At 53.3% G+C, this 141,315-nt stretch overlaps 1 protein-coding gene across 2 annotated transcripts; it reads left to right on the top strand.

Annotated features, from left to right (window-relative positions):
- The first annotated feature begins 55,758 nt into the window (after window positions 1–55,758).
- On the top strand, window positions 55,759–107,722 carry EPHB3 (EPH receptor B3). Of its 2 annotated transcripts, none has more exons than XM_030575747.1 (16): window positions 55,759–55,790; window positions 79,742–79,806; window positions 80,293–80,965; window positions 95,537–95,692; window positions 96,002–96,337; window positions 97,090–97,214; window positions 97,358–97,526; window positions 97,616–97,721; window positions 98,549–98,601; window positions 98,843–98,965; window positions 99,052–99,299; window positions 99,789–100,004; window positions 100,113–100,262; window positions 100,371–100,564; window positions 100,854–101,009; window positions 101,529–107,722. In XM_030575747.1, the coding sequence occupies exons 2-16, from the start codon at window positions 79,750–79,752 to the stop codon at window positions 101,635–101,637; spliced, it is 2,871 nt and encodes a 956-aa protein (XP_030431607.1). In that variant the 5' UTR covers window positions 55,759–55,790; window positions 79,742–79,749; the 3' UTR covers window positions 101,638–107,722. The 2 variants fall into 2 exon arrangements, with proteins under 2 accessions (XP_030431607.1, XP_030431606.1); XM_030575746.1 differs by having other exon boundaries at window positions 100,098–100,262.
- Window positions 107,723–141,315: the final 33,593 nt, after the last annotated feature.

Genomic DNA, 141,315 nt, shown 5'->3' with positions numbered 1-141,315 from the left:
TTTGGTCAGTTTGGGACTGCGATGAGGTAATGCTCACCTGACCAAATCTGACTTGCTATGCTTTGATTTATAATCACTTAAAATCTATCTTTATAGTTAATAAACCTGTTTGTTTATTCTACCAGAAGCAGTGCCTTTGGTTTGAAGCATGTCGAAGGCTCCCCTTGGGATAACAAGCCTGGTACATAGTAATTTCTTTGTTAAATTGACAAACTCATATAAGCTTGCAGCATCCAGCGGGCATAACTGGACACTGCAAGACGGAGGTTCCTAAGGTTGTGGCTGGGACCGGAGATATTGGCTAACGTCATTCGCTTGCTGCAGAGCAGGGTAAGGCTGGCTGGCTCCCAGAGTCAAGGATTGGAGTAATCTAGATGATCACTGGTCCGGATAACACCAGAGGGGAACATCCCAGTGATAGATCACTTGATGATTACACTGGTCTACAATTTTTGAGAAGTCGTCTGCTTCAGAGATAAAATGTGATATTTATTATGTATTTTGATGTGCTGAATTCAAATATGACAATTAAAATAACTCATTGGCTACTGTTTCTAAGATATTTAAGCTTTTACATTTTATGTCTATGTATATTGTGTAGATAGTAGAGTTTTAATCATAAATTGTAAACCTAGGTCTTTTCATGTGTTTATGGTTGCTTTACATGATAATATTTCACCTGTCCTGTTTATGTAACACTTTAAAAATCAGCAAAAGGGTTATATAAATAAAATTTATTATGAAATAAAAGGCAAAAAACTATCATGTACATAGTTTAGTCCTATTGAGTGTCTACTTGGCGCTTCTTGGCTTGTCTCTTGTATTCATTAAATGGAGCATCTCTTGTCACTGTCCAGCAATAGTCTGCAAGCATCGATGGGCTCCATTTGCCCTGATAGCCTGCCAGGAGATTCCACTGCTGTAGTCTGGAGCCCAACAGCTCTGCCTTACTCTTGGGGAGTTCCAAATCCCTGACAAGTTCAGTTCATCTTGTGTTATGAGGTATGGTTCAGAGGAGGAGGATGGGAGAAAATGTGGGTCCTGTGACATTAATGGTTCAGGACCAGAAGTTTCATCCTCTTCCTCTTCCTCGTCTGACTCAAGTGAGAATGATTCTGGTGCATCAGGAACCGGCAGTCCTTCTCCGTGGGGTACTGGGCTTATAGCTGATGGAATGTTTGGATAATGCACAGTCCACTTTTTCTTCTTTGACACACCTTTCCCAACTGGAGGCACCATGCAGAAGTAACAATTGCTGGTATGATCTGTTGGCTCTCTCCAAATCATTGGCACTGCAAAAGGCATAGATTTCCTTTTCCTGTTCAACCACTGGCCAAGATTTGTTGCACAAGTGTTGCAGCATATGTGTGGGGCCCACCTCTTGTCCTGATCTCCAATTTTGCAGCCAAAATAAAGGTGATAGGCTTTCTTAACCATAGTGGTTATACTGCGCTTTTGTGATGTAAAAGTCACTTCACCACAAACATAGCAGAAGTTATCTGCACTGTTCACACAAGTACGAGGCATCTCTTCTCACTTTGGCTAAACAAAAATGTGTCCCTTTGCAAAATCAAACACTGACAAATAAGAGAGCACGACACTGTATGATTTCTAGAACTGATATAGGGCAATGTGTTCAGCAGAGTGATGTAAGCTTCGTTATGATTGCATCATCCATGACTTCTAGGAATAACATGATGCAATTCATATCATGTATGATGCAATACCAGCTTCAGATTGCATCATTCATTGTTTTGCCTAAAAAGCAAGTACTGTCCAAACCCAGTCATAGATTTATTCATAGATCCAGTCAAAGATGTATTTTAGTCATTTCTGGTTTAAATTGAGATCCCTTCCCTTTATAACTCACTTATCCTCTGCCATTCCCAAGTCAAGGGTCATATATACTGACCCAATAGCATATCTTGAAAACTAGAGCCAATCAACAATTTTAAGCATCATTTTCGTTCTCAGTGACCCAGAATTAGTAAAGTTGGACTATATTTATTTCAGAAGCATTTTGGCTGTAGAGCAGTGTTACCTGTTCTGTTCATTCCCTCTGGGGCACCTGGCATTGGCCATTCTTGGAAGATAGAATACTGGGCTAGATGGACCATTTGTCTGACCCATTATGACCATTCTTATGTTCTCAAAGGAAACTGCACAACGCTTTCAAAAGACAAACCTGGGAGCTTAAATTCATTATTCTGCTACACACTAAAAATCATGAACTGAACAGAAGACATGGGATTTATTTGTGGCTTATTACAACGATCTGTAATCTACTAACCCCCTCTTTTTGTCCTCTGACTGCAGAGGTGTTAATGGGCCACTCTGTCTTGAATGGTCCCTTACAATATGTGCTAACTACTTATGCTAAACAATCTGTAGCACCATGGGCCAGGGGTACTTTTCCCAGACCCGAATAAGAGCTCTGTGTAGCTGGAAAGCTTGTCTCTTTCACCAACAGCTGTTGTTCCAGTAAAAGATATTACCTCACCCACCTTGTCTCTCAAACCTGTTAGCGTATGAACACCACCCCTTGACCTCCACAGGGGCTATACCCAATACACACGCCTGTGGCTCGCATTTCCTGCGGCATTCTCTAATCTGCACCAGGTCAGTCTTAGGGTGACCAGATGTCCCTATTTTATAGGGACAGTCCCAATTTTGGGGTCTTTTTCTTATATAGGGTTCTCTTACCCTCCACCCTCATCCCGATTTTTCACACTTGCTGTCTAGTCATCCTAGTCAGCCTCCACACGGCGCTCCAGTCCACAGAGAACTGGAGTCATGACACTTCCTGATGGGCAGGACAGGAGCTTCCTCCAGGGGGTTCACATGCTGAATGCCCATCAGTAGGATGGACCCAGCAGTGGCAGGAGAGGGTGAGGAAACCTGCTGTATCCTCCTTCACCACTAAATGGAGCCGCAGGTTCAGCTTCCCCCTCCGGTTCTCTTCCTTGGCCTGTATCAGCCAGACCATGAGCAGAGCCATTGGCCTTGGCCTTGTGGGGATTGATTCCAAGTAGGATCTTGAGGGGCTCTGAAGGCAGGAAAGGTCAGGACAGCTGCAGCATTGTCCATGGGCAGCACACCTGAGGCAGCACAGCCCCTGTGGAACGTGGGAGCTGCTGAGTGAGGGAGAGAAAAGGTTAAAATGGCTGCCTGCGGAAACGAGCCAGGCTATCTACGAGGGCGTCAGAAGAGGGCTCTGCTCACACAGCAAAGGAACAAGATCATTGTCTGGAAGAGGGGCAGCTGGGAGAGGGTTGGGCCTGGGCGAGCTACAGCCAGTGAGGTGGTTCCACTTCCCGGTGCTCCAGCATGGCAGTAGGGGGCACGCCACGGCCGAACGGCCCATCCCCGTGGCGTATGAGGATTCTGTGCTGTGTGAGGGGTGCTGCCGCTCACCTGAGGGTTAGGTGATGCTATGTCGCTGGAGGTGCTGTCATTTATATCCTGGCTACACCCCAGCCCCCTGCCCCCAATATTCTAACCTCCTGTTCGCTGGCGCCTCTGATGGCAAAGCACCCCTGAATGCCAGGGGAGGGGAGCCCCTCAGCAGCACAGTGCCGGCTGTTGCCAGCAAAGCATTGAGTGCTGTACTGTCGAAGATGCAGTGTGTCTGCAGTCTGCCATCCTAGATCCAGAGAATCCCGAGAGTTAGATGGGGAAAAGGCCAGCTAGCTCATCTGGCCAGAGCTGGATTTCTCCATTCAAGTCTGTTGTTCAATGTTTTGTCGAATGCCACGTTTTTCAGGCGCTGGAGCTCCTGCCCTTCCCTTCTCTTCCGCCCCACAACCCTCCAGGAGATGATTCCACACACCTCATGGCCAGCCAGGCTTACGTGGTGTTTACTGCACACTTGGCTTTCCTCCTTTGCACCCCATTGCTCCTTCTACTGGCTCCATCGCCTGGTACCAGTATCCCCAACCTTTAATGGATACGATGCACAGTAGGCCCAAGAACACTACAGAATAAAAGCCCTTCATGAACAGCACAGAAGCTGCTGCAATATCAGATGTTTTAGCTAAAACACTCCGTCTTCCAAAAATGGGGTTGTTCTGAGCGTGAGATGGGGCTGCACAGCCAGGGAAGGTGGGATGGGTCCGAGCCTGGCTCCTTCTCCACACAGACACAGCCCTTCCACTCCTCCTGCCTCAGTGTCTCTGCAGGCCTCTCTTCACCCTTTGGGTATGTGGCCAGGCCTCGTGGACTAAAACTAGGGTGACCAGATGTCCTGATTTTATAGGGACCGTCCTGATTTTTGGGTCTTTTTCATATGTAGGCTACTATTACCCCCCACCCCCTGTCCTGATTTTTCCCATTTGCTGTCTGGTCACTCTAGCTAAAACCTTTCACTGTTAGCCATCCTCCTGAGGATGATGCTCCTCCTCATCCTCTCCGCCAGCAGCAGCAAAACCCATCGCCGCAGCTGAATCAAGGATGCGGAGCGATCCTGGGCCTCTCCACTGTGAAGTCTGCAGCAGACCCTCTGTTCGCCCTGGAGCATATCACCTGCAACAGGGGCTTCGTGGGCCAATGGACCTGGTGGGCTCAAGTAGCTCCCGCCCCACAGTGCCCCCTGCATGGCAGCTTCTGCTGCTGTATTGCTAACAACGTGGAGAGGGGTTGGGGATGCTCACAGCTAGGGTGCATGATGGTCACAGCTGAAACAAGCCACCCTCCTTCCCCGCCTGTGCTGTCAGGACTGACTCTCAGGGAGGCACAGTGTCAGCGTATGAAGTTACTGTTGCTCCACAAGGTCCTGGAAACTGCTGCTGTTCTGACCAGGCTCTACTTATTCTTACTCCATGTGGCCTGGATTCAGGAACTTACGTTCTCGACATACACGTTTAACTTTAAACCTGCGCTTAAGTGCTTTCCTGCCTCAGGCCCAGGTAAGGAAGCATAGCTCAGCATGGCCAAGACCAAATCCTGCTGAGGGTTTGTTCCCCAGCCCTGCCTCTCCGGGCCTCCCGCAGCTTGATTTACCCTGGGGGGCCCATAGCAAGTGCCTAGCGCAACCAGGAAGCAGAAAAGGCAGGATGTGTGGACAGAGCAGTCCTCCCACTCCTCAGGACTCGGGGCTCAGATGCTGCCAGAAGGAGGCCAGATGGGTCCCTAGACAGACAGTGGGGCTGTCCCTAGGCATGTGTGCAGCTGCTTGCTCCCACCTGGTGCTTTACGGATACATCCTGGAGCACATGGCTAGAACCAGCACTGTGCCAAGTGCCTCCACTACAAGGCAACTTTGTGCCGGAGAAATCTTCAAGCTGGAGTGGGAGGAGGGAAGTGCCGCAGGCCCCTGCCACACCTTGCAGTGTCTCATTCTGTTTGTGTGTTCAGCAGGGGCCAGTAGCCTGGGGGGTAGGATATAAATTAAACACAATCTCTGCTCTAGAGCCAGTCCCAATGAATTTGATGAAGGGAAGAGGGGAGTGTGCCAGGAACAACAAAGGCAAGCAGCATCTCAGGTCCAGCCTGCCGTGTTTTGGGCCGAGGCCCCTCCTGCTTTCCCTCCCGCTCCCTGGCAGGCAGCTCCACCAGCCACACTCATTAAACAAACAGAGGAGATGATAATAAACAAATCTGTGAGCACAGGGAAACGCAGCCCCAGCCGCCGTCAAGCTGGGCAAGGCGTGATGGGCCGAGGAACCCTGAACTCCATCACCTCCCTGGCCCAACAAGCCCACACTCGGCCCTCAGAGCCACACACCCACAGCCCAAGAACCCCACACTCAGCCCTCACAGCCCCACCCAAACATAGCTTGAGAACCCCACGCCCATCTCTCAGGGCTCCCCCCCCAGCCCAGTCACCCCAAACTCACACTTCGAGGGGCGCTGCCTGAACTCAGGGATCTTCATGGATGCCCCAAACTCAGAGCACCTGCACCACCCCCAACCCATGCCAAATCATGCTCAGGTGGGATCAGAAATTAACTAGAGATGGAGGAGGCTTCCCAGGAGCTCGTGCCATCCGCATGTGATGAGACGTTATCAGTAGGGCTAAGCATCACGGGCAGGTGTGTACCCCAGCCTCTTTGTGCCTCTGAAGGCTTCAGCCAGGGCCAGGGGGGCTGGGCTGCGGCTGAGCACTGGGTCAATGAGCCAGGACTCTCCAGCCCAGTGCGGGAGCTCCACATGTTGTGTGGTGGGCCAGGGCCAGCCTCAGGGCTTTGCATTAACATAAGTTGCTTTTGCATCTCTTCCATTTTTTTTTTTAATGTTCCAGATGTTTGTGACCTCGAGTCACAGTTTCCTGGTTTCACAGACCCCACTCTCAGCAGATTAGAAGAAAGGGAGTTAACATAAAGCAGAGCTGTGCTCACCAGCTCTTTTCATTCCTGCTGCTTCCCCCATGGGAGAGGAGCAGCAAATCCATGGGCCGCCAATGCCATGCAGCTATCAAGTTCACGTGGCCAGCCCAGGTACAGCTCAGGCTCTCCCCCTGACCTGTCTTATGGTTTAGGGCCCCAGCTCGCAAAGGCTGAGCCCCCTTCCAGCTGTGATTTCACAATGGCTGCTGCACCTTTGACCACCAAGAGCAGGTGTGAAGGGCAGAGCCTGGCACAAGAGAGTCGAGCTCAGCGTGGCTGAGTTAAGGGTGCCATGCTGGTCCAAGGCGCTGCACTGGTCTGGGCACAGCCCCCAGCCTTGTCGGGGCTCCAGGGATGCTCAGAGAACTACCCTAGCTTCCTTGGTCCTCACCAAGCAAATGGGAAAGGCTGGAGCCGTGTTTCCTGTGAACCCGTGGGGGCCCGAACCTGCTCAGCCCCCTCCCTAGCGCAAGGAGGAGGGTCGGCGGGCGGGCAGCTCCCTGCCGGGAGAGTTCCCCTGGCGCTTGGAGCACAGAGGGTGGCTGCTGAGGCTGTGGGTGCTAGCGATGCTTGCATAGGCATGGAGTGAAGAAGAGCCGTCCTTTAGTGAGACAGTAAAGCAAGGCCCAGCCAACCCGCTTCCCCACTGGCTGCGACCATGCTGAAAGTGGGCCATCATGGCACCCAGGACCACTCTTCACAGGTCCTAACCCCTAGGCAGCTGTGCCAGTCTATCCTCCTGGTACAGCTGCCCCACTCTGACATGCCCAGATATCTGCCCAGCCACACATCCGCCCTGGGATTAAACTCCCAGATCCCGGCAAAGCAGCTCTCGCCTGCCTGGCGAGGCTTTGGCTATGAGTCTGGTTTGCTCTTCACGTGGCTTGAGCCCAGCGCAGCAGCCGCTCCCCAAGAAGGACCCTTCCAGTGGCTGCCCTGGCTGGGGTGCCAGGCCTGTCTGACGGAGCCATTTGTGCCGTGCTGTATGAACCACTCGGCGCTTAGTTAGTATATGAAGTGATTCAACCTCCAAATACTTTTTGGAATCATGTTCCCAGTGAGCGTTTAATGGGGATTGTCATGCCAAACCCCTGAGCTATGCCTCACTTTCATCCCCCTAATGCAAGCCATCTATCAAGAGACACTAACAGAGCAGGGAGGGATTCTGACAGGGAGATCCTGGGAGCAATCAGCCAATACTCCCCCTCCCGCCCCCAATTTTTGACATTCCTTGTAATGTAAATAGAAAGGAGAGTATTTGCAGCCCTCCAGCCTATTCTACACAGTTGGGAAGGAGCCCTCTCCACAGACAGAGCCAGGCGTCTTCTCTGCAGTCTATTCTCCAGGGCTTTGGCCTGTCCAGTTTAAATATCTTAAGCGACGGGGCTTCCGGCCCCTCCCTGGGAGTCAATTCTCCATCTGGATCCATTGTGCTGTCAGGGAATTTTTCCTGAGATTCAGCCTCAATTTTCGCATTCTCCAGTCCACCCCTTTTCTCCATAGTTACCCCTCTTGTTCCACCCTAGACATCCCTCTTTCCATTCCTCCTAGGGGGCAAGCAAGGGGCCCCCTAGCCACGCGCTACGTCTTCAGTCGGTCCCTCTGGCCACTTTTCTTGTGCTTCCCTGAACCTCGCCTGCTTTGTTAATATCTGGCAATGAGGATGCACCATTCCAGGTGGTGTTGCCCCACAGCGGTAGGGGAGGGGCCTGTCCCCTCCCTGCTCTGTGAGGTGAAGCCCAAACCTGTAGAGGCCATTTTCCACTTCTCTTTCACATTGCAAGCCCCTCTCGCTGTACCTGTGCAGGCCCCTCCTAGCTAGGCAGCACGTATACACAGGGCATCGTATGGAAACAAAACAGGGGAAGGTGACTGCTCTCACCTGTCTAGGGCCTGGCTTCTTGTATTTCTATAGCTAACCAAAGCATCATGTGTCATTCCCCTGCTTTCCCACCCCCAGCTCCATGGGCTCTAGGCACAGCCCTCCCTGGCGCTCTTTCAGCATTGCTGCCCTGATTATTGTGCTCACTCTTAAAGCCTCCCTCTTATTAAACTGGGAGATTCTTTTGGACTCACCAGCTCATTGAAAATGGAAGAGACACGCCATGCAGCTGCCCTCTTGTTCCTCGGGCCCCACTGCAACGCATCTCGTTTGGACTTGGCGGAGGATTTCCTTAACGTGCTGTTCAAGCCCCAGTTCTCAGTCACCCGTGACAATGCTCCCTGAGATCAGGCCAGACGTAACGGCTGGGCTGATGTGGCCTGCCATAGCAGAGAGAGCGAGCGCTTGGCTTCTTGCATTGCCCTTGGCTGTGAGGGGGGCAGGGAGCCCAGCTCTCATTTGGTCACCTCCCAAATCCTGGCAGAGAGATGACAACCCAGCCCTGCTCCAGCTTCCCTCACAGGCACCGTCATGCCCCCTTCCTCACTTCCACCACCCCGTCGTACTGGTCAGTACCTTCCCACCCCAACTAGTCCCTCTCCTGTGGGAGTCAAGCAGGCCCGACCTCACTCTGTGGGGCACCAGGCAGTCCCACTGCAATGGCCCCACTCCGGGGTGCTGGGTGGGCCCCCTGCCCCCTGTCTGGGATTCTGGGTGGTCCCTGTGGATGGGGTCAACTGGAGGATTATTGACTGCGTATTTGGTTCAGGCCCAGGGGGAGCTTCCCAGACCCGATGCTAGGATGAAAATCCACGGTGAACACTCTGCTAAGTGGCTCTGAGGCATCATCTCTCTCAAGGGCCCTGGCCTGCACTGGGGTCCACCCTCTCCCTCAACAGACTTGTGTCCCTCCAGCCTGTGTTGTGCTGCAGCACGGCCCAGGAACAGGCCACTGGGCAGAGGTAGCAGGTGTCCTGAGAGCCTGGCCTGTTTTCATTGTGTGCTAGGTTGAGGGAGGGACCGAGTGCAGGAATCAGCAGTAAAACAGCCTGGTGGCCCTCGCCCTTGGCCAGCAATGTCTGTCTTTGCCGGGGCTCGACGCCATCCATCCCACGGAGGCTGTAAACACACAATTAGTTCCTGGTGGACTTGCACCTTTCCAAACACAGCTGGCTGGCCCCTGAGCAGGGACTGCCCCATCTTCAGAGGTCTGGATCCAGGTGTCCTCCCTGTGCCCCCCATGGCTGGCTGGGGGCCCTCCCTCTGCCCCCCTTTTTGGCAGAGGTTCCCAAATTCAGCAGCAATTGAGCTCAAGGCCCCATAGGTAAGTACAAGCCTGGCCAACACAGATGCATTATAGGAAACATCACTTTTATGTCACTGCCCATCTGTTAAGACATGACAGTATCTAGCCCCAGCCTGCCGGCTTCCCATGGCAGGTCCCCGGGAAGAGAGAGAGAGAGAGACACGCTTTCCTGGATGTCCCAAGCCCAGGCCTGTTAAAGCTGCTCTCCCCAGAGAGACCCAGCCCCAGCTGGGGTGGTTGGAATGCTCGCTGGCCCTCTGCCCAGTTGTAATGATGGGTTTACGTGCCAGTGGATTGGTGGTAACTTACCCTTTATGACGTCAGGCATTTACAGGACAGCTCTAATTGCACTTACAGGAGTGTTGCTGAAGGACCACTTGATGTCAGACCTTTTGTTTTCACTGGTTGTTCTTGTGTTTTATTTGAGTAGACGGCAGGGGGGCCTGTCCCAAGTCAGGTAGTTATGGCCACGCCCGCTTCCCCTGTTGCTCACTGCTCTCCTCGTTCCAGGGGCACAAGTGTGTAGGGAAAAAAATCACAGTGCGAGTGGGCAGACGCGGGCACTTGAGGAATGGGTCGGGGCCAGGGATCCTTTCCAGCAATCCGTTATCGGGCTCAGCTGGGGGCACTGGCGGCAGGAAGCCTGGATTCTCACCTTCCAAAGTGGCAGGTGACCAGCCTCTCCCTGTCGCAGACAGCTCCGGTTCTCACCAGCGCTTGGGCCGCTTTGGGGGTTGAGTGCCAAGCCAGTTAGGTGTGTGCCTGAGGCTGAAGGTGAGACGTGTTTTGTAACAACACGCAGTGATGGCCAGGGCCTACCCCTGCCACATGGCCAAGAGCTGAGCTAGACCTGCTTGGTTCTCTTATTCTGCTTTCCTCTGTGGACCTCATCTGTGTTCTGAGTCCAGGTGGTGTGAACTAGTGAATTGCAGACTGGACTGGCACTCAGGAGATCTGATTCTATTCCTGGCTCTGCCCTGGCCTGCTGGGTGACTTTCGGCAAGTCGCTTCCCCTCTGTTAAAACAGAGATAGTGATTCTGGCCTTCTTTGTCCAATTTATGCCCTTCTGTGCTTCTGTATGGGGAATGGAGAGACCTGGGAGAGTTATACTTTATATTTAAAATAAAGAGTTGTTTTTGCTTGCTTTGTACATTGTACATTCAGGTGTCCTCTCCCCAGGGACAAACTGGCCACCCTCCTGGAGGACTCTACAGTGACTGCAGAACAAGCTGGCTTATGACACCAGACGAATCATGCAAGTTGCATGTGGTTTGTTTTTCTACTTAACTCAAAGCCTTGCAAGAAAAACCAAAGATTCAGCACCCACCCCTTCATCTCCGAGAGATCTCTTAGTGCACAGCTCTGAGTCATCCAAGAAGATAGCCAGCAAGCCCAGGGAAGGCCAGACTTGGCATCCTGCTATTTCTAAGAGAAAAAAGAAGCAGGAAAACATATTTGTTTTAAAGAATGCTCTTCTAGGCTTCCACATGTCACAAAGAAACAAAAAAGAAAAGGTGGAAGGCCCAACTCTTTGTCGTTTGCAGTTCATCTTTAAGAAAATCTCAGCTCGACCTCTGCAAGTTGGCCATCTATGAGGGACCTGGGATGCACACCCGAGTCACAGGAACTAACACCTCTTCTTCATAAAGCGTCAAAGGCTCCCCAAGACTGGGATCCTGACCCACTGCATCTGGCAGGAGGGGAACGCACAGCTGGAAACGTCTGAGCGAGGAAGGGGAAGCTGCAGGGAGAGATGGACGCCGGGAATGCCTGGCTTGTGTTTTGTGATCTGAAAGAAGGAGGCTCTGAATCTGGACTCGCCTCCATAGGAAGTCTTGGAGAACAGGGAGAATTCTTGTGCCTGTTCCAGACCCTCCGCCTTTCTTGTGGCTCCACGCAAGCAGCCGGGGCTCCATGAGTCACTGCTCAGTCCTTTTGTACGCTCCCCTCGAGGGGCTTCCAAACAACTCCCCAGCCAACAAAACCGGGAGAGAAAACCCAAGTGAAATTGTCTCCATCTGAAAGGCCCAGATGGGGGAGAGGAGCCAGAGTGCGTGGGGGGAGACACAGAATGAGAAAGAGACCACAGTGACTGGCATCTCTGGCAAGATAGAGCAGGCGTGGTACTGCAAACAGCATGAGAGGAGAGAGAGGAATTGAAAGGCCAGGGATGGGGCGGCAGGAATCCCCCCTCCCACACAGCATACAGCATGACTTTCCCTACCGTACCTTCAGTGTAACCCCCCACCCAATGCCTTCCACCTTCTGAGCATGGGGACGGAACGCAGGTACCATGTGTGGAGAACCAATGCCTTTTTATCGCAAGAGCCTGCTGGTTGCAGTTTAGCCCTGGGTATGTTTGGAGCAGCTTCCACTCCCCGGAGCCAGTGTCTGGTTCCTGTGCCCACACATCCCTGTAAGGAGCTGAGTGGAGCTGGGATTGCAGCGGGGAGGCCTGGTTTGTTCCGGATTAGCTTCTCTTCTGATTTCTACTAGGTGTCAGTAATTTAATCAAATCTTGCGGAAAAAAGAATGCAGCATCTTTCATGAGGAAATCCCTCTCAGGCTGCCAGCAGCTCCCCCTGGGCCCCACTTGGAGTCTGTCAAGAGCAAATGCTCTGGTGGTGCACCTGTCAAAAACATCACAGTAGCAGCAGCAGCCGCCGTCACTGAGGGCTTCTCCTGTCAGGGCTGCCAGACATCCCACACCAAAGCCGAGGAGAAAGGAGTCTGTCTCTCTCTCGAGCATGATCTCTTCCTGACACTTTCCTTTTTCTTGGCGTATACACAACATTTAACACAAGAAAGATTTCTTGTGGCTGTAATTAAAGTGATTCCAGAATGGGAAACTGCATTATAATTTATAATGCCTTTAAGGCATGCTGTATGGACTGAGTTGCCTGCTTGGGAAGCAGCACCCTGTGTGTCACACAGTTTTGCCCACGCTCTTTAATTTCGCACAGATCTGAACCCAGGTCTCCAGAGTTGAAGGCTGCTGTATTAACCCACTTTTACATCCATCCCCTTGAAGCTTTTGCACCCTGGAATGATTTGTTTGCCTGGGTGGATGTAACTTGTGGAGCAGCTGTACCTACAAAAGAAATTCTTTGGCAGAGGGAGACTTTAGGCAGAGAGAACAGTCTTCAGAGATACGCTCAGAATGTCAAAAGAACTGCACCACAGCTAACACATAAACATTTCTCCAAGTCCTGACTGCTAGACTGTCGCCTAAACAAAACTAAGCCCATCTCTAACAGAGCCATCTGCTGACAGCTAATAATATTACACTCCCTCCTTATGCATGCCAAAGGGCTAGGTGTGATGTAAGAACCAGCACAGAGGAGAAAGGTTTTAAAAAAATGGAAATTTGTCGGGTTTACTATTGACATAGATTTGAAATTTGCTGAAACCAAATATTTCAGAACATTGCTATTTAACTTCCAACCGCATTATTCAAATATTAACTGGATAACAAATATTTATAGATTCAGTCTCTCAGGTGGTTTTACAACGCAGCCAGTACGGGATACATAATAATTGTCTGTGCTTCTTGAATAGTCAGTGGATTATGGCAATGAAACTTTCAGTGTGGTCAGAGGTGATATAAAATCCCCTTAGTGAGTTAAACTGTGAACTGGTCTGGAACTGTACTTCAAACTTTGAGCAGGGGTTGGACTAGATGACCTATTGAGGTCTCTTCCAACCCTAATCTTCTATAATTCTATGATACATAGAACCAGTCAGGTTAATTTGCCTGTGATTGGAGCAGACTTCTGTGACTGAGTATAAACAGCCCTCCATTGTCTATTTGTCCCCAGCAGGTTGTCATGGCATGTAGGTTGGTGTGGACAATGCCAGGCTGCCACTGCCTCTCCGGAGTTTGCATTCGCCCTCTGTCTGGAGGAGACAGAGGGTTCGATGTCTCTGTTGTAACACTGGAACTGGTGAATCCTTTTCTTTAATTTCTGTGTGTATACCTGGCCAAAACATGAGGACCAGAGTCTCATTTACACTAACATGCTTCCTTTACACCACTCAGGCAGTGTGAAGGAGCCTGAAAGTGGCTTTCAGGAAAAGTAATTTACTCCCATGTTCAGGCCCCTTTACATTGGCCAAGAGATGTAAAGAAGCCTGACTCTGAAAATGAAAATCTAGTCCTAGATCTTTGGCCTTGTTATTGCACTTTTATACTCCAATGTGACCTAACGTGTTGGGTTTTTTAAACTAAAAACATCAGAACAGGCTTCGCTGGTGATGTGCACAGATTCTAAAAAGAACGGCACCACAGCCAACAGTAAGCATTACTCCCAGATCTAACTCCTGTACATTCCGATGACTATAACTTGCCGCTCTGTCTAGATTAGCGCCATTGGTGACTTCCAGCATTCTTACAACATGCCACGGGATGCTAAGAGAAGACATACCCTTCAGCCACTTCTCTCAAGAATGTACAGCAACCTCTCCTGTGTTAGAGACACATCAGCCTGCCACCACTAAGCATATTCAGAAGGGAAGACCGGGAAAGCTTTGAAGCAAGGAACGTGAAGGAAGACGCTACAAGTAGACCCACAGAACAAAGTGGTCAACCCTGTGAGTGCTAAGCATGAAAACAGAAAGGAAGCAGAGTGAGTGAGTTGGTGGCATCAAGGATGTTTTAGAATCCTTTGAGCCTGTTAACAAACTAGCAGCTAAAGAAGAACCAGTTGCCATAATTTACCTGGATTTTTACAAAGCCTTTAACAAAGTCCCCGTCAAGAGGCTGTTAAGGAAACAAATAGTCATGGCGTGTTGTGGAGCAGAAACTGATGAGGAGACCAGGAACATGGAGTCAATTTTCATCATGGCGAAGGTTAAGAGTGGGATGGCCTACGGTTAGGATCGGTGGCATTTAATATATTCATTAATGACCTGGAAAACGGGGTGAAGAGTGAGGGGGCAAAATGTGACCCAATTATTTAGATTAGTCCAGACAAGAGAAGACTGAGAGGACCTTCAGAGGCACCTAGCAAAGCTGGGTGCATGATCCGCACCATAGCAGACAAAAGTCACTGTTGTCAAGTACAAGGTGAGGCACCTTGGGGTGAATAATCGGAATGAGACATCTGCATTACTGGGTTCTACATTAACTGTAACCACTCAAGAAAACAGACCTAGGTGACACTGTGGGCTGCTCGATGACCATGTTAATCAATGATACAAACTTGCCTGGAACACACCCCGCTTTGGTAAGGTGATCACGTCAGCAGAAGGAGTTCAGAGATGGGTGATAAGAATGCCTGGAGAGAAATCTGTATGCTGAGAGACTGAAGAAGCTGGGTCTGTTTAGTTTAGGGAGGAGGGGGTGTGATAGAGGGTTATAAAATAATGAATGAGCTATAGAAGGCAAATTAAATACTCCCAGTTACCATCTCGCACAGCACAAGAACAAAGGAACATTCAATTAATTTAAAAAGCAAAACATTAACCTTGATAAAATATGTTTTTACACAGCGCATCATTAACCCATGGAACTCCCTCCCACTGGAGGACTAAAGCTTAGTAAGATTCAGAAATGAAACAGGTATTTTCTGTGGAAGCCCCCCACTAAGGGGCTTCTGGCACCTTTCTTTAAGACATCTGGAACTGGCCATTGTCAGAATTAGGGTACTGATCTGGACTGAGCACTGGCCCTGTCTGGCAGTTCCTGTTCCCAGTATTGCAGTGGTCAGGGCGTGTCTGGCAAATGATTGATGAGTGAGTGTGAAGCAGAGTATAGGGATGACAGCCATGCTGGAGAGGGATGGTTGAAAGCAGATTGCAGAAGAGAGGCACAGTGAAAAGCCTGGAATGCAAGACCTACCCAGCTTTAGGCCCGGAAATCAGCTGAACAAGGACCATCACTCAGCCACACAATGGTCTTCTCTGCGGGAATATTGAGGATTATCTACAGGCGGCCTTACAGAGGGGGGTTTCCAAAGGTGGCTTCCTCTGCTTCAGGACCTGTGCACTGCACATGCACTAAGGTGCCAGACACGGAGGGGCCTATTTACACAGCCAGGGGTGGGATTTACACACACCACATAGGTGGCCATATCTGCAATGGCACAGAAACTGGTGGAGTGGTAAATAACGAAGGGGCCAGTCAGTTGTATAGGCTGATCTGGATCGTTTCCTAAGGTGGGCTCCATTGAACAACATGCTGTCATGGAGTGACTGTCCTCTTTAAGAGAGAACAGTGTCCTGTGCACCTGAGACTGGTCAGCAGCCTCCTAGTTGGGCTTAAGAGAAGGCACCTGAGCTGAATGAAGAGGGAGATCCAGAGAGAGTGGTGGAGGGCCAGGCAAGACCTGCCTGAGAACAGAGGAGAGACAGAAGGAATGGCAGAGAGTTGCTAGAAGGCAAATTTCTGCAAGAGCCCTGAAGGGAGTAGTAACTGTGAACGGCGGGTGCTGGGTTCTGGAGCTGCTGGGAGAACTGGCTAGCGTTGGAGAAATCTGCCGAGCTGCAGGAAGGCGTGAGCAGAGGAAGAAGGGGGTCAGTGCATGCCTGGCCCAGAAGCACAGGATTGGCTTTGAAGGGAGGTTCCCAGGAGCAGGGGTAAGTCTCACACACAGTAATGCCTGGGGACTATCGCACTGCAGGGAGCCCTCTAAGAGAAGGTCCGAGGGGAGGGCTGTAGGAGGAGCTTGGGAACAAGGGGCTGGTCCTGGAGGGAGCATCCCCTGGGCAGGACCAGGATTCACAGGTGAGGAGGTCTATGGAGAGAAATACTGCAGGGAGCCCTCTTGCAGGCTGCCTGATGTAGGGCTACAGAAGAAGACTTATGGGAGAGAAGCAGTTCTTGGGATCCTCAGGAAGGAGGCCTGGAGAGTGGGTCCTTGGAACAGGGGCTAAAGGAACTGGAGCAGAATGGTTAATGATGCTCGGGTGGGTGACCTGGGGCAGAGACCTGTGCACGGGCTTGCAGAGCTGCTGTGTTGTATCCTTGTTTTCCTTTGGGGCTGGGGGAGGAACTGGGCACTGGCACTTCATATGCAAAGAGTTTGGATTCGCTGCTGCACGACAGCGTTTCTTAGCATGGGTGGAGACACTGAGGCAGCTCAGGAGGGTATCTGTTTTGGGGGGTTCCCTATAACCCATGTGCTGTAACATCCAAATCTAGGGTTGTGCACCTAGGAATAAAGAATGTAGGTCATGCTTACGGGATGGAGGATGTCTCCAGGACAGCAGTGGCTTTGAAAAGAACTTGGGGGGACATGAGCTCCCAATGAATTGCTGTAGCTAAGAAGAAGGTGATGGCTACCTTCAATGTAGAACCTGGGGAATATCAAGCAGGAGGCGGGTGGGGGTGTTAACTCTGTATCTGACATTGGTGAGACTGTTACTGGGGACTGTGGCCAGTTCTGGTATCAACACTTTAAAGAGGATGTTGGAAAAACTGGAGAAGGGTCAGAAAACTGCGGCAAGAGAGATCTGAGTAATGGAAAACATACCTTAGAGTGAGAGGCTTGAGAAGCTGCATTTATTTAGTTTATCACAGAGAAGGTTAAGACATGATTTGATTACGGTTGACCAGCACCTACATGGGGAAAAGATTTCTTTAAACTATCAAAGGCATAACACAATCCAGAGGCTGGAAGCTGCAGCTAGATAAATTCAGCCTAGAAATAAGGTGCACACGGGAGGGTAATTAACATTGGAACAACTTATCTAAGGCTGTGGTGGATTCTCTGTCTCTTGCAGCATTTAAGTCAAGACTGGATGATCTTCCTAAAACTTATTCTCTGGCTCAGACAGGTGGGCTTGAGGCAGAAATCACTGGGTGAGGTTCTGGGGCCGGTTCTATGCAGGAGGTCAGACTAGATGATCCCTTCTGGCCTTATTTAATCTATTAAATGTGGACCCAGAATCTCCCTGTGTAACTGAAGTGTCTAAGGTCCCTGTGACCTCAGCACTTATCTCAGTGTGCCAGAGAAATCCAGTCCTGACTCCAAACTTCTCTCCCCATCCCTGAATCAATGTTTCGCTCCAGCTGTAGGCAGTTGACATCGGTGCAGGAAATCGTGGGGCTGATTTCACTTCTGCGGGACTCTGGCCAACATCATTTAATCTGTTTTCATTCCTATTTCATGAGATGTGAATAATTAATGAGAAACAGAGTGAGAGGAAGATTGGGGCTGGGGGTGGGGCGAGTGTTAAAAAGAATCCAGGAGAAGGGGAAGAAAGTTTCCTCAGCCGAAGGGGCGGTGAGACTCGGAAATGAGAGGAGCTTCACCAGAGCTGTGAAATCACAAGGAAGGGAGCGGGATGATAGGGGGGAATCTGATACTGAATTAGCAAAGCAGCATCTTCCCCATTACCCTCTTGGGGCAGCGGGATGGAGATCAAGGAAGGTGGAAAGACTCCGCTGGCTTTATAAAGAAGCTTTTTATCCTGAGCGTAGAGGGACATTTTCAACTCCCTCTTATAATGAATCTTTCTGCGCCCAACACTGAGAGTGCCAGTGGGGGTGAGGGGCGCTCCGCAAAGAGGGCTTCCGTGCTCTTGGATGGTTGTTAGGGTCGGTACTTTGGGCTGTGAGATTCGAGGTTCCGGGGGGGGTTCCTTTTGGCGGGCTTGGGAGTGGTATTAATGGGTTGCCCTTTGCAGCCTGCTCTGGAGGTCCTTACCTGGATCTTTCAATGGGTAGCCAAGAGCTGAACAATGCTGCTGTTAGGATTGGCCTATATAGGCGATAGCTATGTTCCCGCTCATCTGCAGCCAGCCAACGGAGGGTGCATGCTCACACGCCCACAGGGGGACGGAGATTTGCAGGCTTAGCACCTGGCATTGAGGCTGGATTTAAAAAAAAAATCAAAAAAAATCTGGCCCTGATCATGGTCGCTGAGCTGACTTGAGAACCAGTGTCACAGCGTCTGACCCTGCACCCATGGAGTCAGTGGCAGAAAATAGTGAACACGCCCTGTGCACCTTTGATCACATTCTGCCTCCGAACACAGCATGGACAGCTCCCCCTGCAGGAGGTGGAGAGACTTGTCCCTGAGAACACTGGCATCGTCCCTTTTCGGGTACCTAGCTCCCTACCTGAAGAGATCACTGGTCCCGTTTTCAAGCCATGTGCTAATTCAGCTTCCTGCTTCAGAGCAGCAGCGGACCTCTGCAGGCATCTTCTCCCCGGCCAGGTGCATTATGGGGTATTTGACACATTTGATGCTGAGCCTGATGAGTAAACATGCGGGATATAAATTCCCATGTTTTCCCTTGTTCCTACGCACCTTGGACTGAGGCCATCCCATTAAGGCTCACTCATGGGGCAGCTTCTGCTGTAACCACAGTTGCCAGCCCTATGTGACACCCCCTGCCCCAAGCCCAGCTAAAGGCTGAGCTACCCCGGCCCAACGGGATCCAGCCAGCTGTATCTGGTAACAGGAGGGCCCTCATCTCCATTGTATCAGGAGGTGGTGTCCCTCTGGTTCTTCTCCTGCACAGGGAGATTTAAGGGGGTCCTTTGAGTAGCCCAGAGCCGCCTCTCTCAGGAATGTGGAGAAGAGGTGGAAGGGCAGGGGAGAGGCTAAGCTTCCTGCATAGGACCAGTCGCCCCCTCCTGCATCCTCGCCCACCTCCCTGGGAATCTCAGACCCTCGCTGGCATCCGAGCACATGGGGCCTGCTGCTGGGATGCTTTCTCCCCTCCAGCCAGCTCGTGTTTTGGGAGGAGGGGGTGCGGATTCTGAATTTCCTTTGGCTGCGCAGAACCAAGGAAAGGGCCATCACTGAGAGAGACAGAAAAGGCCTCCTATGTGGTCTATAGACTCAGATGCCAAGGCCAGAAGGGGTCTCTGTGATCATCTCGTCTAGCCGGCTGCGTGACACAGGCCGTCAAACTGCCCCAGAATGGTCCCTAGAGCGGATCTGTTTTAAATCAGGATTGGATGTGTTTCTAAATGGCCAGCGATGGAGAACCCACCACAACTCCAGTCCGTTGCTCCAGTGGCCATTTACCTTCACCGTTAAAAACTTACCCCTTATTTCCAGTCTGAACTTGTCTAGCTTCAACTTCCAGCCACAGACACCAGTTATCTTGTCCGGTCCGTCCCTCGGGGGGGGAGGCAGGGCAGGAGGGCAGCCCTCATTCAGCACCCCCATCGTTTTTGACTCTCTGAGAACGAAGTGCCCAGTCTTGCAGACCCTGAACTCCCTGGTTTTACTGGGGCTTGCAACTTGCTGAGGGTGTTGTAAATGAAACGGGCTCTGCCCAGACAGCGACTCTTCCATCCCTGTTCCGGGCAGCGCTTTTGAATGTCTGGCCCTACATTAGGACAAGATGCAACAGGTGGGGGAAGGAGGACAAAGGAATCAGTGAAGGAGACTCGTAGCAACGTAATATCAAGGTTTTGATGGTGGGTGGGTTGGTGGGGAATGGGCTAAGTTAGAAATAAACAAGAGAAATGAATGTCAATGAGCCCTGCTGGCCACCTGCCTTGCTATATGCCCCATTATTTTACTAGCAGTGTAGGAGGGAACAGGAGCTTCCCGGGTCACTCTACTGTCCTGGTATCCAGGGGCGGATCTATGTATTTTGCCACCCCAACCACAGCAGTCAGGCAGCTTTCGGCAGCGCGCCTGTGGGAGATCCATTGGTAACGCGGATTTGGCTGCGCGCCTGCGGTAGGTCCGCTGGTCCTGAACCTTCAGCGTACCCGTCACTGAATTATCACCGAAACCATGGGATGGCGGACCTCCCACAGGCAAGCTGCCGAAGGCAGCCTGACTGCCGCCCTCATGGCGACCGGTGGGCCGCTCCCTGTGGCTTGCTGCCCCAGGCACGTGCTTGGTGTGCTGGTGCCTGGAGCCGCCCCTGCTGGTATCTCCTCCATGCTCCGGGAGTGTTGCAAGGATAATTGTCTGTGGATCAGTAAGGCTCCTAAGGGTCTTTCTTTGGATGCCTCCAAGCTGCTTCCCGAGGGCTGTGACACTCTGCGGCCTCCTCACCAGAGGCTGTGCACCCTCCTCCTTTGGCTGTCTCGGGTTACCTTCTGTGCACCATGCCTTGACTTCGCACCTTCCCTGTCTCCACATTCACCCACCTCTCCTCTCTCTCCCTTTTCCTTTGGGATTTTCCTCTTTGTTTTTAATAAAAAACACACCCCTTGCTGTCTCTGGCCATAAGGAAGCTGGGAGGAAGGTGGTGGGGAGGGAGGATATTGGAGCGGGGAGGGAAATCTTTTTTTTCCCTATTTCTTGCCAGAAGGAAAGGCTGGAAAAATAAAAGGGGTGAAGGTAACGTAGCTGTTTCAAGTGTTTTTAAATGCACACCACAGTGCCTGGTGTCAGTGGCTAGGGGGAGCTGTTTGTTTTGTTAGTGGGCGAGCTCTTCGGCCGGGCCGTACACCCTCCCAGCTTTCCACCTGCATCCTAGCAGCCGGAAGGAGGTGACTTCCCCCCAGAGGACTGGAGGCTGTCTAATCGCTCTTGGAGTGTGTTTCCAGCAACCGCCCTTCCAAGGAGACCTCACTTTCTCAGAAGCGCGGGAGAATCAGAGGCTAGATCCTTCTCCCTCCAGTTCCTCACCTCTATTTTTGCAGCGTCTTGAAAGATTCCATTCTACATTCTGTTCTATATCGGTTCTTACACCACACTCCTCTCCGGGGCGTCCGAGCACCTTCCAGGAGTGCCAGAAGCCACGTGACGAACAGCTGAGATGTTAATAAGCTGTTCTATGAGATTGGGGGGCCATTTGAGGTGAGCCCAGGAGCATGCATGTGCACTGCAGATGCAGCTTTCTACATCAGCGCAACACCCACAGATTAGGGCCCTTTGTTCTCCCACAAGTGAGAGAGCATTTTGGAAGGTGCTTTAGCTGTGAGAACCCCGGCATGTTCATTTCTGTCTGCTACCTACTGTACTGAGAGAGAGATGCACGGAGGGATTTTATTGCAAACTGGAATTAATAATAGTAATTAGTCATATTTCTTCACACCTCTGTAGCATTTTATGTGGCAGCCACAATCAATCTTGTTAAGTAATGAATTCTGTTTGAAGGGTCAGGTTAGTCTCACACACCCTCCAGCCCTTGTTGTTCATTCCAGCCCAGTGGTCGCTGCGTGTGGATCTGCAAAATCAAGAGCTTCTCTCATCAGAGGTGCAGAGAAACACAGGCTCCCATTCCAGCTCCAAGACAGGTCCATCCGGTTTTCATTGGCTCTCATTAGCACTCCCACGAGCTGTAGAAATCTCTACCTGCAGCGGAGCGATATTCACAAGGTGCCTGCCTTTGAAATCGTCAAAGAAACGGAGCTCGAGCCTTTCCAGCAGGTTCCTTAGAGCCAGGTGCACGGAGCGGTGCCAGAGAAAGGCTTGCATGCCAGCATGTGCGGGAGCTGGCTCTTGGGCGAGGATGATTTCATCCGTGATCATTACCTGGGGTGTGATCAGAGAGACTCAGCTCCACCAAATTTCTCATTCCCTTTGAACAGACTTTCCGCCAGCTCCAGCTAGACTGACTGTTCTTCTCTGAAAATTCACAGCAACCCTCTGACCTGCAGGTCTGGAGACATGAACCTGCTCCCACGATCTCTGCGCTCCTGCTTAATAAACTCAGGGAAGCCGGCTCCCGTCCTCTGAGCTTGAGCTCCCACGCTAGCCAGGGGAAGCTCCACGACATCTGCACTTGGCCTGGGGTGTTTTACAGGCGAAGGCAATCGGCGCTGCTCTCAGATCCTACTGCTAACACCACGTGTTGCACCTCCCCCCTCTCAGCGTGGCCTCCACAGAATGCATGAAGGAATGTGAACTGGCTAAGCGTGCAGGATGAGAGACAGGTTCTTGCAATTCTCAGGACACAGGAAGCATGAGGGCTGGGCCGCGGACAGGATTGCTCACCCAGAGCCCGCTGTCTTGCCAACCCAGATATCTGCTGCTCCTCAACCTCCACGAAGGTCCCATTGGAGGAAAGCTGGTGCTGAATTTTATGGTTAGGCCCCATTTTAATCCTCAGGGTCCAGGGAGAACAGTTTGATGACTAAGTGCCCTACTGACATGAAGAAAAGTCCTGATGTGCAAGAAATAGTGGCCTCCTTGCCACTGATGCAAAGATAAGAATCCCTGCTCTCTGACCCGGTTTGCCAGACATTGCACTGGCTCCATCGATCATACAGTCCTGATCTTCACAGCTTTCAATGCACAGCACCCAGGCTGTCTCACTGAATGCCTCTCCCTCTGCAGCTGTGACCAGCTGTGACAGATGTGCTCCCAGGAAACATGGAGCTAGGAGGAGTGGAGGCTAGCAGGAGATAGAGCTTCCTGGGCAGCTGTCAGCTCTGGAGCTCGCTGCCACGGGAGCTACGGACAGGCACAGACCTTACAGCCTTCCCATAACCCATTGCTCAGCGATCTGCCATTTGGCCCTGTGTGTTTGCGAGGGACTGATCTGGCTGTTGGGGGCCGGGTCTCCGCTGCAGGGCCTGGTGGGTGAATGTTACTCCAATGAGCCAAACACGCTGTCACCTGGAGGCCAGGCTGCTGGGCCCGGTAGGCTGCAAAGAGTCTGGCCACAGGCTGGGGCCCTGGTGGCACTTTATGAGTGCTAACTCGCCGGTGCTCTCGCCGGCTGCTTGGGTCCTGGGGAAAGGGTTTGCATTGTCTGAATGTGACATTTAGAAAAGAGCTGGCGTCACCTGAGCCTCTCTCTGCGGCCAGGAGCTGGAGCCTGGGCAGAGACAGGATCCCACCTCCAGCCCACAGTTCACATCTGGTCCTGAAACCCAATCTGCCATAGGAAACACAGCAGCTTCACACTCAGCTCTGAGGAGCCATTAACCCCTTCCTGCCAGCTCAGCCTTCCTCACTGCGGGGAGATGTCCAGCAGCTCCTTCCTCCTCTGTCCTCAGTGCGGAAAGCCCCTTCCCTACTGCCTCCTTCCGCCCCACTGCAAATTCCTCTCCTCCCCTCCAACCCCACCTTCCCTCGCCCACCCAGGCTGGCTCCAGAACCACCCACTCCAGCTTCCCCTTCACCTGACTGCTCCAGGTGCCCGCTCCCTCCTTCCCTTGTCATGTCCTGGCAACAACTGCACCCTGGCGGGAGGCTACAGTGGAACCATCCAACTGCAAATAGCCTGCCCTCCGCCTCCACTCCCGTTGCCATGAGTAGGGTGACCAGATCTCTCGATTTTATAGGGACAGGCCCAGCATTTGGGGCTTTGTCTTATATGAGTGCCTATTACCCCCACCACTCCTGTCCCGATTTTTCACACTTGCTGTCTGATGACCCTGGCCAGGAGCAGTCTGGCCTCTCTCCCTTGCCTTGTGGCATCTTCTCACTGCCAGAAGCTCGGCCTAACCCTGCCCCTCAAGCCTGAGGGACCCCATCGCTCTGCGTGGCCTGCAAGTCTCCCTAATGGGAAGGATGAAGGAGCCCTGCGAGCTTGCGAGGGTTACAGATAAGTGGGTGTCAGATTGTTCCCAGGCCTGAGCCAAGGTCCAGGTGCATCTTCTCTCAGCGGCAGACCTCTCCCAATTCCGTCCCGGTCACTGTGCCAGCTCCCCCAGGGGCACTTTGCATTGGAAATCTCCCCACATGCAGCCCAGCTCTGCAGCTCCCCCTGCACCGACCGGGAAGAAAGCATTTCCAAGTCAAAACTCTGCGCTGCACTCACCCGAGGCTCTCCTTTGACTTGCAAATCCCTAGCAGCTGGGCCTGTATTTCCTCTCACAAATGCCCAGAGAGCTGCCAGGGGGCTGAACAGAGCCCTGAGCCCCTTTTCAGCCTGCCCAGTTCATCACGGGCCCCAGCCTCCTGCGGTCATTAACACTGAAAGATGGCTAAGCTGGTTGCATTTCACAGCCACTTCCCACCAGCATCAATGGTTACATATGATGGCTGCATAAAGACTGTTCCCTGTAGCAGATTATCCACGGCCTTTCAGCTCACAGTTTCACAGAGAGGTGCAGCCTAGAGATTTCCATTCAGCATATTAGGCTGATGTTGATTTTCCTCACAATCCTGCCTCTGCCTGCCTCAGTTTCTCCATCTTTAAAGTGGGGATAATCCTGTTTCATTAGGGATGCCAAGAGGGTGGATTAGGGTTTGCACAGCACTCTAGAGAGAGGCCATGCATTATAATTATTCCTCTTCACACAAGTTTCATTGAAGCCTTCAAGCCTGAACTTCGCCTGTCCTGCATTCTGGTCTCTTTGTTCTCAGCTTGTGCCAGCAGGAAGATCTCTGATGTGAAGGATTTCTGTGCTGTTCTGGGGTGAGGGCGTGAGGTGGGGGGGTCTCTTTCTGATCACAGTGTGTCAGTTGCTGCTGCTGTTTGCATGACCTGCTCTCAAAGTGCTTTAACATCTGTATGACATTTCCCCATCACACTAAATCCTCAGCCGATAGCTACCCCTGTAACTTGAAGGGATCTAGTTACCCAGTACTGTGTAGTGAAATATATCACCATCCTTGTTGTGGTGCGGCGCGGCGTGTTGCGTTTTGTGGTGCACAAGAGGATTAGAGAAGGTGCTTCGCCGACTGCCCAAGCTTGAAATCTGTTACATTCAGGAATTATGAGCAGTAGTTTTATCACCATAGCAGGTTCCTAGCTACTCCTGACAACATGAGAGCAAGGCTTTTCCTTCACATGCCTCATTTTCCGTCTTCTGACATTCCGCCGGCTCTGGTTTGCCAGGAAATACCTTCCTAGCAATATCCCCTCTCAAGCCTTTCAGTGCAAGGTTCCTTCGATGCACAAACTATCTGCTGCTCTAACCGCCAGCATCAAGGGATGAGAATTGCAGGATTTTGAGCTAGCCTCTGCATGCCGGCCTGTCCAGACACTGCTCTAGTGCTCCACTCCAGAAAAGCCCATAAGTACCTGCTTAACTTTAAGCACATGAAAGGTTTCATTGAAGTCAATGGCACAATTCACATCCTGGATGTGAAGAACGTGCTTAAGTGCCGTGCTGGATCAGGGCTTAATGGAATTAATATTCTCAGCGTTTCCTCAGTCAGCCTGGCCTTCAGATTTCACAACTGATGAAAGCCGCTCAGCTAATTTGGCATCCACCCATCCTCGGTAACTCTTCTAATACAGGGCACATCAAGGGTACTAGGGTCCTGTGTTATTTCAGCTTCAAACTCCATCTATCCTCCACTCTCGTTTATTTAATCTCCAGCCATCTTTAGGGCACTGTCTCTGAGAGCCAGCCTGATCTCATTCACAGTTGTGTCCTGCTGATAACCCCCTCTCCCTGAAGTAGGTTTGGTTTTTTTTATTGGCTGAGGCTGCAGTCTTCAGCTTGCAGATGTAGAGTCTGTGATGTGATCGCAGAGGGCTAGACTTTGGAATCTTCCTTGAAACCAGCTTCTTTCAGAGTATATTCCTGGGTCAGCCTGCCCCCATCCTCCGCCCAGTGAACCGTTACCCTGTGGTGGGTTGGCTCTGATACAGGGTCATGACCGTATCTGCCCCTGTGAAGCGCCAGCTACAATCCATTTCAATTTGATGGGGCTTTATTGGCATGAAAAGCTAGACAAGTAAGGAAAAAGACAGGCCCTTCCGCTGTGACCCAGTATCATTTCCTGGTAATAGCAGCGCTGAAATTGCCAAGCAACGCTATCCTACCTTTCTGCATTCTCAGATATCTGCTCCCCAGGTTTAATGTGCTGCCGTGTTCAGTTTATAATAGTTGCTCCCAAATTCCGCTCATCCCACCGCGTCTTTTCCAAAGCTCTCACTCCCGCCTGCTGTCTGCATTCACTGCTGCTGTAACCCAGTGATGTTTAGTGTAGGGTTGTCATTAGAAGGGGTAACAGCACTAGGACTTCCCCTGAAGCCTTTAACATATACACACACCCATCCCTGCTCTCTCCCCTGTGAGTTACTCTATGTTACAGGAACAGTGATTAGAACTGGAACCTAGGGTTGCCATCCCCCCAGGATTGTCCATGAGTCTCCAGGAATTAAAGATTATATCATGATGAAACCTCCAGGAATATGTCCAACCAAAATTGGCAACCCTACTGGAACCTCTGGGAGAAGCCGACAGTGGTCTCCTCCACAGAGACAAACACCTACAGGATGGCTATCAGGCGTTCTTAAAACTACAGTACCCACCTGGGGAAGAGAAGAAACAGATTGACAGAGCCAGAAGGATACCCAGAAATCACCTACTACAAGACAGGCCCAACAAAGAAAGTAACAGACCGTCACTAGCTGTCACCTACAGTCCACAACTAAAACCTCTCCAGCGCATCATCAAGGCTCTGCAACCTATCCTGAAGGATGATCCCTCACTCTCACAGACCTTGGGAGACAAGCCAGTCCTCGCTTACAGACAGCCCCCCAACCTGAAGCAAATACTCACCAGCAACTACACACCACACAACAGAAATACTAACCCAGGAACCAATCCCTGCAACAAATCCCGTTGCCAACTCTATCCGCAAATCTATTCAAGGGACACCATCACAGGACCTAACCTCATCGGTCACACCATCAGGAGCTAGTTCACCTGCATATCTACCAATGTGATCTATGCCATCATGTGCCAGCAATGCCCCTCTGCCATGTACATTGGCCAAACTGGATAGTCTCTATGCAAAAGAATAAATGGACACAAATCAGACATCAAGAATTGTAACATTCAAAAACCAGTAGGAGAGCATTTCAATCTCCCTGGACACTCATTAACAGACTTAAAAGTGGCCATTCTTTACCAAAAACTTTCCAAAACAGACTTCAACGAGAAACTGCAGAACTGGAATTCATTTACAAACTTGACACCATGAAATTAAGCCTGAATAAAGACTGGGAGTGGCTGGGTCACTACAAAAAATATTTTTCCCTCTGTTGATACTCACCTCTTCTTGTTGACTGTTGGAAATGGGCCACATCCACCCTAATTGAATTTGCCTCGTTAGCACTGACCCCCCACGTAGTAAGGCAACTCCCATCTTTTCACGTGCTGTATATTTATACCCGCCTACTGTATTTTCCACTCCATGCATTTGATGAAGTGGGTTAGAGCCCATGAAAGCTTACGCCCAAATAAATGTGTTAGTTTCTAAGGTGCCACAAGGACCCCTCATTGTTTTTGCAGACATTCTCAGTGGATTTTGTGGGGGTTTCCGGCTCACTGAGTTGGTCACAGCGATCTCAGCGAGGAATTGCCATTTGCTAGTCAAGCTGCTTTAGTTATTTGTGATTGGCCAACCCCCAGCCTTTCCCCCTGCAATATCCCAGCCCTGACCTCCCCTACACAGTTCTGCTGATGCTCCTCAATCCTGCCCCACAGCCCTGCCCTCTCCCTGCTATCCCAGCCCTGACCTCCCCCAACACAGCTCTGCTGATACCCCTCAATCCCACCCCCATTCCTTCTCCCACTATCCCTGCCCTGACATCCCCCCCCCCACCAGCTCTGCTGATACCCCTCAGTCCTAACCTGCAGCCACCCTGCCATCCCAATCCCAATCTCTCAGTGGCCTCAATGACCAGTCTTGCCACTTGTTTGGGAGCATTGAGGTGTTTTTGTGATGCGGAGGGAGCACACTGAGACCTGTGGATGCCCAGATCCCCAGAGTTGCAATCAGATTCTACATAGCCCCCTTCCCCAGCCCCTGCAGGGGACGCAGGACTGCACCCTTCTCCCATGTGCTGGGTGCTGGAGGGGAAGTTCCCGGCCCGCACTCGCCTGAGGTATTTGCCACAGGGAGACTTGGCCGGCCCATCCTGCCTTTTATCTGCAGCATAAGTGGCTCAGGTTTCCCAGGTCTAATTTATTACCCCACTCTATAAATGGGCCATTTCACATCCCGGTCCTGACAGAGAACTGTAGAGGCCTCTGGCACTGAGCCACGAACTCCTTTCAACTTCCCAGCGAGTTCATCAAAGGGCTGAGCCACCATTTCCCCAAACAGTAAAAGTGTCAGAGAAACAGGCGTGTTGGGAAGCGTTAGTGACAGCCAAGTGCTTAATTAGTGGTAATGCAGAGTTTACAGTCCTCCTCTCCGCTCTCCTGGCCTGTTGTTTCTGGGAAGGGTGCGAAGGGGGACCTGGGTCTTTCTCCTGTTCAGTGACCCCGAACACCCTCGAACAATGCAGCTCTCAACCAGGCTGGGAGGAGAGTTCTCACGTGCTGTGTAAATGTTGTCATTGTGTCCTGTGTGGAGACCATGCCCGAGGGGATGAGGATGTTGGGAGCTTGCTTCTGGCCTATTGTGTGTATGTTGCCTGGGGGATGGAGGGGGGAAGGTTCTGTTTGCATATAGAATGTGAGTGTGCCTCGTGTGTGTATATGTCCAGGCAGTGTATTGTGTGAGTATTTTGTGTGTAAGTGTACATCTTGGTATGCGGTTGTGAGCATGTCTGAATGAGCTCCAGTGTGCGCGTGCACCCACTGTGTACCTGGGTGCTGTGTGCATGCTAAGCGGGGCTGGGTATGTGAATACATGCAGGCGTATAGGTAGAAGCCTGTGCAAAGGCACTAGTTTGTGGGCACACGGTGTATGTGAGTACTTGTGTGTTTGCATGCAGGGCTGCATGTGTCTTGTGTGTGCGCATACACGCAGGAGTGTGCATGCATGAATGAATTAGATCACTAAACGGTGGGTGTGTGCAGTGGGTCTGTGAGTACGCTGGTGTCCGCATACAGGTGTGTGTGTGTGTGTGTGTGTGTGTGTGTGTGTGTGTGTGTGTGTGTGTGTGTGTGTGTGTGTGTGTGTGCGCGCGCGCACCGAACAGGGCAGTGTGGTTGTGTCTATGTGCTGTCAGGGCCTCGTTCCCCCCAACCAATCCCAGCATAAACTGGAGCAGCATCAGGCCCCTTCCCTAACACCACACTCTGGGCTCCATGGGAGAAAGAAGCTTTCAGGAGGGACTTAGACTAGGTCTACACTGCGGGGTGGGGGGGAGTCGACCTAAGATATGCAACTTCAGCTACGCGACTAGCATACCTGAATTTGGTGTATCTTAGGTCGATTTACCTGGCCGTGAGGACGGCGGCGAGTCGACCATTGCCGCTCCCCCGTAGACGCCGCTTCCACCTCTCAAGTTCCGGAGTCGACGGCAGAGTGATCGGGGATTGATTTTATCACGTCTACACTAGACGCGATAAATTGATCCCCAATAGATCGATCACTACCAGCCGACATACCCGTAGATGAGCAGATGATGGGCTTTGGCAAACCAGAGTGGGGAGGAAGGAGGTCCATGCCTGAGGGCAGCATGGAGTGAAGTGGAGTGGAGGAACCAGGGCCCTAGGCTTGCTAGTATCAGCTGACTTTTTATAAGTCTAACGCCCCTGGACTGCTGCATTCTGTGACTTGCCCACTCCCACCTCTGTTCCTTACTAAACTGGAGTCAAGCAGCTCTTTGGGGTTCCCTAGTGCTGGTTTCTAATTCCTGCCAGTTTCTCACTTGTGGGAAGATGGAACTGCAGGCTGGCTTGCCTTCCCTTCTGGTGGGATCGCTGTTCCTGGATTAGCTAATTGCCCCCTTAAGCATACTGGGGTCTTCAGACCATGGGGTGATACCAGGACCTCTTCTCTGGGACACTTTGAGGACATTTCGGGGAGTTTATTTTTGCCCATTTTCACACCCCTGACATTTCATGTTTTGGCGACACTTAACAAACTGTGTATGAACTTGTGAATCACCAGACCAGATTGGACCATGGGGCCATCTACCGTTGTCTCCTGCAGTCACTAACACTGGCCTGTGACGGATGATTCCAAGGATTGTTCAAAACCTCCGGAGCAGACAATTATGTGATGACCTGCCCATGGAGGAAGTTTCTTCCTAATCCCAGGTGGTTGGTAACTAGGCTTAATGCCAGGCGGTTAGGATCAGGTCTTCAAAGGTATTTAAGCTTGGGAGTTAGGTGCCTAAATATCTTTTAGGATCATAGTAAATAGGCCTCCTCCTGGGCTGTCATGAACTAGGACTAACCCCAAGCCTTAGATCCTGAAGCACAAGGATTGGTTCTCTAATATATTCTTTTCCCCTCTGATGTAACTGTGGATGTTCTCATTATCTATATGAATGTCTGTTCATTTTCTGAATCTTACTAAGCTCTTGGCCTCGATGATCTCCTGTGGCAATGAGTTCCACAGTTTAGTTATGTACTGGGTAAAAAGAGATGCTCCCCTTTATACCAGAATTAAGTAAGCAGACCCAATGGGGAGATGGTACTGACTTCCTTTGGAAAGCACTATCAAAGAGTTAGGTATTGTTATTATTCAGTATTTTATATACCACTATCACGTCCTCTTTTAATCTCCCCTCTAAACTAATCTTTTTAATCTCTTCTCCTCCAGGAGTCACTCCATACCACAAAACACTTTCATTGCTTGTCTCGGGACTTTCTCTGCTTTTCTGATATCCTTTCTGAGGGAGACCATCTAAACGAACATGGTATTCCAGGTGAGGAAATGCTATTCATGAATATAAAGGCATTATTATATTTTCAGTCTTACTTTCTATAAGTTTTCTAATATAACCTTACATCATGTGAGGCTTTTTATGAGCACAACTGTGCATTTAGCAGAAGTTTCCACATCTTCAGCACTGATTGTCTACAGGCAGGGAGCGCCTGTATTGTTGGACCAGTTCTTCTACTCCTTGATCTTTTTGATGGGTGGAGTTTCCAATATGTAGATTGCAATGTTATTATAGCCATGTTGGTCCCACGATATGAGAGACAAGGTGGGTGAGGGAATATCTGTTATTGGAGCAAATTCTGTTGGTGAAAGACACCAGCTTTTGAGCTTACACAGAGCTCTTCTTCAGGTCTGGGAAAGGTAATCAGAGCATCACAGCTATACCCAAAGTGGAACAGAGCGTGAAGCATTAGGAATTAACACACGTTGCAAGAAACCATTCAAAATAAATGAACAGCTCTGCAGTCATAGATGGGTCGCAGATTGTTGTGGTGGGACATAAAACCCGTGTCTACACGTAGGTCGTAATATTTGGCAGGGTCCAAACATTTTCCGAGCTGGACCGCTGTGCTGCTTCCCTCTTGCCGTGCCTCAGGGAATTGTAATTGCAGCTGGAGCAGGAAGTGGTGTCAACTGGACGGGAGTTGCTCTTGTGATTCTAATTGGTGGTGGTAGCAGTGAACATTTGTACTGGGGAGCAGAGCAGAGAGGCACCAGTATGGGGGCCCCAGGGTGCCAGGCATTGTACAAGCCTAGAATAGAGACAATCCCTGCCCTTCTGAGGGGTGACAATCTAAAAGACCCAACACAGACCCCAGCTAGGGGATGAGGATATAACACACAAGCAAATGAGGAGGGTGAAGAATTGGCCCAACTTGGTGCTTTACAGGTATTGCTGGGTTTATTTAATTGGCTGTAGAGGCAGGGGGAGGAATGGGAAGAAATGGAACATAGTAAGCCTGAAGGCATAGGAAAAGGAAGGCAGGGAAGAGGGACAGTCGGAGCTCACCACCTGCCTAGCGATGATCAGCAGGCTGGGTTCAGGAGGCCTCATGGCTGAGGTGGGATGTCAGGCAGGATTTGAAGGAGGACAAAGTCGTGGCTGTTTGGATTTCCCATGTGGGAGAATCTGAAGAGCAGGTGGTAAAGGCTGGGAGTGCTGGTAGAGCGACAGGTGGCTGGGTGGAGTGTTTCACACTGTGATAAGTGGTGATGGGGGGACATAGAAACACCTACAGTAGATAAGCCACCTTTCTAGTCCCCTAATCCTCGGGCTACAGCTCCTGGTGTAATCTAAAGCTGCTCTAAGTTATGCCGGCCGGGCCTCCCAAAACAGCCTGGTGTGGCTCTGCCCCCGCTCCGCCCCCGGGTCCTCTCCTGCAGTTCCCAGCTCTTTACCCTGACCCAGGCTTGCTGCAGCTGAGGCTGGGATTGGGGCCGGCCAGCCGGCCAGCCACAGGGACTAGGGCGGCTGGCGCTGGGTCCGCACTGCCCGTTCAGCACTCAGACTGTGCCGCCCAGTGCTCCGGGGCTGGGGTGCTGCGGCTGCACTGCCCAGCACTGGGCCGGTGTGGGGGTGCTTTGGGCTCCTGCAGGAGCGAGGGGCAGAAGTGGAGGAGGAGGGGCAGGGCCTCGAGCAGAAGGGGAGGGGCTACGGGCTAGCCTCCCACAACGGCCGGGGTCCCCCGTCCCCCCCCGTCGGCAGGAGCAGTCACACCAGGACTGAGGACTGGCCAGAGTGCTGTGCACTCCAGCCATACCCCAGTTCGTCCAGCTGAGGATTCCTATGCCCAGCAGGGCTGAGGGTTAGGCCCCCTGCCTCACACTGTTACCACATTTACCTCATCCCCAGGTCTCTTGCTCAGTAGCACCATCCTGCGCCCTGCATGCAAAGGCTGTGTGCCAGGCTCCTCTGGCTGTCAGCACCGGGATACACTCAGCCAGGGTGCATGAGCTCCCTGGCACTTGGTGTGACCCTGGGCTTTCATTCCAGGACAGGGGGTCCCCAGGCAACTCCTGGCTTGATGGTGCTGGAGAAATCCACAATGGCATCTGGCCATTCTTTGGAGCCAGGGATCGAGTGGCCAGTGAGCCAGTGGTACGCGACGCTCCACTTCGGTGCCATTCCCCACTCCACCTCCCTGGCCTCAGGTTTCCTGCATGCTTGCGCTCCCCCTGCCACCCCATCGGCATCACTGGGGCCTTCCAGTTAGAACCAGGAAACTATAAAACTTTACAGAGTGCGGCTGGAGAGAAACAGGAATTGCTGCAGCAGCTGCCAGAAGAGCCAGTGCTGGATTCACAAGATTTTCCAGGGCTTGGACTCGCCAGGAAGGGATTTATCCATCTAGGAGGAGCCGTAAAAACTAAAATTAAATTCTTCATCTTGGGGGAGGAAAAAAAAAAAAAGAAAACAACCAAGCCGGCTCCTCCAGGCCAGGTTCCTACATGCAGGGGGAGGGTCCTGAGCCAGCCACGCCTGCTCAAAATGCAGCCCCAGGTACCTCTCGGATGCCCTGGCAGCTCGTTCTCCAGCCGAGCACGTCACATTAACCGGCACTGCATGTAATGGAGAGTTGGCGGTGCAGGCTGTCACGGAGTTTGGGGGGGACAAGGCCCTGCATCCCCGGCTTCCTGTGACTCACCGTGACTCTCAGCCAACTGGTAAAACAGAAGGTTTATTTAGAGGACAGGAACACAGTCCAAGACAGGTCTTGCAGGTACAGACAACAAGACCCTCTCAGTTAGGTGATCTTGGGAGGCCCCAGGGAGGCCAGAGCCCCGTCTGGCCTCCCCTCCATTTTCCCAGCCAGTTCCAAACTGAACCCCTCCAGCCTCTTCTCTCTGGCCTTTGTCTCTTTCCCGAGCCAGGAGGTCACCTGATCTCTTTGTTCTTCAACACCTTCAGTTGGCATCTTTGCAGAGGAGGGGCCCAGGCCACTAGTTGCCAGGAGACAGAGTGCTGGCCATTCTCTGTGCAGACAGTATCATGGTGCCTTCTTGGGCTCTGCAACAATCATACACCCTGATCCCCCCACCTAGATACCTAAGAAATGCATAAGGGAAACTAAGGAACTCACACAGTATTCAGATAAAACATTAAGAACATTCCCACTTTGTCACACAGGCCTTGCCTCAGCAAGGAGCTCCCAGCTTACCTTAGGCTGACGATACAAGGTCAGCCCCACTGGGCACCGGCTCAGCAGATGGAGGTGCCATCTCAGCACAGAGCAGGATGCAGGGCAAGGTGCCCTTCTCTCTCTTTGCTGGCTGGGGCTGGCAGCAGAGTGCACTTTAGGGGAGATGCTTTGCCCAGACTGGTGCTCATGCCTTGGCACACCCCCCTTCTACTGAGGCCCTGTCTGCACTAGAAAGTTTCTCTGGGGACATTTCTCCTGGCACGCGGCCGCAGACATTGCTACGGCTCTGGAGTATGTTGTCGTCAGGCTGCCCTTTGACCTCACAGTAACAGGCTGCACTGGCAAAAGACGTGGCGATGTGAGTAGCCATTCCAGTGCTGCGGTTTGGTGCACTGCCTCCTGGGAATTTTTGCAGTGCGTTGTGGGATAATAGCACTCCTCTCGAAATTGTGGGAACTTAACTCCAAACGCCCACAATTCCCCCTGTTTCATCCCATAATCTTCCTTTTTTCGTGCCATTTTGTACAGTTCTCACCATCTTTGTTCCATCCCAGAATCTGCTTTTCCTTGTGCAGTTTGCAATCTCTCCTCCATCTTGCTGTCAGCAGAGGGGATGCTGAAGAGATCAGCCGAGCTGTCTTGTCTGTTACAGAGACAGGGCGACGGATTCTTCTGTGCTCACAGAATGACAACTACCGCAGTGGCTGGTCGGTCTGCAGTGAAATGAGCAAACGGAGGAGGAGTGAGAGATGCAGACAGTGAATGACAGTCACCGGCTGCTGCGGGCATCCATGGACAAGCTGCACCCGGGGAGCAGTGCTTCTGCGCCCGTGAAACCAGCACCAAATGATTGGATCGTGAAGCAAATCTGAGCTGCTCGGCAGTGGCTGCAGAGCTTTCCGAGGCAGAAGGCCACATTCTTGGCGCTGGGTGCTGAGCTCATCCCAGCCCTCCAGCGCAGAGACATCAACATGAGAGCTGCTTTGACAGTAGAGAATCCGGGATTGCTGTTGGTCGGTGGGTTGTCAGTTGGGCATTGGAAAGTTTGTGGTGGGGGTGGTCATCATTCAAGCGTGCAGGGCCAATGAGCATGTCCTGCTGCCCGGGACGGTGATTCCCTGCAATGTGCAGGCAAAATAGGTGATTCAATGAAATGGGCTTTCTGAATTGTATAGGATGAGAGATGGGATCCCCATATCCCAGGTCTAAACTCTCACTTGTGTCTGAGCACATGAAGAAAGGGAGACTCCTCCATGCTTATGCAAGCGTTGGTGGGTCAGCATGGACATTTTACTGACATTAACGGTGGATGGGTAGGGAGGACACATGATACACAGGACACCTGGACAACAGCAAGGAAAGATTCAGCTATCGCCTTAGCAGGTGCAGGATGACCACAGCGTGTGCCTTGGGCAGATTAGAGGTAGAGAAGTCTCCTTACTAGTCTCGATCTCAGTGAGTTAAATATTCCTATTGTTCTTGCTGCACGGCATGTTTTACATAGTATGTGTCAGGCCAATGGGGAAACATTCCCAGCAGGGTGGAGGGGGAAGCGGAAAGGCTGCCTGCTGACTGGGAGCAACCTGACACAGGAGCGATTGCCAGAGCCCATCAAGATGCTAGAGGCAGGACTGGAGCGTGCTGCTTTGTGTTGCGTTGGGGGAATAAACAGGCCAGGCCAGGTTATGGATTGTTATACCCTTTGACGAGGGGTTCACATCTCGGCACGGTGAGCGAAGGAAAATGAATGATGTTTTTCACAAAATACAACTTTATTGTACAGCAATAAACAACACACATGACTCAATAGGAGCATGCAAGGCACTGCTCATCCTGGGCTGCATCACGGGTCAGCGTGTGTGTGCTCTTAGCAGCTCTCTACTGTCCACTGAGGTCTTGAAGGGGGGGAAGGTGTGTGCCCCGATGCCAGGAAGAAGGAATTATCCAGGCTTCACCCCTGGATGTTCTGCTCCATAATAGCTCGGATCATCTGAGTTTGTTGTCTGAGGAAATGCATGATGTCTTGGTGTACATCTCTCAACCCTCCTGCCTTCCCTCCATCCAGCACGCGTTCATCCATGCCCTGGTCTCACGGGTTCTGGACTCTGGAGCAGCTCCAAGGACATGTTCTTCCTTGTGCATTTCTTTTCCTCCTTATCCTGGTCAGTCTTTCAGCAAGTGTGGAGGGGTGGCCCTCAGGATCCCCCAGATGAGGTTACCAGTAAACAACCAGTCCCCCAGCTGGTGTTAGATTGAAGGGGTTAGCAGGCTTCAAAAGAGAAGTGGCACAACTCCCTAAAATTTTCCCCATGTAGACCTGCCTGACAATACAGACAGGAACACACTCCTCCTGCTTGCTCCAGGGCCATGCAGCACTATATGGGGGCACTTTTCAAACCCTCTAGCCTCTATGAGGGGTGGAGGGCCAGGGGTGGAGCTCTAGGTAGGTGCAGGGAATAGTGTAGGAACCATAGCTAAATGTGCACACAGTAGTGATCCTGGTGGCTATAGCACTCACAAGAGTGCCAAAGTCCAAAGGCTGCTCCTCTAGCTGGCTTGAGGTTGCCAAAGCCCATATGCTGCCAGCTCTTCAAAGATCTGCGATCCCCGGAGTGCACTGCGGACTGTTGTACCACAATGGAAGGAACAAGGCAGCTCTGCCTAGAAATGTGCAGGCACAGATCAACCAATACTCGCTTGAGAACTTCAGAGAAAAAAAGGGCCAAGCTAAACCCTAAGTGCCACGAACGGAGAAGAGTTGTGGTCGCTGGCTCGTCCTGTGAGCCAGTCCAAGCCAAGCTCCAGGAGCCAGCCACATTGCTCCTTCTTTCCTGAATCTAAGCACTGCCTGCAACTTCATTTGCTTTGGACTTGGCCTTTCAGACTGGGAAAGCAAAACACTGTGTTTTGGATGAGGAAGCATGCAGCCAGTACGTTTACAATGCCGTTTCTGCAAACTCATTTTGTCTGGCTGCCCAGTCATGGGCTCACTCGTGAGCATTCTTTTGTATTTCGGAGCTATTTCACTTGAAGTCTCCGGTATTCGTTTGTGTGGATTTCTTTTCCCATTTTGAATGCATTGAATTGTACCCACCTTGTTTTTATTTGACTAGAATTATTCTTCTGCCTGCAAAAAAACATATCAAGGGTTTCTGTTACAATGTATGTTTTGGAAAGTTTCTGCCTTGCTTCAAGCATTGTGTTATTTTTTTTTTCTGTTACTGTCAGTGCATAGATTACACCCCCAGGCAGAGTCTTACATGGACAGGGCAGAGATAGATAAAGCCCCGGCTACACTTGAGTGCTATACTTGCTCTTAAAACAAACCATCTGCTTTAAAACAGAATCCCTTTGTTCCCGCCCCGCGTGCCATTGGCCACCAGTCTGAGAGGGCGAAGGGAGGTGTCAGGGGCTGTGAAAAGAGTTCACGACAAGGTGTGCATTAATGGGAGCAGTAAATTACAGCGACCTGAGTCCCCTTCAGCGGGTTCTTTCTCTGGGCTCAGCCAGGCCTCGGAGAGCTCCTGTCTATCCTTCACGTCCCCCTCCTCTACCAGCTCTTCCTCACAGTGCAGTCCTCTACAGATGTTTTGTTGGCCTGAGTTCCAGACACGGCATTAAATCCAGCCAGCTCAGGGCTACTGGAGTGGACACATGCCAGGATTGAGTGGCAGCAATGGAAAGAGGAGGGGCTACTCACTGGTATAAATGGTGTGGCTTATACCTGTATTCATTGCAGAGCTCTACAAAGTGAAAGGGGTGCGGCTTATACCTGTATTCACTGCAGAGCGCTACAAAGTGTAAGGGGTGTGGCTTGTACCTGTATTCATTGCAGAGCTCTACAAAGTGTAAGGGGTGCAGCTTATACCCATATTCATTGCAGAGCTCTGCAAAGTGTAAGGGGTGCGGCTTATACCCATATTCATTGCAGAGCTCTGCAAAGTGTAAGGGGTGTGGCTTGTACCTGTATTCATTGCAGAGCTCTACAAAGTGTAAGGGGTGCAGCTTATACCCATATTCACTGCAGAGCTCTACAAAGTGTAAGGGGTGCGGCTTATACCCATATTTATTGCAGAGCTCTACAAAGTGTAATGGGTGCGGCTTATACCTGTATTCACTGCAGAGCTCTACAAAGTGAAGGGGTGCGGCTTATACCCATATTTATTGCAGAGCTCTGCAAAGTGTAAGGGGTATGGCTTATACCTGTATTCATTGCAGAGCTCTACAAAGTGTAAGGGGTGTGGCTTATACCTGTATTCACTGCAGAGCTCTACAAAGTGTAAGGGGTGCAGCTTATACCCGTATTCATTGCAGAGCTCTGCAAAGTGTAAGGGGTGTGGCTTATACCCATATTCATTGCAGAGCTCTACAAAGTGTAAGGAGTGTGGCTTATACCCATATTTATTACAGCAGTGGTTTTCAAACTTTTTTTCTGGCAACCTAATTGAAGAAAATTGTTGATACCCATGACCCAACAGAGCAGGGGATGAGGGGTTTGGGGTGTGGGAGGGGCTGAGGGCTGGGGCAGAGGGTTGGGATGCAGGGGTGAGGGCTGTGGGGTGGGGCCAGGAATAAGGGCTGGGGCAAGGGATTGGGGTTGGGGCGTGGGCTTGCAGCTCCGAGTCAGTGGTGCAGCGGGGCTGCTAAGGCAGGATTCCTGCCTGTCCTGGCACTGTGGACTGTGCTGTGCTCCAGAAGCAGCCAGCAGCAGGTCCAGCTCCTAGTCGGGGTGGGGGGAAGGGCGGTATGGAGCTCCGCACGCTGCCCTTGTTGCAAGCACTGGCTCCACAGTCCCATTGGCCGGTTCCTGACCAGTGGTGCCGACCAGAACCATTGCGAGCCACTGCCTTACATTCCGCCACCCAGTACTGGGTCGTGACCCCCAGTTTGAAAACCACTGTATTTCAGAGCTCTATAAAGCATCCATTGTAAAAGCACGTGGGTCACAGCACCCCTAGGAGCCACCGAGGGGCTAGGATAGTGTCACTAAGGGGTAGGGCTATGCTAATGACCAGAAAGGACTATGAGATGTATGTTTTGAACCCTGAGCAGGCCCAGAGAGAAGCAGCTGTTTCCAGAAGCCTGAGCTCATTCATGCCGAGCCAGGTGCTTGTGCCATGCGTGCCCAGGGCTGCCCAGAGGGTTCAGGGGGCCTGGGGTCTTCGGCGGCAGGGGATCCCCATTGCCGAAGACCTGACACTTTGGTGGTGGGTTCTGGGGAGGAAGGACCCCCCCCCACTGCTGGTCTTAGGGGCTTTTCGGTGATGGGTCCCGGAACGGAAGGACCCTCCTGCCGCCAAATTGCCACCGAAGACCTGGAGCAGAAGCTCCGGGGTCTGGGTCCCGTGAGAGTTTTCCGGGGCCTCTGGAGTGAGTGAAGGACCCTGCCCAGGGACTCCAAAAAACTCTTGTGGGGGCCCCTGTGGGGCCCAGGGCCTGGGGCAAATTGCCCCACTTGCCCCCACCCCCCTGGGCAGCCCTGCGTGTGCCTGGCCTGCTCTCCCAACAAAGTGGATTCCTGGGTGTCTGTTTAGCATTATCCTCATCTCATGGGTTATTCCCGTGATCCTCCCAGCCGTTGACACAAACACCGGACACTGTGTGGGAAGGCATGTGCAGACCAAAGGCGCTGCCGCTTTGAAAAGAGGAATTCTTGCAGCTGGGTGCTGGTGAGCTGGCCCACGCTTGACCTCAATGCTGTCTGTGGGCAGCTCGCCTGCAATCCCTGGGGAGCGCTGGGCCGTGGCCCAGCCTGGCAGGGCTGGTGGGGAACTTGCCCTGCCCCAGGGCACTTCCTGAAGTTGTTTATCCTCCCGCATATTATTTGCTTTGCCTGTTTATTCCTGGCCGACTTGTCTCACGGTGCTTGTATTGATTAAGTGCAGCTCGCCAGGAGCCTGTTGTACAACGCATCTGAGGAAAACAATAGCCCCGGCCATGCGACGGCAGTGAAGGGAGCCAGCTGCAGCAGCAACGCTGGCGTTAACCCTGGAAATGCTTGCGAGCCTCTGGAGCGGTGGGCATCCTTCAGCCGGGCGTGAGGTGAGTCCCCCAGCCAGGGTTAGTCCCCTAGAGAGAACAGAAAATACCACACTGAAGAAAGTGACAAATGCAGAAGTCTCATCTCAGGAGTGGTGTGGTCCCGTAAGGGATGCAGTGAGGATAAATTGGGCCTTGGTCATGCGCATGTCAAGGCGTGGTATGTTGCCTGCAGTTGCACCTGTTGTTACAGTGTGGCAGCTCCAGGGAAGGAGATGGCTAGGCCACGCTAGCCACTCTGCTCTACTGCTCATGATGTCTTGGAAATGGCTCCTGATTGGGCTGTGCAAGTGAGGCGGTGCATGTGTGGGGGGGAGAGTGTGTGTGTTGGTGTATGATTATACGGGTGTATGTAATTTTCCAGGGGGCGGGGGTTGAATAACTCTGTTCAGACGTTCTCTGAGCAGCACAGAAATGCAGCCTGTTTGGATGTTTGAGCAGGGCGTGGGTGGGGCAGGTGCTCTGGTAACACCACACTCACTTTGGCCCAAAGCTGAGGCAGTTTGTGCCTGTGAGGAGGACGATGGCCTGTGCTGAGAGGGGACAAGCTCCATTTGGAAGGACAAAGTTGTGAATATTTGAAAGTGACAGAGGGAGGGCTTGCTTTGCCAGGCTATGTGACAGCTCAGCTCACCGTGCCATGTCACACCTCAGCGTGCGAAACCTCACTGTACCATGTCACACTTCCCCATGCCAAACCTCATTGTGCCATGTCACACCTCCCCACACCGTACCATGTCAAGTCTCACTGTGCCACATCTCACCATGCCATGGCACACCTCACCATGCCATGGCACACTTCACCATGCCATGTCATACTTCACTGTGCCATGTCGTACCTCACCTCACCATGCCATATCACATTTCATTGTGCCACATCTCATCGTGCCATGTCACACCTCACCATGCCAAACCTCATTGTGCCATGTCACACCTCCCCGCACCATACCATGTCAAGTCTCACTGTGCCACATCTCACCATGCCATGTCACACTTCACCATGCCATGTCATACCTCATCTCACCGCACCATATCACATTTCATTGTGCCACATCTCATCATGCCATGTCACACTTCACCATGCCATGTCACACTTCACCATGCCATGTCACACTTCACTGTGTCATGTCATACCTCATCTCACCGCGCCATATCACATTTCATTGTGCCACATCTCATCATGCCATGTCACATCTCACCATGCCATGTCACACTTCACCATGCCATGTCACACTTCACTGTGCCATGTCATACCTCATCTCACCAAGCCATATCACATTTCATTGTGCCACATCTCATCAGGCCATGTCACACCTCACCATGCCATGTCATGCCTCACCATGCCATGTATGCCTCACTGTGCCATGTCACACCTCACCATTCCATGTAACACCTCACCATGCCATACCCCCCTCACTGTGCCACAGCTCTCCACCTGCCATGCCCCCTCACCATACCCCATCTCACTTTGCCATGCCTCACCATACCAGGTCCCCCTCACCATACCACACCTCACCATTCCAGGCCTCTTTGTACCCTGCCCCCCCCTCACCATGCCAGGCCTTACCATGCCACACCTCACCTCACCTTGTCATCCTCACCATGCTGCGCCTCCTCACCACACCATGCCTTACTGTGCCACACCTCACCATGCAACATCCCCTCACCATTCCATGCCTCACTGTGCCATGCCACACCTCACCATGCTTTGCACCTTTCCCAGCTACACTGTGAATCTGAGCCAAGACCCTCCCAGCACTCCACTTATCCTTACTCCCCTTACAGCCAGCTACAAACCTCCCCCACCCAAGGTGCACCCATTGCACACACTTCTTACCCCAGGGACACTCCCTTGATCAGGGCCAGTTTTAGGAGGTGCGGGGCCCAATTCAAACAGTTTCGATGGGGCCCTGGCAGGGATGACTTAAAAAAAAAACACGTAAAAAACACATGGGGCTTGTACTCACTGGGCGGTGCTCCAAGTCTTTGGCGGCACTTCGGCGGCGGGTTCTTCACTCACTCCAGGTCTTCAGTGGCACTGAAGGACCCGCCGCCGAAGTGCTGCTGAAGACCCAGAGCGCCGCCAGGTGAGTAAAAATTAAAAAGGCTCCTCTAGCCAGGGAAGGGATTCTCACTGGGCGCGGGGCCCTCTGAGGCGCGGGGCCCGATCGGGGGAACTGGTGGAATAGGCCTAACGCCGGCCCTGCCCTTGATCCTCCTCCCTCAGCTGCCAGACCCTCCTGAATCCTTTCTAGTGTGCACCAGTGCATCTGAGTGCCTGGGCGCCCAGGAGCATGGTGCCAAGGGGAAGATCACTAGAGGCAGTGCAGCAGGAAGGAGAGCAGGGGGTCTCTCTTCCCCATAAGCCCCTGGGGGGGCAGGATCCTGATCGTAACTCGTCACCATGCTGTCAGGCCTACCCACAGCACAGCTGACCTGCCGTGTCCGTGGGAGCCTAAACTTGGTCGCCTGTCCTGGTGGCACCATCATCTTGGGGTGCTAAGTACTAAAAGGGAAAATGGTGCCTTCCCTTTGATGAAGATGCTGCTGCTGCCACAGGCAGGAGGAGCCATGGCAACCTGAGAAAGGAGGAGGAGGATGCCATGGCAACCAAGAAATGAGGGAGAGTTGGATAGGAGCAGCTGAAGATGGGAAGGATTCCGGAGGCAATGAGGGGACCCATCCCCTGGGCACATTTAAAACTAGACTGGACAGCGGCCCAGTCAATATGCTGTTAGTACCAATCCTGCCCCAGGTCTTGGCATATAGTGGGAGGGACATCTCTTGCGGCAGGGTTCTGGGAGAGGGGCTGAGGACAGGCATGGAGGAGGAACCAAAGATGCCTGAGGGGTGAATGGAAAGGAAAGAGGCAGGAAGGTAACTGTAAACAGGAGGGGAAGGGCCATTGTTCCACCCTTTTCCTTGCACAGCCATACAGTCTCCGGGAGCCGTGATTGGCGTGCAGCGACTGAGCTCACTCGCTCGCCTGGAGACTTTATATTCGTTCTTTCTTTCTTGGTTCTTTTCCTTGGTCTGAAAATAGGCATCGAGTCTGTTTTGCTTTTTGTGAATGAGAAAACCCCATTCATCAGCAGCATACTTCTGCAACCTGCCTCAGCTGTGATGCCGACAAACACTGGACAGTGGCTAGGCAGCTGGGGTGCTGAAAGCATTGCTCCTTATGCTAACCATAATTGTCTTACTGCTTCCTTGTGCTCCCTCGGTCTGTGTGCTGCACCCACCTGCTGTGTCCTTGTCTTACACTCGGATGGGGAGGGCATGTGTGTACAGCACCTTGCACAATGGGGCACCAACCTCAACCGCACAAATATCAAAATCAGCATCATCCGTGTTCCCCGGGGAGAGGGCAGGGCGTATAACCGGGCAGTAGAGCTGGAGCAAGGGGAGAGGGATACTTAGGGATAGGTAAAGCCAAGACCTTTTCTTTCTGGTCAAACTGTGCTGCCTGAACTAAAACCTCTCTGCACGGGGTAGAAGTGGGTGCTGTGGCGCACCCACGGCTCATCGTATGGCAGGGCTGGACCTTGGGGTGTGTTGTTGAACATAAAACATGCAGCACGTGCAGCATAGCTGAGTTAACATTCCTGGAGAATCCTGAGCTCGGGACTTCCTGACTTGATAATCTGGTGCTAAAACCAGCTGCACAGGCAGAAAAAGCATCTGCACGGGCATATGGGTGAGCAAATGACAGTTTGGGGAGAGCCACAGCTTAAGATTTTAAACACAGAGGACAGGAAATTCACTGAGAAGGCGTGTTTGCTGAGTGGTGCTGGTGGCACTGGCTGGCGGTGCCAGGAGGCACTGGGATCGTTTGCCAGATGGCGCTGGCTGTGTTTGCTGGGCGGTGCTGGTGGCGTTTGTTGGTGGCACTTGCTGGGCAGTGCCAGGAGGCTCTGGGAACATTTGCCAGATGACGCTGGCTGTGTTTGCCAGATGGTGCTGATGGCATTTGGTGGTGGTGCTGGCTGGGCAGCTCCAGGAGGCTCTGGGAACGTTTGCCAGATGGCGTTGGCTATGTTTGCTGGGAGGTGCTGGTGACGTTTGTTTGTGGCACTGGCTGGGCAGTGCCAGGAGGCTCTGGGAACGTTTGCCAGATGGCGCTGGCTGTGTTTGCCAGATGGTGCTGATGGCATTTGGTGATGGTGCTGGCTGGGCAGCTCCAGAAGGCTCTGGGAACGTTTGCCAGATGGCGCTGGCTATGTTTGCTGGGAGGTGCTGGTGACGTTTGTTTGTGGCACTGGCTGGGCAGTGCCAGGAGGCTCTGGGAACGTTTGCCAGATGGCGCTGGCTATGTTTGCTGGGAGGTGCTGGTGGCGTTTGTTGGTGGCGCTTGCTGGGCAGTGCCAGGAGGCTCTGGGAACGTTTGCCAGATGGCACTGGCTGTGTTTGCCAGATGGTGCTGATGGCATTTGGTGGTGGTGCTGGCTGGGCAGCTCCAGGAGGCTCTGGGAACATTTGCCAGATGGCGCTGGCTGTGTTTGCTGGGCGGTGCTGGTGGCGTTTGTTGGTGGCACTTGCTGGGCAGTGCCAGGAGGCTCTGGGAACATTTGCCAGATGACGCTGGCTGTGTTTGCCAGATGGTGCTGATGGCATTTGGTGGTGGTGCTGGCTGGGCAGCTCCAGGAGGCTCTGGGAACGTTTGCCAGATGGCGTTGGCTATGTTTGCTGGGAGGTGCTGGTGACGTTTGTTTGTGGCACTGGCTGGGCAGTGCCAGGAGGCTCTGGGAACGTTTGCCAGATGGCGCTGGCTGTGTTTGCCAGATGGTGCTGATGGCATTTGGTGATGGTGCTGGCTGGGCAGCTCCAGAAGGCTCTGGGAACGTTTGCCAGATGGCGCTGGCTATGTTTGCTGGGAGGTGCTGGTGACGTTTGTTTGTGGCACTGGCTGGGCAGTGCCAGGAGGCTCTGGGAACGTTTGCCAGATGGCGCTGGCTATGTTTGCTGGGAGGTGCTGGTGGCGTTTGTTGGTGGCGCTTGCTGGGCAGTGCCAGGAGGCTCTGGGAACGTTTGCCAGATGGCACTGGCTGTGTTTGCCAGATGGTGCTGATGGCATTTGGTGGTGGTGCTGGCTGGGCAGCTCCAGGAGGCTCTGGGAACATTTGCCAGATGGCGCTGGCTGTGTTTGCTGGGCGGTGCTGGTGGCGTTTGTTGGTGGCACTTGCTGGGCAGTGCCAGGAGGCTCTGGGAACATTTGCCAGATGACGCTGGCTGTGTTTGCCAGATGGTGCTGATGGCATTTGGTGGTGGTGCTGGCTGGGCAGCTCCAGGAGGCTCTGGGAACGTTTGCCAGATGGCGTTGGCTATGTTTGCTGGGAGGTGCTGGTGACGTTTGTTTGTGGCACTGGCTGGGCAGTGCCAGGAGGCTCTGGGAACGTTTGCCAGATGGCGCTGGCTGTGTTTGCCAGATGGTGCTGATGGCATTTGGTGATGGTGCTGGCTGGGCAGCTCCAGAAGGCTCTGGGAACGTTTGCCAGATGGCGCTGGCTATGTTTGCTGGGAGGTGCTGGTGACGTTTGTTTGTGGCACTGGCTGGGCAGTGCCAGGAGGCTCTGGGAACGTTTGCCAGATGGCGCTGGCTATGTTTGCTGGGAGGTGCTGGTGGCGTTTGTTGGTGGCGCTTGCTGGGCAGTGCCAGGAGGCTCTGGGAACGTTTGCCAGATGGCACTGGCTGTGTTTGCCAGATGGTGCTGATGGCATTTGGTGGTGGTGCTGGCTGGGCAGCTCCAGGAGGCTCTGGGAACATTTGCCAGATGGCGCTGGCTGTGTTTGCTGGGCGGTGCTGGTGGCGTTTGTTGGTGGCACTTGCTGGGCAGTGCCAGGAGGCTCTGGGAACATTTGCCAGATGACGCTGGCTGTGTTTGCCAGATGGTGCTGATGGCATTTGGTGGTGGTGCTGGCTGGGCAGCTCCAGGAGGCTCTGGGAACGTTTGCCAGATGGCGTTGGCTATGTTTGCTGGGAGGTGCTGGTGACGTTTGTTTGTGGCACTGGCTGGGCAGTGCCAGGAGGCTCTGGGAACGTTTGCCAGATGGCGCTGGCTGTGTTTGCCAGATGGTGCTGATGGCATTTGGTGATGGTGCTGGCTGGGCAGCTCCAGAAGGCTCTGGGAACGTTTGCCAGATGGCGCTGGCTATGTTTGCTGGGAGGTGCTGGTGACGTTTGTTTGTGGCACTGGCTGGGCAGTGCCAGGAGGCTCTGGGAACGTTTGCCAGATGGCGCTGGCTATGTTTGCTGGGAGGTGCTGGTGGCGTTTGTTGGTGGCGCTTGCTGGGCAGTGCCAGGAGGCTCTGGGAACGTTTGCCAGATGGCACTGGCTGTGTTTGCCAGATGGTGCTGATGGCATTTGGTGGTGGTGCTGGCTGGGCAGCTCCAGGAGGCTCTGGGAACGTTTGCCAGATGGCGCTGGCTATGTTTGCTGGGAGGTGCTGGTGACGTTTGTTTGTGGCACTGGCTGGGCAGTGCCAGGAGGCTCTGGGAACATTTGCCAGATGGCACTGGCTGTGTTTGCCAGATGGTGCTGATGGCATTTGGTGGTGGTGCTGGCTGGGCAGCTCCAGGAGGCTCTGGGAACGTTTGCCAGATGGCGCTGGCTGTGTTTGCTGGGAGGTGCTGGTGGCGTTTGTTTGTGGCACTGGCTGGGCAGTGCCAGGAGCTCTGGGAACGTTTGCCAGATGGCGCTGGCTATGTTTGCTGGGAGGTGCTGGGGACATTTGTTTGTGGCACTGGCTGGGCAGTGCCAGGAGCTCTGGGAACGTTTGCCAGATGGCACTGGCTGTGTTTGCCAGATGGTGCTGATGGCATTTGGTGGTGGTGCTGGCTGGGCAGTGCCAGGAGCTCTGGGAACGTTTGCCAGATGGCGCTGGCTGTGTTTGCTGGGAGGTGCTGGTGATGTTTGTTTGTGGCACTGGCTGGGCAGTGCCAGGAGGCTCTGGGAACGTTTGCCAGATGGCACTGGCTGTGTTTGCCAGATGGTGCTGATGGTGGTGTCTGCGATTTGTTGGTGGCTTTGGCTGGATGATGTTAGCATCATTTGCCAGGCAACAGTTGCTGCATTTGTTGGATGTGATCTGGTTGGTCTTGATCCGCTAGGTGAAGGCGGAAGCTGCTTCCCAGCCCCAGGTCCCCTCCTCTTTGCTCACCCCCGGGGACATTTGGATTTGCTTCACTGAGCTGCCTACTCCAGAGAAGTCAGGTCTAATGGCCGCGATATCGCCTCAGGCCTGGCACAGAATATTGGCGATGACAGAGGCAGCAACACAACTGGCCTGGAAAAGGGACAATCTGACATGACAAAGGGGAACTGACTTCCCAGCCTGGAAGCACTTCAGGGGGTGACGCATTACAGACACTGATGCTGCTCTGATAGAAGGACTAAGGGGGGGGCGTGCTTTTGCTGCCTAGAGGTGGATGTATTTCCCACACCTTCCAGCAGGTGGAGCTAGTCTGCAGCCCCCCACTCCCTCCCCAACTCGACAGGCCTGCAAAGCGTGAGGTGTTCCTCTTGCCCCGAATTCTCACGGCTTCCCCCTTTCCAAGGCTGCTCTTTGCTCTTCGAAACTGGCCTGGGAAAAGAGGACGTAACAATGTCTATGTTTGACATGGAAACTGACATAACATTTGTCAACATCTGATTAAAAGCATTTGGGGTAGGAATAGAGGCGGGTATCACCTGAAAATAGCAAATAAAGTTACATGGGGAGGGTGTGTGTGTGTGTGTGTGTGTGTGTGTGTGAGAGAGAGAGAGAGAGAGAGGGAGAGGGAGAGACAGAGAGAGCATGGGTGTGTGATACAACAGACAGGAGGGTCTGGATTTTCAGGGGTTTGACATCCACGCTTGTTTTTTGTTTTTTCCCCCATTTAGGTCCCAAAATAAGAGCCTGGTTTTCAGCCTTGCTTAGCACCCAGCAGCTCCTGCTGTGAGTCTCGCAGCTGAGCTGGGTTTTCACCAGAGCACTGCACCCAACGTGCTGAGCTCTTCTGGGGGGGGGGGGGTCAAGCCACTTATTTCGGTGCCTAGATGGGAGCTGAGCTGTCTTGCAAATCTGGACCACAAAGCTAAGAGCCAAGACGGTACCAGGGAGTCAGTGGAGTGATTGCATAGTGAAGGTTGCGGCCAGACTTCCATTATAAGCCTCCTTCAGATTTTGAATTAGGCAAAGCAATTTGTCTGCAAATATATGTGGTTAAAATAAGTGATTGAGAGAATTTTAATCCTGGGAACTTGGAAAGCAGGAGATTTAAAGAAACAAAACCCTTTCATATGCTACTTAATGCAAAAGTGTCTGGGTTTAAAATTTAACAGCAGTGACTGATCGTTTTCTGTCCACCTCTTGCTCAGCACAGGAAATCCGGAAGATCTCCCTATACCACACATATGCATAGAAAGCTCTCCGCGTGACTGGATGGAGTGGGGTCCTTGCAAATAGGGTATCTGGAGACAAAAGGGATGGATACATCCTTGTTGACATGGAACCAATCTCTGACAGTTGCTTAAAGTTTTATTTGCCCAGTGATTAAAGTTTTAATTACTTAGCAATTAGCACTTGAAGTTGTAAGTGTTAAAGGGCTTACCTGCATCCTGGAGCTAGTGGGGCACAGCAGGGTGAGTCATGAGAGCATTGAGGTGGAGGGGGGATGGGAAGATGGAGAGGGAATGTTACAGTTAAATAACATCCTAGATCTGATATGCAAGTATCTAGCAGACCTGCTAAAGTCCAGTGGAGCAGGACTCCCTCCTGCAGAGGGAGGTATCGACTGGGGGTAGAGCACAGTGGGCTCCTGGGAAAGAAACTGGCAGGAGCCAAGTAGCTGCTAAAACAATTATGCCTGCTCTGGGAAAAGCTTTGCATGACAGACTGGAACTAACACTCAAGCTCTCAGAAGATAATGCACCAAGCTACTCATGTGCCTGGCATCAGATTAATTCGGCTTATTACAAACCAAAGAAATTCCCAAACAAAAAACTTTTACCTGCAGTAAAAGTTGCTAAGTTCAATGGAAGTGAAAATGAGCCATTCGTGCATTGGTGTAAATATATCTTACGTAGAACTGGGTGAATCACCAATTTTTCAGTTCAGTGGCTGGTCTAAAATGTTGTGTGGACGGGGGCGAATTCAGTTCGGGTTGAACCAAATCTGAAACTTTTCAGAATTTTCAGTCAGTTGCAATGTCTGTTTGGGGGCCTGTTCCAGAGTGAGGATTCACCCCCAGGTTTCCTACATCCTAGACTAGGGCCCCAGGCACAGGGCTAAGGGTCACCTCCACCACTGGCTGTTTCGTGAATGGCAGAAACGATTCTTGTCAAATTCATAAAGCATTTCAGGTTGACTGAAGCTGCATTTTTCAGCAAATAAACAATTTGTCTGAAAAAATTCACCCTGCCTGGGTGTTACAGACACGTCTCATAGTGACTCCAGAGCTGCGTTCTAAACTGGGCTTAAAAAGGGGCATAAAAGCTGGCTTTCTTCGAAAGGTAGGTGTCGACTGATGTGAAATTTCACAAGGAGCGAGAGATATTTTTTTGTCCTTTGAATTTTCTGTGTTGCTTTTGTTTGGTTTCTCTTCGTATGTGGCTCAAAAGAAGTCTCTGAAATTGGGCTCTGGCTGAAATTTGTCATGGGCAGTCCCACTTCTCTGTGTTGACCGGTGTCGCGTAAAAGAGAGAAATCGGTAGAGAGGGGGATCCTGACTAGCTCTGGCTCCACGGGTAGTTTCTATTTATAAAAATGTGGGATTTGACCTCACTTTTTGCCATTATTCACAGTCTAAGGGAAAGATTAGGCCCTGTGCACACAACCCGGCCTGAGCGGGACCAGGGCACACGCAAGCATGATTAGCTGATTGGGGCTGGCCGCACATTAACCCTTCTCCCTGAGGAACGACTCATTTCTATCAGAGTGTAGCCTATAGCAAAGAAGGGTTAATGCACGGCTGCTGACGCTAGGAGCCATATGCAGCTGCTCACAGAGCAAATATTCTGTCAGCACCTCCCCCCATCTCACTGGGGTTTTCTCCCCTCCCCCTTGTTCCCTATTCTAGGTGGAGGGAACCTGCCAGCAGGGTTGTTAGGGATGGTCCATTTCCCAGGAACAGGGACTGGCAGATGCAGGCTAGTTAGCAGTGGCTGGGGTTCTCCCGTTCCCTTGCAGTTACACTCCTCTGTCCCCATTGACATTTTCCCACTAATGACAACACTTGGCTCTCCTACAGCGCCTCTCATCCTTCACTCTCAAAGCTGGGTCCATATCCCTAGCCCCATTTGCAGATGAGGAAGATGGAGCACAGAGTGGGGGAAGTGGTTATTCCCCGAGGTCACCCTGCAAGATGTGTGAACAACTAGACCGAAACCTCAGGTCTCTGGATGCCCACGGCTGTGCTGTAGCTGTCAGACCAGGCTATCTCAAGAGCCCTCTTCTGGATTCCTCTGCGACAGAAAGGAGCAGAGGGTGGTTGTACTCTGCATTGAATGATTGGCTCCATGAAAGACCATGCATGATGCAGGAATTTGGTCAGGACACTGGAGTTAATCTCCTTGAACCTGATATTTAATTACCACAAGTGGTCAACATGTGTCATCTGAAAAACAGAAGCCCAAGCCCCTGGCCATCTAGTGTAACCTAGGAGTTTATGCCCAGAGAGCGAAAGACCCTTGACTAGTGTTTCCTTGTTCGTACAGTCCTTGTTCAAGGTTCTGCTGATTCACTATAGAAAGTGTGACAAATGTGCTATCCTGTAGTTAAGGTTGAATTTCTGCTTCCATTCTAGCCCTCCACCCTTCTAGCTGCTCATAACTTTCTTGAACAAATTCCTTTTGGGTTGAAATTTTCCAGCCTTGGTCTCAGCTCTGCGGGGAATTCTTGTGGAAAGTTTGATTAAAATCAGTTCAACCATTGTTGAGTTATTTAAGTGTGAATAAACAGTTTTCCCATGTGTTCCAGTTAGAAATGTTGTGCTTGAGTAACTCACACATCTAAAATTACAAAGTAACCTGGGTTTCTGCATCATTTTGAGACATGCCTTTCCAGCTGCCTGGGAAGCCACATGGCTCGGTATTTTAAAAGTGGAGTATTTACAGTTAACAAGTTTGCACACATGCAATAGAATTTTTCTCTCCTTTTTTCTATCATGCTCAATTTTTTGGTTTCATCACCCAGGTCCTCCAGGACTCTGGTCTCTCCCCTGTGGATCTGACCATCTCTCAGAGTGCATCACTTAATGATGCCAGCTTCCGGACCCTGTTTGCTTCACTGTTGGCCAGCTTTGCACGTCCTTCCACGCCGCCCCATCTGCATGGAAAGCTCAGCCTCTTCTCTTCCAGTCCCCTCCATCCGACCTGCTTCTTCCAGGTCAAATTGTTCAGGAATAGATGGACCACATGGTAGCCACTTCCCCCCTGAACCACCACGAGGGAGTGAGGTCTCACAGCCAGGGCTGGTCGAAACTGTTTCTGTTGAAATTGTTTTTCCATGGAAAATTGGGGTTTTGACCAAATTCATTTTCTGTGTGAAAAATGTACGTGTCTGCGTAATAATCAATTTTTCATTGAAAAACTTACTGCCTGAACACCGAAAAATGTGGAGTCTGAAATGCCAGTGGGGTCTCATGGGGGTTGTAGTTTGGGTGCCTCATTCCTCCATGCACCAGACTCCCCAGCTGGACTTCAGTTCCCATGATGCACTGCAGCCACCTGACAACAAGAACCTAGCAAGTGTGGCAAATGTACTGTCCTGTAGCTAAGGCCTTGGGATATTCCAGCTTGTTGGTTGTGTTTGTTCTCCTTGTCATTCCATGAGGAGGGAAGAGAAAGCCACAACACGTGGGATCTGCCACGTCAAAGGGGCAGTCACATCATTGTTTCAACTCCCTGCTTGGGTAATGGAGCACTCTGGATAATAAACAGGGAATGCTGAATACCAGACCTCCTTGTATGAATCAGTGGTATTAAAATGCCAGAACCTGTGGGGCTGTGTGAGCATTTCACACAGATACTCAGCGCACGTACGAATCCCCATGGGTGACCAATGGAGACAGGGGCGGCTCTAGCCATTTCGCCACCCCAAGCACGGTGGCATGTCTCAGGCGGCGTTCTGCAGGTCGCCAGTCCCGCAGCTCCGGTGGACCTCCCGCAGATGTGCCTGCAGAGGGTCCGCTGGTCCCGTGGCTCTGGTGGACCTCCCGCAGGCATGCCTGCAGATGCTCCTCTGAAGCTGCGGGACCAGCAGACCCTCTGCAGGCACACCTGAGGGAGGTCCACGGAGCCGGCTGCTGCCCTCCCGGCAAGCAGCAGAGCGCCCCCTGTGGCATGCCACCCCAAGCATGTTCTTGGAGTGCTGGGGCCTGGAGCCACTCCTGAATGGAGAGACCCCAGGAATAACAGCCAGGCCAATTGGCACGTTGATTCATGAATATCTTTTCTCAAAGCTTTTCCTGTTTCCCTTTGCTCGACCAACTGTAGTTCTTAACCTTTGCTTCCAGCCAGGGAATTATCAGTCCTGACATGGGAATTGTGCCCCCTATACCAAAAAGTGGATGTTGACTCTTAAGCCTAAAGATGACCGGGGCCAGATTTTCTAGTAACAGGTGGGCTTAATTTGCATATGCAATTGCCGTTGTGACTAAGTAGCCCTGGCACTGGCTGGAGGTGCAGTTACTGCCCGGGGTCTACATTCTGCTTTGGGCCAACCTCCCACTGATGCTGGCAAAGGGTCTGCGATGTGCCCAGCGTTGCACAGGACCCTACCTTGCAGCCCCTGCCTTCTAAGCATCTGTGGTGGGTGAGGAGCTGCAGAGGAGAGACTCTCCCAGCTGTTCTCTGCTGCTCCACTGGGAATGGGGCTCTATTTCTGGGAAAAACTGGGTGAATTCACCCCCTGCCCGTCTTGGAGAGGCTGAGATAAACCGGTCCAGCACAAACAGGAGCGAGATGAGCCCCAGCTTTCATTGGAGGATGGGGTGAGGAAGAGGAGGGGCAAGCGGGATGCAGTTCCTATCCAGGGGGCAGATGGATCACTGCCACAGCAGACTGTGAAAGATCTGAAGCCCAACGAGCTGTTTATTAGCACACCCAGAGCACCTGGATCAGTCCCCACTGTGCACCGAGCAAACCCTGACATAGAGCAGCCCCTGCCTTGGAGAACTCACCGTCTGGGCTCCAGTCGGTGTAGAGGTGGAGAGCAGAAGGAGATTGTTCTCCTTACAGGGGGTAACTTGCTGGGGGCAGCCTGGCTGGAGGCAACGCTGAGTTCTGTTCTTAGCTCTGACGCTGACTCCCTGTCTGGCCTTGAGCAAATCACGTCCCGCCTCTCGGTCTCAGCTTTCCCTTCTCTCGGAGAGGGACGCTGATCAGACCCACTTGCGTTGGGACTGGAGGGTTCACTCTGAATTACTTAGACCATGGCTGATTACAGCCAGAGAACAAAGGGGAGAAGGGGTGCCAAGGGGCCGGTTACAGCTCTCTGATTCTCTGCCCCTCCCCTGGTCCCAGTGCACTTTAGAGAAACCTGGAGGCTGCTCTATCTTATGCCAGCTGGTAATGGCCTCTAAGGACCACTAACTCAGGATAATCGGGGTGACTTGTGCTCCAGCCACTCACCCTGCACGAGGGGCTGCAGGGAGGGTGACACAGGATCCAGTTATGCCAGCTCCATGCCATCTGGAAACTCTCCTATGCCAGGAGAATCCCTAGCTAGAAAGGCACAGCCCATCTCCTCCCCCTTTGTGCCCCCTGAGCAGTGCCAAGGGAGCAGAGCAGAGCAAAGGAACTGCCCTGTAAAATGCTACAAAGTCTGGACATTTCTCCCTTGGATCATGCCAGGCCCGATGCCACTGAGTGCTTCATGAAAGTGGGGAGCAGACTCACTCAGAGGGTTGGGTGGCTCAGGATCACCCCCTTTACACATTAGCTACACATGCTTCAGCAGGCGTCATCACCCACTTCGAAGATACCAGGAGAGAAGGGCTCCTAGGCATCCTTCTGCTGCCTGGGCCCTGGGAGGTTCGTGTGCGTCTGCAGTTGGGTGCAGTCTGCATGCTGATGGCTGGGAGAGAGGGAGGCTGGCATGCAGGGCTTCCTGGCATGCTACATGCTCCACGTCTGCTTTGTTACTGGGGCTGCTGTCTGCCAGGAGCTCAGGGTGGCAAGAAATTCCCACCTCACTGGGTGCAGCTGAGGGACAGAGGAGACACCCTCTCAGCCCAAGCCCTGACTGTGAGCTCCCCTGCCCTACGTTGCTGCAGCTCTCCAGAACTCGGCTAGCCGCAAGGCCCAGCGTGGGAATGTGAAGAAGAGGGATGAGGTGAAGGCAACAGCAGAGTGGGAGGGAGGTGGGCAGCCAGCTGCCTTGCAGAGGTACTCCAGCTGCATGCCAGCCTCAGGGGTGAGGGTGAGCATGGGCCCTGTAGACGCTGCAGCCCTTTGATTTCAAAGGAACCTGGAGTCTTGCGCCTAGGGGGTTCATGGGGTGGGGCAACCGCTGGACACCCCTCGGCCCGTTTCCAATGGGACTGAAGCCAGGCTGCCTCAAGAAAGATGGGGCCACCTGGGAACTAGAGGAGGAGACTGTGAAGGGGCAGAAGAATGTGGGGGCTTGGAGGGAGGAGGGTGCAGAGGACTGTGGAGAGCAGATGGTAGACTGAGGGGGCATGTGGAGTGCAGGAAGGAGACTGAAGGGGTGCAGAGGGATGTGGAGGGCAGGAGAAGACAAGGGGCGGAGGAACACCAGCTGGCAGAGCAAGAGAATGTGAGGGGCTGGCTCCTGTGAAGGGAGAGAACGGGGGGGGGAGCAGGTGGAGGCAGAAAAGGAGGAGTCTGTGGGAGGAGCCTGGGATGGGGGGGAGCAGGGACTATTGAGGGGCCTGGGAAGAGGCTGGGGGGCAAGGAGGAGTCTGTGGGAGGAGCCTGGGATGGGGGGCTGGCGGGTTCCCACAGGGCCAAGCCCACGACGAATCCTTGATTTTAAGCCAGTCTCGTGGGCCCCCCAAGGGTGGGGAGGGGGTGCAGGGCCTTTAAGAGACCAGTTCCATTTGTGGCCGCTAGGTGGGGCGCTCTCCTCGCGCTGCCGGTAGCAGCTCAATGGGAGGGGATAGGGGCGGGGTCTGCTTCGGGTTGGCACCGAGTCCCCTCCCCATCCAATTCATTTTTCCCTGACGCCCCGCCCCTAGGTTAAGCTCCGCCTCATGCCTAGGGGCGGGGTTTCGGGACCCCGGACGCCCAATGAGCTGGGCGCTTGGCGTTGTTAGGGGCGTGTCCCCAGCGCGCCGCTCCCGCTGAGTGCGGCGTTTGGTTGCCAGGGGCGTGTCGAGAGGGTGACTGGCGGCTGGGCCCCGCCCCCCGTGGCTGAGCCGCGGCGGCGGAGCCGGAGCCCCCAGAGCTGGAGCGTGAGCTGCGGTGCGCGGAGCCGCGAGACCCCGGGGCAGCCGCCACCGCGCCGGAGCCGATTCGTCCCGCGGAGCCCGGAACCCCCCCGCGCCCGGTGCCAGCCCGGGACCCCCCCCACCGGAGCCCCCCAGCCGGCACCGGAGCCCCGCGACCCGTGCGGAGCGGGGCCGCCCCGAGTCCGGGCACTGCCGGGGCCCCGGCCCCGCGCCCCCGCCATGGCCGCGGCGCCGCCGCCGCCGCTGCTGCTGCTGCCGGTGCTGCTGCTGCTCCTGCCCGGTGGCCGCCGCGCCCTGGAAGGTGAGACCCGCCGGGGCTGCAGCCGGATAGTCCCGGGGATGCGCCTCTCCCGCCGGCGGGGCTCTGATCCCCGGCCTGGGGCGGCCCGGCGGTGCCCCCTCCCGGGGCGGCTGCCCGATCTCCCTGGAGCGGGGAACACCCCGAGTCCCCATCTCCCTGTTGGGACCCTCCAGTGGAGTCCCCAGGCCCTGGTTGGGTGGGTGGGATCCCTCATCCCGTGCACGGGCTGGGGTACCCGAGACCCCCCCCTTGGCACTGGCTGGGATAACCCCCTCTCTGTGGGTGGGTGGGTAGCCAGCCCCCCGCACAGTGCCCGGCATGATGCACATCTGGAGGCGCTGGCACTGGTGCGAAGAATGGGGTGTTGCTGATGGGTGGGACCGGGGAATGCTGAGTTGCTGCCCCAATCGGCTCCTGGCCCATGAAAACCGGCCCCACTGGGCTGTGAGGTCAGGGCATGGCTAAGGAGCGTGGTTTTGGTTCCCCCCATGGGCTGCCCAGACGGCTGCAGAGGGAGACAATCCAGCCCACGCTTGCCCATCAGCTTAACAGCCAGTTTCTGCACCTTGGTGCCAGTTGCCTGCAGGGCGATGCAGCCCGATTGGCCTGGAGCGGGCATGGGTGGCAAAGACGTCCCCCTGATATCTAAGGAGCGTCTGCCCTTGAAGTGGTGGGACATCACTGGACCCAGACAGATACGGATTGTGGGAAGGGGATCAAGAGGGCTTGGTGTCCGTGGTGTGAATAGAAGAGCATCTATAGGGTGCTGAGATGGAGATTGGCAAGGACACACGTGGAAGCTGGTTGCCCAAAATTCTTGGGGGGATGTCCCTCAATTTTTTTTGTTTCTTAAATGTCCAATTCTGTCTGAAAGTCAGGATTTCCTGCTGAAATTTCAGGGGGCAGAGTAGGGTGTGGGAGAGACAGTGTACACACAACCCTGAATTCTGCCTGGATTCTTCAAATAGCCAGATCTGTGGTGAAACATTTCAAAATGTTGGCATGGGCATTCCCCATCATTAGACTTCAGAGTTAACACCTTGTTGCGCTGAGTGGGGGCAGCTGCTCTTTCTGTGGACTGTTTGAGGCTGTCTGTTTGCAAACACAGGAAAAAGTGCTTCAGTGGTTACTCAGTTCAGTCAGGGGGGTTTCTCCACAATCAAAAGGGCTAGAAATTGAATATTTTTAAGTGAAAGGTTGTATGCTGTTGAAACTGATGAGGCCACCAGAGAAGTACCTGGGTGTTGGACTGCTGCATCCTGGCTCCCTGGCTGAGACCAAATGGTGGTCACAAAGCACTGAACGATTTAACCCCAAACATGAGGAAAGCCCTCCATATGGAGCCTTTTCTTAACCGTGATTCCCCCAAGGGAAAGTAGCTGGTAAGTGTATTAGTGTGTCTCCTTCCAAGAGTAGACGTGCTGTGGGCAGATTTCTTCCTCCCCCTCTTGATCTGGAAAAGAAACTCTCTTGTAGTTCAGTTGAAGATAAAAAGGCAATTAATTTTCTTCCACTAACAGGGTGAAATCCTTCATATTTGCGAGGAAAGCAGCTTTATAGTCCAACCGGATAAAGATCACAGGGGGAGAGACTGGGATTTGTGTGTCTTGTGGATGGGCTGTTTGAAATGGAGGCTAGTTGCAGCTGATAGACATATCATTTTTGCACGAAATGTCTTGCAAAAACTAATTTTTGTCTCGTGACAAAAGTCTTTTACCTCTTCTGGGATCATTGTAGATTGCTCATTCACCTCTGGGGTTCTGTAACTAAACACTCTTGCTTGCCAAAGGATAAAAAGTGGTGGGCGGTTGGAAAGGGGTTGCTGACCATTTCAAAAAAAACACAAACAAAATCCAAAAACAGATGAAGGGAATTTTCTGCCTTGTTGTTAAACACATCAGCTGATCACTGGAAATGTGTTTATTTTATTCTGCATGGATGTGCTGGGACAACAAAAATTGAAGAGAGAGAGACTTGGTGCTTATTTGGAGTCATTTTGCTGTCTATTTCTCATGCACAGCCCAGTGCTACAGAGTTTGGGTTGCTGCTTGGTTTTGGAGGTGGTGAGGACTGGGGACTTCCTCTGCTGGAGTGTAGAAAAAGAGACATTTCTCTTGGCCTTTAGGCATTGGAAAAGGTTGGAGAGGGGTTTGTTACAAATAATATCCATTTTTTTTTCTTCCCTTCAAAAAAAAAAAACCAACTTCAAAGTTGGGGCAAAAATCAACCTGAGTCGTTCCCTGTGAGGGCCAAACTAGGATCTCTGGGCCTGCTCAGTCTTTGAGCTTCTTGAGACCATGGTGATCCCCTCCTCGTGCTGTAGCAGTCTGGGAAGCAGTGACTACGCTGCATGCACACTGCTCTTTTGGGATGAGCTGTGAACCAGCTGTGGACCCCTAAAGATCAGCCTGGAAATGGTGGCTATGAACCTTACGTATTAAATAGATACTGCAGTTCTTATGGGCAGGGACTGGTTTCTTATGCATCTGTGCAGCACCCAGCACAGCCGAGCTCTGGTGTTGATTGGGGTATCTGGGTGCTGCCATTATACTGCTTCTAATAACAATTAGTTTCCTACAGATCCTTTGGGAATTGAGAACCAAGCCAGTTCTGGGGCCCAGCACAATTTCAGAGGTGTGTTTGTGTGTGTGTTTTACAGGCCTGCATCTGAGCTTGAGTTTCTTGTCTCAGTTGCCTGCTCCTGGTTCAGTTCTCTGCTCCGAGGCTGTTCCGTTGTCCCTCTGTAGCATGTCTGGGTGGGTTGTCCTGTGCGCCTGCATTTCCAGCCCTAATGTTGTAACACTGAGTCTTGCAGCATTCAGTAGCTTGTGGATGCAACAACTAGGATCTGCACAGCTCCTGGAGACCCAGCGGGTTGGGAGAGGTTAGGTCGCCTTTCCTCAGGAGGAGCTTGGTGGGCTCGGCTGTTTAATCCCCATGAACTGGGGTGAAGAGCAGGACAAGGAAAATAAACTGCTTTCACTTAGGGTTTTCTCAGCTTCCTGAGTGTGGAAGGGTCAGAGGGCTGAATGCTCCTCCTGAGAAGGTCACCTTCCAGCTGTTTGCCAGCCTCTGTGAACAGCCCTGCTTCAGTGCTGGGTTAGGAGGCTGCCTGTGTGTGGAGCAAGCCTGGGTGATGCTTGTTTCAGCTTCTCTTCTAGCTGGACTTCATCTAAATTGCTAGTAAGGCTGCAAAGCTGGCTGGCTGGGCCAGGAGAGGGTTTCGGTGGCTCCAGTCTTTCCCGGCTCTGGGAGCTGAGATCACTGACCCCGTGGCCGGGGATTGTGCTCCTGCACTTTTGCTGTGTTTGGCTTTTTTAGCTGCTCGCAAAGCTGTTTCCTGACCTGGGCTGGCGCGTTCGAGCCGTTACCGTAAATCTAGTGTGCATGATATTTTAGTGCTAATCATAAATCCACCGTGGCAATAAATCTGTAGGCACATACTCTGTAACCACGACTGCTAGTGGCCCAGGATTCTGCCACCTCACTTGTCAGGTTCTGTGCAACTCCCAGCTGGCTTGCTGGGGTGTAGTCCACGGTAACTGCTGTAGTTCGTGGTCACTTAGGTGGGGGAGTGGGGGTTACCCCTCTCGTCTGGTGTTGCATTGGGCTCCCTCTTGCCCTGTCCTGTGGCAGAATTGTTGGAGTTCGGTTTCTTAGCAAGGCAACGTAAGTCGGGGGGGAGCGGGGGGAAGCTGTTCTCCGCAGCAGCTCAGTGAGGGCTTTGTGCTGCTGAGAAGAAAATGGTTTCTCTCCAGATCCTGTAAGTGTGCTGCGTTTGTCTGAAGTCACAATGTGTTTTTCTTCTCCAGTTCAGCAGAGCCTCGGCCTGCTGGAGAAGGAATGCTCTGTCCAGAAGCAACAGCGGTGGCTTTCTCTGGTGAAGCATTTGAATGCAAGAAGGAGACGGGTTTGCCCTGGTTTGGTTGGGAGCTGAGGCTCCTGTGGTCGGGAACCAGCTATGGAAGCGAGCTCTCCACGCAGGCTGACATAAGTGTAGTGGCCTCCTTTGGGCCTCTTGTAGCCTGCTCTCTACCCAGCTGCTGGCACTTAGAATCTGGGCTGTGGAACAGCTCGGAGCACCAAGAACATCCATTATGTGACTCCAAATGTGGGATCCGAGCGAAATGCTATGGGATTAATTTATTTCCCCTAAATCACATTTTCTCTAACCATGTTTAATGCCTCAGCATGTCTGATGTGATTGCCAGCTGTCCAAGCGAGGTCCCTGGCACTGCGTGTCCGAGGGGTAGAATTGGTGGTAGAAGAAGGGATAGTGGATAGCTGCTCACGAGGCTCCGCCAGTCTCCCTTACCAGTGTGCGGGCTGGGTGGGCAGACAAGACGGCTGCGTTCTCTCGCGTTTCGCTCAGGGGCGAAATTCTGCCTCTCTGGTGTTTGTTTTCACATCGTCTCCTGGAGGCTTCTGTGCCGCTACCCATGAGCCACATGCTGGGGAGCTTCTGAACTCATCTGCAGCTGGGAGAGGGAGGCGACTTTTGTGTGCCATTTCTGAAGCAGTCCCAAAGCGAGTGTTGCGCCTTCCCATGTTGCACCGTTTATGGGCTCTCCTAGTGTAAAGAACTGAACGTGCGCCCTTTCCCTGAATATTTGGGAATGAGAGCGATTTAGGAGTCAGTCCTTGGCTTGGGTTTTCCCCGATTGCCGGTCTGCAGCCACCGTTTAGCTTTATGAAGGCCGACCCCCAAACACTGGGCCAAGTTCATTCCTGTACCAGAGCCACCCCCCAAGTTCTGGCACTGTCAGGTATTTCCTTGGCAGAGAAATTTGCTTTTTGTTTAATTACATTTCACTGAAATGCCTCATTTCTCGACGGGGGTGACTAATGAATGTTAGCTCGGCTGTTTTATTGATGCTTAGGGGTAGGTGGGGAGAGAATGCCGATCGCGGGGCTTCGTAGTGTTGCCTACATTCGTTAAATCTCCTGTTCCTTGCAAAATGCCCTTCTGCCTGCAAGCTGCTTGGGCTGTGTTTCCTGAGCTGAGGAGCAGAGGGGCTTTCCTTTGTGTCAAGTGGAGCATGCAGCTAGTTAGGGAGAGGGAAGAACTTGCAGTGGAGTTGCGTGTAGTGAGATTTCGGTGGCAGTCTGTATATTTGTGGCTTTGCACTTCCATTGTTCTCTTTTTTTTTTTTTCCTTCCATAATAACACTTTGCTCTTAGTTAGAGGCATAAAACATCCAGCTGCCTGAGGGGCAGAAACTCTGGGTCTGCCTGTGTGTGTGTATCGTCATAAGAATATTGGCCTCTGGTTTTAAGAAACGTCCCCAAACTCCCCACTGTTGTGATGACTTATTGCACCAAATATTCGGGGAAACCAGTTTGTGGCATTTTCTTTCCATGATAAGCTGCTGCTGCTGAGATGGGAAAATCGGCGCTCGGCGTTTAATTAACTGTCCAGAAGACTCTGAATCACAGACTTGCATGTTTTGAAAATTGTAGTTGTGCCTGTTGTTGTTGTGCTGAGTCAAACTGGTTTGTCGGGATTAAGCGTCTCCTCCTTGGTGCCGAGCGCAGGGGGAGGGGAGACGGGCGGGTGTGTGTACACAACTGAGTGCCCTCCAGTGCACGGCACAAAATGTTCTAGGCCCAGCTCAGGTTGGCTTTGGGTGCCCTGCTTCACGAGTTTGGGATTCTCACCGCTTGGCCGGACAAGCCGGTGGGATGGAGGCCTGGTTTTTCTGCAGGGCTCTCGGCCTGACTCAGTTGCTACCTTGGCCCTTAGAGCAGAAAGAGTCACTAAGCTGTCCCCAGGAGGGTCAGGCAGAGCCCCGCGTTGACAGGGAGTGAGCTGAGCACTCTTCGGGGTGGCTCAGGGCTGCTAGCGTCTGTCCTGCCGTTTGGTTCAGCACGAAGTGGTAACAGTGGAAGGAGAAGTGCTCTCTCACAGAGAGGGTTTGCTGCTGCCCTCTCAGGCTGGCCGCCTGTCTTGGGGGGAGAGAGTCAATGGCTGAGGGACGGGGAACTGGACACGTGCGCTCCTGCTCGCAGCTTGGTGATGTGTGCTCGCAGCTCCCTGCATGTCGCACTCGGCACGTTACTAGGAAATAGACACAGAATGGAAAACCCGTTCTCAGCCTTGAATTTGTCCTCTCCTAGTCCCCTCTGCCCCCAGCCACGGGGCGCTGGTGGGGGTGAGGCAGCTCAGTCTCATAGCGGGATTTCCAAGCAGAAGCTGCCATATTGGAGGGAGGGAAAAAATCTTTCACCCAGGTCATCTTCCCTCCCTCTTTCTCCTGTTTAGCTCTGGGCTGAGATGGGTCACGGAGCTGTCGTGTTTCGGGCACGTCAGCCTTATTTGGCTTGTCGATAAAAGTTGGGAATTTTGATGGCCAAAAAAATGATCGGGATCCCCTGCCCCAGTCTCGGCTTCCCTCCCTGCTGTGTCGGCACGGGTAGGCGAACGGAAGAGCCGCTCTGAACCCTTCGTCGCTCAGTAAGATCGCGCTAAATGAGACTCAAAGGGAACTTCTTTAAAAACGGGAGCGTTCTCCACTTAGGTGAAGGGGGAAATACAATGATGGCCAAGCCCTGCTGGGCGCTGGGATAACTCGGATAGATAGGGCAGACCAGGAGTGTTACTGACAGGCGGGGAAGGGCGGCAGCTTAGCCACGAAGGAAACCAGGAACCATTTTATAAGCAAAACAGGCCACCTACACATGGCTGCCTTGTGACTCTCCTTTCTGATTAAGGGCGCCTTTAAAAACAAACGTACCTAGGAACATGCGTCGGCGGTGTTCCGCTTTGGGGCTCTCTTCACACTGAGCTGATGGTTCCCTGCCCTTGCTAATGCCTGGATTGCCATGGCACGTCCTGATCGGGAAGATAGCATTGGAAGGGGCGCAGATCTGGCGGCCATGACGCCAAGCCTCTGCCAAGCACCTCAAGTATCAAGTGCCGCATCCCCCAATGCTCTCTGCTCTGCAGATAGCCCAGGGACCAGCAGCACTGGTAACTCCTTTGGACAGGGGCCTTTTCAACACCCTGCCTCCTCGCAGCCTTGGGTCTGTCATGGTGGAAACCTTTCTGCAGGGCAGCCCCGCTCTCCGCGTCGGGTTGCCATAGCAAAGCCCGATTGACTGGTCACCCCTCCAACAACTCCTCCATCCCTCCTCCTGCCGTTAAGCACATCTGACTCTTCTGTCTCCACTTCCCATCAAGGTCGAGCACCCTAATGCACAATTGCCAAAGTGTCTGCACTTATGGATGCTGTGCTGAGGTGTTCCTCTGCTGGGGAAAGGTGGTGGGACCATACTGGCTCATAGTACTTGCGGGCAGGAGGTGCTGGTAGGTTTGGGGGTGCTTTTACATAAAGAGGAATGCCGAGTGGTGCTGAGGCTGTGCTCCCAGGTAGAGAGATTTGGGATGCAGGCCCCCAGCGTTGTTACCAGGGGCACCTGACGGCAGGAATTCAGCAGCACAAACAGCTACCCCAAGTTGCTTGACTTGACTGCGGAAACCTTCCCCGTGGATTTCTATGTGCGTGCGTAAGCTCCCGACCTCGCTGGTCGTTGTATGTCGCGGCAAGCTCTCTGCCACAGGCTGGCATGTCCCACCCATGCACTGTGAACTGCCGACCAACACCTGTTTCCCAGCCCCCTCCCCTGGAATGCCAGCAGTCGCTGGACCTTCCTAGCCGTGTGCCGGGGGGGGGGGGGGGCTGCAGGCATCGGTCCTGACTCAGCCCGGAAGAGCTGCTTCAGAGAGAGTCGGAGTTGAGACTGGAGTCACGCAAAGACCCCTTTCTCCCCAGCTTTTCCTGCCCCCAGACGGAGCTGGGGAGGCAGTTAGCTCAGGGGATGGATGGTAGGAGAGAGTGGATGTCCTCAGGACTCGCCCTGCAGCCTCCTGGAGGCAGCTGCTGCTACAGCATTTGCTCTGACCAGTTTCCCTGGGAGGTGGGGCCGTGTACCCTCGGCGGAGTGGCTGAAATCCATCCATAAGGGGGTGAGGGGGGGTAGGAGAGGCTTGCCCACTTCTCCAGCCAGCCCCACTTGTCACTTGACTAATTCAGCCAATTGCCCAGCCATAGCCGAGGCCTGAGCAAGACCCCACTGTAGGAATCACTGGGGGGGACTGTTCTACATACACACACAAATGGCGCGCAGTCCAAGGCCTTTTTTTATTAATGAGAAAAATGTGCAGGGCTTGAATGATTGCCAGGAACAGATTTATTCTGGTTCCCCAGAAATTAAACTGAAATGAAGAGGAGAGAGTCAGCCAGGCCTGGCACCCCCCACCCCCTTCTGATTCTGTGCTTGTTTTAACTTTGGAAGAATCTGACTTTGGAAGGGGGGAGGAGGGGAAGGATATTTGGGTTTAAATAGTTCCAGATGGGTTTGGTGCTTGAGAGTTGGAGGAAGTGAGCAGAGAGCAGCACGGAGATTCGGGTAACTGCCCCAGGCGGGAGTGAGGAGGGAAGTCTTGGCAGAGGCTCCATCTCGGGGCTGACTGGATGGGATGCAGCTTGGCAGCTGAGCACTGCCTCTCCGAGCCGCTGTGTCTGTGGGCTGAGTGTCTCTGGATCTGCGATAAGTAACTTCTGGCTATTTTCCCCCTCCTCTACTGGAATGTTTCCAAAAGAATAACCTGCAAAAACGGCACTCGGGGGAGGTATCCCAGCCCGGAAACAGCTGCCACCTCCGGGAGCCAGAGCAAAGCCAGAGACTGTGTCGTCTGCCTGCCCTCCCATCACTTGATGGACGGGAGCTTGTTTGGTGGCCCTGAATCATGTACAGCCCAGAACCCTGGGCGCAGATGCCCGAGCCTCCCAGCATGGGCTCTGCCCCGCGGGAACTCCATGGAGCTAGATGTTCAGCATGGAAAAGCAGGGAGCTGCTTGTTTCGGCCATGCCCGGCCCCGTGCAGAGGCAGTGCTGTGGCCCTCTCCCCTGGCTGTCGGGGACTTGTGACTGAGGCAGGCCAGCAGGCTGTATTCTCCTGGTCGCCACAGCGCTGGAGGGTGTGGAGTGGTTTTATTTTGCCATAAAGTCTGGAAACGAAGATGGGTTTGTGGAGCAGTTTGCTGCCTGTGTGTCCCAGTTAATAGTATTCGCGGCTCAGGCTGGGCTGATGTCATCTGCTCGGCTGAGTTATTCCCGTGGCCAGAGTGAATGTTTCTGCCAGGAGCGTGACTTGTAAATCGCTTTCTTGCCTGCTGGTCTGGGAGGTCTCTGCTGCCTGGGGTCGGTCACATTCTCCCAGAGCCCAGATTGGACCCCAGGGTAGGGAAGTGGTGAGGAGAGCGGCCCCTTGCAGTGGGGCAGGGAGATGTCTGTGGAGTGTGGGAGTCTGTAGGGCTGAGGAGAGGCCCCAGGGGCAAGAAATGGCAGCCGGAGGCTTGGCTGAGACCACTCTGAAACCTATCAGCTTAGAAGTGTGAGCGAGCCAGTGATCAGAGAGTGGGGGTGAGAGAGCGAGTCAGTGATCAGAGAGTGGGGGTGCAAGCCAGTGATCAGAGATTGCGGGTGGGAGCTCTGTTGCAAATGAATCCATAAGCAGCCCTGTGGGAATGAGAGATGCTCCTTATCTGGGGATGTTAAAGGGCCTCTGCAGAGGAGAGCAGTGGGGGTGGCTCTGGGTCTCACACCTTGGGAAAGGGAGCTGGAACCAGGGAATATCTGTTCTTCCACCTGAAGCTGCCTCCCTCTGCAGACCCTGGAGTTGCTCGTGCTGCGTTGTGCTCCCGAAATCCCCAGGGTATTAATAGAACGGTAATTGCAGTGTTGAGATGGGCTCTGAGCAGCTGGCTCTAAATGGCTCTGGGTTCTCTTCCTCCTTGGTGCCTTCAAACGTGGCTGCCGCTGCCTGAGAACTTGCTAGGGCCTGGCACTTTAAGCGGCTGATGGGGCTGCCCGCTTGGGGGATGGCACCAAAAGCTCCAGCTCAGAGCAACCGCAGAAGGGAGTGAATCCCCATCGTATGTGAGACTGGGGGGGGGAACAGGCTGAGCCCCCTGGGGGGTATCCCCTCCTCCCAGGCACAGTCTGCTGCTCAGCAAGGAACTTCTTGTTCCTGCCTGAAGCTTGATGCCCAGGGGCTGCGTGTCCAGCACCAGCAGGGAGCTCTGCCTGGCAGTTAAATGACAAGGCCCACAAATTGTTAGTCTGTTGTGACGTGGGGAAGTGTTAGACACCCTCCCCCCCCCGGGGGGGAAGGGCAGGATGGTGAGCGGCAGGGTTGGCAATGTCTGGCCTAGCCTCCGCTTGCTAGCAGGTCAGAGAGCCGCCAGGTTCTGGGTTGCCAAGGCAGCTCCCCTGAAAGCCCGTGACCTGGAGGAAATGAGCACTCCAGCCCTCCCTGTATCCCCAGCGCCAGCACTTCAGCTGCTTTTCCAGTTGGAGTGCTGGCACCTGTCCGTCGTCACATGCTTCCAGTCTGTCTTGTTACCATCCGAGAGCGGCTCCCGGGGAGAATCCATTGGAAACTTCCCTTCAGGGGTTTAGCGGCAGGCGGGTGAGACACCGGGAACTGAAGAAAATGCTCCAGCCCAGAGAAGCTGCCTCTGGCCTCCTTCCTCTTTGGCCTGGCATTCGGTGATTTTTGTCTGGGATTTATATTTGCAAATCACCGAGGGGGTCTGGGTGCGGGGAGTCATGAGCAGTGAGATGCGTTTGCCTGGGGGGTGAGGGTAGGGAGGGAAGATGCAGTTGCTGGCTGCTCAGTCACACAACCCCTGCCATCTCCCCCTCCCCGCCCCAGGTTTAGTTGATCATACTCTCTAGATTGGGCTAGTTTTCCAGGCATAGGATTGGGGGAGGCAGTGCACCTTCCCCAGAAGCAGCAGGCTTCAGAGAGGGAAGATGGCCTTGTAAAGGAACCGATCTGGGTTCAGTTCCTGGCTCTGCTACAGACTCTCTGTATGGCCTAGGGTTGGGACACTGAATATCCTAGTGCCTCAGTTGCCCATCAGGAAATGAAGCAACTTCCTTTGGCTTGGCTGTTTAGGTTGGAAGCTCTTTAGGGCAGAGACTGCCTTTATATCTGTACAATGGGGCCCCGATCTCACTGAGGCCTCTAGGCTCTACCATAATACAAAAATAATGAGTCTGTTATTAAGTGCTCACAGTGCTCTTAACTCTGCCCACTGCCAGAGGCAAGGCACTGTATTGCATGTGCCAGGGTCTGGCTGGCTCAGCAGATCTGAGCTTCTTTGATGAGGTTCCAAACGTCCTTGGCACAAAGGTCCACAGGTGTGACATCGGCCCTGGTTTCCTTTTTGCTCCCCGTGGATAGCTGGCTCTGAACGGAGGGGGTGGTGTGCCCTTTACCCCTGCAGCCATGTATGCTAGCATCAGCCCAGCCAGAGTGGGGGAGAGGGCAGGGTGGGAAGCTCTTTGGGCCATAGTGTTCCCTCTTTCCCATCTCTGGAGGCGAAACCCAGGTACCCATGGGTTGGAAAGTGTCAGCAACGGGAACTTGTCATGTACGCCGGTGAGAGAGAAGAGAGGGAGCCGCGCTGGGCAGATTCCCCAGGACCCAGAGGGCTGAGCGACCCGAGGTCAGGGTGTGGGGAGGTATTGCACCCTTGCAGAGGCTTGGAGTTCAGGTGTGTGTCTGCAGCCGCAATGATTCCCGGCTCCTGCAGGGGGAGCTGCCACACAGCATCTGTCTAGATCAAAGGCAGCCGGCGAACGTTTCCGGCCTTTGCAATCCTGCGGAGGGCTGTGTCCTGTGCTGAGGGGTCACAGCCTCTCCTGGGCCGGGAATAGCTTTGCGCTGACAGTTCTGATCTCCTGGGGCGTGTGGGGAAGGAGCGGAGAGGGCCTCCCCTGCTAAAAATACTTGGGGGGTGGGGGGTGTGAGCAGCCTGTTTGTGGCTACTGCCGGTGCCCCGGTATTGCTAATTCCAGCCTGAGAGTCTAGCACCAAACCACGTTCGCTGTCTCCGCTCCCCACTCACTGCACACACAACCCAGCTGCTGTCTCCCTCTGCTCTCCTGTCCCACAGCCTGTCAGCCTCTCCCTTCCGGCCCCTTCCCTCACATGGAAAACCCTGGCTCGCCACGAACCCTTCCCGGGAAATTCACCGTGAAGGGGTGAGCTCCCCAGCGCTGGAGCATGTAGCGGGGAGGGGAGCAGGCAGAGTTCCTTGCAGCCTGGTGAGGCATGGGCATTTCCTGCAGTGGGGATGGTGGGGTCAGACTCTGGAACGGGGAGGGAGCTGATGGGATGTGCTTTGTCTGGAGGGTGTGGCACTGTCACAGGTCCTAGCGGTGCTCCCTGCTGGCCACTTGCTAGGAAAGCAGTGAGGGGAGTCCAAGAGTGTGCTCCAGATCCCTGGGAGCGTGTGAAAGCTGCTAGCACCTCAGAGGCTGCAGCACTGGGGCATCCCGTGGCCTGTCTGGCATGGGTCTTTTGAGCTCATCTGCCCTATGCCCCTAGATACTGCCTGTGACGAAGTGGGACTGTTCTTAATGTTTCCTCTGAATACTATGTATGTGCCTCAATTTTCCCTATGCACTTCTTAAGTCTCCAGTGTGCGTAAATGGCCGACACTCTGTCTCCTGGCAACAAATAGCCAGGGTCCTTCCCCCCCTGCAAGGGGATGGCTAAAGGTGAACAAAGAGATCAGGTGACCTCCTGGCCTGGGAAAGAGACAAAGGCCAGAAAGGAGGGACTGGAGGGGGTTTCAGTTGGGAGCTGGCTGGGGACGGGAAGTGAGGGGAGATGGGGGTTGTCTGCCTCGCTGGGCTCCAGAATGGACCTGGCTGAGGGGTCCTGTTCTCTGTACCTACAAGCTCTGTTTTAGACCGTGTTCCTGTCATCTAATAAACCTCTGTTTTACTGGCTGGCTGAGAGTCACGTCTGACTGCAAAGTGGGGGTGCAGGACCCTCTGGCTTCCCCAGGACCCTGCCTGGGCGGACTCACTGTGGGAAGCGCACGGAGGGGCAGAGGATGCTGAATGCTCCAAGGTCAGACCCAGGAAGGTGAAGCCGTGTGAGCTTCTTGCCCTGAAGACAGTCTGCTCCAAGGGAGAGGAGGCTCCCCAAAGTCCTGGCTGGCTTTGTGGGGAGCAGTTCCAGAGCATCGCCCGGGGACTCCGTGACACCCCCGTTACTTAAACACACCCTTCTCTAGACCCCCGCCCCCAAGGTGGGAAGCTTCTGGTTACAGTTGAACTCTCAGGGGCCTGCAGTAGTTGTAAAGCAGTCAATACCACACTCATACGCTTTGCGCAGAGATTAGCCCCTTTATGTTCTTTTATACTTAATCATACGAAGCACAGGAGAGTGCACATCATGCAAAACAAATGTTAAATGCATGTCCCTGCCTCAGTTTCCTCACCACTCCAGGGCATTCTTTGGGCTGGGGTCTGAGTTCATTGGTTTGTCCAGAGTCCTTGGGCCATCTGGGCTCAGAAAAGCAGACAGGGCCCCTACCTCCTGGGCTGCTACACGCTGGGTGACCTCTACCTCCTACACGTCCTTTACCCAGCTTCTGTGACCTTGCTGTGTCTTGCCCCGTGCTTCCTTCTCCTACCTCACCCCTGTTCTGGTGTGTTTCTTTATTTAAACCACTCTGTCACTTGTTTTACCCCTGGTAAGTTTCCGCTTCTCCTGCCTTCCCCATCTCCCTTCAGAAGGGCAGAGCTAGGCTGGGTTTCCAAGGCTTGAGCTGGTTTCTAGCATAAACTTTGTGAGGGCTATAACCATTGCTCCTTCCTGGTGTGTACCTGTCGGCAGTGCTGGATCCTCATATGTACAGGGACTTGAAGTACAGCAGATTTTCATGACACAACCTCACGCTATCAGCCAGAATGTATAAGTTGTGCAAATATCGCCCCAGTTCATCACAGGTGTCCCTTGCCAGTGACTAGGGCTGAGTGGGATGTGGGCACTTCTCTCTGGATGGGATTCGGGGTGTTGTGAACTCCCTAGTAGAAGCTTGCCTGGGGATAGTCCCCAGCAGCTGGTCAGCATTTCCCTGCCTTGGTTGAAGGCTCCTCCCGGAGGATTGGGGTGGGGGGAATCTAGGATTGGTTTGGACATTGGGGTCTAGGAAGTGCGTGGAAGGGTCTCCCTGCAGGGTCTGCCCTGATACACAGCCCTCTGTGTGGCTTTGCTTTTGTGTATGTGAAATGCGTATCAGCGGGAAAAGTGCAACCTCAGGTTCTCTCCCACAGGCAGCCCTTTGTTTCCAGAGAAAGGGCCTCACTCCAAAGTCCTTTGTGCTGCAGTTTAGAGCGGGGCTGGGATTAATTGCAGCAATAGGTGCCTGAATGGGAAGCGCACAAGGCCACTCGTTCCTGCTATAATTATCTCAAAGCTGGGGAGGGAACTAAAATGTGCAGGAGATGCCCCCTTTGGTGGTGGCACCACCGGCAGGTCATTGCCTGTTCTGCTCCTCTATGCCGCCAATAAGCCACAACCAAATATTAGCAAGCTCCTGCCATCCACAGGCCCATAGAATCTCCCTGTTCTTTTCCGAGACCTCTGTATGTGGCTGCGGGGCAGGGGAGATGACGAAGCCCCAGAGCCAGGCACCACCTCCCAACAAACACTGTGGTGTGCATACTGTTTCCTTGTGCAGAGGAGCTGTGGATAGGATGAGGACTCATGAATAGCCCCACCCACTCATTGTCTAGCATCGGCACTGTTGTGTTAGCCATGGCCCCATTCCTGCCCTCCGGAGTGAGGCTCACCTCTGCTACGGACCCAAATGTTGGGCGTGCGTCAAAGATCCCTGGCATCTGCACTCTCTCTCTGTGGGTTGCAGAATGAGCCCGGCCCCTCTGTTTGACACTCTGGCCTGGGTAACCCATGAACTTTTCTCTGGGATATTTCTAAGGAGCTCTTCGCTTGAATCTGAGCCCTTCTTTTTTCCCAGTGGGGTAGGTATAGCTGAGAGGCCAAAGTCCTACCTTGCCAGAACGTCAGGATAGCTGGCAGTGTTGCAAGTTCAAAGCCAAGAAAGCGTAAGGTTTTGTACCCACTGGATCAGATTCTGGGGCTCTTTCTGAGGAGCTGACTGAAAAGAATGCATAAGAACCTAAGAACGGCCATACTGGGTTAGTCCAGTGGTCCATCTAGCCCAATATCCGGTCTTCAAGTGGTGGCCAGTGCCAGATGCTTCTGAGGGAATGAACAGGACAGGCAATTTATTGAATAATCCATCCCCTGTTGCCTGTCCCATCTTCTGGCACTCAGAGGTTTAGGGACACTCAGAGCATGGGATTGCATCTCTGACCATCTTGGCTAATAGCTGTTGATGGACCTGTCCTCTGAACTTATCCAATTCTCTTTTGCCCCCCTTTGGTTCAATAAGCGCCCAGAATTACTGAGAAGTGGTCTCCCCAGTTTTGCATATGAGCGCCGGAGCAGGTACTGAGAGGAAATCCTGGCCCTAATCCTGGTCAGTAGCAAAACTCAGACTGTAATGAGGCGTCAAAGCCTTGAGTACTGAAAAGTTTCTACTTCTGCTACTTCTTCATAGTGCTCCGCCATCAACGTCAGCCTCGACCACCTATTCTTCCTCTTCTCCCGAGACACTCTTCATGCTGTCTTCCACTTGCAGGTGACTTTCCATGTGATATGGATCTGTAAAGCTACTACCCGCTCCTTCTTCAAATCCTTCCTCAAAATAGCCGCAAAAAGTCGCCTGCTAACCATGAATAAGCAGAGAGGTGGTGAGGCTAATTGCTTATTGTCTTCCTGCCATCTCTTCCGTATTGGTTGTCTTCAATTGTGAGCTTGGGCAGGGCAGGCGATGACTTTGTCTGTTATGTTTGCACAGCTGTTGGCACATCGCGCTTGCTATCCTAATTCTTTGCATCAGAAAGGGAAAAAAGGGTGGGTGGTTTGTATCCAATTTTGGATTTGTAAAGACTTTTGAATTGATGAAGAAAACAAGGTGGCACGGAAGCGTCCAGGACAGTGTCCTGCTGCGAACTGCCTCTGCAGCTCCATGCTTCAGGCAGCAGGTACAGTGAGACCCAGAACCATTTTGAGCCTGGCCCTCACAAACAACCAATCTCTGAGACAAGGTTACAGAAGACCTGGAACGCCCAAGTGGCCCCACCACCTCAGGGCTGGGAGCTCCCTTCTGCCCTCTGTTTACAGCACTTTCCTTGGTTCGGAGCTCCCTGTTAACTGACTGTCGTTTTTCTGTGTGGTGTTTGGCCTTGGCTGTGGGCTTGCGCGGTTGCCAGGTGGTGTCTCAGCTAAGATGGTGGATCTGGAATAGTGAGGATTTGGGCTGCCCTGTCCCCTGTCAGAGTGACATGTCTGTTGTAAATCAACGTGTGTTGCCAACGCTACCTTGGAGAAGGACATTTCCTGGGTGTGGCAGCTTTGTCCCACGGCGGCCTGTACTGCCTGGCAAAGCAGGCGCTCTGGAGGAGGCTTTGAATGCTTCATAGCCTGTTTGGGTCCATGATATTGCTTCCCACAACATGTCTCAGCAAGGCACAGGACTCCACTGCCCTTAGTGTGGAAACTGCAGGAACCCGATGTCTGGGAGGGAGGCTCCTCCCAAAGGCCAGCACACCAGGGCGGGCAGAGATGGAGGGAATACTCCAAGTGCCATGGATGGAATTTCCATGAGTGTCATTGGCACAAGTGAGGAGTGTAGCAGGGGAGTCATTGGCTCTGTGGGATGCATGGCATGGGTGCTAAGGGTCTGGGCGTTGCAGAGCCCGTTGTCTGTGTGCATTTCCACTGTCTTTGGCAGATGTCATCAGCGCACTGTGTCCTGAGCTGTCCCACTCATGTGAATATCTGCGTCACTCGGAGACTCGAGTCAGTTCACCTTCAGGTTTCCTCTGGCTCCTTCTTGGTGGAATGGCAGGCTGATTCTGGGCTCCTCAAATCCAAGTTATCTCCCAAATCTGTCACTTTCAGCCACTGGGCTTCCTAACCTTTATCTCTTTTCCCCCTCCTGGTGCACCCAGTACTGGCACCTGGAGACCGTCTGCATAGGCCCGTCTGGCCCTTCTCAACAGCTTTCCTGAGCCAGCCCCCATTACAGCCCTTTCCTCTTCCCCCTCTGTGGTCAGCCACTCTCTCATTCCTTTTGACACACGGTGGAGTTGCGTCAGATCACTGGGACCTGGAGGTGGGAGAGCAGAGGTAGGAAATCCATTCATGCTTCAGGCTGTTTCCTCCTCCCTTCTCAGACCCCTTGCATGAGAAACTGCTCAGGGAAGGGCTTTCCGATGAACCATAGAAATACCCAGTCCACTCTGGGAGGAGTGTGGATTTTACTCCGAGTATTTCCTAATCCCAAAAAAGGCTCGTGACCCATCACGCTAGAGACCTGGGGTTCTGCGCAGAAGCTCAAGTCTTGTATGATTCCACTGGAAGCAATAATTCCTTCTCTCTGACCCCTCGGGCCTGGCTCGGAGCTCTCCGCCTTGCTGATGCATGCCGTACTCCCTTGTCACATCTTCCTGCGTGAGTTCAAATGGCAACATTCAGACTTGGCAAAGACCAATCCCTGTCAATGCAGAGAACTTGTTTGGCTTCACTACAGCCACTTGGGTCTCCATGAAATGTTTAACGGCAGTGGCTGCATATCTCAGGCATCATGGAACACAAGTGTGCCCATATTTGGACAACTGGCTCGTCAGGGCTGTGTCCTGGGCTCTGTCCTTTCAAAGGGTGTATATCCCTGCGTGCAACTTGTTCCCCTGCAGACATCTGGGACTCCAAACAAGCCGGCTCGGGCTGACTTTTATAGAAGCCATCCTGGGATCCTGTGGCTACAGCTTTTCTGCTGAAGGAAAGGCTCCTAGAAATGAGGAATGCAAATCTCTGTAATGATGCTTCCTCCCCGGGGAACAGACAGGTCTCCCTGAAGCTGGCTTGTCTCATGGCTCTGCCACATGGCGACACCTCTTGCCAGACTGCAGCTACAGTCCAGGCTGACCGCTGGTTACGCTCTAGGAATGCAGCCTGCACATGTGGCTAGCAATTCCCTAAATCTGGGGTAGTCAATTATTTTTTGTCAAGCTCCAAATATCTTGGTCAAAGTTGAGACACCAGAGAAAATAAGTAAGTCTTCCCCCCCCCCACCCCCCCCGACACACACACACACACACCACGAGTAAATAAAATTATTTTGGGGTCTGTTCCAAAGCATCTGTCAGTCTGGATTTGGCCTGCGGTCTGCCTATTGACTACCCCTGCTCTAAATAGTTTGGGATGCTCCGCTTTGCTTGTCAGCGTGATCCAATTACCTTGATCTCTCTCTCCTAGCCCCCTCGCTGGGATGTGTCATTGTCAGGCGGTTCTCCCATCCAGAGTTTTGCAGGAAAACTGGCAAATCCAGGATGTTACAAATACGCTGGAATTTAAGGCAATTTGACTCCGCTGCCTGGAGTGACATGGGCATGGGGAAAGAAGCACCGTTGTCTTGAGGCCATGTGTGTGTGGGAGCAGGGGCAAGGTAGGACAGCTTTCAAGTAGAGAATGGGCATCACCAGAATCCAGGCTAGCACTGGTGGTCTCTAAGGGGAGCCATGAGAATCAGTTTTATGGGGTGGGGCATGGTCACTTCTATAGACTCTGACAAATGTTTTCTCTAATTGAAGGGCCACTGGAGATTTCTGATGCTTTCTCCTGGGCCGTGCTCAAGACCTCTCTGCCATTTCCTGCAGAGACCCTCTTACCTCAGGAGAGCAAAGCTGGGCAGAGCCCAGATCTAATAGCAATTGCCTGGGCTGGTCAGATTTGGAGCATGGCTCTTCTGGTTCTGGCAGCGGAGCCTCCACTCTTTCCCTTGATGTTTCAACAACAGGGTCAGGTTCTACATCTGGATCTAGATTCACTTTGCCTAATAGCAAGGGTGGTTTAAATGCTGTTTGTTCACAGTGCTTCATCTGGTGTCTAGGCCTCGCTGATCCTTGTATGGTGCTTCCACAAGGTTTAAATGTGGCCTCTTTTTCATGGTTAAATTCCCTCTACAAACCAGGTCAATTTAGGTTCAGGACTCCCTGCTGTGGGTGGGTGGGGATGTGCACAGACTCTGCATTAGTGAAGGACACCTACAGGAGCTGTTACAGAATTAAAAATTGGGACAGTTGTTCCAATTCATGCTGGGGGAATCGTGTCCCACAGACTCAGAAACCCAAGAGGCTTCACACACAGTCCTGAGCTTTGAGCAACGCGATTCTCTGTGCTGGTCAGAAGCAAAGCAGCATTGTTCCTTACCCTCCAGTGCAGGAACAGTGTATGTCTCAATGCATCTGTCCCACAGAGTTATCTTGATGTAGAAGAACAGGCACCGTGTCCTCCTTTCCGGCATTCACTTGGCTGGGAAAAGGAACTTCCTGGCAAACAGCTGGAGTTGTAAGCCCCAAGGATGAGTGTGAAGCATAAGTCGCTTAGTCTGTCTTGAAATGGAATTACCTCTCCAGAGAATGCCAAATGCCTGGTGTTTGGCACAAAAGCAGCAGTTCCTGCCCCAATGGGGATTCATAAACAGATTGATTCCTCTGTCTCTCTGTGGTAAAACCTATGAGGAAGACCAGACCAGACCAGACTGTTACAGTGGAGAGGGCTGTCAGAGCTCTTGAGACCAGTCTGGGATCCCGGTACCAGAGCTCACTGGCTCTACCAGGGATGTGATATTAATAGCATCTCCTGTAATCACCATCCTCCCCTTGGTTAGTCTCCATGATTGGGATTCTGCTGCGGCAGGTCATGAAGAGGAAGATTACTGACCAGCAAATGGAGTTTTTCGTAAAGATGTGCATTAGTGGGGCCTCCTTCTTCCTTTCTCATTTGTTGTACCGGTCTTTTGAGATTCTCTTGCGGGTGGCTGACGTGTGGATCTCTTAGGGCGGGTGGTCCCCAACCTTTTTGTGGCCCGTAGCACGTTCATGTTTTCAGAAGAGTGTGGTGGACACCAACAATTACTCACATACAGGGCCGGCTCCAGGCACCAGTGGAGGAAGCACGTGCCTGGAGCAGCACATGCTACGGGGCAGCATTCCATCTGTTCTGCAGAGTTGGAGTGTTTTTTGTTTTGGTTTTGAGGTTTTTTTTGGTGCCAGTTCTGGGCAGTGCAGAGAGAAGTCAGAGAGAAGCCAGGAGGACAGAGAACACTGGCACCCGCAGCCTGCAGCCCTGGAGATCTCTGTCCCCGGCAGGCGCGGGGCCACGGCTTCTCTCTGGTTTAAGCCGCGGCCCTGTGCCTCCCAGGGACCGAGAACACTGGCGCCTGCAGTCCCGGAGTTCTCTGTCCTCAGCAGGTGCGGGGCCATGGTTTCTCTCTTCTGCTGGGCACTAGGCGAGCGTACATAAATGCCCTGGCGTGCACCCATGGCGCCCGCGGGCACCACGTTGGGGACCACTGTCTTAGGCCCTGGGCCCGTGAGCAGAGAAACCCCTGAGGGAAGAATTCCAGGTACTGCTCAGTAACCTTCCTTTCCCTACTGGCCAGCGCTGGGGCATCTGATAGTCCTCTCACTTCCTCTTCTAAACGGTCCCCAGTTGGGGCAATTTCTGCTGGCCCGGGGTAGATTACTTGTATCCCACTGGCAGAACAGTGGTGAGTATTCTAGCATCATTGACTGTGCCCCCGGTTGTCGCGGAGATACAGGGACGTGAACCATGGAGGAGGCTATGGGGATGCACTAGTGAATGCTTGGGATGGGGAGCTACTTGTCCCCACACCCTGTGAGTGACCCGGCGGCTTCTGTATCCAGACTACGGTACAGCAGGGAAAGCCGCTTTCAAGTACAGCTCCTGAAAGAGGCATATGCCTCGTGGACCAGGAAGGCTCCGTGGCAGTTGGGAGAGGCAGAAGGATCAGAAAGTGGGATAAATGCCCTCGCTAGAGTGATGCCTCAAGACGTGCCAGATGCCTGTTCGCAGGCTGGGCTGACGAGCTCTGAGCCCCTGCGTACAAAGTGGGTTTGGATAGTGCTGCCCGTGCTGAGCACTTGCAAGGGAGCTCCTGCTCCAGAGCTCGCCGATGAAACCATGTGCAAGGGAGTGGGACCGCCAGGGGACGGAGCAGTGGTGCTGAGTTCCCAACTGCTCAGTGTCGCCATGTTTGAGGGAGTGACACTGTGTGGGGACTGGGATTTGTAGGCCTCTGGGAAGTGTGTGTATAACGATGCTGGTTCTGGTGGGACCCAACTGAGAGCGTCAATTCAGGACAAATTGCTTAAAGCAAGGCAGTTACAGCCCCAGGCTGGGGTTTCTACGCACACCAAGGCAAACCAAACCAGCCAGCCAGAGAAGACTTTGGTTTTACGCCACTGGCTAACGACAAGTCAGACAAGCAATTCCCTTAGACACTCCAGTTTCCCAGTATCACCACCAGTGCCACTCGTTATGGGGATGAAAGGTTGTGAAAACCAATGCCTCAGTAAAAGAAAAAAGGTTCTCTTGATCCAAAAGGACCAAGCCCCAGACCCAAGTCAATATACAAATCAGCTCTTACCCAGAAATCACATAGTTGCCAATCCTTTGGAATCTAAAGATTTATTCATGAAAGGAAAAAGATATAGATGAGAGCTAGAATTGGTTAAATGGAATCAACTACATACAGTAATGGCAAAGTTCTTGGTTCAGGCTTGTAACAATGATAGAATAAACTGCAGGTTCAAATCTTTGGAGTACATCCCCACCTGGGATGGGTCATCAGTCCTTTGTTTAGAGCTTAAGTTTGTAGCAAAATCCCTCCAGAGGCAAGAAGCAGGATTGAAGACACGATGGAAATGAGGCATCAGCCTTTTATAGTCTTTTCCAGGTGTAAGAACACGTCTTTGTTCTTACTGTGGAAAATTACAGCAACATGGAGTCTGGAGTCACATGGGCAGGTCCCTGCATACTTTGCTGAGTTACTAGGTGTATTTGCCTTCTCTCAATGGGTCAGTTGTATAACTGATGATCCTTAATGGGCCATCAAGCAAGCTAGGCAGAGCTGACACCAACTTGTCTGCGGTGTCACCCAGAAGCAGAGCCTAAATTTGAAATACAGACAGTACAGAGCCAGTATTCATGACTTCAGCTACAAAAATGATATGCACATATAGACAGCATAATCATAACCTCTCCATAGACCTTACACAACAAGCTTTATACAATATTGGCTGCAAATATATAACAGTGGTCGCAACAATGATCTACAGAGTTACAGATTATGTCAATAACATCATAGTGTGTTAGACGTGAGTTGGAGGTGGGGGGCGGGGGTTGGCCTATAGGGCATCCTGGCTAAAGGGCACAAAGTGGGAAGGGGCAGGGAGGGGGCCACAAGGACTGACGAGCCGCAGCGAGACGCCCCCCCAATAGAGTGTGCGGGGGGCGGGGTCCTTGGGTCCCTTCGGGAGCCGCTGGAGCTTAGTCACCCTGGCAGGGGGAGGTGGGATCGGAGCTGGGCGGCGGCAGCAGCGGGCAGCGGGCGGGGAACGTTCTCCAGTGCGGAGCCCACGGGGAGACATACACCGGTGCCGGGAGGCTGCTAGCGCTAGGCTGGGGGTGGGGGTGGCTCCTCTCAAGGCACCGCTCTCCGGCCTCTTGCAAAGTTACTTGGTGGCTGGTGGCACATGCGGGGAGGGGGTTCAATGTCTGTCCTTCCTTCGCAGCCCTCTGCAACCGGCTCAGGTAAGCGCATGAGGATGGAGAGGAGGAAGCAGCAGCAGCAGCAGCAGCTACAGATCTTCCCCCTGGCGCCCTCCCCCCCGGGGTCCTGGGAACGTGTCCAGGAAGGGGGAGTTAAGGGGAATGGGGACTTGTGAACTGGATGGAGGAAAGACTCTTCTCTCTTCCTGTTGGCTGGGACTATGCCCTGAAGAGAGGCTCCCTGAGAGGGGCAGTGACTGCTGTGCCAAGCGTGGGGGCAGTCAGAGGAGGAGGCTGTCTGTGGGGAGGGTTTGGTCGAGGCACAGACCCAGTTGGGGTTCAGAAGGGGCATTTCTTTGCCCTGCAGTGGCATTTTGACCTGAATCTGCTTTGCGCCTTCGAGAAGGGCCCTGGGTTTGGGGAGCTTGTGCTGGGTAACTGGGGGCGGGAGCTCAGCTGTGTTGGTCAGAGCGAAGACCCGTTTCCCTAGACAGTGCTGCCGCTCGGCGTGGGAGTGAGGTTGTCTGCTGGTTGTGGTGGAGGAGATTTGGGGGGGAGGGAGAGGGTGCCTCCAGGCCTCTGACACCTCCCCCACCCTTCAAAGAATTGCTAGGGGTCACGACTGGGGTTAAGACCAGGATTGAGACAGTTTGCTGCTAGCCAAGACTCTCCCACTGTAGCGTGCTCAGGTTCGGTAGGGCTGCCTGGCCTTGCCTGGGATTAGCCGCAGCTGGCTGCAATTCCAGCTCTCTTCAGACTGGCTTCTCATCGTCCCCCCGTTTTTCCCCCCCTCTCCCTCCCACGGCTGGGGCTGGGGTTGGGGCTCTCGGGGGAATGCTGACGGGGAGGTTTGGCTTGTAATCTGCTCTTGGAATGTCGGCCAGACGGTCAAATTCTTCTCGCCTCTTGTGAAATGACTGATGTGGGGCAGCTTGGGAGAGCAGCCTGCCATCCCTCCCCCACTGGGGAAACCTGCCTGGTCTGCACCGCCCTGTCATGGGAACAGGCGCTTTCAGACTGAGCCGCAGCAAAGACACCAGTGCCGGGGGGGGGCTGTTTCACTGCTGGCAGACCCTTGCAGCAAAGGTGTTTGGGAGGAGGAGGTTGTGTGGATGCCCAGCAAGCGAGGTTCAGCGTACAGATTGCTGAAAGGAAGATGGCTTCTCTTGCTTGCTGTCCACATTCCCCTTCCTGCTGTTTCTTTGGTGGCTCTGCTCCCTTAGCAAGTCTCCTGATGGGGGGGTCTTTCCTCTCCCCTTGACTGGAGGAAATCCGGAGTCCGTCTCACTCTGCCCTTCTCCCACCCGCCCCCAAAGCTGTGTTGCTCTGCATTGCCTGCAAAGGTTTTGAAAGATTTCCCTCCTGTTTCTTTCCCAAACCCTGACCTTGTCTCTCAATTCCATTTTTCCTTCAGAAACCCTGATGGATACGAAGTGGGTGACGTCTGAGTTGGCGTGGACGGCTCATCCAGAGACCGGGGTAAGGCTCTGGTCCTGCTCTTGGAGCCTGCACAGGGCTCTGGATTCCAGGTTGAGCTGCAGGTTTTGATCTGTTCCAAACTGGGACGCTTCACGAGACAGTGACACCCTTTGGGTTCCCTCCTGTGCCTGTTGTGTGCCTTGTGAAATCACTCCCGTTCCCCAGACCAGCTCATAGCTCTCTTTGATGTCGACTCCTTCATTACTATGGGAGTCACAAGTACATGGCGTTATGCAGAGAAGAGTCAAGTTCTCACAGGCTCCAGTGTGACAAGGGGAGTAGGGCCAGGAGGGAGCAGGGCAGGGACGGCCCATATGGGTACTTCGGTTCGTACTGGCTGTGTGCGTGTTGGTGCTTTTTGGGGTAATCACGTGTCTGGTTTCTGCAGTGTGGTTTGGATTAGTTTGTTTGGAGGTGGGGCCGTGTTTTTAAGCATTCCGGTCTGCCCATCCCAGTGGGTAACCTGCCAATCTCTCTCCACTGCAGTGGGAGGAAGTCAGTGGTTATGATGAGGCCATGAACCCCATCCGAACGTACCAGGTGTGCAATGTGCGGGAGGCCAATCAGAACAACTGGCTTCGTACTCAGTTCATCCAGCGCCAGGACGTCCAGCGAGTCTACGTGGAGCTGAAATTCACTGTACGGGACTGTAACAGCATCCCCAACATCCCGGGCTCCTGCAAAGAGACCTTCAATCTCTTCTATTACGAGTCGGATACAGATTCTGCCTCTGCCTCTAGCCCCTTCTGGATGGAAAACCCCTACATCAAAGTGGATACAATTGCCCCCGATGAGAGTTTCTCCAAGCTGGAGTCTGGTCGCGTGAATACCAAGGTGCGCAGCTTTGGGCCCCTCTCCAAGAATGGTTTTTACCTGGCCTTCCAGGATCTGGGCGCCTGCATGTCCCTCATCTCTGTCCGTGCTTTCTATAAGAAATGCTCCAACACCATTGCTGGCTTTGCTGTTTTTCCGGAGACCTTAACTGGGGCTGAGCCCACTTCTCTGGTCATTGCCCCAGGGACCTGCATCCCCAATGCAGTGGAAGTGTCTGTGCCCCTGAAACTGTACTGTAATGGAGATGGGGAGTGGATGGTACCAGTTGGAGCCTGTACATGCGCTGCTGGATATGAGCCTGCCATGAAAGATACCCAGTGCCAAGGTAAGCACATGGCTAGATGGCCTGTGACATGTTCTCTTCCTCTGGAGTAAGGTATGTGTCTAAGCAGAGGATGTGGGTACTTCTCTGCTGGACCAGTTGTGAGTTCAGCGGTTTCTGTGGCCTGAGGCCTGGCACTTGCAGTGACTCCTGCTCTGTCCTGGAGTTTGATCTTCTGTGATTCTAGCTTAATGACCATCTATACTTCCAGGTCTCCACCTGGGTGCCTGATGGTGTTACCTAGTTAACATCAGCTGTAATGCACTCGCTGGCACCCAGTGGGTTCCAGCAGCTGGGAGCTATGGCCCAGGCCTGCCACCTCCTCGTCCTTTCCTTGGCATCAGGGCGAGCACCACATGCCATTGAGAGGTTCCAGTTTTGCTGGAGACTCCTAGATGATTACTGTTGGAAGACACCTCAGGAGGTCTAGTCCAACCTCCTGCTCAAAGCAGGACCAACCTCAACTAAATTATCCCAGACAGGGCTTTGTCAAGCTGGGCCTTAAAACCTCTAAGGAAGGAGATTCCACCACCTCTCTAGGTAACCCATTCCAGTGCTTCACCATCCTCCTAGTGAAATAGTGTTTCCTAACATCCAATCTAGACCTCCCCTAGAACGCCTTCTGATTTTCAGCTTCTGATGTCCCTATTTACAGGCCTAACAGGGAAACTTGGGATCAGTGGGTTACTCAGTATGAGGTCATGCCAGAACCCAGTCCCCACCCCATTCCACTTCCAAGTCTTCCTTGCAGCTAGAGGGTGAGGTCCCTGTATCTCTTGGAGAGGGAGGCTTGAGAAGTGGGGCTGATGTCAGAGCCATATGCATCTCTGGGCAGTATAATCCTTATGTTAAATTCTCAAGATTATTCAGGACCCACAGCCTTTTAGGACACTCACTTCCATGTGTCCGTAAGGCAGCAGCGCAGGAAATAATGTGGGTTCATCCTTAATTTGTACAGAGTAGTGCCCATGGGGCAAACTGCAGCAGTGAGGGTGTTGGGAGAGTGTCTGGCAGTGGTGGCGGCTAACTGTCACCATCAGAGCCTGCAGGGGTATCCGTATTTAGAGAGCTGGCTTCGAAGAGCCTGTACTTATAAAGGTGTGATTCATTTGATTCTCTTCTTAACCCTAAGGTCAAGAGTGAGCATGGGGAAGATGGCTGTGGTGTTGCTCAGATTCAAACATTGATAGGGTCTCTCCTGGATTCCAAGGGGGCCTTAGCCCCCTTCCAGGAGATGGGGGGCTTCTAGCAGATGGTCTCAGAGACTAGATTGTGAGGCAGAGGCCTTGCCTGGCAATACTCAGACAATTCACCTTGCACAGGAAGCTGCTGAAGCTAAGACTTTACCCAATTTGTGTCTGTGCCTTTGTTTCTCTGACCAGAGAAAAGGCAATAGAGGTTTGAAGGAGCAGTGCTCTGCAGCAGTGACTTACCTGAACAGCCAGGGAGATCCTGGAGTCACAGTGAGCCAACGAGTAATGTTTCTGAGGGATGGGGCTTCTGGTAATGCTTTCAGCTTGCCTTCTAGAGCAGGAGGGAACAATTCAGCAGATAAATCAGGTCAACATGAGTAGTTTTCATGGAGACTGAAGCAAACTCCTTTTTTGTCAAATGAGGTTCCCCCTCCCCCAATCCATGAATCTGAGTCAGAATAGTATCTGTCTACTCCAGTGCATTGGGGCTTCCAACTTTGTGTTCAGTGATCATTACACGGGGGAAGAGGATGCATCTTTCATTCCCTATCTCCTTCTTTCAACAAAAGTTGATCAAGAAGTGATCTCAGCTCTGTTATCCTTGTCCATGGCAACCCCTTTGTTCTTGCCCAGACCTCTTTCCTCGTCAATAAGGAAAGTTCCTTAGACCTAAAAATCTCCATGTGATGCACCAGTTGCTGGATTTTAAAAGAGGAATCTTATTTCTCTGGGAAAATCGTGTTGTGCTTGTGGAATAGGAGATCTTTTGCTAAATGTTCACATGTCCACAAACGAAAGCAGCTTAAGGATTTGGCGAACCTAGAGAAGTCGCTCCGTTTTCTTGTCCTTTTATCAGTCATTTTAGAGTTCTTCTGTTAGTGAGTTAAGGATTGTCCTGGGAAACAACCAAAAAGCAATTGACAGTTATCTCTGCCTTCCACGCACTTGTGCAAGGGAAGGGTCTTCTGTCATCCTCTGGAAAATAGTAGAAGGTTTGGTGCATGTGTGCGCCTATTCGCCTGCAAACCTAACCTGTCTAAGATGGATGTTATAGTGATCTGGACCTTGTTAGCTCATTCCACTACTCTCTGCCTCCCTTTCTAGTCATAAAATGGGGGTGTTGTTTATTGCAGAGCACACAAGGGTCCTAATCACATTTGTGGCCCCCCCCCGTGCCGAACGCTATTCAGACAGAGGTAGAAATGGTATTTGCCGCAGAGAGTTTTAATGGTCATTGTTACTTTCCAAACGCTTTGTGATCTGTGGGTGAAAAGTGCCTACAAGGGCCAGGAATCATTTTAATGAAGGGGGGGTTAATGGGGGGGGAAAAACCCAATCCTGAGTTACAGCTGAGATGGGGGGAACCTTGCCGTAAATCCATCCCCCTGCAGATTTTCTATGGCTTTTGAAGAGATCCTCATCTCAGTTATCTCCAAGCAGCGCGGTATTAGACTTTTGCTTCAGACCGGTTAGACATTCCTCGTATCCTGCTCCCTCGGGGGTTAAGGGCTCATTCCACCAGGCGGAAGGCAGCGTCTTCGACGTGCTTTGTACAATACGTTTCCACGGCATTGATTTGTCGTCTTGTTCTCAGGCGCATTGTCTTTATTTCATTAGCACACTGCTCTTTCGGGGCAGTTGCCCTGCTCGCTGCTCTCCCAGAATGGGGATTTCCAGAGGCAGTCCTCTCTGGAGGCAGAAAGGTTGCTGACCCCTGGCTGTGGTTCTTGGATTACGTTGCCTCTGCGGCTCCACCAACCCCACCCAGCTTCTCTGGACTCCTTTGGGTCACTGAATGAGGAGGAACATTGCGAGGGTCGGGGAGGATTTGCTGCCTTTTCTATATTGGGGCTCAAATGCTGAGTTCCTGAAAGGGATGCGCCATCTTCTCCCGCGCCCCCAAATGGTTGCTGATTTCCAGAGGTCCCAGGCCAGCTGCACTGCGAGCATGTGCACTCCATCTGCTTTGCGTGACCCCCAGGTGCATCTGCACTGCAAAAAAACAAAAAACAAAAAACCACCCAGTGGCAATGAGTCTGAGCCCGGGTCAACTGACGTGGGCTCACGCTGCCAGGCTAAACCTAGCAGTGTGGATGCTTGGGCTGCTATTTTTAGCCCGAGCTGGCTTGACCCAGGCTCTGAGACTTGCTGCTCCAGGTGATGATGATAATGATTATTACTATTTTTTTTTGTTGTTGCAGTGTAGACATGCCCTCATTGCATTGCCTCAGCAAACTGCTATGTCACCTTTCGTTGGTTTACTGCGTCTCTTTCTTTAGAAACAGACAATCCCTACTTTGGATGGGACAATGTTAGGGTGAAATCGCCCACTGAAGTTTTTTCCTCCAGATGCCAGTCACGTCAGACCAGAGGCAGCGCTAGGCATAAGCAGACTAAATAATTGCTTTGGCCCCTGAGCAGCTCAAGGGGGCTCCTATTAATTATTACTGTGTCAAAGGAGCAACGCAGAATTCATGGTATCTTTGCTTCTGACATCTCCCCCTCCCACCCTCAAAAAAACTCTTGTAGGGGACATTTATCCAGATTCCTTCATGCCTGGTGTCCATCACATCAGATTGATGGGATCTCTAGAGATGTCTGAAGTCTCATTGACAACGCACCCCTTCCCCATGTCTTTCAACGTTCCTACTCACATGATCATCTGAGACAAGATTGGAGGCAATATATTCAAAGTAATCCACTTCCTGGAAAGCAGCCCAGCTTCCCTGATTTCTGTGCACATAAAATCAGAGTCATCATGTTACAGGAACAATGGGCTTTGTGTACATTTCCTTCTCTTCTGTTAGAATAGAGAGATGTGATTGCGTAGTTCAATAATATGTGACTATCTAATCGGTTAAATGCTGAAAGAGAGCGCACCCAGAGCATGCGTCCGATGCTGTTCTCACTCCTGAATTTATTCCTCAACCAGTTCTCTTCCAAACTCAGCAAAGCACATGTTCCTTTAAAGCCTGTGTACTAAATTTGAGCTTTTTCAAGGGATGCCATTGGGTCAAATTGGGGCCAAAGTCTGGACTTTGTAGAAGCAAACTTTCTGCAACCAATGACTAATAGAAATGTTACCGTGACTTTTTTAAAAACTGCCTACTAATCATATTATATGCCAATTGTTTTCATCCCCACGTTGCAACACTGGGTTACTGCATGAAAACCAGGAAGTGAAACTAATTATTTAGCAAAAAGATCAGGAGTACTTGTGGCACCTTAGAGACTAACAAATTTATTTCAGCATAAGCTTTTGTGGGATGCGTCCGAAGAAGTGAGCTGTAGCCCACAAAAGCTTATGCTGAAATAAATTTGTTTAATCTCGAAGGTGCCACAAGTACTCCTGTTCTTTTACGGATACAGAATAGCACGGCTGCTACTCCGAAACCTGTACTTATTTAGATAATTAAAAGAAGTGACCGATTCCAAGAGAAGAAAGCTAGAATTTTAAAAATCTGTTACTTGCAACAGTTAAGGAAATCTGACTTCTAAATAGTATTTCTGACCCATCAGTGCCCTTTAAATTCATATTATTGTGATTTGAGTAATAAAAAAAAAAGTAAATTATCCTTTTTAGAGTTGGTTTTATGCTTTATTTGGGCATCATTCAAATACCCAAGGCTTTTTCAAGTTTACTCCAACTTGTGTGTGCCCCCACCCCCACCCGCACGCACCACTTTTGGACTGAACCAGCATGAGATAGTTCAGCCCAAAGGGTAATGTTTCTTGAAATGAAGTGCCTTGAAAATAGAGGCTTAGAATGAGCGTTGTCTCCTGAACTGCAGCTGGAACGTAGCTGCCATGATGTTAATCCATCTGTAGGCACTTACGGAAGAGTAATGTGAGTGAACGGCGCAGGTTCATGAAGCCCAGATTGTCCCAGGCAAACGTGATTGCTGCCTTTAACAAAATGACAGGGTTGCTGGACAAAGGGATATGATGGGTTTAATTTATCTAGACTCGTGAGGCTTTTGCTTTAGCCCTGCAGGGAAAGGAATAGAGAAACTGGAAAGACGCTGTCTGGGTTAGAATACTGGAGTGTGGATCGAGAACTGTCTCAGCCCTTAAACAGTATAATTCGAGGCTGTTATCCGCCCCTAAGAAGGAGCTATAACGCAGAAGAGTCCTACGGGAGTTGGTGCTGGGGCGGAGAGTAACAGCTTGACTAATGATCTGGACGGTGAAGTACACTGTACCAGGCAGTTTCGAATTTTCATGCTGTCGGGACAATCATCCCTCATCCCTGCAGAGGGAGGGGACCTCGGAATATCGAGTTCAATGTGTATCGGGGGAATGGGGGGGATTCCCTTCTCCTTGCCCACATCCAATGCGGTAATTGCAGGCCCTGGTGAGTCATGATGTGTGATGTTGGGATGATTTATTTCGGTGTGCTTAAGCTCCCTCCCTTTTCCCTTATTCACAGGGGTGGGGCTTTGTTTTTGAAAAAGAAGCTTTCTGCAACCAGACCACCTGGTACTGTCATTCTGTCTGACTCCAGAGGCTAAGCAAGATTGGGCTGAGTCAATACCTGGATGGGAGAGATCTCTACCGAAAACCCCAGGTGCTGCAGGAAGTGGTGTTTTGGCAGGTGGCCCTCTGAGTTGGTGCTGCCAATGGTGCAAGAGGTGCTGTGTCGCTGGAGGAGTAGTTGACTTGCAGGCCAGATGCGAAACCGAAATCCTAACTTCTTGTGGTGTCATCCTGTGGCAGCATCATCCCTGCAGTCCTGGTGAAAGTCCAGAGTGAGGAACTACTTTCTGCCAGCCTGTCCCCCTCCCCGGTCCTAGTAGCTTTATTTATTATTAGTAGTATTATTATTTATTATTATTATTTTTAGACCAGGATTCTACTTCGCTTCCTCTCCTGCGTCCAGTTGTGCTGTGTCTGTTAAATGGCTGCCACATTCCCCCTAGAGGTGGCTGCATCTTGGTTCTGACAGACGTGATCTGTGTGTCAGGAGTCTTCTGGGGATTCTTCGGCCTGAAAAGCACTTACAGAAATGTCAGCTCCTGTCAGGAGGGTCAGGTGATGCTGGCTCTTTAGCCCAAGCTGTAAAGACTCATGCTTCCATCCTTGGAGAGCTCTGGTTCAGTCCCGGGGTCATTGGCCCAAACTGTGGCAGTCACATGCAGTTTCTCACAGAGAAAGGATGGTTCGGTGGTTAGGGCGCTAACTGGGGACATGGGAGACCTGAGTTCACATCCCTGGTCTGCCACAGATTTTGTGTTTTCTTGTGTGAAATCATGTAGCTTCACTGTACTTCCATTCCCACCTCAGTACACTGGGGATAATAGCCATGCCCTGGCTCGTGGGTGCTAAGAGGATCAATACAATGGAGGGAATGGATCCTACGGTGACGGAGCCATGTAATAAGTAGCTTGGATAGGGGAAGCAAGAACCCCAAAAGGATGAGTCTGCTTCTCTCACCACCAGCTCTTTTCCAGACTCCGGAGGACATAGAGTAAAGCAAAACGGTTGCACTCCCGTATCTGGGTGTAGAGGCTCGGGAGATCGTATCTGGATGGGAGAGTGACTCTGCCAGAGCCCGCTCTTCTCTGTTCCTCCCCGGGACTGCCGGCTTGAAACTCGTCGAGGTGGTGATGCTATGAGTCACATCGGTTACTAATTGTCTCACACTCAAGTGCCTTTCGTCCCAAAGTACTTAATAAGCAAAATAAATAAGTGATGACAATGTGTTTACTGCTGTCTAACCAAGGGCTCTGCTACTGCATTTTCAGCTTGGAAAAGAGACCGCTAAGGAGGGGATATGATAGAGGTCAATAAAATCATGACTGGTGTGGAGAAAGTAAATAAGGAAGTGTTATCTACTCCTTCTCATAACACGAGAACTAGGGGTCACCAAATGAAATCAATAGGCAGCAGGTTTAAAACAAACAGAGGAAGTATTTCTTCCACAGGTTGACTGTGTGTTCTGTGAACTCCTTGCCAGAGGATGTTTTGAAGGCCAAGACTATCACAGGATTCAAAAAAGAACTAGATAAATTCATGGAGGATAGGTCCATCAATGGCTATTAGCCTGGATGGGCAGGGATGGTGTCCCTAACCTCTGTTTGCCAGAAGCTGGGAATGGGCAACAGGGGATGGATCACTTGATGATTCCCAGCTCTGTTCATTCCCTCTGGGGCACCTGGCATTTGCCACTGTCGGTAGATGGGCCTTTGGTCTGACCCAATATGGCCGTTCTTATGCATTGGGCATTAAAAAAAAGAGGGAATGGGGCTTGGAAGGAAGTAGGTTCTTCCACTGTAAGTACAGACCCAGGACAGTGGGTCCTGGTACAAACCAGATACAAAAATCACTTTTCTCTCAGCTGAAATACAGCTGCTTCTGGGCTAACAGGCCCACAGCAACGCTGCGCACAGTTTAGGACAGGAAGCAAAGAAGGCCATGTCCCCTCGAGTACGCAGGAGGCTGTCGGCAGGCAGGGTACTGTCCAACTTGGGATCTAGCCAGAACTTCTCAGTTTCATCGCCTCAGTAAAGCTGTGCTTGCAGCATCAGGGTTTCCTGCCTTGTGCAAACTAAGGGAGTTGTCTCTGTTTGGATTGTCTGTGTCCCTGATGGAGTCAGGCTTCTCTTGCCAGCTGTTTCAGCCTAACGTGTCCAAGGGGCTTCAGTCATTCCTCATCCCTTCATAGTATGATTCCTTAAATCTGAATGTGTATCCACCAGTTTGTAACCGTACGGGACGTAAGCCTGGCTATCTAAACACACAGAGGCATCTTTGAGTGTCTGCAGTCTCCATTTTTCACTTAAGCGTGATTTTGCAGTGGCCATGGAATTGGCTTGATGAGTGCGATCCGCATACCCTCCCTCTGCACTTTCCATCAAGAGAAAGTGTACATGGGAGACACCATCCCCATTTGTGGCTAGTGGTGGTCCTGGGTTTTCATCTGAGCCTGTCCACCTACCAGTATCTTCTGATTTGTAGGGCAGAGCCAGGGGGAACAGTCTCTAAATGGTAAAACTCTTCATCTACCAGGCTGTTGGGGGACCCAAAGACCTGGTGATTTCAGCTCAGAAAGTAACACAACGAAGCGCTGTAATCGATGTGATATGAGCTAACTGGAATCTCCATGTCTAAAGGACTTGGAGCCCAGTCAGATGAAGGGATAGCAACTTCTGCAGCCTGCCTGCTTAATGTCTCTGTAAGAGTGTGAACCAGCCTTGTGGTAGACTTAAAAGCATTTGCTTTGCTGAGTCTAGACTGGATTTCCAAATCAGAGTAATGCATAAAGCTCTTAATCAGTAGCACTAGACTTTTTCCTGAGAGTTTCTGCTGCTTAATTGTCTCTTAGGGTGGGGAACTGCAAAGACAGTGCAGTGAAGGAGAAAGAAAGGTTGTGCACTCACTAGTAAGTATTGCTTTTGTAGATCTGCGCTGACCTGCCCTCTTTCCCTCTGCATTCGGGTCTTCAGGGGTGTTTCCGTGAGAGGGAAAGGAACTAAGCAGTGGCTAGGTGTTGGTCTGACATACCCTGGTGTTCTAGCTCCTAACAGCTTTTCTGCTTTGCATGGTGATGCGTGTGGCAGAGCATGCAGCCCCTTCAGGGAGAGTCTGTAGAGGCAATACACTTGGAGAACCATTGCAGTATGTAGCTTTCCTTCCAGGGACATAACTACTGGCTGAGGCCATGTCTACGCTACAAACTTTGGTCAATGCAGGTTACGTCAGCATAAAACTACTGCACTTAGTATATTGCTTGGGCGTGAGCATGCTCACCAGAAATGCTTGTGCTAGTGCACCATGAGGAGGTATCATAGCATGTACCTTGCCGTGGTCCAGGGCTCTGCCTTTTGGGAAGATTTGGCAATGCGTAGTGGGGCAGAAATGAGTCTCACGGATGTGACTGGGAGCAAAGGGTCAAGGTCCCATCATGCAACTTTCTCCATCCTGTAATGCCATCCATATCCCATAATTGTTGTGCCTTTTATTAGAATCCCACAAAGCCACATGGTGCTCCTCGCTGTCCGCCGCTCCTGACAGAAGCATGGAGTCTGCACAGCTCTGCATTGCTTTCATGAGCATTGCAAACACAGGGTGCTCAATCCTCTAGTATTTGCAGAGCTGTATGAAGAACCACAGCAGCGGGGAACAAGATGATTCTGTGGAGGACAGTCTGCTGGGGGTCATAGTGGACCACAAGCTAAATATGAGTCAATACTGTAACACTGTTGCAAAAAAAACCGAACTTCATTCTGGGACGTATTAGCAGGCGTGTTGTAAGCAAGACACGAGAAGTAATTCTTCCGTTCTACTCTGTGCTGATTAGGCCTTGACTAGAGTGTTGTGTCCAATTCTGTGTGCCACATTTCAGGAAAGATGTGGACAAATTGGAGAAAGTCCAGAGAAGAGAAACAAAAATGATTAACGGTCTAGAAAACATGACCTATGAGGGAAGATTGAAAAAATTGGGTTTGTTTAGTCTGGAGAAGAGAAGACTGAGAGGAGACATAAGTTTTCAAGTACATAAAAGGTTGCTACAAGAAGGAGGGAGAAGAATTGGTGTCCTCTGAAGATAGGTCCAGAAGCAATGGGCTTAAATTGCAGCGAGGGAGGTTTAGGTTGGACATTAGGGAAAACTTTCTAACTGTCAGGGTTGTTAAGCACTGGAATAAGTTTCCTAGGAAGGTTGTGGAATCTGCATCACTGGAGATTTTTAAGAGCAGGTTGGACAAACACCTCTCAGGGATGGTCTAGATAATACTTCGTCCTGCCATGAGTGCAGGGGACTGGACTAGATGACCTCTTGAGGTCCCTTTCAATCCTATGCTTCACAGAGCAGCGGCACATGGTGGAATGCTGTCTCTGGGCCTGAAAACGAGCATTGGCTGATGAAATTACATCATAATTCAGGTTTGAGATGACAAGAACTTTTGGATGCAGAACTTTCAGATGAGCAAGGTCACATTCCTGGAAGTGTGTGCCAAGCTCGCCCGAGCCTTCCAGCACTGAGAAACCAGAATGAGAGCTGCACTGACAGTGGAGCAGCGAATGGTGATCATACTGTGGAAGCTTGGAATACCAGATTGCTACTGCTCAGTGGGAAATCATTAGGGTGACCAGATGTCCCGATTTTATAGAGACAGTCCCGATTTCTGGGTCTTTTTCTTATATAGGATCCTATTACCCCTCACCGTCTGTACTGATTTTTCACATTTGCTTTCTGGTCACCTTAGAAATAATTTTGGAAAATCCACCGTGGGGGCTGTTGCCATGCAAGTGTGCAGGGCTGTTATCTTTGGCTATGCAGAGCTGTGACTCTTGGCAATGTGCAGGACATAGTGAATGAATTTGCAGGAGTCTGGTTCCCAAATTGCAGTGAAGTGATAGATAACACGCATCTCTCTCTATTAGCACCAACCCACTTGCCACAGAGTACATCCAACAGAAAGGGCTACTTTTCTCTGGTTATGCAAATGTTAGTGGATCACGGGGGATGCTTCTCTGACATCAGCATTGACGATGTTGAAATGACACCTTGTTGGCACCAAAGAAAGAGGCAACTGCCAGCTCAGCCAGTATAGAGTGACGGTTGAATGTGCTTTTGGTAGATTGAAGGGACGTGGGTGCTGTTTACTCACAAGATTGGACCTCCATTGAGAAAAATATCCGTATGGTTATAGCTGCCTGCTGTGTCCTGCTTAATATCGGGGAAGCAAAGGGAGGAAAGTTGGCTCTGGGGTGGAGGTGGAGCAGCTGTGTGCTGAGTGGAAACAGCCAGGCACAAGGGCTATTGGAAGAGCTCAATAAGGAGCTATGTGGTTGAGGGAGGCCTTGAAAGAGCACTTTAACAGTCAGCCACAGTAATGGGGTGTGATGGACTGTGCTGTACCTGGCCCTGGAGCTTTGAGGACTGTTAGGAATTGGATGGTGCTTGATGTGCATCTGTAAATTTCACCCTGGCTGTTAATGTACCTCTTAGTCTTGTTGGTGCTTTCTGTATATTTGCAGTTATTACCGTTGTTAGGCCCTGATCCTGTCGCCTTGTACAGTAACCAGTCGTGGGCACTTTCAGTAGTGCTATGCATTCGGCAGCATATATTGTGAAGTAACAAAGATGACTTGTACATGAAAAACAATGGGGGGCGGGGAACAGACCCCAATATGCAATTAAAAAACAATACAAAAAACACTTCTGTTCCCCTAGTTTATTTCAGAGCTTAACAAAGGGAAGGAACATTCATGTCCATTTCAGTGCATTGTGGGTACAGGTGCACTGACTTGCAAGGGCCACAGTTGCTGTAGGTGAAGATGGGGTCGTCCTTACTGTCCTTAGCGTGGAATGGTACAAGGGGTGCAGCCCCTGACGCCATGTGGAGTATTGGTTGGTGTAGGGAGTTCTCCACGGAAAACTCCATTTTATCTGCGAGCCTGTAATTGTTGGCCTTGTAGGTCTACAAGACTCTGCAGCATTTGTGAGGCACAAAGTGGGGTGATTTGAAGAACAATAGAGGGAGACAGTGGCTCTGGATCTGAATCTTTGCACTCATGAGACCCCACTATGGCATCAAGGGCCAATGGTTGTGGTGCTGGGCCATCTTTCTTCGGCAGCAGCAATGAGGAGGACGGTGCAATATGGCGTGAAATTGGGAAAGAAGTTGGCATTCGTTCCCAGGTGTCTGCTTTGTGCTGATGACTGCTGAAAGAAATTAGTGTCTGTAGGAAATCTGGAGGATTGGACGGGCAAGTGTATAAAAACAAGCCATTGTGTGATTATGAAATGCCCCACGCCCTGTGTGCAAGGCTGCAGTTCTCAGCTGGAAAACTTCCCACTGTGGGTGGTAGGAAATGCCTCGTAAATGGAAACTGCTTTTGCCTTCCCAGAGATGGAGTGGTTCAGTCTTCTCTTCTTGTGGGTCATGAGTTGTAGCAGGCCTAGATTAGGCAGGAGGCTCCTCTGCTGAGATGGAGCTGCCGGAAATGAACAGTGATACCTGAAGGCAGTTTGACACCCCAGGCTGGGTGGGGGAGGGAGGTATGTCCTGAACGTGCCTTCTGTGGAGTGGGGAGGGCTCTCTGGCTAGAAAGGGGCAGGAGAGGCGGGGAGGGTATCTCTGAGCTCCTGGGAATCCCATGGCTATTGAGGGACACAGTTGTGTCTCAATGATGGGTGACTGACATGCTACATGATCTGCAATACCAGCGCACAGCAGGGGGCTGTCTGCAAACATTTTGGGCTGTAACTATGAATTTCCAGCATTTCAATGGGCTGAGGTCTAACTTATTTTGTGGCCTTGTGTGTGCCTTTGATACTTGGTAACTCAGGAAGGGTCCTGGAGATAGACCTGCCTTCTCATGGAACAGGATCAGCGGTACCACAGGGGTGAATGAGATGGCTCGAGACCTGGGTTCGTTTCATGGCACTTCTCTGCCGCTGGTCTCCTTTGGATTCAAGTACTGTTAGTCTTTTCACAGAGCTCTTGTTAGGGTTAAACGCTCCATTGTTCAAACCAGGCCTGGGCTCCAGGCCTTTTGCTCAGCGAGGGGCGGTGGTGAGAATCAGGAGGGTTTTCAGATATGAGCAGCCCAGCAGAGGCAGCCGTTTAGCAAAGCAGCTAGTAGAAAGGCTTATCCTTACTTGACAAACAACTTTAAACTGGCTGGGGAATGATGCTGTCGCGGGGACTGAAAACTGGCAGGGCTGGGGAGTCGATGCAGAGTCCTGTCTGAACAGCTCGGTCCCTCTGGAAGAGGGGTGACCAGCATGTCAAATAGGCAGCGGGCGCTGAACCGAGGCGGGGTGAGGAAAACCAGCGGGAGCAGAGAATTAATGACATGGCCACTGAAGTGCCCGGGGCTGTCCTGGGGAAAGAAGACTGAGGGTCATGCTGGGCAAATGGAACAGCTGGAACGAATGGAGTGTCATAATGTTGAGACGCAGACTGACCGGGGAAGGAGGCCTTTGGAAAGCAGCAAAGGCTGGGAGGGCAGCCCCAGGGGGCACAGCTGCAAGGTAGGTGCCTGGCATTGGGGCTGCACATGCAGTGGCTTTGGGACACAGCGCAAGGGGGGGCAGGGGTCCTGGTTGGTCCTGCTCAGGTGAGACTGTGCCTAGAACTGTGTTCACTTCTGGGCACTGTTATGCCATGCAGGGCTTCGGGGACAGTCAGCAGAACAGAGCGAAGAGCTGGAAGGAAAGATTGAAAACACAGCTGGGCAAATCACTGCTGAATGCCTGGGTGTTTAAAGGGGCTAAGTGCCGAGGAGGAGGCTATTCAGCTCAGTACAAGGGGCTAGAACTAGGGCTAATGGGAAGACACTGAGAGGGAAAGCTTGGGCTGGCGGTTGTTGAGATATATCCATTTGCAACATGGATTCCCAAGGCTGGGACAGGAGAAAGCAATGGCAGAGACGCTCTAGGGGCAGTCGTACCCTGACCCAGGAGATGGACTAGAGGGCACCCTAGATATCTCTGCCATCTTTTACTTCCAGTGTAGGATTGTTCCCCTATGCCTCTCTTGGGGGGGCTCTGTCCGGCTGAGATTTACTCCACTTCCCTGGAAGGCCAGTAACTCCTGCTTAGGTGAACTTCTTCCCTGGTTTCTCATAGATGTTGATGTTCGTAGGAAGGTGCCCTCCATCCATGCCTGGAGGCATCTTCAGCCCAGGGTGCTACTCTAAGCCCAGAAAAACTCAGCTGAGCTGGGCTAGTGACAATCACTTGTCTGCCCCAGCCAGCAAGCCCCTTGCATCTAGCTCAGGTGCCCTTGGCATGTGTCCCATCACAAACCAGTTCCTGGAGAGCTGGACATGCTGAGTGCTGGATTAGAAGACTCTACTCGGAATCCCTGGGCCCAGAGTACAGCACCGAGCAGAGCCACCAGGGTTGGGCTGGGGTTGCTGAGAGGGTGGGCAATGCTGGAGAGGGATCTGTTGGTAACTCTGTGTTAGGGCTTGGATTGGTTTCTGCAGTGAACATCGGGGGTTAGAGGGCTGACCAGGAAAGTTCTGGGCTCCTTTCCAGCAGTCAGTCCGGTCCCTTGAGTCAGCGCTCTGTTCAGAAGGAATCTGAGGTGAATCGCTCTTTTCCTAGCACCTCCCGCTGAGGCTGACATCTGGCATCCTGGCCTTTTGGGCTCTGGAGAACATCACTGGGAAAGATTTACAGCCTCGATTGCTGTAACTCTGAATCCCAGTTCTGCTTCAAGGGAGCCTCCCAGGCTGAGGGGGCATCTTCGTATTGTCCTGTCAGGGCAGGTGGGCTGGGTCCTTCCAGGGGCTCCCCAGTAACTCCCAGGTTTCTGCAGCTTTTCCCACACTGTCCATGCAGGGCTAATGACCTAGGCGGGGGGGGTCTGTCCGGGAGCATTAGTAACAAAGTTTATTTTTCCCTTCTCTCCCCTCCGTGCAGCCTGTGGTCCCGGGACCTTCAAGTCGAAGCAAGGGGAAGGTCTCTGCTCACCCTGCCCCCCCAACAGCCGGACGAGCTCTGGGGCAGCGACGCTCTGCACCTGTCGGACCAGCTACTTCCGGGCAGACGCAGACTCTGCAGACAGTGCTTGCACCAGTAAGTCTATCCCCGTCTGACGGATGTCTTGGATCTCCCAGTCACTCAGCCCCTGGCAGTAGGGGACAGGATCAGGGTCCCAGTCTGCAGCAGTGCGCGCCGCTGGTTTGAGTTCTCCTCTGCTGGGGGAGTGGGGTGTCCTGGATAACCGGCTCATTGGAAAGGACAAACAGCCACACCGAGAGGCAGTGAATCCCGCCCTGAGGGCTGTGGGTCCATTGGGCCACTTCCCCACAAACCGGGGTGTGGGCTGGGATTGGGGGGCTCTTCTGGGCACTCTCCGCTCAGACGTGAGTGTCTCGTCTGCAGGCATCCCATCCTCTCCTCTCAACGTCATCTCCAACGTGAACGAGACGTCACTGGCGCTAGAGTGGAGCGAACCCCGGGACTCGGGGGGCCGGGACGACCTGCTGTACAACGTCATCTGCAAGAAGTGCACCGTGGAGCGCCGGGTCTGCACACGCTGCGACGACAACGTGGAGTTCGTGCCTCGCCAGCTTGGCCTAACAGAACGCCACATCTACATCAGCAACCTGATGGCGCACACCCAGTACACCTTCGAGATCCAGGCTGTGAACGGTGTGTCCAGCAAGAGTCCCCACTCCCCCCAGTTCGCCTCTGTCAACATCACCACCAACCAGGCAGGTCAGTACAGACAGCTGCAGGCTGGAGCCGCTGCTGCCTGGGGAGAGGGTGCATCTCTGCTCTGCTCCTGTAATATCCCAAGTAACCAAAGCAGGGTTTCCTGCTGAAAGTCTCTCTGAGGCTACTGTCCTTTGTTCGCTCCCTTTGTGCAGCGTTGCTGGCTCTAAGCTCCTGCGTCTAATCCCCTGGGTGACTATTTCTCTCGCTTTTTAAATCAATGTCCCTGGAGGGAACGAGATCAGAACTCCTGCAAACAAAGATGGGCGGCTGGCTTCTAATTCTGGCTTCAGAGACTCCCGGCTTGCAGGGGCAGATGGGCTTTCTCCCTTGTGGGCCTGGCTAAGGTCAGGACCCTCCCAAGCCTTCAGAGCGTGCTGTGCGCTCTCTGCTTTCCCTCTCCACCTTCCCCTGCATCGGGGTCTGCTCCAATGCACTGCAAACCTACTGCTGCCACTTACTGAGCAGAATTCATGGGCCTCATCCCTGAGGCAGAGGAGGGCGCCCTGGAGAGCAGGAGGAGTGTGATGGAGTGTGATGGAGTCACAGGCAGGTAGTTGGAAGGGATCTTGGTCTCATCAGCAGTTTGTCCTGTTGATTTGGCCTCAGCCTTAGAAGACAGATGTGGGTTGGGGGACGTTGTAGGGGATGGGGGGTTCCAGGGGATGAATTAAGTGACTGACGACGTTTTCCCCTGGCACAGGGCTGCGAATGCTGCAGCTTAACCTGACCCATCCCTTCCCTCTGTTTTGCAGCCCCCTCGGCCGTTCCCAGAATTCAGCTGCATGGCAGTACTGGCAGCAGCATGATGCTGTCGTGGACGCCCCCGGAAAGACCCAATGGGATCATCCTGGACTATGAAATCAAGTACTTTGAGAAGGTAAGGCAGAGCCCCGGCCCATGGTACCTGCGGGACGCGCACGGGCGGGTAACAGTGTTAGAGGTTGCCCTGGTGCAGGGGGTAGGATGGCGCTTGGGATTGTGATAACCGCTGTAAGTGACCCCGATCTTCCTGCCCCACAGCAGGGCCAGAATGACGGCATCGCGAACACCGTCACCAGCCAGCAGAACACGGTGCGGCTGGATGGGCTGACGGCCAACTCCCTGTATGTAGTGCAGGTTCGGGCCCGCACTGTGGCTGGCTATGGCCGGTACAGCCTCCCCGTGGAGTTCCAGACACCTGCAGAAGATGGTATGCACTGGGACTGGGACCCCTCCCTCCTCCCATCCCACGACCCGGCTCAGCCCCTTGTTCTGATCGACCTCCCGTGTCTCCCGCAGGCTCCAGCGGGAAGAGCTTCCAGGAGTTGCCCCTGATCGTGGGTTCGGCCACCGCAGGCCTGGTCTTCATCATCGCTGTGGTGGTGATTGCTATTGTCTGCTTCAGGTACCGGCTCTGGGGCTGGGGAAGAAGGAGGGGGGGTGAGCCCCAGGCTAGGAGTCCCACAGGGCCTCGTCCCTGCTGGAGTGTTTGGAGTTTTCCTCCTGTGTTCTAAGGCAAATACCCATCTGCATGCTGGGTTCTGGATGTCCGCACGGGGTCCTAGCAGAGCAGTTCCCGCTGCACTAGAATAACCATCACTCCAGGCTCGTCCGGCTCCATTGTCCTCTGCATGTGGTGCTAGAGGGGTGTTAAGCCAGCAGGGGAGAATGGCCTGTCGGGGAACATCAGCCGAGCAAGGAGCCCCTTCCAAACCTCATTGCTCCCACCTGGCCTCCCTGGGCAGCAGGTCTGCAAATGGAGCGTGGCAGTGAGTGTTCCTCCCCACGGCTTTGCTCTTGAGTTAGAGGCCATCCGATGCAAACTAGGTTTTACGCAACTAGCAGCCCGCCCCCAACCTGAGCCAGCTTTCAACCTACCTCTACCACCGCAGCCCTCATTGGGCCCTCAGGTGGAGCCGGCTTCATGACCCGCCCTGTGCACCTGTGAGATCTTGCCCTGCCTGCTGCAAACCTTGCAAGGCCTCTGAGCCTGTGTGAATTAGGGCAGCCGAGCCCAGAGCCAAACATCCCCTCCAGCAGTTCATGCCCATGTCCTGCTTCTAGGCTGAAGGTGACAGTACAGGGAGAAAGCGGGGGAGAGGTGCTGACCTGACACTGTGTAGTGCAGGAGCGATGCATCTGCTCTGTGCCGGCTTGCAGACTTACCTGTGGCCCCCTCGGCACCCAGCAGGCATGGACTGTCCTGAAATGGCTCTTGTCTCCTTTGGGCAGGAAGCAGCGGAGCAGTACGGACTCAGAGTACACGGAGAAGCTGCAGCAATATAGTGAGTATGATCCCAGGCCCTAATGCATGCTGCAACAGTATGGGAGTGTGACCCGCCCTTGCACCCACCAGGTGTGTGCAGGGCAGTGAGACTGGGGTGATTTCCTTTGTCGTGGGGGCTTTGTGTCTGGTGCCGGGGTTCCTGGCCTGGGCCCCAGGACGTCCTATAACTCTGCAGGGGTTGAAGGGTGAGGGGTGTTGATGGTACTGTGCCCTCACACTGACTTGCTCTGCTCTCGCAGTCACTCCTGGAATGAAGGTTTACATCGACCCCTTCACCTACGAGGACCCCAACGAGGCCGTCCGGGAGTTTGCCAAAGAGATCGACATCTCCTGTGTCAAGATCGAGGAGGTGATTGGAGCAGGCAAGTCACCTAACCGGTTGCAGCTCATGTCGCAGGGCTGCCAGTGGCTTCTCTTTGTCTGTAACCCCTCTGCTGTTCTCCTGCAGGGGAGTTTGGGGAGGTCTGCCGGGGCCGCCTGAAGCTGCCAGGCCGGCGGGAGATCTTTGTGGCCATCAAGACCCTGAAAGTGGGTTACACGGAGCGGCAGCGGCGGGACTTCCTGAGCGAGGCCAGCATCATGGGGCAATTTGACCATCCCAACATCATCCACCTGGAGGGCGTGGTGACCAAGAGCCGGCCTGTCATGATCGTCACGGAGTTCATGGAGAACTGCGCCCTGGACTCCTTCCTCCGGGTGAGGTACCATCTCGGGCCAGGCCTGCTGTGCTGCGGGGCAGGCTGTGCCACAGGGGTGTGGGAGGACAGGAGGCTGGGATGGAATCGCTTCCCTTCCTCTCTCCTTCTGGCCGGGCAGCCCTCTGCTCTGTTCTGCACTCTTGCTCCCGCCACGTTCGGCTCGAATGTGCATTTGCTTCCCTGCGTTTCACACTGACGACCCCAGGGTTCGAGTGTGGGGATGGGGAGGAGGGGCCCTATTGGAGGAGCCCGGTGTGGGAGAGGTGGGTAGCACCTTACTCAGGAAAGTAATAGTGTGTTAGGGTCTCACACACACACACACACACACACACACACACACACGAGTCTCTCCCCTTTCCTGCAGTGAGGGTGTTAGAGGTTCATTCCAGGGGGGGGCCAGAACCCCTCCCCAAGCCCCTTGTGAAAGCAAGGAACTAAGGGCTCACCTTCGACACCCCTCTGACCACTCCCCTCTGTCTGCTGGCAGCTGAATGATGGGCAGTTCACGGTGATCCAGCTGGTGGGGATGCTGCGTGGCATCGCGGCTGGCATGAAGTACCTGGCAGAGATGAACTACGTGCACCGGGACCTGGCTGCCCGCAACATCCTCGTCAACAGCAACCTGGTGTGCAAGGTGTCAGACTTCGGGCTCTCGCGCTTCTTGGAGGACGACCCCGTGGACCCCACCTACACCAGCTCGCTGGTATGTGAGATTCTCGTCGGCCCCCTCTGCCCTGCTGCGGAGGGCAGGGGCTGCGGGGGAGCCCTGAGGTAGGCACTAAATAATGGAATTAAGCGGCTCTCCCCACAGGGTGGTAAGATCCCGATCCGGTGGACGGCTCCGGAAGCCATCGCCTACCGCAAGTTCACCTCGGCCAGCGACGTGTGGAGTTACGGGATAGTCATGTGGGAGGTGATGTCCTACGGGGAGCGGCCCTACTGGGACATGTCCAACCAGGATGTAAGTACGACCCTGGAAGGGGGCCGGGCTGTGGCAGCACCAAGGGGCCTGGCCGCCTGGCTGCCTCGCGGCCGCTCTGAGCACTTGTGCGCCTGTGTGTCTTGGCAGGTGATTAACGCTGTGGAGCAGGATTACCGCCTGCCGCCGCCCATGGACTGCCCCACGGCACTGCACCAGCTCATGCTGGACTGCTGGGTGCGTGATCGCAACCTACGGCCCAAATTTGCACAGATAGTGAATACGCTGGACAAGCTCATCCGGAACGCTGCGAGCCTGAAGGTCATCGCCAGCGTCCAGTCAGGGTCAGTGCCCTCCCCTCCCCTCCCTGCTCGGGTACCGACCCTGTCAGGCCTCTCATCCCTTTGCAGTGGAGGGAATGCTGGGGATTCTGCCTTGCATGGGCTAGAGCCAGGCATTGGCTGAGCTAGAACTTAGGGGTCTGGAAGCACGGATCCAGGTGGAGACAGCACAGAGGGGAACCCCATAATCCTCCAGTGCCAGGCGGAGGCCTGTTCCTACCCCAGCCCAACAGCATCCTGTGTCATCGTCGCCCCCCCGGCATTAACTCTGGGCTCGCTCTTGTCCTCACAGCGTGTCTCAGCCACTCCTGGACCGCACTGTCCCGGATTACACCACTTTCACCACCGTGGGCGACTGGCTTGACGCCATCAAAATGGGACGGTACAAGGAGAGCTTTGTCAACGCTGGATTTGCATCCTTCGACCTGGTGGCGCAGATGACAGCAGAGTGAGTGGGGCTGAAGGGGCTGGGAGCTGGGCCTGGGAGTAAGAGCACTCAGCAGCTCTGATAGCAGATGCCTCCTGCCCAAGAACAATGAAGTGTGCACGAGTTTCCTCCCATGGGCTGGGACAGCTCCGTGATCGGTGTCCAGCACCTCTGCCAAACATTTGAGCCACACGAGCCGGAGTCGGTCGACCTAGGCTCTGAGTCTCGTTGCACTGTAGATGTACCCCAAGTGGCCATGAGAAGTAGACACAGACAAGTGCATGGCTGGGGGTGGAGGGGATTCATACAAAGCCAGGGGCAGGTGCAGGCCCTGACTAGATTGTTGTTGTTGTGTCTGGCCAGGAGGCCAAGAGGCATTAAAGGATTTCTGCTGCCGTGTTCTGGGCCTCTCTAAACACAGTTGGGGAATATCTGTCTGCTCCATCAGCCAGTGGTTAATGCTGCAGCGGAAATGCCTCTGCACAGGGTTCTCCAAGGAGCATGTAGACTTGTTACGAGCGCTGCCTCTTGTCCTTTCAGAGACCTGCTCAGGATAGGGGTGACACTCGCAGGACATCAAAAGAAGATCCTGAGCAGTATTCAGGACATGAGGCTGCAAATGAACCAGACACTCCCAGTTCAGGTTTGACCACAGGAAATTCTGGGACTGGAATGGACTGAGAGAATCTGTTGATAAGATTCTGGTTTGCAGTGCAGCCCGGCTTCCTGTTTTTCCCCTTTGCGTGGAGCTTCTCGGCCGCTGACAGTCACATAGGATGGGATGCTCCTCCCTGAATCCAAGGCACTTGGGCCGAGAGGGAGACCAGCCTTGTGCTTGTGTTTTGACCAGAGCCAGCAATGCAGTCTTCATATTGAAGACAGGTTATCGGATGAAGACTTCACTCCCTCTTCCTGCCCCATCGCCACTGCTCACAGCGCCGTGGGTTCAGGAGTTGTTCCGCTTCTTGGATTTCCTTAACCCCAAAGTCACAAATGTTCTCCTCCTGCTGCACGCCTTTTGGAGACGCTGCGAGCGCTTGTGGGCACTTTCCCGAGCTTGTGGCCTAGCAAGGGAGAGGGGGTTGTGGGGATACAAGCATACACAGCAGCTGCACGACCTTGAAGGGCATGGAGTGGGGTCTGGCCTGGCCTTCTCCTGTGCAGCCCCAGACAATCATGTCCCTCTGCTGCCCCCATACAGGGATCTGCACTGGAATGTGTCGGAAGGGAGGGTATCGGTCCGTTTGGCTCTGGATGCTGGAATCTGAACCCAGTGAGATTACTATGCAGGGAGTTGGACACACCAACTCCAGATCTCTCGTCCCTCTTTGTTTTATGGCCGAATCTGGACTGTGGAGAAAGGCCATCAGCGCGAGTTTGCACAGGGACCAGGGGAGCAAAGGCAGCCTTGCTCCTGCTCAGCCAGAGTTCGGAGAGGTGTCAGGGAGGCCAGGCCGAGCTGACTGAAGAGCCTGGCTTCTCCCCAGTCTCATGTTTTATGCAGAAGGAGCAGGTCTTGTCAGAGCACGGCCATCTCTGCAGAGCCTCCCCTGACGCACGCTGTGATTGCTGCCAAAAGACTCTCACTTCTGCTTCTTTGGCTCTTCCCGGCCCCTTGGCTCTTCCCGAGCGAGCGGGAGAGTCCCAGCGCGAGCGTGTGTGCGTGCATGTGTGTGCGTGTGTGCTGGCCGGCTGGGTGAGGGCACGGGCAGAATAAAGGCAATAAGAATTTTACTTGAGTTTCCTTCGCTCGCTTAGTCTCTGCCGCTGTACAGAACCCAAGAGACATGGAGCACAAGCCTGTTCCTTCCTTTGTACAGGTGTAGTACACCTCTCCCACTCCTGGAGCACGGGGCATGGTCCTTGCCTGCCCCCATGCTCCGACCCCTGGCTGTAAATATCACAGGGAGCTGGCAGAAGGACTGGCTTCAGTAGTATCACCCCCTTCCCTGCCAATCAGGTGTAGCTGTCCTGCCACTCGATGCCATGATGGTCATACAGGGTCTTAGCCACTTCCTCAGCTGTATCCACAAACCCACCAGCATCCCCCCCACCCGCCCTTCCTCTCCGCACTCCTTACTAGGGAGCCTTGCCCTGTAGGAGTCCCTAAGGGCATGGAGAAGGCTACTGTCCCCTGGCCGCAGAGGGAGTGAGGGCTAGCAGGAAGTGAGGCTTGGGTTTGGGGGTCACACAGGCTTGGCCACGGAGAGCTATATGTAGGGCACTATATGGTGCTGGTTTCTAACCCTCTCAGCCTGAACCGAACTGTGCAAAACAAACCTAGAGCCCAAGCCAGGCACGACCAGGCGAGTGGGTGCAGCCAGCGGGCTGAGAGCAGAGCCTCTGTTGCCGGTGCCAGGAGCTCTGCCTGGGCCCAACCCCAAATTGGAGAAACCGCCCAGGCTGGCTGGGCTTGTCTGACTTTCCTGGCTCCTGAGCCAGGCCCCATTCTATCCCATCTATTGGCCACTCTTGCTGATAGCCCTTCTAGACAGACACATCCCCTGGGCTCCCCAAGGGAGAGAGCTGTTAGAGACTATCTTCCCTCTACCACCAACCTTTGCTCTTTGCTGGAGAACTTCAGTCCTCCAGCATCCCAGCATTCCCTTGGGACTACTTAGCCCAACATAAGGAGGCGACAACTCGGGTGGAGTGCAGCAACTAGCTACGCCCGTGACTCAGTTATAAAATTTATGCCTGATCCTCAGCCACCTCTAGGCTTGGAAGGATTAGATGTTTATCGGCAGTGAACATTGATTTCACCACATACATGCAGACCAGCGAAAGAAATATTTCCATGGGTGGTAATGGCAATTTACAGATAGGCAATAGGAAAATGCTGCTTGAGAACTCATTGGAGTTAGATTTAAGGGTATTTATGCTCTGTATTTTGACATATGATGTTGACACACACTCCCATTCTCTCCCAGCTGTGAAAACTTAAATTGATAAATTGGAAAAAAGTTTCAAAAGAAATCTGGATATTATCAGTCGAAGTGATGACCAAATACAAATTGAAATCTGCCCGGCCTGGCCACCTCCCATGTGGGACAGCTGCCAAGATGGCTGCTAGAGAAACGCGGTGACTTCAAACAGCAGGAGATGAAGCTGTTCAAGGCAAACGCCCTTCCCCGAGAGCTCCCTGGCATGCTGAGCAAGAGCCAGCTACTTCTGCCCAAACACCATAGAAAGCTTGGAGTTGGATGGCTCTTTAGGGGTTTTCTCTGCCCGTCATGGGGAGTCCTGTCTCTATACCCCTCCACTCTGCTCTCCTAGCAGCCAGAACTTGGAAAACCCAACGCTCATTTTGCCCAGCGTTGGGTGCCACTGGCTGCTGGTCCATACCTCTTGCTGGGAGTGCCTGGGCGGACGTTCATTCTGGGGCAGGGATGTCTGTCGCATCATAACCTTGGCCTCTCTATTAGTTGCTTCTCTGCACTGTGGTGCCGCTGACTTGACGATCCCTGCACCATCCTTGGGAGAGGAGTGTCCCCCATAGCCTTCGGAAGCTCCAGGGCTGGCATCAACACGTGCTGCGTGCCAATAGTTTGATGGAAACCTGGGTTTTCCTTGCTGCAGTACAAGCCCATTTCTGCCTGATGGGTCTGTGGAGCCTAGTGAGTATGACTGGGCTTGCTCCTCTCTGACATTCCTTGATGTGGATGGTTCTCCTCCCACCAGTCTGAATCTCCTGCCTTTTCTCTCAGGTCTTCCTCAGATCCTAGCTTCCTGGAGATCCAGGACAGAAGGGGCCAGTATCATCTTGTCTGGCCTGAATAAAGCGAGGGCATCACCCAAGCACTCCTCAAACCTTAATCAGGTGTCGCTGTGCTCTGAACTCTCCCCAGTTTGTCCAGAACCGAATGCGAGGTTGAATAGCGCCCTCGGTCCACCCTGTTGGGCTGGACTATCCCCTCTCTCCTGTTGTGTGTGATGTTCTGTCCTACAGCTCAACGAGGCAGTTCCATAGCACCAGTTCTTCCACAGCGGGACCCGCTCTAGCTCCGGGATCGTGGCCTGTTCTGCTTTATCTGACTTCTGTTGCATGACACTTTGTTCCAGGTTTTGTTTTTAAGCCTCTTCCTTCACTCTATCAAGCTCAGGCTATATTTTAATTCAGTCCTTCTGAGCATTTGGGATCCTTACTGTCGTCAGCTGAGTTTCATTAGAGACCTTGCCTCTTAACCCTCCCGTTCACTGATGGAAATATTGCGTAGATTAGGTCTCAGCTCAGGGGGAGTCCTGGATTGCGCCTTGGGAGGGCGTGAGGGTGGGAAAGGTAGTTCTGTTCCATTTTTGTACTGGTTCCACTCCTTTCTCTGATCCAGTGCCATCTGCTCTGCATCAGGCAGCTGACTTGAGTCCGGATATGCCATGTGGCATGAAATGAACGTCCATTTGATTTTGCTTTGCTTTTTTTTAAACTCCTTCAAAAGCCCATTTGCGCTCTGAGGCTGGGTTCTGCAACTGCGTCCACTGCTGACATGGCGGGGGGTGGAACCTGACCTGAGACCCAGCTTTGAAACTGCCCGTTTCACAGCCTGGCCCAGACCAGGGCCTTGTCAGGGTGAGATGGGTCTGCTGCCGAGTGGATACGCCCCTGGTTTAACGCTGCCCAGCGCCGGAGGGCCCAGAGTTGCCTAGCAACAGGCTTCTCAGCAGCAGCTGTCAGCACACGGTGTGGAGTGGGGCAAGCGGATCCTTTCCAAAATGGCGTGAAATGCGCCATGTGTGTTGGGCTCTCCAACGGCACCATCCCTGTCTGTCCAATCAGCGTCTTCTCCTGCCCAGGGAAGGAACCAGGCTCCTTTGTGGCCTGGTTTGTTTCTGACAAAAGCATCTTGGCTCTTTGTCCCTTTCCTCTGGGTGCTCCGCAGCGACTGCTCCAGCCATGAAGCCGGCAATAGCATTGATTGGTCTCTTCCCTCAGAGCAGGGGCTGTTTGCCGCTTCCCGCTCCTGGGAACGTGCCCATCCTTGGAGTTCCCAGAAACAGCTGCCAGTAGCTTGGGGACCACGTTGCCTGGGGCCGCCCTTGCAGTCAAGGGTGAATTAAGATGGAAACCGTTGATCCGCGTGAAGTCCCACCCCCTGGAGATGGACGCTAACAGCCCGGATACACACGGTATCTGGGCAGCCGGGAGCCTGGTATGTCTAGTAGCGAACCTCCTCAGAGCCTGCACTGCAACCATGATGTGATAGAGAGCTCCGTTCTCCAGGCACACCGTGCTGTGTCGATTGGAGCTGGGGGGCCTGGGATCATGCAGCCCTCGTGAAGGGCAGAGCGGGGCTCGCAGACATGAGGGGGTGAACACCTGCTGCACAGCTGTGCCTCTCCCCGTCCCGATCCCTCCCCAAGCACTGAGCCCTCAAGTCAGCAGAGAGAGAGGCAGTAGCAGGGAGGGGAGGGAGAGAGGCCTCAGAAGAAGCTGAGAGCTAGGGATCTTCCTCTGTTTCATGGTGTCCCTTATTCCACTTTGAATAGCCGTTCCTTCCAGTGTGGGTGCCCTACACGGTCTCCCTGGTGCTCAGCCCACTTGCTGCCCTGGGTCACGTCTTCACAGTGTTGCCCAGCTAACTAATTACAAGACTAATGCCTGGCCCAGGTGATTGTCTCGTGCCCTTTCCACAGAGAGGCCATTGCTGGTATTGACCCACCTGCCGCCTCCTCCCACCACCTTGTTCCCCTGCTGCTGCAGTTCTCCATTCACTTGGCTCAATCTCCAGCTGCAGCTCTTGGCATTTTGGCACAGTTCTCTGCAGCCCCAGTGCTCTTCCGAGTCAGCCGCTCCCTGTAAGGAGGAGTGGGCTCATTCCAGCCGCCTCTGGTCTTCGCTAGCCCCTGCCTCACCTCTTGAGCTTTCTTTTCTGGGCGGCCATGTGCTGCCCCGTTCCCTGCAGAGCAAATGCTCACTCCACAGCCCTGACTGCTCCAGCGATCCATCAGGAGAACTTGCTGTGTCTCTACTCCTCGCTTCTGCTCTGTCCATCAGCCCCTTTTCTTATACAGTCGTCTCCTCTCACAGCAATTCTGCATAGAAACCCCCTCACCCCCGAGTCCTGTACTCTGGTCACCCCTTCTTCTGTCTCTGCATGCTGTAGCTCTGAGATCTGCATATCTGCCTCATCCTCCCATGCCACCTCTGCTGCGGGTCTAGCAATGAGTCCTGCCAGCTTGGTCTGGGCCGTGGTTCACCTGGCACTCAGATTCATTTCTAGAACAAACACGGTGCATCCTCAGTGCCCGCCGGTTCTTGGTCCTCTCACGCTAGCTGAGCTCACTCCTGTTACGAACTAGACAAATTATTTCCCACTGGCTCTAAAACAAAGTTACCAACACCGTAATCCTCTTTGCTGTCTTGACCTGCCCATGTTCCTCTGCCATGCAACCCGGCTGCTAGCATCACTCCAGCTTTTGCGCTTCTGATGGGGTGGGAGCCCTAGCTAGTGGGACAGCTTCTGCGACTCCCTACCTGAAGGTGGATTGGCGGCAGGCCTTGAGGAGTCCGACTCGCTCCCATATAACTGCAGCATTCCTGAGCCTGAGTTTTGTATCCCAGCCCACCCCCGGCCAGTCCTGTTTCAACACAGCTTGGTTTGCACCTGGTGACGCTCGGAGGTCTCTCCAGGCGGTGTGTCCCCCATCCCCACCTCCCAACTGGTTCTCCTGTACTGTACCTGCCACCTTTTTTATATATTGAGATGTATTTAATGGTGAAAAAGGAGGAAAAAAAAAGAAACAAATGATGCAATCATGCATTTGTAGAAATATTTTTTAAAGAAATACTTTTTTCAATTAAATTATTTAAGAAATCTATGGAGCTTCTTGGTTTGTGTGTGTTTATTGGCCTGGCTGCTCCTGCGGAGACCGCGTAGCGGAGGGGGGCTCAACACAAGGCCACTCTCCAGGGAGCTGTGGTCCTGCTCTGGCGCCCTTTCCGGCTTGCTGTTTGCACTTCGCTGTCCCTGGTGTGCTGCCCCCATTTCAGCCAGTGTCTGCTGGATTCTTGCTTCCCAGCAGAGCCCCAAGGCAAAAGGAGGAACACAGAGCCCCAGCCGGGCTGGCAAAAGGAGGTTGCTGGGAGAGAGACCTGCTGCTTGTTAGCAGGTGTCCCTGCACTCTCAATGGCTCTCTAACCGCTGGGTCGTCTCTGGTGCTGCAGCCCCAGCCCGTTTGGGCCAACCCTTGTTATAACATCGCCTGCCCCATCTCCCAGCCCGAATCCTCTCTCTTGTTGCCCCGGCCATGCCCTGCACAACCTAATCACCTGCGCTGGGGGCTTGCTGCAGGCCGAAGGGCAGCCTTTGGTGCTCCAGATAAAGGTCTTAGCAGTAGCTGGGAGCTGCATCTCTATAGCCACAGAGAAGCTCTGTTTAATCAGGAACAGATTTCAAAGTCAGGCTGTCCCCTGCCCTGGAATGTGATTGCCAGTCCTGTGTGCAGAGGTGATAAGCCCTGGAGTCTGGCTGATGGGACAGCGGCAAGGTCCCCCTTTTTTGCACTCCCCATCTTAGAGGGGGTGCTTTGTGTTCCGCATGCCCTTGGCAAGGGCTGCAGAGAAGCAATTGCTCGATACTGCAAGGATTTGATTCCTGGAGCACCTTGTGCTGATCCTAAGAGGAGCTGCTAGGGCGGTTTAGGCCTGAGCTCTAGCCCCATGGTGCTGCGTCAGTTGTGTGCAGTAACCTTAGGAGGTTTCAGTACAACCCCTGCTGGGGGTTGCTCCTCGCAGGGGCAGGCTCACCCCAGAGCTGCAGCTTTGTAAATGGGGGACAGCAGGAACAGGAGATGGGGGAAGTAAAATCCAGGCTGTGCTGTGCTGCCATAGTAACCAATGAGCTGGACCCCCTAGAGCGACCTAGGCTTGGCGGTGTGTGTGGAAACCAAGTTATAAAGGGGCAACATTGAGTTTTCAGCCTTAACTCTTCTCCAGGCTTACCCCCCCCCAGGGGCTGTGGTGGTAACTGGTACTATACTCCCCCGACACTCACCCCAAGAGGCTGGGAGATCCCCCAGCACTGGCCCTATCTGCCCCAATGCTCCGTCACCTGCATACCTGCCAATGAGATAAAGGGTGGGTGACACCAGAGCCTGCCCTGCCACTTTCTACAACTCTCCAAGGAAAGGTTTCTCAGGGGCTGTTGTCTCTAATATACAGGCTTGCTGGGGCCCAGGGCTGCTAGAACCATGTCCAGAAGCAGCTGCATTGAGCAGGACCCCAGTGGTTTTGTGTCTCGACATCAAATCTTGGCTCCATGTTTTGCCATCTCAGCCAGTTAATCCACCCATCCCTAGCCCCTCCGCTCCTGCTTGGGGGGAGATTCCTTCGCTTGCTCCCCAGGGGAGGCGGAGGGGCCAGGCCCAGGGCGCCGCATGCAGCGGAGTGTGTTTGACACTGGGTGGAATGGGTGTGTCAGGGATGGGATGGTGGCAGAGGACCAGGAAACATGGGCAGGCGTGATGGGGTGGGGGCTGGTCATGTGTGTTAGTCTCACGTCTCCTGGGGAGGAGGCCCCGTGGCCACATGCAGGCTCCTGGGCAGCAGAGCCCCCCGTTCTGCTCTTGGCCTGCTCTTCTCACAGCCCTTGCAAAGGGGCCTTTTGTGCTGCTGTTTTAATTCCTAACCAAGAGATTAAGGGGGGAGACAAAGGATCCAATTGTTCCTGGGGCTGGAGAGAGCCTGAAACTGCTGGAAAGTTCAGGCGGGGGTGGGGATGGGGGTGGGAGCAGCGCCTATGTCTCCAAACAAACCGGAGGGAGGGGACCCAAAGCCGCCTGCCCCACACCCCAGCAGCAGGAGGGATTCCACCTGCGCTTGCAGGGAGAGAAAGGGCTGCAAGATGTCCCTGGTGTGGGTGTAGCCTCTCCTCCCGGCTGCCAGCCTGCTTATCGGAGTCCCAGAATGGGGCCTGGAGAGCTTGCCCATGGTTTCCCTTTATTTTCTTTCCCTGCTGCTGAAGGTGCAGCTCAACTCAAGCACAGCGTGTTACCTGTGCTGTGTCTGAGCCCCAGCCAGGTACTTGGGACTGGAGCCAGCCAGGCAAGTTACAGGGCTGCGTGGGTGGAGCTGACTGGAGCTGCCTGGCTGGCGGGGAGAGAGGAAAGATCTTGTGTTTTTATGGGGCTTTATCAACCTGCATTGGAAGTGCCTGCCCAGCACGGCAATGCAGCCCCCTCTGGGGTAGACAGTGGCTGCTGAACAGCACAGGAATCCAGTGTCTTGCTATTGCAGAAGGCTTTAGCCAGGGCAGGGATTGGGGCTGTCACCCCAGTTTTTGCAGACAGTGTCCTGGGATCTCGCACAGGTGAGCAGGACCACCCCACTGCCCAGAATATCACGTCTAAAAGAGACCTGCAACCTGTCCCCTGTCAGGGCCGGGGCCCCTCCACACCAGGATCACCCCCCTTGCTAGCGCCTTGTACAAAGCCTGTTTTTCTAGAACCAGAGCCGCCGCCCCCGGAGGTCTGTAGAGAGCCCCAGCTGGCTAAACTAGCCAAGGGCCCTGCCTCTGGAGCAGTGGTGCTGTGTTCCCACCTTGCTCACAGGGCTGGTGTTTACAGTTTGTGTCTCACTACTCTGATAGCACCGGGTGGCAGGTGTAGACAGGCAGGAAGCAGGGGCCAGCTTGGGCATTGTTTAATCTGGAATCCACATTGCAGCCTCTTAAAGGGACCGCCCCCTTCTGGGAGGTGGTCCAGCATCAGACAAGACTCACAGGGCCTGAGGGGGGGAGCAGTGGGGGAGCAACCTTAAAGGCCCCCTAGTAACCACACACTAAGCCTGACCACGCATTAGCTTCATACTATGCCTGTAACTGGTAAGGGGCCAGAGCTGGCTACAAGCACAAGTTGTGGGTGGCCACAAGGCACCTGATTAATAAGCGGAGGATCTTAGCCATGCACCAGCTCGCTGGACTCCTGGCTTGGCGTGCAGCTTAGCACCTCCGCAGGGATAACCGGCCACTGTCTCTGGGGAAGCCAGGCCTCCCTCCTCCCGTGACTGTGCACGGAGGTACTCCACCATGGGATACCCGCCCTGCTCAGAGCCCCGCTCGGCAGCATGCCAGGCGTGGGTGCGAGAGCAGCTGGGTGGGGGGAAAGCTGCTCCGCACGATGCATCCCGGTTTGCACTCGCCAGGCCCAGGCTGCCCCGCAATGAGCCCCCACCCACCGCAGGGCAGAGACACTCCTGGGCCGGACTGGCACCCTCATGGCCCCCAGGCCTGGGTGTGTTGTGATTGGCATGGTGCTTTCCCCCTCCCACATCCCTGGGGGTGAGGGGTAGGGCAGCAGGGCCCTGCCATTCAGCTCCTGCCTTGCCCGGAAAGCACAGCATGGGGTAGTGCATCCCAGAGCCTGGGGTAAGTTAGTCCCTCCTGGCTGGTTGGGATGTGGGGACCAACCGCTCCAAATTCCCACCCCAAGCCCAGGCGAAGCTCCGCGCCTGCTGGCCAGGGGCTGGGAGTTTGGCTGGGAATATTAGCGCCTCTCCCTCGGTCCCTCCCCTGAAAAGGGGAGGAAGAGTTGGGATTAATTGACCAAGGCTGTTGGCTTCTCCGTGCTCTGGCTGCTAACTCTTGGCTGACACTCCCGAGACTTGGCAGCGTGGCTCAGAAACCATGTCAGCTGCCTGGGCCTATACAGCTGGAAAGAATCAGCTGTCGGCCTCTCTCCCCCCACCCCACCAGGAGACCAGCCTAACCAAGAAGGGGTGGGCCAGGCCCCAAACATCCACATGCATGAAGCGGGGACCAGCAGCCCGGGGATGCAGGGACCTGAGAACAGGGGAGGGGGGGCCGAAGTGGGGCCCATGAAGCACTGGTGAGTGAGCTCCCAGAACGGGCCACGTCCCCACTGAAACCTCCTCGCCCCAACCCCACGACCCTGTTTTCCTCACGCTCTGGCCATGCGCCCAGGAGTCGCTGCTTAATGGGGAACGGCAGGGCCAGTAATGCAGCCAGGCAGAAGTTCGGAGCCCAGCTCGGGAGGGCCAGGCTGGGCTGGGGATCGGGCTGGCGGGACGGACGGGGCCACGTCCTTGTCACGGGCTGAGGCGAGGCCTAGGAGTCTGTGTGGCCCCTGCCCAGCTGGGGGGTCTGTGCTTCCCCTGGCGCAATGGAAGGGGAGTGGCCCTTGCCTGTCTCCCAGTGCTGCGGGACGCCCCCCTGGCCCCAGCTCAGCTCCTTCTGGCTCCTGTTAGGATTATTTATGGGGAAGGTGTAAGCCTGCTCAGATGCTGACAACACACAGGCCCCTGGGCGGCTTTTTCCCATGGAGCTTTTTTCCCCTGTGACAGTCTTTGTGGCTCAATAACAGCTGTGTGTGTGGTGGGGGGGTATATCCGGGTGTCATTGCCCGTGGGGCTGGGACGGTTGATCTTTGCCATGTGCACCTTTGGCTCCAGCTCCTAATGCTGCCCCGTTACTAACAAGCTGCTACAGCCCCACAAGAGCAGGGCGAATGGGGTCGCAGAGGGGGATGTCTGGCAGGTCCCACAAGACGCAGAGGTGCCATTACCGGTCCCTGGGACTGAAGGAAATGGATCTTCATGGAACCGGTGGAACAAACTTAAATGAGCTTGGAGTCCCATGCACTGCAGGGGGTGGGGGGATCCAGTGGGGGGCTGAAAAGCAGCAGGTAAATGTGCATTCACTGCAGCTCTGGTATGATGGCTGCCCGTGGCAGGAAATGCTGGATTTCTCCCACCTCCCCCTGTGCCCAAGGGCTGGGAAGCCTGCAGCAGGGTAGTTAGGAGATGCTCAGCAAGGAGGAATCCTATCCTGGGAGGAAGGGAGCAGTCTGCACTGTCTGTGTGCATGCCCCAAAAGGAGGGGAGTGTTGGATGCCCTGCCTGGAGGTGGACTGGGGTCCATTTCTGACCATGCGATTATGCTCGTAGGGCTTTGCAGGGCAGGCAGGGTCGAAGTATTTCCAACACTCGCACACGTATTCCCTGCATGGGAAGAAGCAAGAATGGTTCCCAGACCAGACCTATCCTAGGCATCTCAGCAAGGGATAGTCAAACCAGGCCCCCAAAAGATTCCTTTCTACAACAGCACTGTTCTGAGAAAGGGTTACTTACTACGTAGTGGAGCCAGGACACTTGCAGTGTTTCAGAGCAGAAGGGACCTGGGGCAGTAGGGGTTAATCAGGATCATCTGTTACTTGGATGGCTAATAGCCAGGAGAAAAGCGAGCTAGCTAACTGGGTGCTTATATGGCGCTTATCCCTGCAGTACGTTACAGGAGAACGTGGGAGAAAACTCTCACGGGTTCTGTAAAGGCTGCAGAAACAAGCAAGGAAAATATGCTTACCCCCCCCCCCAGCCCCCCAGACTGGAGGTGTTCATTTGGGGCAGTGCAGAGATGCAGCCCTTAGAAGACACAATCCATAAAGAATATGGCGCTACCCCCAAAATATTTCCAAGCTGAGATCTTCTTTGGCAACGTTCAACTAGCATGGAAGGTTCACTGCAAACGTACCGGCATTAATCATCCGGCTGCCTGTCTGCATTGTTTCAGGGAAAATCTGAAAAGGGACTGGCCCAAGAGACAAAACACAGCGTTTGATTATCAAACACAATCAAAGGTGAGAAACCCGTGGATTGGGGCCTTTTAATCCAGTGCTTCCTCACTGCGATGCTTCATCAAGGAAGGAAGATGGGGGCATAGGACAGACAGGTGAAAGCACTCTTTTGCCAGTATAAGCTACATCTGCACTAGGATAGTGCTGCAATAGCTATCCCAATATAGTTCTACTGGCAAACCTTTTCTAGAGTAGACAAGAATTTTGTATCCTCTGCATATTTTACCACCATACTGCTCATCGCTTTTCTAGATGACAGATCTGTTTGATAGTAAGTAGCATGTTCCGGTCCATTGCTAACCTTGGGCCATGTGGCAAATCGATCATTTATTCCTACTCTTTGTTTCCCATCTAGCTGGTTTCTAACCCCTGGTACTACTTTGCCTCTCACTCCCTAGCTACTTCATTTTTTTTAATAACCACTTGTGAGGGACCTCATCAAAGACTTCCTGAAAGTCCAGCTGCATTATGTCAAGCAGCTCTGCTTGGGCCACTATTTTGCTGAACAGGTTCAGAGACTCCTAATAGATTAAAGAGGTATGATTTTCCTTTACAGAAGTCTGGCTGCTTTAACCCCATCATATCTTGGTCATCTAAGTGTCTGATAATTCTCTGTTTAATTAATCTTTCAACCAGTTTACCTGGTACTGAAGTAATGCTTGCTGGTCTGGCATTCTCAGGAACACCCCTAGTGACTTTTTAAAAGACACACACAACGTTTGCTGCCTTGCAGTTGGCCAGCCTAGCAGCTGAGTTTAATGAGCAATGACATATTTTTGCTAAAACTCAGCCACTCACTTCTAAAGCTCCTTTTGATTACTTGGAGGTACCATCTGGTCCCAGAGACCTGTTGCTATTTATTTTTATCGGTTTATTGCAGCCCCTCTTCTTTGGGCACCTCAAATGATGACAATACCTCCTCCTCCGCACCAAAAAGAGTGGGTATCTCCCCAATTTCCCCTGTGGTGGAGCCTGATGGACAAAAAAAGGTTGGGGAGTTTTCCCGCAATATCCTTTTCCTCTTTAATTGTTCCCTGGTGGCGCAGCGAAGCCAACGATTCTCTCGCCAACTTCTTGCTTGTGATCTAACTTAAAGAATTTATTGTCTTCAAAAATCCTTATTACAATGGAACCAGCCATAGTTTATGCTTCTTCCTCTGGTGCTCAGTTGGGCTGGAATTCCATTTTCTCAGTTTGTCTCCTATAATCACCTGTCCTTTGCCATTTAATCACCCTGCTTTTGTTTTTTGTTTGTCTTCCTGTTTCCTTTCTTGTGATGGGGAGTGTGCACCTGCTGCGTCTCTGCTCCGCTCCTCACATAGCCTCCCTGCTGAAATTCTTCCTTTGTGATGAGTTTCCTTCTGTGGGGGAAATCCCTTTTCCTGGAGCTGAACCCAAAAACTATGAATCTTCTCTGGAGAATGCTGAACTTATATCTGGTCACCATGACCTGATGGTTCACCTAGTGTTACTGTCTGAATCAACGTTGGTTATTACCTAACCCTTGGCAGGAGCGGTCTAGAACTAGTTATTCCAAGGATGTTGAGAAATTGCTTCTCTAAACCCCGTCCTCATATGACACTTTTTGCCAGTTTACGTGCAGGAAGCTGAAGTCACCCATTATTACCTTTTATTAGACTCAGCCGCTTCTTTGATCTCCCTCAAAACCGTGCACCTAGGACCCTTTTCCAAATGCAGCCCCTCCACCCCCCACCCCTTCTATACATGCATCCTTATGATCTGGGAACTGTATCCAGGAAATTTCTACCACACATCCCAGCTCCTCAGAAATGTCAGCTCATTAGATGCTAGGAAAATTTTTCGGTATAGTACCTCACACACACACCCAACCTCCCCCCAACACTGCCACCCTCTAACACACCTGTCCTCAATAATTTATAGCCTCTTACAACATTCTTGGTAGGCCCCAGAACAGCCTGAGATTATTTGAAAATAATATGTCATGGGTTCTTTTTCTTTGCCCTCTGATCCACTAGGCCACGCTTGCTTTGTATTTTCAAGCATTTTCTCTGCACCTATCAGGGCCTGGAAACTCACATATTTTTTGAATTAAAGCAGAGGTTTTCTAGATCCCAGCAGCCAATTTTTATCACAACGCTTGTGGCAGAATCAACGCGAGTTGGCAACACCCATGCACTATGTTGCTGATTGCTGCTATTCACCATGGTTCAGTCGCACCTGTTGTGTTCTCCTCTACTGCCCAACAGCTGAGTTTTTAAACTCCTTGCACCAGTGTATAATGGTGAGACACGCTACATCTCAGCAACCCTGCCCTCAGTGATTACCGGGGTCGTAGTGCAGGGGTGCCCTTTGATAATATAATACCTAGCTCTTACCATCAGCAGATTTCAGAGCACTTTAGGATGTATTCTTACTCCCATTTTAAAGATGGGGAAACAGAGATGCAGAATGCTTAGCCACCTAGCAGGCTAAGGGCAGACCTCAGAGTAGAGCCCAGCTCTTTCGAGTCCCAGCTCATGCTCTATCCACTATGCTGCACTGCCTCTTGAACAGTAGCGAGAAATCATGAACTGGAACTTCTTTCTGACAGGCCGCAGCTACGTGAGAAGGTTGCACAGCTTTGACTTAAATCCTTTCTTACAGCAGTTGAGTCAAACAAATGCAAACCCCTGGGGGACCCTCTGATTTGGGCTTAAGGGAGGCACATTCTCTGTAACTTGAAGCCTTTAAATCAAGGTTTGAGGACTCCAGTAACTCAGCCAGAGGTTCTTGGCCTATTGCTGTAGCGGGTGGGGGAGGATCTGTGGCCTGCCTTGTGATGTGCAGGAGATCAGCCTGGTCCCCGCTGGCCTCACAGTCATTTGAACCTGTTCCTAATTGCCTCCTGGGAAAGCGCTCTGCGCCTGGTTCAGTGGCAACTGGTGCAGCCCTGTGGCCTTCTGCACAAAGCTTGAGTCTTCAGCGCAGCTGCAGGCGAGATCACAAGCCCTTTTTCCCAGCATGCCTTTCTGGGGGCTGGCCCTTTGCATTCAGCGGAGGTGAGCAGGTAAAGCTGCAAAGAGGCCATGTGGCAGGTGACTGTGGCTGCAGCCTGGCTCCTTCTCCAGCAGGTGAGCGCCTTGAGCCCTGGTAAGCTCCTCTTGGCCTCCCCTCTTATTCTTGGGGTCCAGGGCTCCTTCTCACTTCTGTGAGATCTTATTGTGGACTGGGTCCCTCTTCCTAGTTCACTCCTTTACCGCCCAGCCTGCCCCTCCTCCAGCTCTGCTGCCTGACCCATCGCCTTTGCCTCACCAACGTGATGTCTCCAGGAAATGGGGTGTGGCTGGCATTGGGAAGTGGGAACCCCCAGGGAGGGCAGAGTGACTTCCGCAGCAGCCCCTTCCCCTCCTCATTAATAGCATGGTTCACGAGGCTTCTCTGCACGTGTGACTTCTCCCTCCCACCCTATGGCAGGGGTGTAGCGTCCCCCTGTTAGACCCAGTCTCTGCCTGAGTCTTCGAGGGAAGGGGGCAGCTGTCCTGCCTCTGCATGTCCCTGCCTGAGCTGCCTGGGTGCAGCTGCTGTGGAATGTGACACAGCCAGCGACAGGGAGGAGGTGGTTGGGGGAAAGGCCAGGAGCGGAGCTGCATTGTGTGGCATTTTCCACCTGCTCCCCATTAATGGGGAATTAGAGCCCGACGGATCCCAGCCCAGAGCTGATTGCTGAGCGGAGCACGAATCCTAGCCAGGCTGCAGGCGGGTTGGGGAGGCACTGGGCAAATACCTGCTTTTGGCATCACTGAAGGTTGTCCCATAAGCCACGCAGACCATGTTCCTCCGGGGGTGCGTGTGTGTTGAAAGCAGACAATACACATTCCTGCACAAGTGCACACTGGTGCAAGAGTTTGCACAGCTAATACCCGCTCCTGTACATGGGCATGCATTTGCACCGGTTGTGCATGGGCACATTTGTGCAGGTAGTGCAGGCTTCTGCACATATGTGTTCATGTGGTAATTTGTGTGTGTGCGCGAGCACCCTTCTGAGGGTTGGCAATTGTGGTTGGCAATATTGCTGCAGTCTCATCGCCTGACATAATCTTTAATTAAGGCTTCATCTTTAATCCCTGGAGCCTCCAGGACAATCCTGGAGGGTTGGGACCCCTAAGTCCCTTACGCAGGTGGGACATGCTCATGCATATCCCTTCTTCATGCCAGCTTGTACAAGACACAGCAGGGAGAGCCCACCAACTACAGCTGAGAAAGGTGCAGAAGCAGCCACAGGCTGCGTGTGTAAAGCATAATGAGGTGTGAAAATGGGTTCGGTATCCGCCTGCCATTCGGAGCTGCCAGGGCCTCGTCTGCCAGCTCCCTGTGCCCTCCCTGCCCCTTGCCCCAAAATCCCAGCCATTAGAGAGTTTCCAAAAGCCTGAATCAGTGCTTGAAGCTGCTGAGAAAGTTCAAAGCAAAACTCCCCCCTTTCTCAGAGCAGCTGTGTGGGTTTCATCTCCGCTCCACGCTCGCTTGCTCGGCGGCTGCAGCCTGGAGTCATTTTATGCCATTAATGGGTTTCCTTTCTCTGCACCAGTTAATGATCCAGCATGTGAAACATCAGGGGATGAGGGCCCTTAAACTGGGGCACTGTTGTGTGGGGGCGGCGTGTGAATTTTACCACTCATAAAACTTGAGCTGCCTAGAATGGCTAAAGTCAGACCTAGGGCGAGCAAGGGCTCACCCCACATGGAGCTCTGCCGAGGGTCCTCATCCTGAAGCCCCCTGTTGTCCCAGCCCTGGACTCCCCTCCCCCCCTCAGCTCTGCCGGTGCCCTTCAACCCCGACCCACAGTCCCTGCTGTCCCAGCCCTGGAATCCCCCCTCAGCTCTGCCGGTGCACCTCAATCCTGACCTACAGTCCCTGCTGTTCCAGCCCTGGATTCCCTTCCCACCCCCCAGCTCTGCCAGTGCCCCTCAGTCCCAGCCTGCAACTCCTTGATATTTCAATCCAGCCCCCAGCCCGGCTCTGCCGATGCCCCTCAATCCTAACCTGCGGCCCCTACACTCAAGCCAGTCTCTCTCTCTGCCCCCCTGCCAGAGGATCGCAGCCCCTCCCCCTTCTCCGCTAGCCCCAAACTGCAAAGAGCTCACATTCCTGAATTATTCTCTAAACAATCGGCTGCTCCCGCCATTCCATTAAAGATTAAACAGGCCCTTCAAGAAAAGAAAGCCAGTGTGCGCTAGCTGCCTCCCTGCCTGGGGAGCCTGGCAGCCTGAATCCCAGCAAATCCCCACTGGGACTGGGGCTTTCCGCGGGAGAGAAAGAGAACAGGCGAGCGCTTGTGTTGTGTGTGTACCTAGCACAGTGGTGGGGGGGGGGGTGTGCACAGACACACACATACAGAAAGTGCAGGCCAATCCTTGCCTGTCTGTGTGCTCGTGTGTATTTATCTCCTGCTGTATCAGTGTGGGCTTCTCTCATCACTGGGCTTTCTCCACCTGCACCCTTGGGTGCATGGAGCGGCTGCCAGGTTCTGCCATGTATTTCGGTCTGTTCGGGCTTCTGGGTGTCTTGCTGATGGATCTGGCATCTTTCTCTGTTATTCTGTGTGTTTCTCAGTGTCGGCTTCCTTTTCTCTTTCCAGGGGCTGTCAATGGTCTCATGCGTCCTGGAAGTCTTTAGAGCATATCCTCAATGTGTCCATCCTTGCCTTCTTACCATAGCCCATGCTGTAGCTTGGTTTGCATCACTTAGGATTTGTGATGTTCCAAGAAGCTCCTCTCAGTGGAATCTGAAGCACTTCCGCAGGCGTTTAGAACGAGTTGATCTAATTATCAATGGCTGATGGAGATTTCCGGGTTGCTCCACAAAGGAAGCCAGACATAATACTGGTGCGAAAAATGCATACGTTTGCGTCAGGGCCAATCACACTGCTTTTTCAAATGTTTGCAAGTTCACGCGAGTTGTTTGTGGTTTTTGACCTTTCGCCACTTGCGGCAGAGAGAGAAGCCCAGCAGGGACAGTGTGGACAGGTGGCTCTGGGCTATGGATGGGAGCAGCAAGGGCCTGGTTCATACCAGACCCCGGCCTGAAGCCAGGCTGGGATGGACTCAGGATGCTGGCGGTGGCATTGGAGAGTGGTATGTGTTGAGTCCTCACTCCAGAGGGAGGTGTCATCAGCCATGGGACAATCCCTTGAACTATGTGTTGGCCTGTACATCTGTGGGCTTTGATGTGGGCATCAGGGTTGGCTGGGAAGGAGAGGTCAGAGACTTGCTTGCCACAAGTGCTTCCTTGAGTATGTCTAGTGCCCAAGTCCTGGTCATGCCTTAGGCCTAGGTCTCGTTATTCCTGCCGAGCCCAGCCAGGATGTGGGCGATCTCGGCCAAGCAGGCTGCTCCGCCAGAGATGCTGGGGCCAGCCAGGTTTGCAAATGTCTGATGGCAGCAGCGTGACTCTATGACGGAGCAGAGAGAGCCTCTTCTTCTGCTCTGGCCACGGCCTAGGCTTGCAAGGACAGATGCCTGTCTTGGTCTGGCTGCTTCCCGTCAGTGCCCCTCAGGTGAGGAGAGTGACACATAGAAGAGAGCAGGGCTGGGGCTATTCTCGGGCTTGGGGAAGGAGAATCTGTTGAAACCATGACCCGTCCCTGAGTCAGTCTGTCCCTCGGAGACCGGCTGGGGCGGCTTCCTTCAGCAACCGTGGCCCCAGCCTCTTCCCTGCCTTCGGATCGGAGATTAAAGCAGCTGAGCTGCCAGGAGAGCCGAGAGGAGGCAAATGGGGTGCTGGGGCGGCGGGGCCAGATGGCAACAGGCGGGGTGGGGCGGAGCAGTGGATGTTTGTGTACACAGCCAGCTCTGGCCAGGCCGATGAGGAAAGGCTGCAGGGCAGGCGGGTGCGGCTGGGGCCCAGTCTACATGCTGAGGTATGCGAGCCGATGTTTTCATCGCTGTGCAAATAAACCTACATTCTGGCGGGATGGTTTCCAGGACCGCTGCAGTCTGGGTGTTCCCCGAAGCCAGCTGCAGCTGGAGTAATGGGGTTGGGGGGGGCAAGTTGGGAACCCCTCGTCCTGGCTTCACTTCCTAGCTGCTGTGTAACGCAGGAGGCAGGCTCTGTGCTGCGCGGGCAGGGGCATGTCCGCGTGGGGGGAGTCTAGTGGCATGTAGGGCAGCATTGTGCCCCGCGGCACTGGCTGGCAGGGGGGTGTCTCTGTAGCTGTCACCACTGCTCTCTGCTGGTTGGAATCAGACCTGCCCAGCTGTGTCCTAGGCCCTAGACTGCTCACGCCTAGCTCAGGGGGGCTGTGTCCCTAGTGCAGGGGAGCAGATCTCCATTCCCACTGGGCAGCAGAGTGACCCTGATGAAGCCTGAGGGGGACACGGATTTGTTACAATGTTCTCTGGTGCTTGGATCATAGGGACGATTTACGGCAGGATCCATCCCCTGTTAGGGAGCGATGGGGCTCTCAGCCCTGCTCCGGGGACAATGAGCCCTGGGCACTCCCCATTCTCCTGGAGTGCCCAGAGTTCAGATCTGCCTCCACTCTCAGTGCTCTCCCCGGGGCCATCTGCAGCCGTGGTGCTGCCAACACCAGCGCTGCCTTCTGTGTGTGGCCTGCACACAGCACCATCTCCCCGGGCCGGTGCTCCTACCCCGCACACATACAGCGATGCGCAGCCCGCTTGCCGTCTTCCCCGGTGCCCCTTGCCCAGCCCTGGCAGCATCACACCACGGTTGGCTGCACAGAGACAGAGTGTCTGGTTTGCTGAACGGTATCTTTCTGCTCCTTGGATAAACTCCTGGCCCACCTGTAGGCGGAACATCTGTTCGCCTGATCTGTGATTGCCAGCTCAGGGAGGGGGCTGCCCCGGAGATGCTGTGTGTGGGGGCAGGGGGAGCAAGGGAGCTGAGCGTTCAGCCTGAGTCTCTGCCAGGGGGTGGCAGATCTTGTTCCTTTAGATCCAACACACTGGTCTATCCCCATGCTGCAGCACCCTCCTGTGCTGTCCCCCCCCCACACACACACACACATACACAGCCTGTGGCTCATGCTCCCACCCCCCCTGCTTGTCTGGCCTCCGGTTGCGAGGCTCATGTGACTCCTTCCCCCTCGGCAGCTCATGTGACGAGAGACCCAGTCAAGTTGCCCCCTGGCAGCACCAGGGTGAAATCCTGGCGGCTGCTAAGCGTGACAGAGCCAACCGCCGAGGCGGGCTGGGTAGAGTAGGTCACGCCGGAGCCTGCCAGGGCCCGTGACGGCACCATGATGCAGCAGATCCTGGGAATCAATATCACCAACAGTGCCACACCGAGTGTTGCACCTTCAACACCCTCTTCGCACACAACCCCGACATTACGAGCATGCTGAGCAGGCTACCAATGGCCCAGAGCCTCCTGGGCAATGAAACCAGGCCCGGCCCCTGCCTGGGGCAGCTGGCAGGCTGTTAGACACATCCCTAAGAGGAACCACACTAGGCAGGAGGCCGGTTTGTGAACCCAGCCCCTGGCTTGGCGTGAGTCGCCTCCAGCCCCTGGGCACATACAGGATCCAGTGGGCATGCTCGGAGCGTAACACAGATATTAGTATGGCAGCGTTCCCTGCCCCCCCGGACACAACAGCCATTTATTTGCATGGCCCATCCCATGCTAGGGGTCTCTAGGGTTTCCCCTTTGTACTTGTTCAGCTGCCTATTTGCCCAGCTTCGGGGAGATGGGCCGTGCCAGTTTGTAGCAAACCCTGAGGGGGTGTCAGGGCCGGCGCTTCCATTTAGGTGGCCTAGGCAATCGCCTGGGGTGCCAGGATTATTGGGGGGCAGCATTTTGCAGGGGGGGAGGCGGCAGGCGGCTCCAGTGGACCTGCCACAGTCGTGCCTGCAGAGAGTCCCCGGTCCCGCGGCTCCGGTGGGCCTCCCACAGGCACGGCTGCGGCAGCTCCACCGGAGCCGCGGACCAGTGGACCCTCTCCACAGGCACGGCTGTGGCAAGTCCACCGGAGCCACGGGACCAGCGCGTGGGGTGGCGAAATGGCTGTGCACCTAGAGCGCTAAAAACACTAGCACTGGTCCTGCGGGACATGGGGGGGTATTGACAGGGAGAGCTTGGCATGAACTTTGTCAGATTTCGTCCCGGCAGCTCTGTTTGGTCGAGGGTCGCAGAGAGCACTGACGCTCCCGCTTGGATCTTCTCCAAGCCCCAGCCGGCGATGCTGCTCAGCCAGTGGCCGAGCCGGAGATCTGCTGCTCCAAGCAGCCCTGTCTCTGAGCCAGTGGGTCGCCTGCATCTTTCTTTCACTCTCTGCAAAATGTGCCCTAGTCTCCGCTGTGTCCTTGAAAGGGGAAAAGGGATCTGACTGGTCGGAGGTGTCTGTTACTTGGTTACATGTGGAGCCCTGACAGGTGCTCTGGGAGGTGTGCTCCAGAGGAGAAAACGGTACCTGCGCTGAGGATTTTGCAAGAGAGACAGATTCGCAGAGGCCAGGGTGATGTACAACCGTATACATCGGTGGTAGATACTGATAACGCTAGAAGGTGGTTTCTGTAGGCCAAACGCCTCGCACACACCAGCCACTCCTTGCATCTCTCTGTCCCCCCCAACCCCAAGCACCTGCCACCCTCCCCTCCCCCTCTATCTCAACCTCCACCCATGCCAGGGGCTCCAGGTGTCGCCCATTTGCCCCCTTCTGGTTTCCCTCGAAATCAGTAGGGTTCTGCCCACGGATGCCTAGAACTTGCCCTGACCTTTGGGAATTGAGTGGCTGTAGGGTGCAAACATTAGGGCGTTACCAGCAGACAGAGCAAAGCCAGCAGGTTGGGTGCAGGGACTCCCTACCTCGGCCAAACCCCACACGGGAGCCAGAGGGACACTCCATCCTAGAGCAAGTGCTGGTTTCCCTTCCCCACCCCCAGTTCTGTTTCACAGGGGATGGGTGAGAGCACTGTCTGGGGTTGGGGGGCTCTTATATTCAGCCTACGCTTTCCAGCAATGAGCTGCTGGATGGGGAGGCCAGGATGGGCACCAGGGGCTGGACAGGTTGGTGGAGGCTCCGTTGGGGGTTGGGCATTGGGACTAGGTGGCGGAGAGGCAGGGGCCAGGGGCTGGGCAGGTTGGTAGGCGCTGGGGGCTGGACAGGGAGTGGGGGTTGAGCTGGGAGATGGGACTGGCTGGGCAGGTTAGTAGGCGCTGGAGGCTGGGCAGGGAGGCCAAGGCCAGAAGAGGGCAGAGGAGCACCCAGGAGAAGCTCTCCGTGTGGTGCAGTTGGCACTATGATGGGTTTATAGCCAAACAAGCTGCAGGGGCCGAGCCAGCCTCGTTTATCCTGTTCTGTGAGGGCCGTGATCAGTGTGTGGCTGAGATAGCATTGCCATGGCAACCCGCATGTTTAAATCACCTGGCTTTGGCGTGTTTCCGTTCTCCCCCTCCCGCCTGTCATGGGGCCCCAAAGTCCAGAGAGACGGTTCAGGGGATGGCACTGGCTGGTCCCTCCCTTCCAGTGGCCGCTGCAGGTGAAGGGGAAGTAGCCACAAGGGCAGGCCAGATTCGAGTGCAGGACGAGCGGCTTGGGACGAGCGACACTGGCCGAGCAGTGGAAGAGAGGCCAAGGGAAGCGCCCAGCACGGGCATGCTGCAGCGGGTCAGAGCAGATGGCTGGTGGGGATCTCTCCGTGTCTGTGAACTCGAGCCAGGAAAACTGGATGCAAAATGATGAATTAGGCATGACCAAAGCCTCCCTTTTCTCCTGAGCCCCACAGAGAGATAACCATGCGCCTTTCCCATCTCCCTGCCAGCTCCCAGCACCCTCCTGGGCCATCGGCACCCTTGGGAACCCAGCAAGGAATAACAGACCTGTCCCAGTCCCCTCTCTCCCCTCGCTTTCCCATTCGTCCAGGCACCACTGCACACTGCCCGCTGGCCTGCAGGCAGGGGACGTAGGCTACAGGCTTGTCTACACTTGAAATGCTACAGCGGCACAGCAGACCCTGCCTACGCCAAGGGGTTGGGCTCTCCCATCGGCAGGGTTCATCTTGCTCCCGAGAGGTGGTAGTGAGGTCGAGGGAAGACTTCTGCCATCGACCAAGCGCTGTCTGCACCGGGGGTTAGGTCGACTTCATTACCTTGCTCAGGGGCGTGGATTTTTCACATCCCTGAGCAGTGTGGTTGAGCCGACCAAACTTTTTAATGTAGCCCCAGCCTAATCCTTCCCTCCTTGGCCAGAGAGGCTGAGGGAGTCCTGGCCAGTTACAGACGCTGGGAGGCTGGGGCGTGGGGGTGAGATCTGTGGTGTACAGCCGTGGTTCTCAGCCAGAGGTACACAGACCCCTGGGGGTGCGCAGAGGTCTTCCAGGGGCACATCAACTCCTCTAGATATTTACCTAGTTTTACAACCTGCTCCATAAAAAGCGCTAGCGAAGTCAGGACAAATTAAAATTTCATACAGACGCTGACTTGTTTATACTGCGCTATAGACTCCACACAGAAATGTAAGTTCAATATTTATATTCCAATTGATTATATGGTGAAAAGAAGAAAGTCGGCAATGTTTCAGTAACAGTGCACTGCCACGCTTTTGTATTTTTATGTCTCATTTTGTAAGCAAGTCGTTCTTTAGTGAGGTGAAGCTTGGGGTGCACATAGGGTGACCGGACAGCAAATGTGAAAAATCGGGATGGGGGTGGGGGGTGATAGGAGCCTATATAAGAAAAAGACCCATAATCGGGACTGTCCCTATAAAAATGGAACATCTGGTCACTCTAGGTGCACAAGACAAATCAGCCTCCTGAAAGGGAGGCAGTTGTCTGGAAAGGTTGAGAGTCACTGGTGTGCAGGGATCATGCAAAGCCCTGGTCTACACTACAGACTGGTTGGTATAACTACGTTGAGGAAAATCCAGTGTTTCTGACCCAACCCCCAGGGTAGACAGCACTATGTCGATGGGTGGGCTTCTCCCATAGGCAGAGCTGTGGGAGTAGGATGTGATTAGCGGGGGGGCTGATGGGCAGAGGGCAGTTGGCAGAGCTGTGGGGCAGGGTGTGGTTAGTGGGGGGCTGGTAGGCAGAGGGCAGTCAGCAGAGCCATGGGGCAGGGTGGGGTTAGCGGGGGCTGATAAGCAGAGGGCAGTCAGCAGAGCCATGGGGCAGGGTGGGGTTAGCGGGGGGCTGATGGGCAGAGGACACTTGGCAGACCTGTGGGGCAGGGTGTGGTTAGTGGGGGGCTGGTAGGCAGAGGGCAGTCAGCAGAGCCATGGGGCAGGGTGGGGTTAGCGGGGGGCTGATGGGCAGAGGACACTTGGCAGACCTGTGGGGCAGGGTGTGGTTAGTGGGGGGCTGGTAGGCAGAGGGCAGTCAGCAGAGCCATGGGGCAGGGTGGGGTTAGCGGGGGCTGATAAGCAGAGGGCAGTCAGCAGAGCCATGGGGCAGGGTGGGGTTAGCGGGGGGCTGATGGGCAGAGGACACTTGGCAGACCTGTGGGGCAGGGTGTGGTTAGTGGGGGGCTGGTAGGCAGAGGGCAGTCAGCAGAGCCATGGGGCAGGGTGGGGTTAGCGGGGGCTGGTAGGCAGAGGGCAGTCAGCAGAGCCATGGGGCAGGGTGGGATTAGCGGGGGGCTGATGGGCAGAGGACACTTGGCAGACCTGTGGGGCAGGGTGGGGCTAGCGGGGGTCTGATAGGCAGCAGTGAGAGTAGTCAGCAGAGTTTTCAGGAGTTTTCAGACTCTGGATATGACTCTCTGTCTCACTAGTGGGGGATAAGCTCAGCATTTGCCCTGTGGAGAGAGACGCTGAGCCACGAAATCCTCTTAGCATGTTATTTTTACAGGTAGACGATTAATGGTTTTAAAGCAGTTCCACCCCTTCCAGGACCCTGCCGTCCCCCCGCAGGGAGAATCTCCTCACTCCCTGGCCCACTCTGGCTTGCTGTCCTGAGTCCCCCCGTTATGTCTTGCCTAGAGGATCCCTGCATCTGTGACGAGCCCCACAGTCTGCAGTCAAGCGGCTCCAGGACATTCCCCACAGCCCACAAGCTCCCTGTCCCACCTGCCCCACTCCTTTGTCCCTTGGTCCCCCAAGCCTCCTGCCATTCCCGCCTCCCCGGGGTCCCCATCATCCTGGGCCTCCTGCTCCCCTTGACCCCCTGCTGTGGAGAGGTCTCCCCACAGGACCCCTGACTCTGGGTTGAGACCACCCCTAATAACATTTACAGCCGCTGATATTAACCAGAAATTATATAACCAAGTGCAGATTAAAAGGACATTGATGAAATGCCAGCCAAAGAATTATGGCCCTAATAAACCGCAGGCTTCTCCCGCCTTTGGGGGGCCTTTTATGAGGCTATTTAAACTTCATTATCAAAAAGTGTATTAAAGCTGTAAAGGCTCCGTGGTGGCAGATCTCCGCTGAATCCTGTCCTACGCCCCCGTCATAAATCCTGCCTGGGCCCCGCTTCCTGCTCAGACAGAGGGTCAGGCAGGCACAGGGGCAGGGCAGGGGAGTCGCTGGGGAATGGGAAGACGAGCCTGAAAACGGCTGCTCACCAGGGTACGAGGCCCGAGCGTGGCCCCTCTGCTGTATCCCAGCCCTGAGCCACAACTCAGTGGTGCCACGACGCCGGGTGTTTGGGATGTCCCCTCCACTTCCTCCAGCCCCTGGGAACCGACCACCTGTACTCCCCTCCCTAGGCAGCCACTCTGCCATGAGAGCCTCTGTTACGGAGCCCAGGACTACAGCCCACCACCCTATGTACCAGCCCAGGCCCCGCCTCTGAGCCCCAGCTGCATCCCCTCTGCTGTGACCGGCACACATTCCAGCCCCTGGGCTCTAATGCAACATCAGGGAACGGCTACAGAGTGGGAATTCGTGGGGGTTGGCTCAGGGAGCTTGGTGCCTAGCACCACTGGCCCAAGGTAGTGGGGAAGGGGGGGTAGTAGATTTAGGATGCAGGTTGTTATTGCTGTGGGACTAGGGCAGGGCAGCGGGGTGGCATTTGAAAGCAGTCAGCAGGGCCCAAGTTCTGTGCTGCCGCTGGAGGCCAGCCGGGCAGCACGGGGCGGTGGGGCGGGGCAGAAGCCGGCCTGGTGCGTGAAATGCAAGGGATCCTTCCCAGAAAAGCTGGGGACTGCGCCAGCGGAGTTGGGAGGGAGCTAATCCTTTGTGTCAGCCTTTCCACACTCATCTCATTAATTCCCGTTTGCTCTCCTGCTGCCCCCTTGCTTTCTCCGGTGCGGAGATAAGTCTCCTTGCTCCGTTCCGCGCACCCTCCTCTGCTGATTGTGTGCTGCCTGTGGTCGCGCTGTGGCTGGCAGAATGCCTCCACCCAATTACAGATGGGTGAAGCTCATTTTAATTGCATGAAGCGAATGGGATTAAGGAGACCTTATCTCATAATTCCCTCTTTATCTCTTAACTTCACACTCGCTGCCTTCTCTGAAGGCAGGACATCTTGTGCCAGCTTTTGGAATTTATTAGGTAACCTTCTCTCCGCCATTGCCCGTCCCTCCCCCACTCAGCGTGGAGGGAAACCGGGAAACAAACCTACCTGTGGCTCTGCAGTGCCTCATGGCTGGAGTGCGTCGTCCTCCCAAAGGGGGGGAGAAGCAGCTGGTGATCGCGATCTCGGCCTTATTTTTGTTCTTCCCAAAAGCTGGGCGAAGGACCGTGCTGATCCTTTGGAGAACTGCAAAGAGCGGGATTGTCCAGGCCTGGGTGAGCTGGTGGCTGTCGTGTCCTTCCCCCCCCATCTGCCGCCCTGTTTGCTGAAGCTGAGAGCTTGGACAGAAATGGGAGCTCTGGGAAGAATGTAGGATAGTGCACTCAGCTGGCCCTGGCCTCTGTTGCACATAGGACAGATGGCTGGGCTGGGCTGGCTGCAGTAGGGGAGCTGAGAGCTGGTTTGCAGTGAACAGCCGCTCCATTCAAACCTGGAGATTATCCGGTTTGCTGGTAACCAGGTGTTTCCGGGGGCCATGCTGCAGGCTCCGTATATGTGTGTAGGGTGTGTGACCCTGGCTTTGCCATGAAAGGCTCTCAGCAGGAAGGGAGGGGCCCTGTAGGCAGAAGGACCATAGTGAAGAACTTTGCCAGAGAAGAGTGAACCGTTCTTGGTGGGAGAAGATGAGGAGCTGATGCTGTTCAGGAGAGTTATGGAGCTGGTGCCCCACCCAGCATCTCACCACACTGGCTCCAGCGCTCGCTGCTCTGAGGGGATGGTGGCCAGAGGCCCCCAAGACAGACACACGGCCTGTGTTCTCCTCCCCACTGCCCCCATGTGCAAAGCAGCAAAGCAGCAGACGTGCGATGACAGACAGCACGTGCTCCTGCCTCAAAGTGGGAGAGAATCCACTGAACTGAAGAGATCTTGGAGTTCCCCTGGATAGTTCTGGGGAAACCTCTCCTCCATGTGCAGCATCTAGGCAAGGAGTAGAAAATAAGAGGCAATACCATAATGACGCTATATAAACCCCTGGTGCGCCCACACCCTGAGTACTGTGTGCAGCTCTGGTTGCCCCAGCTCAGGATATAGGAAACTGGAAAAGGCTCAGAGAAGGATAACAAAGACAACTGAGGGTATGAAACGGCTTCTGTATGAGGAGAGACTGAAACAATTAGGGCTGGTCAGCTTAGAAAAGTGACGACTAAGAGGGGGCTGTGATAGAGGTCTCTAAATTACAAGTAAGTGACTAGAGAAGTGTTATTTACCCTTTCCCACAGGACAAAAACCAGGGGTCATCCGCTGACTTTCGTAGGCCGCAAGTTTAATACGGACAAGGAAGTACTTTTTCACACAATGCATAACTCACCTGTGGAACTTGTTGCCATGGGATGTTGTGAGGGCTAAAAGAATAACTGGATTCAGAAAAGAACTGGAGAAGTTCGTGGCGGAGAGATCCATCAATGGCTATTAGCCGAGATGGGCAGGGACACAATCCCTTGCTTAGGGCAACCCTGAGCCTGTGATTGCTGAAAGCCAGGAAAGGAAGACGGGGGCGGATAAGTCATAATTGCCCTATTCCAGACACTTCCCCTGAAGCTCTGGTACACGGGATCTGTGCTATGCCCCCACCTTTGTAACAGGCTCTTGCAAAAGACCTTCAGTGTACCAGACCCCCGAAGGGGTTTCATTCTTCCCGCAGGGCCACACCGCCTCCTGAGACTGACCCTCTGGGGCTTCTGCACCCCCTGGTTCACATCATGAGCTCTGCTCAGTGAGTTCCACTGCAATAGACTCCTTGTGGGAGACTTGTCTGCTCTTCGAGGACTAATCCACCTCGCCCAGCATTTACAAGCAGCACTGTAAAAACAGACGGGTTTATCAGTCAGCTGGAACCCAGCCCAGGAAGTCCTTCGCTAGACTGGCTGGAACAGTGAGAAATATCCTGTATGTTACATCCCTCCTCCCGCTCCCCCCGTCGTGTCTGTGGAGACTGTGTGCTCTCTGGGGCAGGGACTGTCTATGTCTGTGCCTGGGCCAGCACAGCAGGGCCCCGATCAGGCACCACTGTGATACAGAATCATGAGCTGTATGCTGGGGAGCACGCCAGCCCTGGGACCTATGGCCTTCTCCATCTATGAGGCCGAGCATCCTGTTCTTAGGGCTGGAAGGGACGTGAGGCTCCTGTGTGGGCTGAGCAACAAGGCCAGGGGCTCCCCTCGCTCTCTGTCCTCACAATCTCCAGCCAGAAGCTGGGTCCCCAGCAGCCAAGTGGGGACTCAGAGCCACTCTGATGCGAACCACTGAGTTTGTCTCCCTTCTGGCCCGTAAGCACATAAAAGCTGCCATGTGGGGTCAGACCATGGTCCAGCTTGCCCAGTATCCTGTCTACTACAGTGGCCTGTTGTGATGAAGTGGGAATTTTTTTATGAAGCTGATGTGTGCCTCAGTTTCCCCCACACTTTGCACTGCTACCCGGTAGGGGGAAAGGGATTAAGTTTGCTCTCAGGGCAGGCGAAGAGCCGTAGGCGTGTGTTTCTCTCCTCCCTGTCTGGGTGGAATGAATAGAGCTCTTAAGAAACTGGCTGAGACCAAGGCAGCTCAGCAAGTGCTCTGCAGAGCCAGGACTCCTGGAAGCAGGACACTGGACCGAGACCCCAGCTAGAGAACAAAGTCCTCAGGGGTGTGAGGTGGGGGATACATGTGGGCTCTGGAGGGAGCTCCCTCACCTGGTGGGAACTGACCAAGGAAATCAGCGAGAACGCCTGGAAATGGAGGTCACTGCAGCTTTGCTGGGGTGGGGGGCTTGAGCAGAACAATCTATACTTTAACCTTCCCCCTCAAAACTCACAGGAAAAAGCCAAACAGCAACAGCTCTGCTGAGAGGTTTTAAAAAGCTAAACTCCCTTGGGGTATGTCTACACTACAGGATTATTTCGATTTTACATAAACTGGTAAAACAGATTGTATAAAGTCGAGTGCACGCGGCCACACAAAGCACAATAATTCGCCGGTGTGTGTCCATGTACCGAGGCTAGCGTCGATTTCTGCAGTGTTGCACTGTGAGTAGCTATCCCGTAGCTATCCCATAGTTCCTGCAGTCTCCCCTGCTCACTGGAATTCTGGGTTGAGATCTCAGTGCATGGATGGTGCAAAAACAGTGTCGTGGGTGATTCTGGGTAAATGTCGTCACTCATTCCTTCCTCCGTGAAAGCAACAGAAGACAATCATTTCGCACCCTTTTTCCCTGGATTGCCCTGGCAGACGCCATAGCATGACAACCATGGAGTCTGTTTTGCCTTTTGTCACTGTCACCGTATGTGTACTGGATGCTGCTGACAGAGGTGGTACTGCAGTGCTACACAGCAGCTTTCATTTGCCTTTGCAAGGTAGCAGAGATGGTTAGCATCCTTATTGCACTGTCTGCCATTGTAGTTTGGTGATGAGATGACAGATTTCAGTCATTTTGTACTGTTTACAATTGGGAATTGGTGATGATGATGGTTATCAATCATTTTGTACCGTCTGCTGCTATCATGGGTGCTCCTGGCTGGCCTCGCTGAGGTCAGCTGGGGGCGTATGGACAAAAATGGGAATGACTCCCTGGGTCATTCTCTTTATGTTTTGTCTAAAAATAGAGTCAGTCCTGCCTAGAATATGGGGCAAGTCTACTAGAGAGCCAGAGAGCACAGCCGCTCCGGGTCAGAGCCCCAGAGATCCCGCAGAAATGATGAGCTGCATGCTATTCTAGAGGGTGCCCCTGCAACAACCCCATCCGTTGCTTCCCTCCTCCCCCAACCCTCCTGGGCTACTGTTGCAATGTCCCCCGATTTGTGTGATGAAGTAATAAAGAATGCAGGAGTAAGAAACACTGACTTTTTAGCGAGATAAAATGAGGGGGAAGCAGCCTCCAGCAGCTATGATAGTCCAGGCAGGACATTAAAGGGTGCGGGGGAGAGCAGCGCAGCTTCCCGCTGCTATGATAGTCCAGGCAGTACAGAAACTTTTCTTTAGACACGAAAGGGGCAGGGGTGGGCTGATGGAGCTCAGGCTCCAGCTGCTATGATGAGGACTGTTACCAAGCATTTTGTACCGTCTGCCAGGAATGACAGGGAGTCATTCCCATTTTTACCCAGGCGCCCCCGGCCGATCTCACCGAGGCCAGTCAGGAGCACTCACGGGATGATGACGAGGACAGCTACCAGCCATTTTGTACTGTACCGTCTGCCACCAGGGAAGTAGAGGGTAGAGGATGCTGCTGTTTAGCGTTGCAGCACCCTGTCTACCAGCAGGATCCAGTAGACATACAGTGACATTGAAAAGTGGCGAGAAACGATTTTTTCCCTTTTCTTTGAGTGGGGGAGGGGAGGTAAATTGACGACATATTCCCTGAACTACTGGCGACAATGTTTTTGACCCTTCAGCCATTGGGAGCTCAGCCAAGAATGCAAATGCTTTTCGGAGACTGCAGGGACTGTGGGATAGCTGGAGTCCTCAGTCCTCCATCCCTTCCTCCATGAGTGTCCATTTGATTCTTTGGCTTCCCGTTACGCTTGTCACACAGCACTGTGCTGTGGACTCCGTATCATAGCCTGGAGATTTTTTCAAATGCTTTGTCATTTCGTCTTCTGTAACGGAGCTCTGATAGAACAGATTTGTCTCCCTGTCATAACATTTTTCCCAGATCTGGACCTTAGCGTCCAAAATATGGGTGTTAGCATGAAAACCTCCAAGTTTAGTTACCAGCTTGGACCTGGTAAAGCTGCCACCAGCCAGGAATCTATACAGTGCCTGGTGCACTGTGGTCTCCCCAAAACCTTCCCTGGGGGACCCTCAGACTCAGATTTTTTGAGTCTCACAGCAAAGGGGAATAAACCATTTCCCTTCCCCCCCCCTCCGGGTGTTCCCTCCCTGGGTTCCTGGAGAGATATACAGAAGCAAGCTCCGTGAATTTAAACAGAGGGACTCCACCCTCCCTGTTTCCAGTCCTGGAAACACAAGTACTTCCCCCCTCACCCAGAGGGTATGCAAAGTCAGGTTAGTAAATCTAACACAAAGAGATTTTCCCCCTGACTTCTTCCTCCCACCAATTCCCTGGTGAGCTGCAGACTCAATTCCCTGGAGTCCCCACTAAAGAAAAACTCCAACAAATCTTAAAAAGAAGGCTTTATATAAAAAAGAAAGAAAAGGACATAAAAATGGTCTTTCTGTATTAAGGTGACAAATACAGGGTCAATTGCTTAAAAGAAAAATGAATAAACAGCCTTATTCAAAAAGAATACAATTTAAAACATTCCAGCAACTACACACATGTAAATACAAAAAAACAATATAAACCTTATTCTTTTACTATTTTTGTACTTACAACTTGGAAACAGAAGATTAGAAAGCCAGGAGACAGAAAGATCACTCTCAGAGCCGAGAGGGTCAGACACAAGACAAAAGACAAAGATCTCACACCCAAAACTTCCCTCCACCCAGATTTGAAAAAGTCTTGTTTCCTGATTGGTCCTCTGGTCAGGTGTTTCAGGTTACTCCTTTCAAGGTGAAAGAGACATTAACCCTTAGCTATTTGTTTATGACACTCCCCATACAGCGATCAGATCCAGTATCTCCCGTACGGTCCATGCTGGAGCTCTTTTTGGATTTGGGACTGCATGGCCACCCGTGCTGATCAGAGCTCCACGCTGGGCAAAGAGGAAATGAAATTCAAAAGTTCGCAGGGCTTTTCCTGTCTACCTGGCCAGTGCATCTGAGTTCAGATTACTAACCAGAGCGGTCACAATGGTGCACTGTGGGATACCGCCCGGAGGCCAATACCGTCGATCTGCGGCCACACTGACCCTAACCCGACATGGCAATACCGATTTCAGAGCTACTCCTCTCGTCAGGGAGGAGTACAGAAACTGGTTTAAAGAGCCCTTTATATCGATATAAAGGGCCTCATTGTGTGGACAGGTGCAGGGTTAAATCGGTTTAACGCTGCTAAATTCGGTTTAAATGCATAGTGTAGACCAGGCCTTGGACTCCTTTCTGTCCCCATCCCCGCCTCGACTTCTGTCCCCGCTATAACTGCCCGTTACTGGGCAGCTCCTCGTGTTTACACTGGGAGAGTCCCAAGTCAGGTGTGGAACCTAATTCACACAACCGTAGAGGGCAGTTAACCGTGGGGGGTGGGGGAGCACCTAGCTCGGCCATGGTGGGAGGGGGGATGAATGCTAAGGGTGGGGATGGAAGTCTGTGCTGCATATTTCATGGCCCCATCTTGGTTTTCCCTCTCCTCTGTGACTCTCAAACTGAGATTGGTCTCATAACCCACAGGATCCTCCTGCCAGCTCATCATGCCCACTGTTAACCTGAAGCCAAAGTCTCTAGCATTTATATAGCCAAGGCTTAGGGCCTCTGTCAGAGACTCAGGCAATACTGTCCATCCCATCTCCTGCACCCCCCCGGACAAGGGATTAGGGGAAACTGGCACCCCTGTGAACAGAGAGCGAGGGATTTGATAAAAATCAATATTCCTGGTTCAGAGAGCTCCTTGGCCAATTCTTTGAATACTGTGGGATGCAAATTATCTAGTCCTAAACACTTTTGAAATGTTTAACATTGATAATTGCTGTTTCACACCCTCCTTAGTTACTGATGGCATGAGAGTGTTTCATTATGACTGTAAGATAAGATATGAATACATCATCCAAATAGAGAACAGAAATATTTATTGAACACTTCCTCCTTGTCCACATCACAATTCACACGTTTATCATCCTTACCTAATGTTGGATATATACGACTGCTAGGATTTCATTTGTTCCTGATATATTTAAAGAATCCCTTCTTATTGTCCTTAACTTTATTGGCCATAGATAGTCCAGTGTTACCTTTAGCTTTCCTTATCAATTGTCTGCATATCTTAGCTGCTGATCTGTACTCATTGCTATCCGCTTCCCCATTTTTCCATTTTTTATATATATTGTTGTTGCTTTCACCACCCAGATGTTGTTTACCCAAAGAACCTGGCTGTCACGACTGTAGAATTGCTGTTTCTTAGGCATCTGTTAAAAATATCCTCCAACCATTCCCAATGATCAGCCACATTCTTGTGTTTATATTTTTCCTCCCACTCAGTTTTGCTCATGATTGCAACATGGGCCTTTGGATTGGATCTGGAGACGATGAGTAGGACTCTCAGAACCCATCCCCACCCAAGGCAGGGCAGGATCACCTATAACCTGTTCTCCAAGGATTGGGCCTGTCAGTTTCAAATGTATCAAATAATGGGACTTCCCCCATTGCCAGCTCCAGCCAGCTGTCTGGCAAACACCTGCTGATACCTTTGCATTTTACACCATCGCCCTAGGCCTCTGCCTCCTTGTTGTCTGCACCATTCAGCCACTCATCTATTGGCCTCTTTTGCCATTGCTGCCTGCCCACGGCCTGGCCCTTTGCTACTAGCTACCACTTACACCTGTTCATACCCCTCAATATTTCTCCATTGCTCGGTTCCCAGGGCTCTCCTCGGACCTTCTTCTCCCAGAGCTCAGCACCAGGTCTTGAGGGGATGCCAGCCTCATGGAAATCCATTTCTAGTTGGGATCTTGCTGAGAGCGCTGCCCAAAGCCGCAGGACACCCTTAGTGTCTCCTAAACAGGACGTCTGTCAAGCTAGCGACTACCGCTCCCCTCTCTGGGCAGAGCCCGTCAGTTGGAGCGTCCCCAGGACACCAGTACCTGAGCGCTGGTGTATGGATCCTCACAATCCCCTGCCAGGGAGGGCAGGGCTATAGTCCCTGCTTTACAGAGAAGGAACAGAAGCACAGAGACACTAGATGACTTGCCCGAGGTCACATAACATCAGTGGCAGAGTCCCAGGCAAGTTCCTTCCTTCACTTTGCCCCTGAAGTCCTTGGCACCCCTAAGAACTCCTCTTCTATTCAGGTTACCAATACTGAGGCCCATCACCAGGGTATCTGAGCTCGCCCCAAATTCACCATGCGGCGAGGGCTGATGAGGGATGATCCTTAGCCCTTATCAGGCACGGCACATTCCCAAAGCCCTGTGCAAACAGTCACTAATTAGCTGCCATTAACATTAGCTAATTAATCTAATTGCAGATGACCTGGAATTCCAGAGCATGAAAACTCCTTCCCACCTCCGAGGCACTGGCTCCCTTTCCCTGCCTGAGGAGCTGCTGGGGCTGCCTATGACAGGAGAGCAGCTTCCAATTAATCTTCATTGAAGCGCTGCGTGGAAGCGGCAGACAGGAGATGGAGAGGTGTGACCAAAGGCTGCTGCTGGGCCTGAAATTCAGCGGAGCTCCGGTCAATATTTTCAAACCCGTGGGGCAGAAGCCCCGAGGCTCAGGGATTTAAGTCCTGGCCGCAGTTCTCTCTGTGCTGGGCCCCTAACCGGCTCAGGACTCAGCATAGACCCGCCTAGCGCCTGCGGTGGATGCTGCCGGTTGGTCTCTTGCTCCAGGAGCTGGTCACTCACTCGTTCTGCGGTTCTGTGTCTCGCCCTCTCCCCTCCTCCGAAGTTCTGGGGGGCTGTCCCTCCCCCCCTCCTGCTGGGCCCCCAGTTTCCCTCTCTGCTCTGTTTCCATCCCTCGGGCTGGGCTCTGCCAGCTCTCTCTGGTGTGTGTGACTCGTTTCCCCAGGGCCCATCTGACAGAAACCAGACAAATCCCAGACCGAGTGATTCCTTTAATCAGCCAGAGAGGTCCCTTCGTGGGGGCATGTCGGCTGACCTGCCTCTGACCCTTCCCCTTCCGAGGGAATTGGGGGAGTTAGAGAAAGGCTCAGCCCCCCCCCCCGCCCCCCGCCCCATGCAACTGCCTCAGAAGGGCTGCTCAGCACCATGACCCTGGCACCAGGGGGTTCCCACTTGGGCCCCCCCGCTCCACCCTCAGGCTTCCATCCGTGATTGGCTTGATTTAGCTGCTGCTCATCACTGGGCCAAACCTATCCCTGGTGTCGATGCACTGGAGCTGCCAAGGTGACCTATTCCTGTTTATGCATCCCAGGATCGCGTTGGTTCTTTTGGCCACAGCTCTGCTTCCCAGAACACTTCCCCCACTGCTCACTATCATGACTCTCCAGCCTGTCTTGGTCCCAGGACTCCCCCTTCTTTAAGCCAATTAGAGTTACCCTGAGAATCTGATTTTGCGACACCATGCTCGATAGTCACTAAGATACACCTCCAGGTAATGCATTTGCCTCAGCCACTGGATCAAACAAAGCACAGCACATTTGTTTGGCCTGCTTGTGCCTTGATAAACTCCCGACATAGCTTACTGCTTGCAGCGCCTCTATCCTCCACTTTTTCTCTGCCTCGTTACACTTGTTCCGTTGTTTTTATTAGAGCTGAAGAAGGTAAATGGGGAGGCTGGTCACTGCCAGGATCGCTCTTCCTCTCCTGATTTGAAGATCGGTACCACATTTGCTCCCCTCAGCCCCTTGCCTGGCGTCCATGGCCTTTCAGAAATAATTTTCAGCCATGCAATAAGCGTGTTTGCCAGTTCCCTCCATGTCCTAGGGTGTGTCCCCTCCAGATCAGCTGAGCTGCGGCTGTGTGACTTCTTTGCTGGCTCTTTATCAGCCAACTTATTTTTTTTCCCCAGCATTTTCATTGTGTCCTAGTTGTCCAAACTTTGTTTTCACTAAGGACACGTAAAGGTTTCACAGCATCTCGGCCCCTATCGACTCGGCGTTAATTTCTTGTTCCTCTTTATTCTTAAAGGGGCATCTTTCTCTCGCTGGATTGCTACTGGGATGGTGCTAACTCCCTGGGGCAGATTCACCCTTGTGTGGGCAGAGGTCCCAGTGCAGGGATGGAAAGGAGAAGGCAGGTCCCAGCTCAGACCTATTTATTGAAATGGTCCCTATTGATCGCTGCAAGGATGCAGGTCAGTGTCAGCCTCCTTCACGCCTTCAGTCCTTGTGTCCGGGGCTGCCATGGTGGCAAAGGAGTTCTCTGCACCAGTCTTCCCTGGGCTAGGCAGTCCTGCTCCCCATCCTGTGGCCAGGCCCAGTGCTAAGGGACGACAGTGCAACCTTGAATCTGGCCCGTTGTGCCTTTCTCTTCGCGCCTCCATGCTGCGTATCCTGGTGAGGTTTCCTCCCTGCTATTCCAGCGCCGGGATTTTCTATTCCCCTCTCCGTCTGCTCTCTGAGCTGCTCCCTCCTTCAGAAACACCAGCCTCCTCGCGCTCTGCCCAGCTTCCTTTCCCAGGGAGTCTATAGTCTGCTTTGCCTTGATGAGGGTGCTGGGAACGAAAGGTTTATTTGTGTTCCTTGCATCATTCTCACCCACCCACCCAGGCCAGTCTTTATGCTAGCGACCTTGCAATGTAATTAAAAAGAAAATGAATATATAATAATAATAAAGAAGAGACTCAGAGAAACGTGGGGTGTGCGGTTAATCTGTCATTCTTATTAACTGCCTTGTAACAAAGCGCTGCAGCTTGGAGGCACAAGCAGAGAACAGCCCAAGCAGCTGCATGACCAGGGTAAGTTGGCAGAGTGGGCTGGGCTAGCAGGGAGGTGGAGGATGGGGTTGAGGGCCATCAGCAGAGTGGAGTGTGATAGTGGGGAGACAGAGGTGGGAAATCAGGACTGAGGAGCCCTGGTAGAATTGCTTGGTGGATGTTCCCAGAGCTCCTGCCTGTGTGGTATGAGGCTCCAGCCTGATTTTAAAGCATAAATACAAAATTCCCCCAAAGTCAACTGAAAAAAAAAATCCTTCCCCTATGGGGTGTGCGCTGTATGAGCTCTGGGCTATGTGTGGGCAGCACACAGCGGGGTCAGCTCTGTGAGTGTCTGTGTGTGTGCGTGCACTGCAACAGTCCTTCTGTGCTCAAGTGCATGCATGCATTGAGGTGTGTGCCTGGATACAGTCTGTATGTGTGGATGAGCCCTGAGACAGTCTGTTGCATCGAGAAAGGGGTGTGGGTGTGTATGCACCCTGGGACAGTCTGTGTGCATGCACACGTATGCATTGGGAAAGAGTGTGTGTGTGTGTGTGTGTACATGCCCTGAGAGAGCTCTGTGCTGTTCAGGTGGTCTCACGTGGGGCCACATTCCCAGCTGGGCAGGGAGACGTTTTAAGGAGGTGCAGGGAGAGCCGTGCTAAAGCTGTCAGCTTTTACTGCTGGGAGAGACCAGGCTCCCCTGGCCCAGCCAGTCTGTTACTGCCAGTCAATGCCCCGGGGAGTTCGGGGTGGAAGGGGGAGCGTGGAGGCTGGGGGAAGGGGATGAAGGGTTGCTGGCTGGTTCTGGGCATAATTCCTTCTCTTCCGACTGTGCCCAGGCTTGGCACTGACCTCATGATCCTCTCATTGTACCCTCCAGCCAGTCCCTCTCTCCCAAATCTTGTTCCCAAAGGTCCACAGATTCCCTGAGGCCTGAGCTGAGCTGGGAGAGAGGGAAGAAAGGGGGATTGCCCCAGAAAACAGCACCGTCTGTGGTGGGGTTGAGGGATGGCAGCAGGTGACCCCCACACCTTTTCCCTTCTGTGTGTATTTTACCCCTGTGCCAGCCCAGCCCCAGGGAGCCTGTACCCAGCCCAGCCCAAAAAGGAGCTGGCAGCAGCTGCGATGCCCTGGATGGCAGGTGGCCTTTGACGCAGCGGTGATGCCTGAGACAGGAGGCAGCGTTCGCAGCAGGAGGCAGGGCTAGGGAGCACAGTTCCCTCCCACCCATCCCTCCGTCCAGCCCCCATGTCCCTCCACCACAGCCGGCTCAGATCTAATCACTCCTCTCCTGGCAGCTAGGACCTGGGGCGCTTCTCCTTGTCCCCTTCCCCCTAGGCCCTCTCCTTGCGGCTGTGACCGCCCCCTTCGCTGAGGGGCTGGCGACGCCAGTGCCCGGCAGCTAGGCAGAGGCGATGGAAAGCAGCCACGTGCTCTGAACCAGCCCTTGCAGGAAGTTGGCTGGGTGACTGGCTGTGACCTTAAGTGCGTCCCCAGGTCCCACACTGTAAGTATTCCAGGCCAGGGCAGGCAGGGGCCTGGGCACTTGAAGAGCTGTCTATTTCAGGGGGAACTATTGGAATGGGACAGGGGATGCCCTCCCTGGGATGGCACTGGTGGTTTTGGGAGGCAAGGGGCAGGGTCGTCACCCCCCTGCATGGGAGAGGGGTGCAAGGCAGCACGCGGCACCAGATGTCCCATGGAAAGAATGGTCTCTGGCAGTGAAAGGGTGTTTCCGACTCCTGAGAGCAGAGTCTGCTGGGCCAGCAGCTGTGGGGCCCGTCTGGCCCCGAGGCTTGTTTGTTTAAGGGATATACCAGTTTGGTCAACAAGCCGTTGGGGCCATTTCTGGCTGGATTAGCAGCCGAGGGACCTTGCAGCAAAAGAAACACCCACCATGAATATTCGAATGGTGAGAACCAGTCCTGGGAGCCGAGCGGAGACAAAAAGCTGGTGCTCTCGGTCCTGGCAGCTCTCTAGGGGCCGTGGCCCTCAGTGCTGCTTGGGGCAGAGCTGGCCCATCACACCCCCTCTCCCCACGGCTCCTTCCTCCCTGCCAGAGACGGACTCCCCCCAGCTGATCGGTTACACCAGGAATCCACAGCTCCCCGGACGTGGGAGCTAACTGGGAGTAAGGCTGGCGGAAGGCTCCAGGAGGCTCCAAGTGCCAGTAGGGATGCTTGCCCTGTGCTTCTCCCTATGACACCTGGCCACCTCCACATACTCCTCTCTGACATTGCTGCCACTGGGAAACGGGGGGCTGAGGCCGCCCAGTGCCAGTGGCTGCCTGTTAGCTGAGCAGCCCTGGGGAAGACGCTTGTCCCGTCTCCCCAGCACCCGGTGTGGCCTCTCCAGGCCTATGCCGGGCTGATGCCCGAGTGCCAGACTCAGCCCACGCACCCTGTGACACTGGGGGGTGTTCATAGACTCATAGACTCATAGGTCAGAAGAGACCAATATGATCATCTAATCTGACCTCCTGCACAAGGCAGGCCACAGAACCCTACCGATCCACTTTTATACAACCCCTAATCCAGGACTGAGTTATTGAAATCCTCAAAACTGGTTTGAAGACCTCAAACTGCAGAGAATCCACCAGCAAGCGACCCATGCCCCATGCTGCAGAGGAAGGCGAAAAACCTCCAGGGCCCCTGCCAATCCGCCCTGGAGGAAAATTCCTTCCCGACCCCAAATATGGCGATCAGCTAAACCCTGAGCATGTGGGCCAGACTCACCAGCCAGCACCCAAGAAGGAATTCTCTGCAGTAACTCAGTTCCCATACCATCCAACATCTCCCCGCAGACCATTGAGCAGACTTATCTGGTGATAATCCAAGATCAATTGCCCAAATTAAACTATCCTATCATAACATCCCCGCCATATACTTATCAAGCTTAGTCTTGAA

This window comes from Gopherus evgoodei, chromosome 9 (genome assembly GCF_007399415.2).
Source record: "Gopherus evgoodei ecotype Sinaloan lineage chromosome 9, rGopEvg1_v1.p, whole genome shotgun sequence".
Classification (NCBI taxonomy): domain Eukaryota; kingdom Metazoa; phylum Chordata; order Testudines; family Testudinidae; genus Gopherus; species Gopherus evgoodei.
The sequence above is the reverse complement of the archived record's forward strand: the minus strand, read 5'-3'. Positions and strand labels throughout refer to the sequence as shown.

What these genes read in the sequence shown, in the direction of transcription:
- EPHB3 (XM_030575746.1), top strand. Translation starts at nt 79,750, where the DNA reads ATGGATACGAAGTGGGTGACGTCTGAGTTGGCGTGGACGGCTCATCCA. An exon ending in TGCAGACAGTGCTTGCACCA is followed by an intron (nt 95,693 to 96,001) that starts GTAAGTCTATCC and finishes TCTCGTCTGCAG; the next exon opens with GCATCCCATCCTCTCCTCTC. An exon ending in CCCTGGACTCCTTCCTCCGG is followed by an intron (nt 99,300 to 99,788) that starts GTGAGGTACCAT and finishes GTCTGCTGGCAG; the next exon opens with CTGAATGATGGGCAGTTCAC.